Source organism: Pezoporus occidentalis, unplaced genomic scaffold (assembly GCF_034315485.1).
Source record: "Pezoporus occidentalis ecotype Australia unplaced genomic scaffold, CSIRO_AGI_Poc_V1 ctg18, whole genome shotgun sequence".
Classification (NCBI taxonomy): domain Eukaryota; kingdom Metazoa; phylum Chordata; class Aves; order Psittaciformes; family Psittacidae; genus Pezoporus; species Pezoporus occidentalis.
Window position 1 is genome coordinate 10,957,938 of NW_026913640.1, and position 107,359 is coordinate 11,065,296.

Sequence of the window (107,359 nt, forward strand, 5' to 3'; positions counted from 1 at the left end):
TCTGACAGCTCGTCCTATCTTAATTTTATTCTATTCTATAACATAGATCTGGAGAACACAGTTTATCCACCTCAAGTCTGTGTTGGAAATTGCTTTGCACTTTGCCACATCAAAGGACTTTCATTGATTAACTTTCAAGATCACAGTTTGAATTGCGCAGTGGATCAGTGCCGGAATGAGTGAACATTGCCTTTAGCTCTGCTCTGCACATATTACTTAAATGAAGAAATTATTTATCCTTTTACAAAAATATTTTTAAGATCTTTCTGCTGCCTCCCTTTCCTTTGAATTGGAAAGTGCAGGGCTGGAGTAGGAACGGAGCAATTCTCAAATAGTGAAAATGTATTTTCCATACGATTGCAGGGCTGAAGATAACAGCACAGTTCAGATACTTGGAGAGATGAACTCTCCAATTCACATATTCTGAATTGACCAAACCATGAAAAAATTATTGTTTAAAAACTAATAATTTGCATATATTGATAATCAAAAGAGTATTAGGAAGATGTATTGTATACAGTGATGTCCAGATATTTCTGCCCAACGGCAATCACTTCTGCTCAGTATTTCTTTTACCAGTGTCTTTCCAGTTTAGGAGCACACAAGAATTTTCCTATATTCTTGTCATGCCGTATTTCAGGTTTACTTTGATACATGTTTTCCTGGCTGATCTCCTTCCATACTGATCCACACTGTAAAACTCACAGTCGCACACAACTACCTACTCAAAGGATTTCCATCCGAGGCAATGCTGAACTTAATGACAGCTTCTGTGTGCCCTGGAGCAGGGCAGGGACTGAGGCACTCTAATCAGAGGAGGATTAAAACTTTAAAATTATGTTTTCCAAAGATGAAAAAAAATTGCTTCAGATTGCTATTATGGATAATCTTCAGTATCCACTGACTTAATTTAAATGCTCCAAAGATGCTCATATTTGTCTATATGAGGAAAATAAATACATTTTTTCTGGAATTTTGATAGAAACCCAAGAAAACCAGACACTCAGATCACATTTTAATCACAAAATAGATGGTTATGTCAGACTCCTTTGAAAAAGCCCTTTCTAAATATGCCTACTGGTGTTGTCATATTCAATTTTTTCCTGTAAGGAAAACAGCTTGCTTGTTTCTTTATGGGAAATTACTGTACTGATGTACTCAGAGCATCACTTAATGCTGGTATAACCTAGTCAGCTGCTCTGTGTTATCCACATTTCCATTTCTGCATAAATTCATTGAATGACTAGACTACTGTAATTTTAGACAACCTGCCCACCTTATATCTACTTACTATATTAGAGAAGCTGCCCCTTTAATTTCCCTATGTGTTTTTCTGGAGTTAGTAGTGTTCTGACGAATTTGCAGTTAATATTCTAAGAGTGCAGTTTATATTAGCTGAACAGAATGGTCTTACATTGCTCCCATGAGCAGCTGACCTTTTCAATGAAAAATATACTTCTGCATATCCAAGCACTGTTTTTTTTCCAGAGTACTCAGTGCTAACAGTACTGATGTGTGAAGGTACTTTATTAAGAGGGTTCCTATTTCAAGCACTGGAGTGAAAACAGAAATGCTGGAATTGGGATCTAGATTATTATAGTGATTCCTCCTCAAAATCAAGGGCAAATTTGTGAAAATCCCTGTTATTTTTACACGATCATCAATTATGTTTCATATATGATTTATTTATACATACAAGTCTGAGACAACAAATTGGAAGCCAGAAAGCACTGTTAAAACCAAAAATATTTTAAAAAATGGTAAAACAAAGCATCATTGCTTAAATATTTTATTTGCAGCTTTCAAAACAAAAAGATTTTTTTCAAAGCATAACCAAAATTCATTTCAAAGATGAATTATGTCAAAATCGAGTAAACATTTCAGTTTCACTGAAGTGGCACTTTCCAACAGAGAACTGTTTAACCAGAAAACCCTTGACAGCCTCTGGCCTTGAGGCAGAGATGGAGCAACCTGCACAGAGATGCTGCCCCTGCCTGGGCAGCACATCAGGATGCTCATGCCTGGAGACATCAGGGAGGTAATGTACCTTCACTCCTCACTGCAGCATGCTTGCAGAGCTCTGCTGAGCTTAGTATGAGCTGTGCCTTTAATGAAACACTCTCTTCCTTATTTTTGTGGTGTGCTTCTCCTAAGTTGCTGCTCCCACAGTCCCTTAACGTATAATTGTGTTCAGGGAACTGAGGCAATAAGCTCTTTCTGAGACTATTTTCCATGATAAACAAAATAACATGTAAAACTGCTAATAAATCTCACCTCTCTCAGGAGGGAAAGTATTACCTCAGTATTATCCCATTTTCTGCTTATTGAAAGGGTGAGAATCTCCAGGTCAAACAAACTGAGGCCTCCCTTGAGGCAATGCTAATGCCAGACCGGCTGTGCAAGCAGAGCTGCTGGCCCAAAGGTTATGCACTACAGACTTTTCTCTATTGTTGTTTTTCCTTTCTATTTACAGTTCTCCTGCACTGCATCACCTTTATATCAGGCTTACAAAAAAGTATTTTGTCCTCCTATTACCTGAAAATTTTGAAATAGTAGCTACTGTTTGTAGGTGAAGAAGCAGGCTATATATATTTATATATGCTATATACAAAAAATGCTGCATTGAAGGATCTTAAGAGGCTAAAGCACTTGAGTTGACCACTCAAGAATTAGGCAGAGCAGGATTATCTATGCAGTTATCCTTATATGAAACTGAAGTGCTGAACTGAGTCAAGTAATTGTACCTCACGAGACTTGTAATTTATTTTCTTTTTCTCGTTTTAAACTCTGACTGACCCACATTTCTGATAACCTACTGCAGACAAGTACTCCATGCTGCAGTGTTCTTTCACCAAGAAAAGGCATGATGATACACTGATACACTACAGAAACTGGTAAGCAAGGAAAAATACTACTAAGAAATCAAAACAGCATGGTTTTTATGAGGAATTTTTAAAACAAAGCTTCAGCTGAAACATGGTCTTCAGAGAAATCTGTCATCCAGGTTACTATGCAATACTCTGACAAAAGCAAACACAGGTTGGCAGTTCCGTTCCAAACCTCACATTTAATTTTTAATCTATTACATTCAGAAAGACCTGTGAATGTATTTGCATTAGGAAAGGCGTATTCAGAGGTTTCAAAGCCATCTCCCTTCACAGAAAGGGAGAGAATACTTAGGTCTGAGGGGACTGGGGTTTTCTTTCTCTTCCATCCTCCCTTCATGTAAGAACAGCTTGAGGTCATGTCAAGGGGGGGAAGTGAGCGAACGAGTTACCTGACCGGGTTTAAACCACGACAGTTCTTTTGGCGCCCAACGTGGGGCACGAAGGGTTTCAGATCTGACCAGATTAATAGTCACTCGTCACAATGCTGATTTATTGGCTCTCAGAGTTGTTCTTGTTGATCTCACAGCTTCAGAATGTTGTAACTTACGTAGCGGTATTTGCTGTGATAGTGTTTATCAAGTGTGGGGCCTGGGCTAAGGTTCTTGTCTCACTGTGCTTTATGGCAATGGCTTGTAATACGGGCGGGCTCCAGCAGCAGGGCGGGACGGACGTGGCCGTGGACTTGTACCTGGCCGTCCGGCTGCTCTTCACCGCCCTGGCCCTCACCCTACTCTCCATCTTCGTGAGGCTGCGGGGAGCCGAGGGGGAGCGGCCCGGGGAGCCGGCGGCAGCCGAACCGGCCCGGGAGAGCGGCCCCGGGGACCAAGCGGCGGCGGGAGCGGGGCCGGAGGCCGCGAGGGGACGGCTGCCGGTGGAGGAGGTCGGGGCGGTCGAGGAGCAGAAGGAGGCGGCTGCCGAGCAGCGGGAGAAGGCGGCGGAGGAGCCGAGCCCCGCGGCCGAGCCGAGCCCCGCGGAGGAGCCGAGCCCCGCGGAGGAGCCGAGCCCCGCGACGGAGCCGAGCCCCGCGACCGCCGAGAGCGTTTCCCGGAAGCTGCCCGCCGAGCCCCAGGAGGATGCAGGAGACCACGCAGCATTTCCCAGCAAGGCAGAGGGGGAAGAGCTGGACTCAGGAAAAGAGAAGCTGGCGGTGGGAGAGCCGGCAAGCACAGCAGCTACACCAGCCCCAGTGACAAGTACAGCAGCTACACCAGCCCCAGTGACAAGTACAGCAGCATCAACTGAGAGTTCTGAAGGTTTTGAATGGCCTTTGGGTGTCCTTGGGACCTGCCTGCTGATTGTGATGGGGATCAGCATGTTGGCACACACACAGAGTGTGTGCTACCCACGACCATTTTGTCTGATCTCAAAAGTTAAGCAGAGTCTCTTGTCACAAGGATATGGGGGGACCAAGAGGTTTGCCCCTAGGCTGGACAGTCATGGGTGGCAGGGTGTGTCGGAAAGTATGTGCAAATATCCAGTCCACTGGGCCCCTCCAGTGCTTTGGAAGCATCAGAGATGGAAGGAAGCTCTATGGAATCCCCTACCACAAGCTGCAGAAACTGCTTAAGGGGACAGTGAATTATTTTAAGCCTGGTGGGCCCATGGCACTTCAGGCCATCAGAGCAGAGATGCAACACAGAGATGGACTCATGATCGAGGGGTGGACTTAGCAATGGACAATATTGCCCAGGTTATTCACAAGTGTGAGCACTGCACACAGTCTCTCCTGCTCTGGAAGACTGTTACAAGAGATGGAGCCTGACATCATGGACCAGATGGACACAGCAGCTTTATAGGGACTGGTCCGTGCACTAAGATAAGAGTGCACTGAGATAAGAGTGATGGTATATTGAAAATGTGGGATCTGAGCATGACGTGAATGGTATGGAATAAGGGGTGGATAATGTCCTGGGTTCAGCAGTAGCAGTCATTTTTCCCCTTCTTGGTAGCTGGTGTAGTGCAGTGTTTTGACTTTCAGCTCGGGAACAGAGCTGATAACAAGCGATGTTTTGGTTTGGCCAAGGACTCTGTGAGGCTCATGCTCTGCCAGGGAGGAGGGGGAGCCAGGAGGAAGCAGAGACAGGACACCTGACCCAAACTGACCAAAGAGGTATTCCATACCACAGCACGTCATGCCCAGGATGTAACTGGGAGTTAGCCGGAAGGGCTGGGGGACTGCAGGGTTGGAGGAGGTATCGGTCAGAGCTTGGTCGGGCTGGGGGGGCGAGTTATCGGTCGGCTGGTGGTGAGATGATCTCTTCCCTTGTTATTTCCTTTATCATTATTATCATTGGTGGTAGCAGTAGTGATTTGTGTTATACCTTAGTTACTAAACTGTTCTTATCTCAACCCGTGGGAGTTGCATTCTTTTTGATTCTCCTCTCCGTCCCTCCGAGAGCAGGGGGAGGGCAAGAAAAGGGGGGGGAAGTGAGCGAACGAGTTACCTGACCGGGTTTAAACCACGACAGGTCACTAAGGGCAGGGGGATGGGTTTGTGGCTTCCTGAAGGTCCCTTAAAGGGAGGTAGCTAGGAGAGTGGGAGAAGTAGAAGGTGGATTCCTCCAAACATCTCAAGATTGGCACCAGGACACTGTTACTGAAATAAGAAAGTGCAGACCTTTTGCAGAGTTGTCATAGGGCTCCCCTATGGAGCTCTGCACTGGAGATGGACCTGAGGGTGAATGCCACTTCAAGGGTAGAATGAAACTAAGAATTCAAACCAAACACATTTATTTCCCCACTTGTGCTGGATGAGGATCAGAATGGCCTCATAGCTGTTCAAAACAAAAATTCAAGTTTCGGAGAAAATGTTGGTAGGAGAAGGGACTGGGTGAGCATCCTGACTTTGTGAGAGAAAATTAAAATGCTTTACATCATGACACAGACCTGAAACACCACCATCAAGCGTGTACCAGCTGTTTGAGAGTTTTTACTCCTGAGGATGATACAAACACTTTACATGCTGTACTATGGAAGTGTAAATTCGAAAATCCCTCACAGGTCCAGCATCTCTGAATAAATATTCACATTTCTGCAGAGTTCAGCTCAGTTCCAATTACATTTTTTATTCTCCCTCCATTCAAATAACACATAATCTACTCACAGGATCAGATAACGTTACAAAGCGTCTGTGGTTTCAGCAGGGATAGAGTTAATTTTCTTCCTAGTAGCTGGTGCAGTGCTGTGTTTGGATTTAGTCTGAGAACAATGCTGATAACATACCAGTGTTCTAGTTGTTGCCCAGTAGCATTGTGATCAAGGACTTTTGAGTCTGTCATGCTCTGCCAGTGAGGAGGAGCAAGGAAACTGGGAGGGAGCAGAGACAAGACAGATGACCCAAACTAGCCAAAGGGCTATTCCATACCACAGCATGTCATGCCCAGTACATAAACTGGGGGGTGCTACCCAGAAGCAAGAAGTGCTTGGTGAGCAATGCAGGTGGTGAGCAGTTGTACTGTGCATTGCTTGTCTTTTTGGGGGTTTATTCCTATTTCCTTTTATTATTGTTGTTGTTATGATTATATTATTATTTGTTTCAATTATACTGCTCTTTTCGTAACCCACAGGTTTTTATCTTTTTATTCCAAATTCTCTTCCCCATCTCACCAAGAAGAAAGTAAGTGAGCAGCTGTGTGGTACTTTAGTTGCTGGCTGTGCTTAAACCATGATAGTATGGTTTTCATTCAGTGTCCAGTTTACACAGACAATTTCAGATCCAAAGCTTGAACAGCTGATTTTGCTCTAATTCTCTGAGCAAATGTTGCATACTGCAGATGTCTGCATTTGTGTCAGAGGTGTTTACAGTTCTGTACATGGAGAGAACCTTCACCAACAGGGAAGTTACAACTGCTTTCAAGGATCAGAAAGGTCTATTCCCTGGTCATCTTGAAAATCCACAGCAAAATCTGCCCAAGTTCTTGGGGTCTGGAAGCTGAAAATGAAATACTGTGGAAGATTTAAGGAAAATGTTAAAGTATACAGAGAACATTGGCAATAGTTTATTATGATTTTATAAGTTTTGAGATTTTTAAGTTCAATTTGATAAAGCAGATAACTTAGAAATCAGGATTTGATCCTATTTGTTGATTTTGCCTGAAAATCAGCCGTTTCTATACTTGTATTTTGTATTGACACTTCAAGTATTGTTTAATTGATGCTCACAGCAGCCTTGACAGTAAATGTAGTATAAAATAAAACAATAGGGTAAAATTAACCAATAGATTTTTAAAACCTTCAATACATAGTGACTGTTTGTCAGATCCTAATCTTCCAAAAACAGTAATTAAAAGCAAGGTGGTGGGACAGCACATCAGATATTATCCAATCAAGTGAACGGAAAACCCAGTTCTTCAGATACCGATCTCCTCAGCACTCAAGGAGATAATTAAATACTGTCTTTCACAGAGATGGAAGGCTGTCCATTCAGCTGGGTTATTGTCACCAGTGTGACCTTAGTACAAGCTGGAGACATTCCAAAAAGGAGACACTCTGTGCATGTGCATCTGCACACCTGCAACTGGTTTGAAAACTTTGGCCTGAAAGCTGTTGCTAGAACGAATTGTGTATTTGTATGCAGTTTCTGGGAGGTTTAGTTCTTACTTCAACCAAGTATTAGTTGTGAGAGGAACCAATAAGGGGATTTATAAGATGCTGAACTATTGGCAATTCACAAAATACACACAATAACACACACAGATTATGGTCTGTGACCTCCACATCCTCCATAGATGTTTATAACTGCTCTAAGGTATTCAATTATTTCCTCAGTGCCTTAGGAGGAAAATAAGGTTTAGATTATTTCCTAATGGCAGCAGTGCCAGAAAAGGTCCTTTAGCTGAATGTCGCAGACACAGTGCATTTGATAAAGGGTCATATTTTTTCAGTATCATATGGGAAAAAAACAACAAATGCTATTCCTTTGTCTAGGCTTAAATTCTGGGGTATTTGCTGCCGATGTTACCAACTAGAAATTACATATTCTGTTGTTATAAAGGAGAATCAAAATAAAAAGGATACAAATGTTTTAATTTGCTGGTTTTGTTACAAAACCCTCCCAGGTAAATAATAGTTTTATTCTCTAATTTTTCAACAATCTTTTTTTCTCACTGCTGGAAATCAAAAAGTCTATTCTAAATGACAGTCTGGTTAAAAGAAAGTGTTGAGAAACCTCACCTCCAACAGTGATGGTGCATTAGCTCCATCCTGGTCATTGTTCACTTGCAGATGATGAGAGCAACGAGTGGCCTCACTATGCTGCATATCTAGTGCTCAGAAGTCAGGAGCATGCAGCTACTACTTGCCACCTCAGTGGTAGCATGTGTCAACACAGATGTAATGGAAGAAAGCAAAGCTTGTCTGAAGTTCTGAGGTTCCTTTCATGAGTCTGCTGTGGAGCTTGTCCCCCAGACTGCCCCAGTTAGTGGAGACAAATAGGAATAATTCTAGGATACTGCTTTTAGCCAGAAATTCATCTTAGTATGTTAAACACCATTATTAAGCTGATAAGAATCATGCCCTAGAATAGCTGATGCTCCTCCAAAGTTGGAGAAAACTTGGTCTGTTGCAGCCATCTGTACCTGCAGATACGCATTTCCTGTCACTTGTTCCTTAACACAAGAGTGCAAACCAGTCAAAAAACGCAAAGGATGAACCCACCTTCAAAAGAAGTCAAAAGGACAACATGGGGAGACTACAGGTCATTCAGCCTCACATGAAAACATCCTCCCTGGGGACAGTGTAGAATGAGGCCACTTGTAGAGCGTTTCTGAGCATAAGAAGCAGCTAACTGGGAACGGCTGGCATATATTTACTGAGGATAAACTCTGCCTGATCAGCCTGATTGCCTTCTGTAACTGACCAGATTTTTCAAGAGGAAAGCAGTACAGAGTGATAAAATCAAGTGCCATGACTTCAGCTTTTGACATTGTCTCTCACAGTATTCTTGTATTCAACATGTGGCTTGGCAAAAATCAGGTGGGTAAAAGGCTGGCAGGCTGGTACCAGGGGAGCACCACAGGGGGCTGTGCTGGGATCCATCTGCTGAAGATCTTTATGAGAGGGTGGAGGTGACTGTCCTCGCAGATGATGCCAAACCAAGGGGAATTTTAGTGAAAGGGCTGCCACCCAGAGTGACTGGGTCAGGCTGGAGGAATAAGGCATGAGACTTGACAAGGAGAAATGCTGAATCCTGCCGTTAGGAATGAAAGACCCCTGTAAAAACCCATCCCAGATTGACTACTGGGGAGCTGCTCTGTGGCAAAGGCCCTGGAGGGTCCCACTGGGGAGCAAGCAGGACATGAGCCAGCAGCGAGTCCTGGCTGCAAAGACAGCCAAGGGCAATCTGGGTTGTATGAACAGGGCACAGTCGAATATGGTGAGGATGAGGGATATGAAAGGAAAAAGAAGGGTTTTTAAAGCTGCATCATCAGTAAAAGGAAGGCAAGAGGAAATGTGGGCTACCTGCTGAGAATATGGAAAACGTACTCAATGCCTTCACCTCAGTTTTGACTGGTACCATATTCCATTAGGAATCCCAGACCCATGAGAGCCATGGGGAAGTCTGGAACAAGGAAAACTTACTCTCAGTAGAGAAGAATCCAGTTCAAACCATAGAATTTTTTAGGTTGGAAAAGACCCTTGAGATCCTCAAGTCCAATGATTAATCCAGCACTGCCAAGTCCACCACTAAACCATGTCCCTAAGCTCCACAACTACACGTCTTTTGAATACCTGTAGGGATGACGACTCAAGCACTTCCCTGGGAACCCTGTTCCAATGTTTGACAACCCTTCCTGGGAGGAAACTTTTCCTAATATCCAGTCTAGACTTCCTGATGCAACTTCAGGCTATTCAGGGGGCATTTAAACAAATTAGACATAAACAAGTTTATGGGACTTCATGGGATGCACCCACAAGGGTTGAGGGATCTGGTCAATGTCATTCAAGGCCATTCCTAGTTATCTCATAGGGACTGTAGAGATCAGGAGAGGTTTCTGAAGACTGGGGGAAAGCAAATGTTACTCTTACCTTCAAGAAGGGTAAGAAGGAGGACTTGGGGGTCTACGGAAGGGCCAACCTCACCTTAATGTCTGGGAAGGTGATGGAGCAAATCCTCCTGAAAAGCACTTCTGGACCCATGAAGGACAAGATGGTGAAAGGGAGTAGTAAGCATGGATTTACAAAGGGGAAATCCTGCCTGATAAACCTGAGAGCATTCTGCAATGAAAAGACAGGTGCCGTGGATGAGGGGACTGCAGTAATGTTATCTCATTTTCAGCAAGGCTTTCAACACTGTCTCACATAAAGCAACAGATGGAGGTACTAGATAAATGGACTGAGGTGGGTTGTGAAAACTGGCTGACAAATCTGTCTGTGTGTGCTTGGCCAGCAGCACAAAGTCCAGCTGGAGGCCAGTCACCAGTGGTGTGCCACAGGGGTCAATAATGGGGCAAACACTGTTTAATATCTTCATTAAAGGTATGTATGATGGGATGCTGTACCCTTATCAAGTTCACAGATGATGCAAAATCAGGAAGAGTGGCTAATGCACCAGATAGCTGTGCTGCAATTCAGCGGGACCTGGGCAGGCTGGAGAAATTGGCCAACAAGAACCTCATGAAGTTCAATGAAGTGAAATGCTAAGTAGAAAACTGCATTATCTGACTTGAATTGCTTCTGGCAGGCCCTCATCCACATTTGTGGAAGGCAGATGGCAGAACAGTACAGATCCAGAACTGCTTCTGCAGGTCTTCTGCATTTCACAGACATCTGATTTATAACCCCCCCTTGTGTATCACATTCATTCATGATCAGGCAGGAATGCCTATGTACTGGAGTGCTCTTTCAAACTCCAACAGAAGGATTATTTAATGCTTTATCCTCTTATAGGTGATTACCTGATAACAAAAAAAATTATATGTCACTATTTTCCTCAGATAAACTGAATTTGCCTGCTTAATGCCAAATATAATCTTGTTCTGTGCCTCGCTCTATAATCTTATTCTGTTCTATCCAAGCATAGACTCATAGAATGGTTACAGTTGGAATGGACATTAAGCTCACTCAGTTCCAACCCCCTGCCATGGTCAGGGACACCTTCCACTAGACTAGGTTGCCCAAGGCTCTGTTTAACCTGGCCTTGAACACTGCCATGGGTGGGGCAGCCACAGCTTCTCTGGGCAACCTGAGCCAGTGCTTCACCACCCTCACAGTAAAGAACTTCCTCTTCCTTATATCTGCTACTATATAACAAATGTTACTAGCAGAAGGCCCCCTCAGCAACCAAGGGATGAGCGGCTCAGTACTGCAGAACAGGAGACTGAGCGATAGCACTGCGCTGCACTTAGAGCCATCAATACACATCTTTCCTTATTTTTCCCCTTGGAAACTTCATAGTGAACCCATGCAGAAAATAAAATATCATTTCTATCCATCTGCCCTTTATCATTTTCTGTCTTTGGCTTAATGCTTGGATTGAGTTTCTGCAAAGAGGTGGCTGTTTTCTTCTATATTTGTACAGCATTTTATTACTTGACATTAAGTATAAGCAGCTTTACATTAAAAGTTTCAAAAACTCTGTAGCCTGGATGCTGCACTTGAGTCATTTGGTCATTTTGAGATTGTCACTGAACTCAAGCAACTGCCAGACTGCAGCCTCTGGCTTGTCTTTAAGGCGCCATCTCCCTGCTGACAACCATCCTTCTCCAGATGGCAAAATTTGCATCCAGTTTTTCTAATAGTGGGGGTTTATGTTGGATATGTCATTGCATTTCTTTTCTATGTTTTTGAATTGGTACACAGAGCAAACTAGCAGCCTGCCCAAGTCCAGATCTGGCAGAAACTGCTGCAGAATTTCCATGCTGATTCAAGACGCACAGCCATTCATTTGTTACACTGCAAGTTGGAGAAGTTATTCATAAATCAGCAAATTCAGTTGGTTTCCATCTTATTTTAATAAGATTTCACACCTGTTTTTTTTTCCTTCCTTTATTGCAATATTTTGTACTTTTTGAAGTGACTTTTTCTTCATTAGCAGAGGGAGAGCAGTTATTTCTGAGCAACAAGCAAATCTCTGGACTGCCATGATCCTTCTTTTTGTCTTCTATTGCTGGCACTCTCAGATGTTACGTAATTTTTTAGTGCTTGTTAGAAATTGTCAATAATGTTCAAGAAATGGCAAATTCAGACTGCCTACAGTAACTTTGATTTTTGATGGTGCAGTTTGTAGGTAACAGCTTCCAAATAACCATCAAGAAGCAATTTTTTCACAAGCTCTGACTTAACAGCTCCTATTAACCTTTACAATTTCATCTAAAAATGCTGAATTAGAGTGGTTTACTAAAAAATTCCTCCAGTGCTATCAGAAAGAAATAATTGCCCCTTATCTAGTTTGTACAATCATAGATGTTTTCTGTTCCAATAGGTTTAGCTCTATAAGGATTGAACTGTGAAAAGCAATGAGCCTCTAAGCTCTCTCTGTAGCTTCGGTCTGGGAAATAGAAGCAATTACATATGATGGCTTAAAAGTGAATGGAAAGCAGGTAAGATTTTCATGAAACAGTATCTCCATAGCAACACTTGGTCATTGGGTTTAATAGTGACTTGCAACATTTCTAGCTATTTAGACAAGCAGTTTTCCAAGGATTGTTAATAATTATTAGTCTTCCTATTCCCCTTCTCTTGGCAAGGGCAAAGACAAATGAAGTTACTGTTCTCTCATTTTTAGACAGACTTCTGAAATACTCTTTGGTTAGAGAAACAAAGAAGAAAAATGCTACAATTCCTCTGCTTAAGACGGAAGACTCCTCAGCTGCAGACCCCTCAAAACAGCAGTGCAGAATCTATTCCTGCCTCCTGCATGGTGTCTGCACTGGGGACAGAGAGCAAAATAACCCTAATGCTCCTTCTGCCAGCACCAGCACTGCTGTATTTAGCTGGCTGTAAGCTGGCATTCTCACTGAAGTCAGTGCACTCTTTCCAAAGCAATTATCAATAACATCAATGGAATTGCATTCTTGAAGTAATTTTTTGAGCTGTCGCCAATGCAGCACTGTGCATTGTGCAAAGCTATACATCACCTGTTAAAATCCCAATGACAATATAATAACCTGACACCCATTGCCCAAGCTGTTACTGTTTTTTTAAGAATGTATAATATGAGCTGATAGATTTTAATGTACTGAAAGCCACTTAAACACTTCCATTTAAAATTGATTTTAAAATAACTGTTTTCCCAATTTGTTGCTGATATTAAAGCTTTCACATGTTCAAAATGCTGTGCTAGCTCTTAATCATTAGTTGCTCAGAAAGACACTACGCTATTTAGGTAAGTCAATACTGAATTTTTTATCATCTAGGAGGCTGGGTGAAGACTGCTGAAGCCAAAACTATCAACATTCACCTTTTATTCAGAATAATACCAAAAGCAGCAAAGTGTCTCAAATAAATAAGAGGAGCCTTTGCCCAAATCACACGTCGCATGCTAATGTGGTTAGAAACTGAGCTGCATGAAAGAGGTGTTGCTCTGAGGCTAAACAATAGCTGAGTGTGGTATTTTTGGGTGGGGAATGGAAAATGCTCAGGAAATTCTAAGATTATTTCTCAACACCTGTGGAAACAGAATGTGGTGCATCTCTTAGGAAAGCTAATGGAGTTGTATGAAACAAGTCTTTGTGTATTCATTCAGCCCCAAATACTGGTAACTCAGGCCAAATAATTAACCTTCTTCACTGTATTCATGAGAAAAGCAGACAGCAAGTTCCAGCCACTGTTATCGCGCTGGATACCAAAGAATATAGCATTTAAAGCCTAGCCTAGCACTTAGGGCTCCCAGTGCTGAGCAGCATAGACTCCCTTTAATGATGTCCTCCCCAAGGACTTCCATGTATTCAGCACTGCTGAACAAGAGGGCACATCACTTATGTTATAACACATGGTTAAAACCTTCCTCCTCTCTGCGGTTTGTACCCATGGCCAAGAAAACCCACTGCAGGGAAGTACCTTGTAGTTTGAGTGTACAACTGACAACAGTGAAAGCATGAGCTTAATCCCTCAGCTTTAGGTGTAGCTGACCATTTCCCACAAGCCACTCTGCAACCCAAAGGCACGCGTAAGAGGCAAGGATAGTTTACCATTGTTTAGTGCTGAAATAAACTCTAGGCTTTAAAAGTAGGCCTTTTTGCCATATGGCAAGCTTGCACAAGATAAATGAAGAAGCAGTGAAAGGCTGTGATTGGGACTGTTACCTATAGAGGAATTGAAGGTCCTCAGAAGGAAGACCATCAGCTGAAGAGCTGTGTGCTCCCAGGGAGCTGGGGAAGATACTGCTGAGCTGTAGAGAAATAGAGCCACCTGGTTCCTCTGCAGAGATCATCTCATCCTGCCCTTACTTACATGCCCTGTCCTCTAGCCACTGAACCTCACCCTTCCTTCGCACCAGCACTGCCACTAGTCAGCCAGTTAAGGGAACTGAGCTAGATGAAAACTGAGTCCTTAGAAGTCCGCATACTTCTTCTCACTTTCTGTTTAACTTCAGTTTGTGTTGTCAAGCAGTCTCATTGTATTTCTATTCTTTTGAACTATTACAAATACAACCTTTTGATTGCTGAACTGCACTACTGAAAAGAAGGCAGTAGCATAAGTGTATGGATCATGAATATGCTGAAGGCAGACATTCTTTTATAGCAAAGAGAAGCAAAGTGGATGAATACTTATTTATTCAGCTTTATTTATTATTTCACGATATATCAAAGTACTGGCCTTCTTCTAAACATCTAATAGAGATAGCATTTACTGAAAACTTCCACAGGATTTTTAAGCTAACATTTTTCATTAAAAAAACAAATCCTTATGTTTCCTGCATTGACTGAAGTTTTATTTTAGAGAGATTTAAGTATTTTATCAGAAAGTTTATAAAGGCTTTTTCCCTGACCAACTATTTGGGAAAAAAAAGAAAAGGACAAACACAAACAAACAGAAATGTTCTCATTTGTATTTAGACAAACATTATAAACACAGCTTCAGTAGTAGTGGTTCTCAGAATTCCAAAATGGCTTCCAGTAGTAAAAGCAATGATCCCCTTAGCTTAAATAGTTATTTTCTACGCATCATTAGATTTGCAATAGACATCCTGTACATCTACACCCAAATCAAAGCGAGCCTTGAAAACATCAGGCAGGATGTGGATTTTGAACAGGCTCATTATTTCAAGAATATTGGGCCAAACTATAAACTGGTGTTAGTCTACAAAGTTCCATCACTTTAGCAGAATGAAACTGATTTGGACCTGCTAAGCCTGGCCCGTAACATTTCTTTATTTGGAAAAGAAAAATAAATCCAGTCCAGTTTACAAGAAGCCCCCACATCAAACCCTAAGGCACAAAGCAGAATGTCTGATTGCACCACAAAACTGTGAATATTAAATGTTACCTGGTGGCAAGTAGACAGTGAAAATATAAAGCGTTTAAATTGATGCTTTGACAATCTTTTAGCTGTTCTTATTTAAGTAAAAAACATATATTTTTTAAGAAGTGAAATGAATAGCATCAGAAATCAGTCAGTTTATCGCCACAGCATGGCAATCTACAAAAACCAACTCAACAGCTTAGCAAGCTCAAGGTAATGGCTCAGCTCCTGATGTGGGCTCCTCTGTGGGCTGATGGAAATAAGCCAGAAGATGTACAAAATATCTGACTTGAAGGTAAATTCAAATCACAGAGTTAAATCCAGCATGAACAGACTCGTTCTGGGTTCAGCAGTAGCAGTCATTTTTCCCCTTCTTAGTAGCTGGTGCAGTGCTGTGGTTTTGACTTTCAGCCTGGGAACAGCACTGATAACACCGATGTTTTTAGTTGCTGCTCAGTAATGTTTAGTCTGACCAAGGGCTTTCTGAGTCTCATGCTCTGTCAGGGAGGAGGGGAAGCCAGGAGGAAGCAGAGACAGGACACCTCACCCAAGCTAGCCAAAGGGGTATTCCATACCACAGCCCGTCATGCCCAGTATATAAACTGGGGGCAGTTACCTGGAAGGGTCAGATCGCTGCTCAGGTCAGCTGGGTATCAGTCGGTGGGTGGTGAGCAGTTGTATTCTCTTCCCTTGTTATTTCCCTTATCGTCATTATTATTGGTGGTAGCAGCAGCAGCGGTTTGTGTTATACCTTAGTTACTGGACTGCTCTTATCTCAACCTGTGGGAGTTACATTCTTTCGATTCTCCTCCTCATCCCTCCGGGAGCAGAGAGAGGAAGGGGGGGCAGTGAGTGAGCGGCTGCGTGGTTCCGAGTTACCAGTTGGGCTTAAACCACAACAGTTCTTTGTAGTGCTCAACGTGGGGCACGAGGGGTTGAAATAACAACAGATCTGACTGGAGTGGGTCTAATTGTATTTGTGATAACCATTCGTTGTTTCAGATTAATAGTCACTCATCACAGTGCTGATTTATTGGCTCTCAGCTGTTGCTCTTGATTTCAGTTTCAGCATGTTGTACCTTACTTATAGCCAGTATTTGCTGGTTAAATGTTTTTCGGCTGGGGGGGCTGAGCTAAGGTTCTTGTTTCACTGTACTTTATGGTAATGACTGTTTTTTTTTTTTAGAGAGGTTTTCATACCATCTATAAACCATGACACAGACCTATACAGAGCTCCCAGCAGAGCTCCCAACAGCTTCCTGCTCTTCCTAGGCTTAGCTCCTGATCCTTTGGAAACCAGAATGCAGGGCAGATCCCAGTACTCCCACCCGCAGCCTCTGAGCCTCATGGACCTTAGCAGCAGAGAGAGGTCTGGCCATACAGCCGTCCTTGCTGATCCAGGGTAAATCAATCCTCATTTACATCCATCAAAATTAGCAAGCTATCTGCCAATAGCACTGCAAATGTGTTCTCCTGCAGAAATTTGAATAGTAACTACACTATAGAAATAATTTAAGGGTAAATTTATATTGCAAATAGGATCATATGAAAGGCTGTCCAGCCCAGACTGAGCAACGTGAGCAATGATCCTATTCCTTTATCCTATCTTGTTGGTTGTTTACAAATTCAAGAGTAAAATACATGACATAGAAGTGCTGAAAGTTAAAGATAATTGTTCTGATCAAATTTAAAGAACATCATTTTTATAACAAAGAATAAAAAATAAATTGAAAAGTAATCAGAGACGCAGTGTATGAAATAAAGAAAAGTAACTGGGAAACGTTCTCCTCCAGCAAGAATTCAGAAATGCTATTCTGTAACATTTTTATGATAATATCTGACATGAGGGACAGGATAGGCCTGTGTGAGTACAAAATAAAAATTAGAGCAAAAGCCTAGGTTCAGTTTTAAAATTGTTTCTCAATTTTGCTGCTGAGAAAAGTCACAAATAGGGTTAAGAAAGAAGCTTATGTGTGAACTCTGGTTTCTGACTCTTTGCTGGAGATTTCCTGTGCCTGGAATAAAAAGTCATCTACTCCCATGTACCAGGGCAGCTCACACACTTGGCTCTGTTTCTTGGCTCATCTGTCAATCAGATGCTGTTGTGTAAAAGACTGCAGGACACCTTTAGACACCAATTACAAAGGCTCTGCTGCTTATTCCACATCACTCTGCCCGCTCTAGCTAATTCTTTCCTGCATTCAGGTAGGAGTGAAAAACAAAGCACAAGCTAACCTGATTCTTTAAATGTGGGCCAGTAAGGCATTTGCAGAAATGGTCCAGCATCAATTGCCAACACAGGCTCTTGATCCCGTGTGCATAGCGGGTTTTCCAGATGCTCCTGCCTGACCGCAGCACTGCTCTTTGATCACCCAAAGCTCAGCTGCCTTTAGGCACAGGTAGGTGAGCCAGCTGTCATTGCCAACAGGCAACAGGGGTAGGCACTGCTTTAGTGTGATTGTGTCTGAACAACATCCCTGGTCCCAGGGAGAGCTGGGGCCATGCTGCTGCATATCTCGCTGAGCTCTCGTCCAGCAACTGCCCATGTCACATCCCTTAGGGAGAGGGGGAGGGTCTGAAGGTAGAGAAGTGCCTTTATATTAGACATATCGCAGAATAAAGGGAGGGAAGCAAATGGTAATCATATTCCCTCCATTTCACCTTCCCCAGCTGGCAATGAAGTATTTTCTAGCAGAGCCACTGCATTCCAATTATTTTGTTTTCATCCTCTTTGTGGTAAAACCCCATTTTGCCTTCATCACCCAGGAGACCTTGAAACATTGCAAGGAGTCAGAAGTCTGCTTCTTGTAAGTTTCCACCACATAACATAGTATCTGCATAACACACTGGCCAGCTTTTAGCAGAGCTCAGCAAAGGCAGAGCTTATTACATCTTCCTTCCCTTATCCAATATAACATTAAGAATTAAAAAAAAAAATGAACATAATACAAAATTACCATAATATAAAAGTTCAAAACCATTATCCTGCTAACTAAAATAGTTAAAGAGATTCGCTGGGTGCCCAGCATGCCCTGAAATTGTCTTGCCTCTACTGCTCTATATGTCATTTGGTTGCAGGCATAAGAGGTGTAGGGTCTCTGCCTCCTGAGCTGATATTCCGGATGATCCATTGCCCTGTTGTCCATCCTGCCAGGATAAAAAACACTATTTCTTCTTTCACTGCTTATGTCCCAAAACGTCTGCTATTGAGGACATTATTTAAAGTACCTAACCCTCATTGCTCAGTGTAAAGGTAATTCAGACCCTGCTTCCAGCTTGTAGATTCTCTTCATAGGCTCATACTTCCACCTTTTGGATGTGGCAGCTCTGAGGGACATAGCTCCTGACATCTTTTTGAAGCTGTCCCAAGAAATTTAAGACCCATCAAAACGGCGAATAATGAAAAAGCTCAAAGGTATCCTAGATCGTTTTCTTCCAATTCCTACAGTTATAACCGTTTTCATTGCTTATGATTTCCATGCAGATCTTACACAGCCACTGGAAGAGAAACAGCAAATTGGTTGTATGTCGAGACTGTGGCTTTTGAAGTTAAAAATAATCTCTTAAGTTTGGCTTTGATTACACCCTTTTTCGTTGTCCAGTGAAAATCAGTTGCCAGAAGGTCAGCATCCAGATACACAATCCTCTGTCACAGATGACATGAGTGACTTGGACCTCATAATTCTGTTGGACAAAGATGGAAGAAAAGCAAAGGCTCAGTTTATATTTACTGAAGAGAATACTCTCATGGGGAAATAACAGAAAACTTTACAGCAGAATAGAAATCATAGAAAATTCCTTACTGCAGAAAATACAACATCATAAGCAGTTTACTTTCTATGCATAATTAAGCTAGTCACTGTTTTTGTTCCTGTGGTGTGTATCATAAATCATTGATAAGCAATTACAATTTAAAACAATTTTTTGAAAGCATTAAGTAAACATGAAACTATTAATTTGTCACATTAAATGAACATTTATCCAAGTACTACAGCTTAGTTGTGTGGCCTCTAGCTATTTAATACATTTTGATATCTCTGAGAAATGACTCTACCCTGACAAGCTTCAAAATAGCTTAAGAATAAAAATTATACTGTATGCTCCCCTTATGCAAAATAATAAAAGCTCCAGTTGCAGCTGAACTGTTCACAGATACCTTGGGAAACAGCTCTCTTTTTTGACCGACCACAGTGTTGGGTTACTTTTTTTTGCAGTCTTTTGGCCAGCATCAACCATCTTAATGAGGAGATTTAACTGTCTTGTGTGTGATTTCACCATTTCTATAAAACTGATAATTTGAACATTTTTGTTTCCATTGATTCACTGCAAGACTGGCTTCAATGTTATCTGGTGACAGAATTTACAGCTATAGATTTATCAAACCCAGAACTGCCTTATTCCCTCACAGCTAACTGTAAGAACTGGACATAGAGAGACCTGCCTGGAAGGTCCAAAGAGGCAGAGCCATAATGCACCACAGAGGGCTCACAGCAGCTCTGTAGTTGACTCCTTCACTCTGCCTGAGCTGCTAGAAATAAGGAAAGCAGTAGGCTGGCATGTAAATCCATTCAGGCATAGTCTATAGATAAAAGCTATTCTGCTGGCAGCGAGTATGTGTGGATGTACTCGGGAACCTTCACAGTGGATTATGCTGCTCTCTGTTTGAACATTATGCTACTAAAGCCTCCAAAATCCATTGATGTCTTTCCAAAACCCATAGATCCAACTGGAGTAGCAATTTTTCAGTATTTTTCATCTCTGTAAAAGCTTGAATCCAGTGGCTTTGAGGCACTAAACAAGGCAAACCACTGGATAATAGAAATGTATTACCCCATTTTACAAGGGAGAAAGCAAATGGACAGACGACTTGCTGAAAGTCCTATGCAAAAAATGGAAAAAACAATGCCAGTAAGACCCATGTAACACAAACCCGACACTTTTCATGATGTTAGTTCCCGTACACAACAGTGTGAGATCTAAGGGATATGTAGCAGGAAAGAAGAGGGGGAGGGTGCAACTTGGTAAGTAAAATATGGATTTATTTTATCAGGAAAAAAAAAGCAGAAGGCTTGGAGACTAGGAAAGTGTATCAGGAGAAAAAATCAACTGAGAAGGAGAAAAGGAAAGTATAAAAGTGTGTGGGGAGAAATGTGCAGAGATTCACACTGCAGGTATTCAATTACACGCGTGCAATACGGGAGTCCATTGCACTGAGTGGGTTTGCAGACAGGGGTAGGGCAATCTCCCCTACACAAGGGACTCAGACTTAGTTTCCCCATAGATGGTAATAAACTGGAATGGGGTAAAAGAACACAAACAGGAGGAGGAGAGTGCTGTGTGGAAGAGTGTGCTGTGATCATAGAGTACTTGTGAACTGGCTTGGGATGTAATCAGCATCACAAAATAGATCTTGGCCTGCAGAAGATACAAATATTCTGGACAAGTTGTAGGTTAAGCAGGAAAGCATGGCAAGCAGAGGCCATATACCCCAACTGAATTATCTTTTAGTTCATACATACACGCACATTTAATTAAGTTATGATATTATCAAGCCTTTGGCACACTGCCTCCTGTATAAACATTACTGGCATAGATATGTAATTCTATTACAGATTTATTAATTCAAATGGAGGAGCAGCAGGCATGAAACCAGCTAGAAATTTCAACTGAAAACCACCTATAGGTTAGACAGAGAAAAACAACATGCTAAGGTGGAAGAGTCACACAGTGATATCTTTGCTCACAGGAGCCACCCAAGGTCTGTGTCCATCTCTTTAGCGTATTAGCAGTCAAACAGCCAAGTCTGCCTTGTATCAGCACGACTCATGATTATTCCCCATACAAGAACAGCATCATCTGAGCTAGAAGGAGCTGCTCTTGGATTATTAGGTTTGTCACTTGTGGGATTCAATTATTCCTGTATTATTTGTCTAAGACTAATGCAAAGAGGCTCCAGCTAAGACCAGAACTCCACTTCATGAAGTACTAGGAGCAGTTTCTTTCTCAAAAGGGGCCTGCAGTTTCAGCAGACAATATGCAGACAGAGGGGAAACAGAGGCACCAAGGAGTGATTTTATTACAGTTGCACAGAAATACAGCCAACAGGCAGAGACTAATTCTAAATGTCACTTTTATATTAAAGAATATCCAGTTAAAATGTAACTACATACCTTTTATTGATTAAAACAGAAGCAAGGCCATTTTAGACCTATAACATAAATAAAAAGTCATATAAAATTACAAGAAAACATATATTAGAGATACAGAAATGTTACACTTTGGAAGCTGAGGAATGGAGAAAAATATTTTTACCACCAGAACTGGAAGAGTCCTTAATTCATACCTCTCTGCTGTGCCATTATCCTGTACCATTTCTAACTGAAAGTGCATGTTTTGATTTACATTACGGAAAAAAAAGTCAGAATGGAATCTTCTTTTAGAGTCTATAAACCTACAGAATCTATAAAAAAGTTCATAAGAGTTTAGATTGTTTTTTTTTTTGTTAAAACTCATGCTCTTGATCATTATTTTACCAATAATGACCTTTTACTGACACCAAGAGTCAGTTTGTGTAATTCCTACTTATATTGTACTAAATGGTGGAGAAGATGTAGGCAGCATTTCTGGTACTGTGCCTTATACTAAGACCAGGAAATCACCTCTTCAAAGCAGGATAACAGTAGCTATTTGGCTATGATATGCCCATCAGATTTTCTAATTAACAGGTATTTTTCTACCTGCCAACCAACAATGTCAAGAGTCTTTCAGAAGCATTCTGAAGACCTGTTAAAAACTCAAACATTTATCAAGCATATACTGTAAAGATACCATGGATTTTCCTGTGTCCACTGGATGTTGAACTAGAAAAGCCCTTAAGACCTATGGGATAAGGCAGAATAAATTCAATGCAGTCTTGTTTTTTGGGTTTCTGTTGTTAACTTCCCTCATACAAAGTACTAATCATGAAACAACACAGAAATAAAAATGTCTTTACTCCTTTCCACATTTTTATGTATTTTTAATATAAGCTTCCAACAGATTAAAAAAATTATGTCTTAACCTGCTTCTCCTTTTTGTTCAAGGCACCGTTTTAAATTTTCCCCCTGCCTGGAATTAAAATTGTTCCATCAGCCAAATGCATTTGTACCATTCATATTACTCACTCTTGAAGCTCTTTTCCTACACTTCCTGATTACTGAGTTCATAAAGATGAGTTTAGGGTCTTGTTCTTTTAAAGCTGATTATATCATATATATATACATATAATGTTTATACAAGTATATGTATGTGTAAGTGCTACATACCTGCAGAAACTGATACATCTATCAGTGATGAACTGGCTGTAGTCTGAGAAGAAATGAGTTAAAAAACATTGTGTGGCTGAGACAGCTATATTTGCATTAACACGTTTAAATTTTAATGAGACTGCATTTTTATTTCCCTTTTAAAAGCTTGTTTATACAAATTCAACAACCCAGTCGATGCTGTACTCAACTGCTGTCACACCCCCCCCCCCCGAAAACTATAATCATTCTATCACATTGTCTCAGAAGCCCCCAGATTGTCCTTTATAAATAAATCAGATCTATTTTAAAATTCCTGGCACATACAAGGTTTATTCACTATTTCAGCAGCCCTTTACTCTGGGAAAAAATGTTGCCTTCATTAGAGATTACTTTCTTCCCTTTTTTAACTGAAGACTGGTCTCAGAAAGTAAACTTATTTCCTGATTACTTACATTTACGTGACTGATGTTACATAATTCTATGGCCAGGGCATCTGACTTTACCCAAGCCAACAGAAACCAACATGCTTGCACTGCAGTGAGCAGCTTGCTATTCTCTCTTTTTATCCTGAAAGGTGAGAGAGAACAATGGTTTCTGCAAGTAGAAGCTGTCTGCCTGCCCCAGTTTAAATGCAAATAAAGATCCTATTGCACTTTAGGGAAAACATTCTAAATTAACAAGGCAAATGATCTGAAGATCCCAACAAGCAATTAAGCCAAAACAGTGATATCAGAACTATCAGTTCTTTGTAATACACTGTTCTCACTCACATGAGAATATTAATTATGTTACAAGTAAGTACACACTAAGTACAGCCTTTACCCACACACAATTTTACTATATAAAATAATCCCATGTATTTTCCTAATGTTGTACAGGTAGGTAACCAATTGCAGATCACACAGCTGTCACAAGATGAACAAAATGCTTTTATGTAGGTAGTAAAACACTGCTTGATATTACTCTGTTCAGTAGACAGTGTTTGAACTTAATATATGCAGGAGAATTCCATTTCTCTTAGAAAGAGCCCAGTAACCTTATTGAATAAGCAGTTCACTGTACCTTTCATGAAAGCTCTTGAGGAGGATAAGGATGAGAAGCACACTGAACAATCAACTGATACACAGGCTGAGAATCCACTCACCTGATGGCAGCGGTGATAAATTACAGAAAGCTATGTGAATGAAGCCAAGAAAAAATATTCACTTTAAAGGGAAAATATTTTCAAGACTGTATTTTCAGACTTTTGCCTGTGTGCTGTTTCAAATACAAACTTGTATTGGGTCTGGCTGAGGTAGAGTTAATCTTCCCCACAGCAGCCTTCATAGCACTGTGCTTTGTACTGGTAGCTAGAAAGGTGTTGGTACCACACCAGTGCTTTGGCTACCGCTGAGCAGCGCTCACACAGAATCAAGGCTGTCCCTCCAACATTTCCCCAACACCAGCAGGCTGGGGGTGGGTGAGATCTTGGGAGGGGAGGCAGACAGGAAAACTGACCCAAACTGACCAAAGGGATATTCCACACCGTATGACACCTGCTCAGAAATAAAAGCTAAGAGAAAGCAGGGAGGTGGGAGGGCATTCGTTACTTAATTTGTCTTTTGGAGCTACCAAAAACTCCCTGGTAAGTGGCTGGACATCGCTGGCTGATGGGAAATAGAAATGAATCTTCTGTTTTTCCTTTGCTTCCACGTGACGTTTTCCTGTACAAAAAAAAAATCCTACATCATGAAATTTGTGTTCTACAACACAGCTCCAAAAAAATAATTGTCAGAAATTTTCTTGCATAAGTAACACTGGGCAACACTGTAACCTTGCATTTGAGAAGTTCTATCTTCCTGCAAGCATTAAACCCCACACTATTGCAATTTAGACCAAGTGATGAGTGACTAACACATATTATACACCAATATTATGTCATAGTTATGTCAAGAAAGTAGGTTGCACATTACTAAATTGAAATTACAGGAAGAAATGAGTGTCTTTGTCTGGAAAGAAAGACTTGAACACACCTAATCTTGTACTTTTTATTCCAATAAAGAAATTAAACTCAATCTTAACAGAAATAGGAGTTAGACACAGTATCTGGCCATAAAAAAAACTTTATGAACAGGACAAGAAAATACCACAGTACAAAAAGTGACTTTTTGAAAAAAAGTTCTAAAATGTTGGCACTCTTGAGAATAATTCAGAATTTATTTCCATGATTACATCTTCTGTGTAATGTACAGCAATCCAAGTACCCATATCCCGGAGGAGCATGATGTGCAAATTAGCATGTCGAGCCACTTGCAGAATTGGGCAGCAGTTAAGGAGGGAAGTCTGAATTACCTTTTTAGACTTGGTTGTATCAGTTCTGCTCATGAATCACTTTTTGTTGTAGAATGCAGCACTATGATCTTGTAAAGCTCTGACAAAGAGACAGTTTCTGGTCACTTGCATAGCTAGCTATCTTTGCCTTCCTATCCTGATCTTCTTTGCAGATTATGAATTTATTGCAATGTCTTGGGTAAAGATGATTGTCTAGAGGTAAGTTGTTGCCTAAATATTTCCAAGAACATATAAATTACAACCTCATTTACACTGCCTCTGCTGTTACTCTACTATTTCTTGTCTAAGATGAGTATGTTTGATCAACATCAGTGCACTTGATCCCGTAATATACTACAATATACAACTTGCGTATTATATAAATTATATATATCATATATACTTTGTGAAAGCCTGAGTGAATTCACACAATCCACCTCTCAAACTTACAGATTTTCACACCAAATGGCACCAGTCTTTTGTCACACAGATGCAAATTTATCTTGAACACTTCCTCTAGGACCCAGGTTCATGGCATGGCCATGGCTAGGGCAGCATACAGAAAACAAAACAGATAAAGAAAAGTAGCTCTGGAGAAGGAAACCGACGGCCAGAGGGCTTCTAGGCATAACGGGGAAATTTCTTGCAGATAGAAGAGTGATGGGAGATGAGCCAAGGTCAGCTCATCTGCACCAGGCCCACAACTTAAACTAATGAGGGAAGCTGGAGTCGCGCTGGACCACTATTGCTGAAAACGGCAGGGATACTCCACGGACATTAAGACTGTATTCTGAGGGAATGCAAGGAAGGCAGTTTTATGACCATGTGTGGATACAGGACTCAGTTTTTTATATAAGGGAATGTGTGATGATGAAATAATAATAAAAAAGTAAAAAATCCTAGAATTGATTCAAATCTTCAAACTGATTTGAAAATGAAATTCTACTAAGATTACATGAATTTATCTGTGCGTGCTAGCAGCATTTATTTTAATATGTGCCTCCGCACTACACAGATGCCCAGAAAAACATTCTGGTGACTTTGAGAAGGATCATTCACACTCATAAAGAGTCAGAGTGTCCTCCTGGCCTTTTAGCAGCATGCTTTTAGCTGATAATTCCACAACTATACAGATGCTCTCTCCCATGGTGGTAAAAGCAAGTGTAAAACGTCTGTCCTTTTGCAGTGACACTGAACAGCGTGACTCAAGTGGCTCTTCACCCCTTATTACCATCTCCTAGCCCTACTGCTACCTAATTAAGATTAAAAAATGCTACTTAAGAAAAAAATCATGGTGTGAGGAACTGCAATCCTCTAGATGATTGCCTGGGCCATTAGAAACGATGCCTTTATTTCATGGAAAGGTAACCAAAACAAACTCCTTTGGTTTTGTAACCTTTCTAATTAGATACAGCCCTGAAAATTATCGTATTGCTGGCAAGCAAACCAAGTATAATTTTCTAATTTAACAAAAACGTTTTGTCCTTTACTTACATGCAAACCCGGTGTTATAATTCCATGAACATTTTTTAAACTCTTTCCAGTGAGAGAAAAATTCTGTTTTGAGACACTGACACCACGTAAAAATAACTTATCTCTAATACGAAACTAATTTCTTTATCCCCAGCAATCTAGATCTGAAAAATCTCTATTCTTCTCACCTCATATTTGCTGTTAACTTAATTATCCCAGCAAAAAAGTTTTAAATTTAAACTGGCTGCTACAGATGCAGTTGATGGTGTCCTCAGTCACTGCTGAGGACTGGCATATACTTGATCAGTTAACAGCCAGCTAGCCATGGAACCCTGTACTCTCCAGCCCCTCATACTGAATAGGCCTCCTTATTCTGCAGACTTCCAAAAGCTGCGGCAGAACAAATCCTTCCTTTCTTTCTTTCAGCATGGGAATGCTTCTAGTTATCTCAGCTCTTAAACACCACCATGCACTTGCCCAGCTGGGATTACAGTACGCTCCAGGTAGAACAGAGTTAGAGTCAGTGACTCAGTTTAAAATATCCTGCCCCAGTAAGTGACACCATTACATATCCACTGACTAGCCTTTTCTGGCCTCCAGAGTGACATTTATTTATTGCAAATTGTATTTAATTAAAACCAAACAGAAACAAACAACAACCAAAAAAAAAAAAAAAACAGTCTACAATATCTGACTTAAAATTTGTATTAAAATTATCCTGTATTTCTGGTCACTTCAAAATTTGACCCCTGTTGAGTCTGGAGAGAAGAGTCACTGTTTCACTGATTTGCAGTTTTGGAGGAAAAAAGCCAAACACCAAAAGTTATGATTAGTATGCCAGATGAGGGTGTCATTAAAATGGAAACTGAGGTAGTCATTAAAATGGAAAAAAAGAAGAACCTGTAGAAGTAGGAAAAATTATCAGCATATCTGAATTATCTACAGCAAAAATCCACAAGCTTGTATAATATTATAAAGCTTGTATTCTTTTTCCTCTAAACCTTTTATTTATCTTTGCAATAAGGCATGGCTCCAGTGGTTACACTACAAGGAGATTCTTCTTTAGTCAGAATACAGACTGCAGCCAAGTTGCACACAAACTCACATTCACTGAAGACCTATGCTTAACTGTAGGACAGAAAAGAACTGGCTTTAGTTATGAAAATCATTACATTCAGTATGACTCATTCTGTTCAGTACATTTACTCACATTTAGATGGACCACATTGTATCTATGACTTCTAGAAAGAAAACTGGGAAGTAATGGTACAAAACAGGATTTGTTTTGAAAAAGAATACAAAATATTCAGAAGATGCACTCAAGATCCACCTCTCTTCTCCAGAAACTGTAATTCATTGTAGGACAATAAAATATTGTCTTCAGGTGTGAGAAAAAGTACCATAATTTAAGCTTCAGTATAAATGAAGTATAGAAACACATTTTTATATATTAAACACTTGTTGACTAATCAAAAACATTACTGTAGCTCTGCTCCCTCTTCGTTGCATGGGTAACTATTGCACCACAAACCTGGAGAAGCAGAAAAGTATGTGGCCAGCTTAGACTATTCACCCAGAATTCCTTCAGCAAGGAAACATGCATCTTCCTTAAGATATTGATAAAGAATACAAATTTTAAAACGGTGAAAAATCAGACTGTCAGTTTAAATCAGGAAAAACGTGTTTAATTTACACATGTGCACTTATTCTCACACTCTGAATTATGTAGAGTAACAGCATGAAAACTTTGACAATTTTCTTCTTATAAGCAGTCTTGTCTTGAAAGTGAATTCTGTTTCACTGGACTCTCCTGCTTAGAACAAAAATTATCCCAATATGCAGAATCCTCAGGTGCGACCGGAATACCAGATGAAACTAGATCTTCAAAAGTCAGTAATGTGAACTGAAGCTGGTTAGGCTCCACAGAACATACCTACAGAAAATACATATTAGTATTATATGAATCAATATATCTCAATTTTCTTCCTGCAGTACTCCCTGTCCAGTTTAAACTATACATTGCTTACTGAAAAAAAAAAAATAAAAATCCAGTTGAGACCAGTGTCACTGTCTCTAATTTAGGCTATATAGTAACTAATGGAAGTATGTAACAGGCCACACAGAAAAAGCAAGCTTTTTAGAAACTCAATTCAGAAAGCAGAAAGATGAGAGGTAGAGAATGCTGCAAATACCACAGAACGAGTGTTTTAAGTTCAGAAAAAAAGGAAGAAAACCATCAACAAACAAACTCTACTTCATTCTCCAGTAGACATGATTATTTGAGGTAATAGCATGAGGGTTTATTCCACTAGAAGTGTGCCTATACATACTCTTTTAATACCAGCAATCACTGTGGTTGTGCATACTTCTCTCAAACTCTTGCTATTTAAAGAAAAAAATGATCACAATCAACACAATTCCCTGTGTTAAATCCGGATTAAACGCAGACTGACATATGAGAAATGCGTGTGTCACAGTCCATGTGTTAGTTCCATCACTTCAAGAAAAATTTCAAAGAAAAAAGGGTCTGTTTTTTGTGAGCACATTACTTTGCTGCCTGCTGTATGCTATCTGTAAGCATAATTCTTTCCAGACAGCAAAGCTCCATGAATCCAACATGCATACAGCTGATCCCTCAGTCCAGGGTTGCGACAAAAAGACAGTCTTGTAGCCTACATAGGAATTATAAAGAATTATAAACTCGGCTATCTTTCACTGAGACTCGCCTCGGGTAACTGTCTAGATGAGGTTAAGAGTGCAGATAAATGTTCCGTCTCTTCAAGCATGTAGCAGTCAGCAGCAGACATTTTGTCAAAATTCTTGACAACCAGAGAATTTAAATTATAGTATGTTAAAGTAACAATTGGTCTTTCCTGTGACTTGTAGCTACTTGCTATCAGGTTGGGAAGAAAGCTCTGAAAGTCCATAAATAGACATCATGAATTATTCCTTTGATAGCACAGAGGGAACAGAAACAAGCACTGACGTCTTGAAATAGTTGCATGATGTCTACACACTCTATTTTTTAACTAAGATGAAGAACACCTTTTCCTCTTGACACATCTAGTAATACAGAGAATCCTTTCTTATCATTCTGCAAAATTTAGAAAGACAGAAGGCCACTTTTAATTTCCTCCACATTCATGTCAGAGTCGTGAAAAAGTACTTTATTTCCATATTGGGAATTACAGAATGCTCACTTGTCCTATTTAAAATGACCTTTTTTTCAGTGAATTGAGCTAATGAAATTTAGGCGATCACAAATTTATCAGTGGACAAGTATGCCTTTGAGACTTTTCTTGATTCAAAGACTTCTCATAGTAACTCCTGATGCCTGTTCTTTCTTTAATAATTTTAAGGTGTGTAACAGTGATGATGAAAGCCAACAATTAAAACTCCTGGATTTTTGTACAATACTTAGGTAATTGTCTTTAGAAACAATGGCCACCTTCTTTTCACCTCAGAAAGACATTTATCAGTATTCCTGTAGAAAGGATGAGATGCAGCACCACTGGCAATTTAAATATGTCCTCTCAAACAAAATGCACACACTTTCTTAAAGAATATTTCAGCACTGATATACCACAATAAATCCTCAAAGGTAGTTTGTACCTGTTTTTTTCAACCTAACCAATACTTAATTAAAAGGTCTGCCTCTCTGTACTACCCATAAACACAGACTTTATGACCACGATAGATGTGTACATGACCACTTTCGTTCCTTCATCCATGCATATACTAATTATCGTTTTCTAGTTTCTGACACAATCTTTTCAAGTAAATAACAGAAAACAATAACCCATTTTCTTGTGAGCAACTAGAACACTACAGACAAAACTGGCAGTTTGTCACACTTTGCTTTGCTGACTGTCTGGCTATTTCAGCTACAACTGCTCGGGTAGAGTAGTTGATGTCATCTACCTGGACTTGTGTAAAGCGTTCAACACTGTCCTACACGACATCCTTGTCTCTAAATTGGAGCGACATCAATTTGATGGATGGACCACTTGGTGGATAAAGAACTGGCTGGATGGCCGCACGCAAAGAGTTGTGGTCAATGGCTCAATGTCCAGCTGGAGACCAATAACAAGTGGAGTCCCGCAGGGATCGGTGTTGGGACTGGTCTTCTTTAAGATCTTTGTCGCTGACATGGACAGTGGGATTGAGTGCGTCCTCAGCAAGTTTGCCGATGACACCAAGCTGTGTGGTTCGGTTGATACGCTGGAGGGAAGGAATGCCATCCAGAGGGACCTTGACACACTTGTGAGGTGGGCTGATGCCAACCTCATGAACTTTTACCATGACAAGCGCAAGGTCCTACCCCTGGGTTGGAGCAATCCCAGGCACAGCTCCAGGTTGGGCAGAGAAGAGATTCAGAGCAGCCCTGCGGAGAAGGACTTCGGGTGCTCGTCAATGAGAAAATGAACATGAGCTGGCTTCAGTGTGCGCTTGTAGCCCAGAAAGCCAACCGTATCCTGGGCTGCATCAAAAGGAGTGTGACCAGCAGGTCGAAGGAGGTGATCCTGCCCCTGTAACTCTGCTCTCGTGAGACCTCACCTGGAGTCTTGTGTGCAGTTCTGGTGTCCTCAACATAAAAAGGACATGGAACTGTTGGAACAAGTCCAGAGAAGGCCACGAGGATGATCAGGGGACTGGAGCACCTCCTGTATGAAGACAGGCTGAGGAAGTTGGGGCTGTTCAGCCTGGAGAAGAGAAGGCTGCGTGGATACTCATAGCAGCCTTCCAGTATCTGAAGGGGGCCTACAGGGATGCTGAGGAGGGACTCTTCATTAGAGACTGTACTGACAGGACAAGGGGTAACGGGTTAAAACTTAAACAGGGGAAGTTTAGATTGGATATAAGGAGGAAATTCTTTCCTGTTAGGGTGGTGAGGCACTGGAACAGGTTGCCCAGGGAGGCTGTGAATGCTCCATCCCTGGCAGTGTTCAAGACCAGGTTGGACGAGGCCTTGGGTGATATGATTTAGTGTAAGGTGTCACTGCCCACGGCAGGGGGGTTGGAACTAGATGATCTTAAGGTCCTTTCCAACCCTAACGATTCTATGATTCTGACTTGCAAGTCTGCTTCAAATTTGACTTTTATGGCTATTTTCATGACCCAGGTCTTTGTTAAATTACAAAGAAAATCCTGAAAAGCTTGTATGTAACTTTGTTGCTTCTCTCAATAGACACACACATGGAATGAAGACTAACACTGCTGTTCCTCCCATCTGTTGGTTGTTGCTTGTCTCAGGGGTTACCTTGTCATAATGGTGTTTGAAAGACGGCTCTGCTCTGTGACACATGTACTGAGAAGTCCCCTGTTAAAATCAACTTGGTGAAGTGCTGTGATAGGTTAGCTGTCCAGACTGGTTCATCGTCTCCATTTCCCTCTGCAAAAAACATCTTTCCCACATAAGTACTAACATGCTGCGACAAAAATCACTTGATTTACTGTTCAGTGAACATGCTGAAACACTAACATACACATTCCAGATTATCTGTCACTATCCTCTGAAACCATTTCTCCTTCTCATACCTGTCCTGAAAAAAGGCACAATAGAACTAGAGGTAACAGTTCAGTAACACTCTGGTTAATACTATGCTTAAGATAAGCTTTCTCCTTGGCCCTACATCTGAGATAACACACTTTTAGCTACAGCATCAGACTAAGTTTATGTTTGAGTGATTAGTTACCAAAAACCGAAAACATTTTGTAATTTCTTACATCAGAATGCTTCTGTACAAATCCCTCCTGTTTCCCAAGGGCCACTGCAACGTGATGATGGTCATCTAACCGGGTTTCCTAGTAAAGATGAATAAGAGCAACGTAAATGTATTTTCTTTACTCTGTTTCCAGCAGACTATAAATGCTTAGAGTATGTTTCAGAAAAAAAAGCAGAGCATAATATAAAATACTATAAAGTAACTGCATTGAAATAGCAATAGTCCTTTATAGCAGTGTATTTACTATGAAATATTTTACTTAGTTTTCTATTAATTTACTAGGGTAGAAGACTGAAAATAAAGAATGCTACCTCAGGTTTTATGAAATCGAACCACTTGTACACATCATGCACATTTCTAGAACTTCCTCAAAAACAGACTATGAAAATTAGATGTCTGATCAAATGCAGCTGAACAATTTACACAGTTCTAAGGTGCAGTGCTTTGTGCTCGTCTAGGTGGAAAAATTGCTACATCCAGTTTTTAGTCATGTATTTCCCTCTTTCCTTTCATTTTCTGCATTTCCAAGACTTTAACAAGTGATCAGAACAGAGAATACAATACAGCACATTCAGCAGCAAACTACATTTGAAGTCAGAAGTTCCACCTCATTCACTTCACATATCCTTTGTGATCACGAGGTTTTTTCCATCTTACAATAAAATATAACAAACTATGCTCTTCATCTTATCTTTGCTGCTTCAGAGAAATAAATGTAAAGCCAAACCAAATACAGGAGGGAAGGAGACTTCTCCTGGTCCCCACCAGCAGCCAGCAAAAACCTTAAGGCATGGAGTTAATGAAACATCCTGAAACCACAAAAAACAGCGAATCAGCTTGCTTACCTGCTCATCTGGGGATACTGCTGTACCAACTTACACAATAAATCCAACCTCTAAATGGAAATAGACGATTAAACAAAAAAGAGAAAGAGGACAATCATACAGAATTCCTCTGAGGTAGTTGGTTTTGTTAAGATTCATCTCTATAAACCAGCAAACATAATTGATCAAAATTTGTTTTGCTCTGCACAGAACCAGAGTATTACCAGAGCTGTTCAAGCTACAGGCACGAGACATATGACCTCATTTCAAAGGCTCAGCAAAGCGATGTGTCTGGGATTCAAATTGTTCTGGATTCCATCAACAACAGACAGCTTATGAAGAAGCTGTACCTTCCTAGCAAGCATAACTGATTGCTGTGTGAATCCAGTTGGATTAAATGGTCTTAGAAGTAAAAGTTTTCATTCATATTTATTCCTGGCAATACAACAGAATTAACTTCTCTTACTGAGGCTGAAAGACTGTTATAGTTGCATACCAACAACAATTACTAAATATGTTTCAAACTGATTCAGGTAACCTCAATCTGAAATACATATTCTGAAAGTAATGTATTTGCATATAGACAAATAAAGCAAATATTTGTTTGGAAAAATACAAACAATTACTTGTACAGCACCTGTGATGCCAGGTGATTCTTAAAACCAAATGAGGTCCTCACAACATGAGGATAAATTAGGTGCTTTCTTTATAAACTGGCTATATCCAAAATTGAGGTAGGGACCCAAATAGAAGGGTCTTATGTCTCATTTAAGATTCTTCTTTAATATAAACTCCAGTAAGTGTTATCCAGTCATTCTTCCTGACTAATGGTGCAAAACTGGGATCAATAAGGAAAAAATCGTGAGTACTTAATATTTTGCAAATCAGTAATTAGGATTCTTTTTTTCCATATACCAGATCTGCTACAGACACCTATCTTTCACCTTTATTAAAATTAACTGGCACTTCATTCTTGCTGAGGTTTAACCTAGCAGGTCACGAAACACCATAAAGCCTCCCCTCTGGCAGGGCAGTGGTAAGAAGCTGGTGCCCTTGACTTGGTACAACACCAAAAATATCGGTGTGTTATCAATATTATTCTCATCCTAAATCCAAGACACAGCACTGTAGCAGCTACTGGGAAGAAAATTAAATCTATCCCAGCCGAAGCAAGGGCAATTCTGTACCAGCTACTGGGAAAAAAATAAAATCTATCCCAGAAAAAACAGAGTAATTCTGTAAGTTTATTTTCTTCAAAGGAAGTAAATGGAGCATACAGAATTACCCCAAATCTATGTTATTATCATCATCGCTCCATCCTAAAATAACAATCTGACACAAATACTGTGTCGCTTTTCACTGGGCTAGCAAAATTTCTATTACTAAACAAATGCACCTTAATAAAATGAGGAAAGTGCACACTGCCTATGTGAATAAAACATATTAAACACAACATATCTTAAAATTAGATTTATGCTTTTCAATGAAGTTTTACTGTATTTTTTCTTGTCCTTCCAAAAACAGTTGCAGGGAATCTGCCTAGCAATCTCTAGAGTACTACATGAAAACAAGTGCCTGAAGCTAAACTGATCCAACAAGATCAAACAGCAAGAAACTGTTTCTGAGCTACTGTTGTCTATCCAAGCTCAAAAATACGTGAGGAGTGAAGGAGGGAAAAGACACTTCGAACAAAACTAGGTAAAATATCTCCTTGGAAAAGGGGTCACAGTCAACTACACAACAAGGTAGTTCATTTGGTGTTTACAATGAAATTACAGAAAATTATTATTTCCATGCTCACAGAAAATTCTATGAACATGCTTTGCTCTTGTGAACAGTTTAGGGTGTCTGAACAGTGTCAACATTGATTTGCTTCGGTTCACTAGTACTTCTCTTGACCTTTTAGTATGACAAGTATAATATGGTAGATCTTTTTCTAGTCTTAATGTTTCTGAGTTACTTTTTTCACATTGCATAGTACGTTCTAAAGGCTATTTCAGAATTTTTATGTAATTTTAATGGATAAAATCCCCTTTGCTTCCCTCTTTTGTTTTCAGTAAATTAGAGTATTTTTAAAACTCAAATAAGGCAATCCAAAACCATGTGTTAATTGGCTTTTAAACAGCCTTGCTCTCTTTGATCCCCTCCTATCATAAAGATATAGGAAGATCTGAAAAGTGAGGTCATTACATTATTTTATTTGCTAAAACATGTTCACTCCAGCAAACTCAGCACAACAGGGAACACAAGGAAAACACTATACCAGTAATATGGAATTTTATAGGTGATTCTTACAGATTTCTCTTGGTGACTCTTCAGATTTCTCAAAATTAGTAAATTATTGTTTTCAGTTAACAAGATGTTTCAAGAGCTAACGATGAAATAACAAAGGACCTTTGTCTTTGATGGGCACAAAACTAAAAGAAACTTGGGAGAAGACTGAAAAAGGAAAGTGATGCTTATTTTAGGTTGGGGATTGGTAACTGAAAAACTGATTATTTTTTTCCAATATCAGCTTAATAATTGTTGATACTGAAATTAAATTATATTCCAATTGAGCTTGTATTAAATGAAACTTGATAATAAATCCATTCTTTGTAACACTGCAAACTGCCTCGTAATAAGGCTGCACTCTTGGGAAGCAGAAGGGCAAGCATGGAGGAGGAGACATTCCTCAGACAAAAAATAAATTAAACTTCTAGCAGTAATTACAAAGTAATAAGGAAAAATCAAACAATTATAAAGCATTTGAGTAATGTAGGGAGCTATCTACATCATCATCATCAGGCTATTTTAGTCAGCCAGACACAGGCATGTCATCAAAGACCAAAATTAGGATTTCTAGAACTCAGTTGATAGAAGTAGATGTTTCCTTGACAATGGCATACTGTCAGCAGCAATACAGAAAGCATTCTGCTGAAACGCATGTCAGAGTCTTTCCCAATTTGCCAGTCTGCAATTCCCCATTAACAAATTTCATGACATACTCAATTCCTAGAGAGTATGGCAATATTAGTAAGAGAGCTGATTTAATATGGGTAGGCTTTTAAAATAGCATAAAACCAGATGTGGCTATGAAATACTAAAAGGAATGAACTGTGAACAGCTCAACTAATGCTGTAAGTTAAATGTTATTGGCGCATTAATTCTTTTTTACTACATGCATAGCATACACAGAGTTTCACTCCTACACAGAACAAGCATACAGCAGAAATCTCTCATTTAGACAAGCTCTACTGGAACTGTTGTCTCCAAAAATGTAGATATTTTTGAAGTATAAACAGGTATTGTAAATTACTCTTTCTAAAAAATGCACTTGTCTAAATACCAGCAGCACAAACTTATAGCAGACTGGAACAAGGTGCCCTTTAAGGACAATTTTAAGTCAATGTCTTTTGCATTTCAACCTTTGTTTTAAGCAGCTGGATTAAAACACCTCTGGGATGTAGAGAAATGGTATTATGATTTATTAAATTTTTTAAACTCGGTTTCTTAGGGTAATGAAGTAATTTGAGGTCATTGTACAGAATCACAGAATCATAAGGGTGGAAAAGAGTCTCAAGACCATCAAGTATAACCACTAACCAACACTATCAAGTCCACCATTAAAACATTGCTCCTATTAGTTCTTTCTCTCTCTAAACTTTAAACTAAATTAGATGCTATTGATCATTTCCTACCAAATCTAACAGGATAGATGTTTAGGTGATAAGTCTTAATAACTTTCAAGAATTAAAAAAAAAACAAACAAACAAACAAAAAAACCGATGCTCTGATAGAAGGCTGAGCCCAAACCAATGTTCTGTTAAGCAAAGTCAAGATTTTTGCATCTCTCCATTCCCACAGACAGCAGCTAACCAGCACACTGGAACTTCATACCCACAAAAGTACATTTCTACCAGTTTGTAGGGACGAGTACCAGGAAACCCAAAGGAGCTGAAGACAGCTCCTCCATTTCAAACATTTAACATAAACACTAACTAATGGGGTTAGTTACTCACTAGTCCCATTCTAGACCAACTGCTGAAGAGCTTGAAAATCTTAGACACTGTTCACAAATCAGGTCTGCATATGCGTTGGTGAATTTCCTGAACTCCCTAGGATGAATTTCATTGAGTGCAAGAAGTATATTTGAGGAACATAAAAAATAAAGAGCCATTATGACAAACAGATCTCTGGGGTGGTTTTGCAATCATCAAAAATATTTTAAAATGCTGTGGATTACTATCCCAAGTTTTTATTGCTGTATGTATATTCAATGTGGTTATACAGAACAAAGGTGTAAAGATGCAATTAAAAAAAAAAGTGCGATGCAAACATATGGGTGTTGAGACTGTTCCCATTATTGAAAAAAAAAAATTTAATATTTCTTACTTCAAATGTCCACTCTTCTTCTTCATCTCCATCCAGAAGCATTTTTGTCTCCTTATACACCTTCCCTGTTTCCAGTTGCAGTGGGGACACATTAAATTCAATTCTTTGTAAGTTAAAGCCAATTCCTACTCCAATAGCCTTTAAGAAGCTTTCCTTCAAGGCCTAGAACACAGAATAAATGTATTTTATTCATACTGGCTGTTCTCAAACTGTTTTAGTTCTGAGCAGCACTAAAGACCAAATAAATTTAAGACTTATACTACTGTAAATGTGAGGGTAGAATGATGCAATTACCAAAAGAAAAAGTTACCAGTGTTATTAATACCTTGCCTAACTTTGCTCCATTATAATGAACATGCAAGCAAAATTACCAAGTGTACACAGAGATATGAACCCTTTACCTTGCTCTGGGTATGTGTTTAAAACTATAGTCATATATCTTTCTAGAAAACTCAGCTGTACAATTGTTCTCAAAGTTATTATAACATTAAAAAAAAAATCACTAAAATATAAAATTAAAATAGCATCTCCAAAAGAACAAGAAACTATAAAAAGTATACAATTTTACTATAATGAAAATAGTAACAAAACGTATCAAAAGAAAACATACAGGTTATAGCATTACAGTCTTTAGAGAAAAAAAAACACTACCCAGTGCCGATGAAACATATCCAGCTGCATCCATTCATTACTCATAGACTTGATTACACTCCACTCTGTTTCAGTAAACTGTCTCTTCATGATGTGAAAGAAATTTGGAATTGAGCTACTGCCTGTAAATTTTTCAGAGATAAGTTTACAGAAATTTTATTTACAGAAATTTTAACAAGAGTAATAACTAAAAGCAAATTAATTACATCATATTATTGCTCTAGAAAAACCTCAGAAGAAAAAACATTATGAATAATCTGAATTTATATAGCCTCAGAGGTGTGATCCTAATGATTGCTCAGGACACTATAAAAAAAAAAAACCCACTTCCATAACAGAATTACTGCATTAAGTGTGAAATGAAAGTAAAAATAATTACGTATTTACAGCATTCTCTAAAAACCAAAGTATTTAACCAGTACCAATAATATATTAGAAAATTGTATTCAGCTATAAAATCAGCACATACAGTCTTTGACATCTGACATCTTGATCTAGTGAAATTTTATAAAACAGCATGCTGTTTGTCAGAATTCATCAAGCTATTCTGTCTCCTGCCCTTGGATGCTGAGAAACATAACAAACTTTTTTAAGCACATGTAGAATAAAATATCCCACACTTATCACATGATATTAAGTCTTTTGGATTATTCTGCAAGAAAAATGCGGATAGGGAGATGCCCACAATTACAGTAAGAAAGCTATCAAGGAAAACAAACAAACATGAAGCACCAAACCTACAAATCCTTGGATTAAATTTAAGCCTCCTCTAAAAACAAGCATGGCTGTGTGGCACTGCAGCAGCTCTTTGGGGGCTACACCACTAGTCTAAATTTACTTTGCAGAAGACACGACAGACTGTGCGGTTATATTGATGCATGGTATTTCTACAACATACTGGAACCTATGGACCTTGTTACATGCATGGCTAATCACCCACAGCCTGTATCATTAATCAGCATACCATGCAATATGCCCAATAGGGCTTACAGCTAGCTAAACAGACAGTGGCAGAAAGCCATCTATTTTCTTTAGCAGGGATAATTAAAATCTGGATAGAGACAATTCAACATACCGAGACAAAATTTTTCATAGGTTATGCAATGTTCTTATTAAAATGTTGGGTGTATTCAATCCAAAACATAGTCTCCCCTTCCAATCCACACTACTCTTAAGAACCCACCATTAAGAGATTGTTTAACAAAGATGCAGATTTTAACCCTAGCTCCACCACTGATTCTGTGTGTGACTATGGGCAAGGAACTTTCCCTCTTCACATTAATGTTCCCCATCTTAAAACAAGGATAAGGGTATTAATATTAACCCTTCTCTACAATGTGGTTGTCTTCTACAGATACCTAAGCACTATATAAAAACCAGGCATTTGCAGCAGTAGTAACTGATCTGATCCAACTAATGTCACACTAAAGCACACATTCAGGTTTTTCTAACAATTTCTGTATCATACTGCAAAGTGTAATCTGACATACACAGCACACATGACATGGCAGTGACACCTCAGAGATGCTCTTGATTTCATCTATAGACTAAAGTGAAGAAAACGCCTTAAGACGGGTATTTTGTTGACAGTTGCAGTAGCCAGCTAATGGAATGATCCAGAACAATCTAAGGAGAGAATTAACCTTACTCTCTGAAGAAAATGATGATGCTAAAAAAGAAAAGCAACCACAATGTCAAGCATATTTTGATAGATTACAAAGACAAACAAAATATCCATCTGCTTACACAATCCAACTTCCCTGAATCAATGAAAAATAACAAAAAGAAATTATTCAACTTGGAGAAGGGTCACTGTCTTTCATCTCTGAGTTTATATGTCCAATTTTATGAAAAAGTTAACTATGCTGAGACCTGCTCCAAACAACTCTCTTCCTTATTTTTCTCAAGTATTTAAGACAGCAGTGGTGAGCCACCAGCCTTTCCAAGGACTTCAAACTACAGACCATTTAAGAATGTCCTGAGGTACCTTTTCTCCTCCATTACTTTCAGAGTTCTCCTCTTTCAATAACCCAAAGACTATCCAAACTACACAACCCTCAGCATCTAGAGGCTCTTGCATTATCAGCCCTTCTGCTATCCAAACCTTATCACACATAGCGAATACACTCAATACTTAAAACTGTTTAGTATACCAAATGTATATTCAAAACCATTCTGCCTTTTCACTCCTTATTTACCCCCTTTTTGTCCTAGGTTTCTTCAACTGTCCAGCTACCCTCCTTGATACTTATGTTCAAATTTGCACAGGACTTTCCCCCACACTCTAGCTATCCGTTACATCCCTCCTCTGAAAAACTCCAGAAATGTCCTCCCCTCTCATTTTCTTCTTAATACAGCACAGCACAGTTGCTTCTCTCTGAGGAATGGATTAGAGGAGCCTGGACTACTACTTTCCACAAATTTCAAGCAGCCACAGCCTGCCTGGTCCATTTCCTCATATTTGCTTCAGTATCAAAGACAGATTCACAGAATCATGGAAAAAATTAGGTTGGAAAGGATGCCTGGAGATGACCTGGTCCAACCTTCTGTTGAAATCAGAGCCTTATGTCAGGTTACCCAGGGGGCTGTCAAGCAGAGATTTCACCCCTTCTCTGGGCAATTTACTACAGTGTTTTGTTGTTCTCACAGTGAGAAATTGTTCTAATGTGGATTATGCACAGTATAGTCTACAGATAATCATCTCAGGCACAGGGCAAGACCAGGGTCGTTCACTGGACAACTAAACTTCCTATTCTGATGATAACTTTCAAAGACCTTTTTAACAATTTTTCCTGCTGTTTATTGCCTACTCTGTAAAATTTAAGCAAAGAAAGAAAAGATATGCCTTAATATTTCAATGATTTTTGTGAAGCCACAATGTTTTCTACAAGGAACATACAAAGATCGTGTAACAGAATACAGAAGAAACTAGAATGCAACCTGGAATTCTGATAGGAAATAAAAGCAAGACAAAGAAGTATTTATAAGGGTTATCAACCTGACAAATTATTCTTAAAAAGTACTTTTAAAAGACGTTTCAGATGATCTTTCCCAAGACTTGCAAAGTATTCACCACAAAAATGATACAACATGAGAAACATAGCCAGGTTTTGGCTTTACCTTCAGACTTTTGTTAACTAACTAAAAATGAACTTATTATCAGCATTTCACAGTTCACAGTGTGGTAGTTTCTTCTTCTCTACAAGATGACAGCAATTTTTTCAGAGAAATTTGGCTGCAGTGTACACGCATGTATTTATGCAAGTGGAGTTCTGGTACATAAATGCTCTAAGAGCAAATTCAAAGAAAATTCTCCAAAAAAAAAAAAAAAAATTATGAACAAGGCAAGAATGACAAAAAATTATTTCAGTAAAAAAATGAAAAAAAGATTCTCTGAAGGAACAAATGCTTTTACTGTGATGAACACACACAATCCAAATATTTCCAGAAATACTTTGTCTTTACATTGTCAATGATCAATGATAAAGCCAGGAACTCATTGAAACTTATGCAACTGTACTACTGCTTCTTATTTAACTTGCAATGGCAAAGGAAAAAAGATTCCTTTAAGATATGCCTATGCAGGTTGTAGAAAACTGCACATCTGATATCTCTGTGCTTCTGAACATCCACACACTAACAAGCTCCAGAGCAGATGCCACACAGCTGGGTACACACAGTATCAATCCAGCACTCCTTTCCCAATGTTTAGGGTTATTCCAAGCAACATGTAAATACTGAGCCAAAAAATTAGCAGGGGATAGAACTATGTGGTAAAATGTAACTGAAACACTCAAAACTGCATTTCAAGTACTCCTTCTTGTAAACCATTTCATGGCTTCTGAAAAATCAGAATTTAGATTCTAATTCCAATAAATCCAATATACTTACAGTTATCTTGCCCATCTCAGAGGCAAAGTGAGATTCCTGTAACACAATGTGCATACTTCAGAAAAAATATATTTATGTATGCAAATTATTAATTTAAATTGGTGAGCACCAGGAAATTGCACAATATTTATCTGACTGAGCATCTGACTTGGTGGGGGTTCATCACTGAACTAGAATAAATCAAATTTTGTGATTTTAGGAATACATAAGAGGTAAGACATGCTTTCATATGAGAGTTCAAAAATAAGCAGAGTTGGTAGCACAGAAAAACAGGAAGCTCGTTCCACAAATGGCTTATGATTAATGTGAAAAGATACATATCCCCATTAACTATTAAAACTCTTTAAAATAACAGTCACTTACCTTTTGCTTCTTTCTTTAACAGAATAAAAATTGTGATGGGAGTAGACGTATGAAAATATTGGATAAATCGTTAAAAAAAAAGTGGTGCTTAATTAATGGTTTAGATTCTATAGGGAATTGAGACAGTGCATTTCAGTACACAGAAAAAACAAGCCAATGGCATGGAAGTTATTAAAGTGACAAAGGGTGGGAGGGTAGGCATGAGATTTTTGAATTAAATATGAAATCAAACTTGCCTGGGTTGAGGGGATTAAAGAAAACAAGCTCCACGGTGACTGAGAGTTTTCTTGCTTTCAAAGTTATTGTATTGACTACTGTAAGTATTCTGTCAAAAATCTAACGATATCTCTTTTCATAATTACCCTCTATTAATACCTTAAAAATAAGATTTTTATTTAGTATAGAAGGCGAATCTTTATTTTTTTTTAATAAAAGCACTTTTCAGAAATGCATGTAGCTGTTCAGTCATCGACCAAGTAACTTCACTATAAACCTTATGAAAATCTAAGTTAACAACTACGAATTTTTAATGTGGCAATGCTTTGAATAGACACTTCTTACTTGCATATGCCACTTAATTTCCTAATTTACAGTTAGTATACTGTTCAAACTGTACATAGCTTCTTTTAAAGAGAAACTGGGAAACTAACTTTAATTCTTTTTAATACTCATCAGAACTATATTGCCCTTTCTCTCATTGGACAATACATTTTCATTTCTATGTTTTTATAGTTCACTCCTCACCTTTACACAAACTTATGCATTCTTTTTTCTTGCATTTGTTCACAATAGATAATATTTTGGAAGCATTTCTCTAGTCTACTGTAAACTCCACACTTGAAAATTTTTTGTTAAAGAGCATGACATCCTTTAAATACTGGAAGCAGTTCTTGTTTTTACATTTGATCATCTTGCTGAAAAGCAAGACAGTCATCTAGAAAACTCTAGTAAATTTAACCAAAACGTACTGCAGCTTCTTTTCATAACATCCAATTAACTGACAAGAATTTGTCCCAGTATCTGACTGCCTAACAAATACAAACCTGTATGTTCATTTGCATTAGAACAAAATTGACTGGATGGTTTAGCTGTTCAATGGCCTGACTTTAAAGGTCCTTTTCCCCTAGAATATGCAGAGCTCTGCCTCCTTCCCTCCTTCTGCTTCTTATGGAATAGCAGCCATAGAGGAAAGGCATCCAGCCTAACTCTGACCAGTTAGTGTATAAATTAGTTTGCTATTCACAAGGTAGAGGTTTTGTCCTTGAGACTAGGATATATTTTCATTGACTATTCTTTAATATACAGACACTTATGCCTCATACTCCATCACATCATTATGAAGATTTGAAGCCAGAGTAGTTCACAGAAAAAAAATAAATGTAAAATGAACACAGTCGTGAAGGCAATTGATTTCTTACCCATATAGTGGTATTATTCCCGGCTAATACCTTTATACTGGTGTTTTGTTTACAGTGTTGCAAACATCAGGTCAATCATAAGTCAGCATCGGTAATACAATGTGTACTTAACAAAGGTAATAATTTTCCTGTTGTACTTGAAGTTATCAAAACCATTATATACCTTCTCAAATATAGTGAGAAGAGTAGATGACTGACCTTCCTCACTTAGTTTTTGCCAGTTTTACAGTGTACAAATTGTTTTGGTCAGATACAAACTAACTAGTTTATATAGTGACATATATTCAAAACTATGGATATGGAAAGCTAAAAGCTACTACTGGCAGTTAATTGATCTACTAAGCCCCTGGAAAAAAAGAAATCTAAATCCCAGAATGTTAAGACTCCAACTGCTTGAACTGCATGAAAGAAGCAGGTTAGTGATCAAGAACTAATACCTAATCAATATATATCAATTTTCTTTCAGATGGCAAATTGGTGAAGCAACAAAGTGAAACGTGCTACTGAAGCAAAATGAGTTACTGAAGTATGAACAGATCAATCTACTTAATGATGTGAAACATGGGCTAGCTACAAATACTGCAAACTAACAAACTGCACACGATTAATATGTTTTGAGTCCCAGACTCTTGGGCTGACAGTCCTTTTGATGTAGGACACAAGCCATATTTTAAGATATTTTACTATCTCTAAGGGAAACCAAAGTAAAGTAATACAGAGAAAACATTTTCTGCAACAGGTGCCCAAATCCTAACTGTTTATTAATACCAATGAACCCTTGTACAGATGTTTAGAAACTGACAAGACAAATAATTAGCTAGCTAAATTACTCTCTTAGAAGAAACAGAACAAAGCATGTTTTTTAAATCTATTATCTCACACAGCTTTAGTGTGAATTGGAAATTGGATTTTCATTCTGTGCCCCCTCCACTTCCGGCCAGCATCCCACAACTATTCCAACATCCATCCTTGCCATTTAACGACTGATGATATGTTCTATCTTGGCATACCTCAGAGAAGCAGCATTAACTTTAAAGTGTCAGAAAATGTTGAGCAATTTGTTGAATTTGTTGAGCAATTTGTTGAATCGCTCAACATTTTTCAGACTGTAAAAACTGAAAAGTCATAAAGAGACTAACATAATTTGATAATGTTTGATATTTAATGTGCAGTTAGAATTGTTAAATCTCTGCAATACTAGAGAAACTGCTAAGGTTTCAATCACATTACTGTGATTCGGTCCAACAGCAATGATGTATAGCTATGCAACCTGCTCTGACAGTCAGTGTTAAACAAAAGAAAGTAAAGAATCAGAATGGATTACAAAGCTCTACCTCCAAAACTGCATTAGAAGAATCACAGTTTTGACAAAGAAAAGTCACAAGCTATTAACTGGATACCTCACACCTGATCAATTTACAGACAGGTAGTATATGGTCTGAAATAGATATTCGTTTTTTGTCACTGTTCTGAATCTAAAAAAAAAAGTCAGATCTTCTCAAATTTTGTTCAGACTACAGCACACTCTTACATGTTCTATACCAAACATGTAACTGTAATATATACTTGCCATTGAAGAGCTTACTGACATCATCACACCTGCATCCAAGGGCATGGTTTTAGCTTGCTTTAGAGAAAAACCATATTTAAAATACACGGGGTCTTAATCACTAAGATAATTCAGGAACCTTGAGTCCTTTTGATGAAATGTACTTAATTATAACTAAACAGTAATAGCAAAAAAAATATAATGAGCAGTAGTAAAATAAGAAACCCCTTCTCAATTTGTCTACTTGAACGGCTATACCTTTTATTTGCTTAAGCTCTTTCCAAGACATTGTATGACCACATCTAGCAGAGCTTAAAGCTGCCACAGCATTTCAGCAAAGAGGTAAATTACCCCATGGAAATGACATTTTAATCAGTTTTTCATTATAGAATATATGAAACAGTTAAAGCATGCCATTTTATCCAAGCAGCAAGAACTCCAATTCCTTTCAACATTCATTGAGGTTACAATGCATCACACTAAAAATAAACACAAAACCCAAAAATCTAAATAAATATCAAAAAATATTTTCTTTAATAAAGCCATTATAGTTGTGAGGACACAACTACAGATGTTAAAAAAAGTCCAAAAAGTAAACATGCTCAGATCTCCTCAAAGGTAACAGCCATTTAGGAACATAACATGTTTTAATAGAGCTAAATGATCTTCTGTTGCTCTTTAAAATTACAACAAAAACCTCAAGATGTTGCTAGTGCAACAGCACCTACATATAAGATACATGCTTGACCATCTATAGCCTTACACTACAGTAGTATTATCAAGCCACCAGATCTCAAACATTTTATGAAATAAATTACTAGAGGACCTTTCTGCACAGAACTATTATATTGACTGACACCTCTGACAATTAATCCTTTGCTTAAAAGTAAGTATTTTAAAGAAAGTCTACCATTTCATATCATCTACTACTCCCAGAAAAAAGACAAGCAAAAACCCATTACTATGAGGATGACCACTCAATGTCAAAACTGGATCACTTCATTAACTTTGTTCAATTAACTCTCACACTATACAACATAAGTGTGTGTGCATATACATGTGTATATATACACATGATCTGCATATATACATGCATACATATATTCAGTGTTGCTGTTAGATGCATAGTCAGAAATTCCAGCAGAATGGGGATGATGCCCAGCTTCTATCTTTGTATTGAATCAGATACACTAAAACTAACATTATCCTCATGGTATCGCTAATAGTAGCTACTGAACAATAAAAGTATTAAGATAATAGTAAGAGGAAAGGGTAGGCACTTTAGTGAAAATGTGATTATATGAGAGTATTCCCATCTCTAAGAAACCAGTACCACTGACAGACCCTGGGGGTGCATGGGGATCTGCTTGGTACTTGGTATACAATGTTATATTGGACAAAAAAGGGGAGGGAGGGGGAGTGGAGAAATGCCAGTGCTCAGTAACTAATCTTTATCTTCCACATGAATTTGACTACATGATTCACACTTCCTAACACCTCCTTGCTTTGACTAATGCAATTTCCCCACCTTCTTCCCCCCAAGGAAGCTGTGTGACCTTAGAAAACACAAGCTGATTCAAGCAGAGATGGCTTCTCTGAAAGAGTCCAATGTCTTCTAAATTAGGTGTTTGGTGTGGAACTGGTCCTCAGTATTGAGATACACACACTCTGGGACTATGTTCTTCCACATCATGCTATCCTGCTGCAGTAATGAAGCCACTGAACAACTGAGCTCCTCATGATGGCCAAAGTCAGGACACTGCAGAAGTCCCAGAATATGAATCTCACAGCCAGATGCTGTAAAAATGTCCCTTATTTTCACACTTAAAACATCCCCACTTCTGTGTATAGACTGCTTTCTATACACAGTCTTTCCCCTTCAAAATGAAGTCCAAAAAACTCTGCAAGATGACATAAGTATCAGTGTCCTATCTAACGACAGCAACCATGTAAGAACATCCTTTATAAAACACCTTGTAAAGCCACTTGTTTGTCTTGTCAGCAGCTGAAAGACCCACAGACACGAGACAGGGGTCAGCTAGTCATTCAGCATGTTGTCCTCACACATCCTTCTCCCCATCAACACACAAGCCAATTGTTGCATAGCTTCAGACCAGCCACTGCAAGAGCTTTTACCCAGCTAACAGGGTATATAAGAAGAAATGCCAGAGGAAGATTAATATATTGTAACTGACAAAAGCAAAGCACTGCCCGTAACTGAAAATCTGATGAACTTCAATTGTCCATTGACCTGTATCAGTTATATCTACTTTTGTAGACACCATCTCCAAGCGTTTGCTATGTTTTTATTATGTTCTATTAAATAGGAAGAAGATTTATGTATTCAGTAGAAATCCCAAAATTTTAAGGGACAGGAAAACTATACAGGGCATGGAACAATATTTTAATGCACTAGACGACTGGATTTTTCATCAAAATGCAACACAGCACATAACTCCTAAAAATTACAGCACCAACCAGATATAAGGCAAAACCTCAGCTGCTTATAGAAGTAGCAAAAGTCTCCTGGTACTAAAATTTCCTGAAAACCTGAGATGACAACCTTACCTTAAGTGAGGAAAATACAAAAACACCTTCTTAAAAATCAGAATTTTTCTTTGAAAAGAAATGCATCAGGGAAATCCAGTTGAGGGGTGGGTTGTTGGGTGTTTATTTTTTGTTTTTTTACAGTTTTTTTTTCTTTTTTTTGCGTTTCTGAGGGGAGATGTTAAATATTTAATGCATATTCCTACCGCTTCAAAAGGCAGACTAAAAATCTGCAGATCTCTAAAACATTGCCTTCCAACCTCAAAACTAACAAGAGCTCCAAACTGTAATTCTTGCACAGACAACATCCAAACAAGGTTTTGACAACACAGAGTACAGACAGCTTCTATTTTCCAACTTTTGCAACAACTCCATCCGTAGAGCTGAAGCTACTGGAAATGTGCCGTGTTAGCAAAAAACAAATTCCTCAAAAAGCAAATTCCTAATATGTACAGAAAAATTACTTAACTTTGGGCCTCCTGACACATCTTTCTGCTAGACTTCCTTAATTTGGAAAGCCAAAGCTGACTGTAATTAGTGTGGGCTGAGAAGCGCTCTTAGTTCTGTTGAAAAAAAAAACAACAAAAAAAAACCAACAAGCAAACAAAAAAAACCCAACCCAAAACCAAAAAAAAAACAACCCAAAGCCCCAAACAAACAAAAAAAAGCAAACAGAAACTTAACAGAAACTTCTCTTTTGCCTCTCATTCTGAATGTATAACTTCATTTCCCAAAAGACCAATTAAGGAATAAATTGTGGTTATTGTAAATTAGGTGTGCAGAAGGATATTTCAGGAAAACAAAAACAACAACAAAAAACCACTCCCAACCAACCAAAAGAAATCCCAAACCCAGAGAAGCATTCTTATAATTTCCTTTTGTTCTACCTCTTATTTTTACTAAAAGCTCCTACTTTAAGTTGGTTTTTATTGTTAATTTATCCCTCATTCTAAACATATTTATTCACCAGAAGTTCTTGTTCACTGTTCTACATTTTGCTACCAGTTTCTATTTTAATCCCAATGAGTTTATGTTTTCTTATTAAAAAACAGTCATCAAGTTTTTTCTTTATAAAAGCCTATTTCATCTCAAAGAGAAGATTCAATCACAGTATCAAATTTTCCTTTCACAGTTTATTAAGCATCGATATGTAATCAATTACCAGAATGTGCCAGTATTTTTACAAATGTGACACAATTCCAGCTTAAAACAGTGTTATAATTGTGACTAAATAAAGCACAATAATGAAACTGCTATATAATATGTATTCTTTAAGAGCATGTTTAAGATGGCTGTTTCTCCCCATTTTCGAGTAGAACAAGAACAAAGAAATTCCCCCCTGTTCACTCAGTGTAAGGGCATATAACCACTATGATTTGTTAGTTCAACAAGGAAATTAGTTCGATGTTCTAACACTACTTAACATCTAAAACCGATGTTTTTGTCTTTATAAATTCTGACTTCCATAACTAATTAAAAGTAATATTTAACCTAAATCCTTTGTTAATTTCTTCATCCCAAACATTGCATCTACATAGCTAAAGCTGTACCATTAGCTAATAATTTGGCAATTATCTCTTGCAGTAGAAGATTAGATGCTGATTGCTGCTAAGAGATTCACTGAAATACACCAGTAAAACCAAAGCCAATTAAAACTTTGCGTAAGGTGAAGTTAAGGCAATATAAGGACAAAAGCACCACGAAGAATAATCTCTTTCAACATTTCTTTCTAGCTCAAGGAATTCTTATTGAAAAAAAACAAAAAGCATCAATTAAAAAAAGTTCAATAAAGTTCAAAAAAGTTCAAAAAAGCTTGAACGTGGCTGCTAGATAAAAGACATGCCAAATATCTTGACTATGATGTAGGTGTGCCTATCTCTCAAGTTTAGTTTATGATTACCAAAAAGAAACACACAAAGTTTATAACTAGCTAAAGAGAGAGAGAGCTTTCCTCCAGTAGCTAGACTGAGACATGGTATTTAGCTTATTTGCGTGGGACTTGGATACTCTGATTCATGTGTGACATCTCTCTGAAGATCTCTTATCTTTTATTATCTCACCTCGATGAAATAATAAGAATAAAAAGAAAAAAGTGGATCAAGTTCTTATATTTCTTTGCCTCAGGAAAAAAAAAAAACAAAACAAACAAACAAAACCCCCAACATCAAACAAGCAAAACAAAAACCCCCACAAACAAAACCCAAAACTGAAACAAATATTTTTCAGAGAAGCCAGTGTTTGTACATAATAACCTACTTTCTTAAAAAAGCATCCTGGGAACTATTTTTAGATCAAACTAATTTTCTGTAAAATTCACATGCAGAAAGTTTACCCTTTTGTGTCTTTTAATAAACAAACCTAGCATAAACCCAAAAGACTAATGAGAAAAGCTAATTTTATTGCATGTAAAGTATTTAATTATGGAATTACATTGAGAGTGGAGATGACTGGATCAAAGCAACTGTAATGCAATAGGTAAGAAAGATTGCTGATTACGAAAGATCAGGAATGAACTACTGATTTACTTGGCTTTTCTAATTCCCTCTAAGTTAAAAAAATTCATTACTGTAAAGAAACTCACTCTTGAACTTAAGACCTAAATTTTGTTGTTTTTTTTTTTTTAAATTTTCACAGCAATCTTTATTAAGCTATAATTATTTCCTAAGTCTCTAAAAATGTCCACCTTTACAGGGTTTAAGTGACTGGCAAATCACATCCCACACACTATTCAAACCAATTTGACAGGTTGTAAAATTGCTTGTCCATAAGTTACAGGTTGAATACATTGCCACAAACTGAGTTTTCCCCACTGGAGTTAATAGTACTACGAGAATCCTTCTCATCTCCTTTCTCAATGGGTTAAAATAATTTCATATGCATTACATCTCCTGCCAAATTATGTCCACAATAACTTCATTAACAAATTTACAATGCAGTGTGCATTTTCCCAAGTGATTCAAGAGTTCCTCTTAAACTAGAAAAAAAAAAACCCAAACCAAAAAACCCCAAACAAAAACCCAAAACCATTGATCTCAGTAATTCTTCAAAACCAGGTAAATTGAAAGCCTGATTTAAATTTACAAAACTAACCTGCCAGACAACCACAAGGCAACAACACACAATACCTAAAGAGGACATCTTCCTTTTCCATCATCACTACATTATTTAGTTCAATATCTGAATAGAGAGAAAAATGGTGACAAACTGTTACATACCTCTGGAACTTTTGTAGAACTGTCTCTATTTGCACTGCTAAGAATAGCTTCTTGTGTGGTCTGCCTTAACCTATGAGGAAGGCTATGTCTTACAGTAATTTCATTTTTCAGATTTTAATAATGCAGCAAAAGTTATATGAAAAGAGATGGCTTCTTATTATACCTAAGTACAACAAAAATAGGCAGCACAGATTAAGAAGTAGTGTAAAATGCTTATGTGCAGGTCTCCTTGGCACTTGCTAACACACAATTTAATAACCTATTTCTCAAAACTTCCAGCTGCATGATACTTCCTGTATATTTGCACTGCATATTTTGTTCACTGGCTGAATGATAAAGGAGCGTAAGAACTAGAATATTAGAAACCTCAATCAAGATTCTGTTGGAGAACATCACAAGATGAAGTGTATTTAAACAAGCATCTGAAAACAAAACAAAACAGATCTACTGTAATGTACTCTGTGCAGAGGGAACTCTTTGTCCTTGTGGCTATTCCAGAGAAAGATTTATAGTGGACTCACTCTCAAAAATATAATATACTCAGAAACTGCAGAGCAAGAGCACCACTCAGTGGAACTATCAGATAAAACAATATTGATAAAGTCACTCTCATATTCATAGCACAGCAGTAAAGAGTTCCAGGTAATTTTACTAAGACAAAAATCTTTCTCAAAAAAAAAAAAAAAAAAAAATAGGTGAAAATACTGCTAGCTTTAGTTCATATTACAAAGACTATAGTAATTTAAAATTCTATCCTTAATATTGTTAATTTGCTGACTCATTTTCCCACATAAAATTACTAATTTTTATTACTATTCTACTTATTTCCAAAAATACTAATTATAATTCCAAAAAGGAATGCGTATAGACATAAACAAACCCTCTTTAAAATCTGGAACCTGGAACTGTTTAATCTATAAATATTTATTTAAAATACATAATGTGGAAAAGAATTGCATGACCAGATGCTGACACTTACGACAGCTATTTCTTCAGATCCATGTTGTTATTTGGAAATCCTAGGACAGGCAACTAAAAAGCCACGACAGAAGCAAGAATAGCAATCAAAACTTGATTGATAGGATGAACTCAAGAGCATTTTCCTAAACTTAGCCTGCTAAAGTTGACACATATACCAACAGCCTAACTTTGATTCTACACCTTCTACAACAGCAGTGACTAGGGACACTGAATGAAGAGTACACACAGGCACAAGGTGGAAAAACCTTGATCTGTTCTGATGCTGCCAGTAGAATAAGCAGTAGATCAATGGATATTTGAGTTATTCAATATTTAATTTCACATGAGAGAAATGAGAAAGGAATAAAGAATAAATAAGTAAAAAAAAAAAAAACAAGAAAAAAGAAGACATAGAAATTATATTTTTTAAATAAAGCCAGCTAATACTGAAATTAAAAGATTTTCTTCTCTATTAATTGGCAAAGAACTAAGAATACGTCCCCTTACAAAGTTGAATGCATTATGGAATGGAGAAGAATACAAGAGAGAGAATGGAGAAGCAATAAAAAAAATCAGGATTCTAAACCTAAACATAAAATTAAACCTCTACTCTTCACAATTGTTTCCTACTTTCAGTAGTAGAGTGTAACACACTTCGTAAGACTTGTCAGCTGGATATAGGCAATGTGTCTAAACTGCCAGCTACAGTTCCAGGTGCATAAAATGAGAGCAGAAGATGAGCTACCCCTACCTCATATATAAGTGACTTTACATTTTTCATTTCCCAAGAAATACTTAAAATACAAACATTTGAAGTTTTTGATTTTCACTATTTATCTACTGAAACAGGAAAGCTTTTTAAATTGAGTAATTGAGTCCTTCTCCACGGGGAGGACTTGAGGGTGTTGGTTGATGAGAAAATGAACATGAGCCAGCAGTGTGTGCTTGCAGCCCAGAAAACCAGCCATATCCTGGGCTGCATCAAAAGGAGCGTGACCAGCAGGTTGAAGGAGGTGATCCTGCCCCTCTACTCTGCTCTCGCGAGACCTCATTTGGAATATTGTGTGCAGTTCTGGTGTCAACATAAAAAGGACATGGAACTGTTGGAACAAGTCCAGAGGAGGGCCACGAGGATGATCAGCGGACTGGAGCACCTCCTGTATGCAGACAGGCTGAGAAAGTTGGGGCTGTTCAGCCTGGAGAAGAGAAGGCTGCGTGGAGACCTCATAGCAGCCTTCCAGTACCTGAAGGGGGCCTATAGGGATGCTGGAGACTGTAGTGATAGGACAAGGGGCAACAGGTTAAAACCTGAACAGGGGAAGTTTAGACTGGATATAAGGAAGAAATTCTTTCCTGTTAGGGTGGTAAGGCACTGGAATGGGTTGCCCAGGGAGGTTGTGAATGCTCCATCCCTGGCAGTGTTCAAGGCCAGGTTGGATGAAGCCTTGGGTGAGATGGTTTAGTGTGAGGTGTCCCTGCCCATGGCAGGGGGGTTGGAACTAGATGATCTTAAGGTCCTTTCCAACCCTAGGTATTCTATGATTCTATGATTATGGAGTCTTGGCGTAAGGCCTTCGGCAAGCCCAAAGTGTTTCCAGGGTACTGGGCCTGGGTGTTAATTTTTAACATAGCAGCCTGCACGGCACTGGGTTTTAAATCTTTGCCTAGAACAGTGCTGAGGCCACACAAGTATCAGCAATGTTTGCATGGCATCAAGGCCTTCTCCATCAGCAAATAGGCTGAGGGTGTGCAAGACAACAGGAGAAGAAACAGCTGGGACATCACTTTGTTTTGTTTTGCTTGGGAGAGGCATGATAAGAACCAGCCTCGAGCTTAACCTGGTATTTGGGCCCTGCATTACTGCAATCCCTTCAGGGGTGTACCTGTTCCAGCATAGCCTCACCCACAGGCCACAGCTCCTGCCACAAAATATACAATTGCTCTGATATGGAGTCATCCACTGGCTACATGCAGCCTCACATGCTGACCACCACCTTTAGACTGAGGGTCTACAGCAGATGGAAATGAGTCACAGATGATTAGACTACAGTAAGGAAGTTATCCTGTCAAGGTTTATTTGAATCTTTACCTTACTACACAAATTACTTCACAGCATAAAATGCTGGGAAATTTAATATTGTGAAGAGAGATTTTCTAAGAACACAGCTATTATGGTCATATGTGGTTAAACATTTGTGGAAGAGTCTCAAAAACTAAAATTCCAGTAAATTGTAAATCCCAGTATGTTTCTTGTTTAAACCAGCCGTACACTGATGAATATTTGTGAACTAAATGATCTCCATAACACTGTATTTAAAAATACACTTTGCTACAACTCTGATTTATGATTCGAGTCCTGAAACTCACTAATAAAGTCAGGTTAGTGAAACATTTCATACAAGTAAACAGGCCAACAGCTAGTTAGCGAAGTTTAGTCTTTTAGCAGGGGCACCTCAGATGTTTCCTCCTCATGATCTCCTCTCACTGGGGATTACTATACACAGTGACAACAAATCTCCGATGCCAGTCTGCTTACAGTACTGGGCCTTGTGCTGACACATACAATTTCCACGCTTATGGGACGAAGGAGTAACACTCAAGAGATTATAAATTTTCATGGGGATTGGTCCCACTGTCCCTAGTTGGAAAGCTGTCCCTGCTTCTACCTAACAGACACCAAACCTGTAATTAAAATAGCTGCGGATGCCAATCTTGCCAGTATCATAGCAGGATACATGACTTTATTTTTCCAGGATTTTGCTTTCCTAAACTGGTAATATAGCCCTATCTGGTGTAACAGAAAATCCAAAATAATCTATGAGGAGTGCATTTAATAATTAAAATAGCAAATATACAGTATGTTCATACTCTCTCTTCTAATTACACTATATTCCTAGGACACAGATTGGTTCTTTGGGAAACATTAAAGTATTCAGCACTTAAGCCTAGAGAATCCACTTTGGTCACCATAACGCATTACCTGGCAAATTAGTCTTCATAATATCAATGCCAACTTGAAGCTCAGGCTCAGCTGCAAGAACTGCATAATCTCCTTGATGAGAGACATTGAAGTTGTAATTCGAATAGATACTGAGTACGTTATTTGCCAGGAAAGGTTTTCCTTTCGATGTCCTTTGCAAGTGTATTTCATTCCAAGGTATGCACAACTTCTCTGCAATTAATTTCCGCATCAGCAGGCGACCAGCCTATGAAATAAAACAGAAGCAATTCATATGGAACTATTATGCTACCTGCAAAATATCTGTGGTTGCTAGAAAAAAACACTTTATAAGTAGCTTTATTATTCCTGACAGAAATTAAGAGTATATTTTTGCCCAACCATTTAGATTTCTTTTATAAAAGCCTGCACACCAAGTAAATTTAACAAAAAGAGTTCACAAGACTAAGTACAGAATACATCTGTTATCACTATTAGGACAGAGACAACCCACGAAAAAGCTATCCCAGCCTAGAAGACGTAAAATAGTTCCTTCTCAAGCTTATTTAGGATACTTTATTGCACAGATGAATACTTTTTATACCACACTGAACAGTAAAACTGTCTCAACAGCTTTCAGTACATTCGTGAAGTCATTTTGGCACTAAATGAAATGCTCAACAGCTGAAAGTGACACGGAATTTCGTACAGATAAGCAGCATTAGTCTGTATTACTGCCACACTGCTATGTGAGATTTAAAACCTGAATTATGTAAAACAGCTTTACTTTCTTAAACATTACACTACTGTCTTCATGTATGTCTCCTACTACACCGGTTTTGTCTCCTAACTTAGTATCATGACATAAACCTTGTAAAGTCTTTCAGAGTTAACTAGCAGACTGCAAACGTCCCCTTTTCCTCCTAAGTGAAAGTGTAAGCAGAACTGACAATTAATTCTCTGTAAAGCAGTTTCAGCCCTGAAATGGCCTTGCAGGGTGTATTTTCCTTAGAGAAGTACTGAATTCACTGAGACAACCGCGTCCCCAGGAGAAAGAGGCCCGGGCCACGGCTCCCAGAGACGGCTCCCAGCGGAGTGGTCCCGGGCAGCCGCCGCTACACCCCCGCGAACAGCGCTCGCAGCAGCGGGACAGAACAAAGCGGAGGGCCCCGGACGCTTTGCATCCCGCCCATGGACGAACGCCGCCAGCCCTGAGGAGGAGAACCCGCCCCGCGCCGTGTCCCCCCTCCAGCATGTACCAAGGCGGCTTTGGCATCGCGGGCAAAGACAAACTGGCCGATGCGGTCCTTCTCCTCGGGCTGCACCAGCCGCGCCGCCAGCAGCCACTCCTGGCGGCAGGGGCGCCAGGCGGCGCAGGGGAAGGCCCAACGCACGCTGCCCATGGACACCGCAAATCGACAGGGCCGGGCGGGCCACGCTCCCCAACGCCGTCAGACAGCAGCGCTGCCCTCCCGCTTCCCTTCACCGCTTTAGGGCCGCCGTGACCCCCCGGCCCAAACCGTGCGCGCAGGAATCAGTGGGGGGCGGGACTCGGTGCCGCGGGACGGCTGCCAACGCGGTACCCATGCGCCCCGTTAGCGACGGGGAATGCGCCAGGTACCGGCGTATCAGGAGAAAGGCGGAGCCTGCGGCTGAGCTGCACCCGCGCAGTCGTCAGAGAGGAACCCGCTCCGGAGGGTGGGCGGGCTTTCACTCGGATTGACGGCCGAGGGAACCATTCCGAGCTCAAGAAGCGGGAAAATGACACCGGAAGCAGCCAATCTGCTGGCGCTGCTGCTGCGGAGGGTGGGCCAGAGCGGTCGGTGAGCTGCTGGTGTTGGCTGCAGGTGGGTGCGCGCTGCTCGGAGGGAGTGCTAAGGGGTACTAGCTCGGTTGCGGGGAGGCGGCAGCGCTGGGCACCTCCACGTCCCGGGCCCGGGCCCTGCGGGAGGAGGGCAGCCCGTTGCCTCGTCCTACTCTGCCCCCCAGGATTAGTCCGTCCTTAGAATAAATGGAGCCGCCGCAGGGCGCAAGCGCGGGCTGCTGGGCATGCGCAGTAGCGGGGCTGAGGCCCCCGGCCTCCCTCTGGGGGCGGGGCGAGGGGTGGAGTTGATGGTGGCGGGCGCTGTCCAAGTGGCTGCTGCTGACGGCCGGGGCCTTATTGCGGAGTGTGATTGCCTTGTCGCTCCTGGCTGCCCCGGCTTTGTGCGAGTCAGGGCCGTGTTTATGCCTTCGGTGATAGCGTCCGTCGGGGTTTCTTTATAGCACCGTTACTGGTTAACGGCTGACGATGCCCCCCTCCCCGGTGCCGCTGGCCTCATCTTTGCTGGGCGTCCATCCATGCTCCTGCATAACCGGGCCGGGGCGGCCCGTGTCCTCCTGCTCGTACTGCTGGGTGTTGTCTAAAGGAGCCAGTTGTTCACACAGCAGATACACTGCATCGCCCCAGCGTGGTTCTGGCTTCTAAAGTGTGTGTCCAAACAAAAGCCGCCTGTATCCTGTGCTTTTGATTTTGCTAAGGGCTGTAGTGGTTGTCAGAACTGGGTTTTGCCGTGCTCTTGCAGGCCATGTGTAAGTCATCAAAAAGACAGTGATTTTGTTTATCCTTTGGTTTTGAAGCTAAAAATTTAGGGCCTGTTTTAAAATTTATGACCCTTCTTTTTGTTGTTTGTGTTTAGAAATACTTAATTTTTTAAATATTCTACATTGACTGCATATGGATAACTCAGAAATACCAGAAATTACATTTTCAGGTATTTCTTAGAATTTTTATTTTTTTGTTTTGTAGTTTTTGTTGTTTGGGGTTTTGGGGGGTTTTGTTTGTTGTTTGTTTTTTTTTTTAGCATTCCCAGCTCCTAAATGTGAAAAAGCACTATTTCCACATAAGCCAGAACTGCTGTCTTTGAGACTAAAATAAGTCTTACTGAGCATAAGTTGGTGTTTGCAAAGTATTTTGAACACAAAAGCAACATTTGGGGGAAAAAAATAAATGTTGCAGCAAGGAATCAGAAGTGTAATTCACTTATTTTTAAATATGGCTCCCATTTTGCTTTATGACTTGGTCAAGCAAGGGATGTGTACCTACTCTCTTATGCATAACCCAAAGACAGAGACTAAGTAGACTGGCAGAAGGAGAGGATTTGGCACAATCAACACAAAATCTCAACCCAACCAGCGAACCCCCAGGAAAATGTTATTCACTGCTATCAAACTGTAGCTGAGGCTTAAGTTTCAAGCATTGTATCCTGCACACTTTGAAGAGGAAACTGTGGCCATGTACATATTTAGTTACTGATATGTGATAACACTAATACAATGTGGATCTTACCTAGTTTTAGAAAAACCCTCAGGTTTTATTAATAGATTTGACTTGTCCGTTCTTTCTACTTAGAGAGACTGTAAGCATGTAGCAGTTTTTTCACTAGCAGATTTTTTAATGTACATCATGTGTGAGTGCAAACTGAGATTCAAGATGTACTGTGCAATACGTAATTATGAATATATTCAAGATAAAATCATTTTTATTACAAGTAAAACATGCTATGATAATAACCTATGCTAAATTATAAGTATGCTCAATATTGTGTGTGTGCTTTGAAAAAAAACACAAGTTAATCACATACAGAAATGACGGACTACAGAACTCAGTAAAAAGCAGTAATTTACTCTTCCCAAATGTGCAATTATTATTTTTGTCAGAATTAGAAGTACAGCATGGTGGTTTAATTCTTTTTCCCCTGAAAATTAAAATTACAGTTCTTGAACTTTTTTAGCTAAGAAAATTATTTCCAAAGGAAGTTGATGAATTCAAGAAATACAGCTTTAGGATAAATTCCAGTCAGTTTGAGTTCTCCTAAATGATTATTTTCTTTATCTTAATGGATTCATGTGTTTGTGAGAAGATATGCAGTTAAAGATCACTGTTTCCAAAGAGGAAATCTTTCACTTTTGGGATGCTTCCAGGAATTGGAGCAGTTTCACTGCTTCCTACTGGTACCATGCTGGGTTTTTTTCCATGCTGTTTGGTTGGTTTTGGGTTGTTTTTTTTTCAATTGCTTCTAAAGAACTCAAAGCTTTAAAGTCTCTGTGTCACCTTTCCTTCTTAGAATACTGTCTCACATGTATTATTGATAAATGCCACTTCTGTGGATTAAATGTCTCAAAATGTCAATTGCATCTTTTCTGGTTGTCTAAAAATGATTGACTGGATATTCATTTTCTTTGAAGTTCAGTTATTTATGAAAAAGCTGTGGGATTCAGTTGCATTGAAATTTACAGACAGGAACCTGGAATTCTGTTGCTGTCTGTTTTCAATCGTAAGACAGTATTTATATTTTAATTATATTTCAATCCACTCTTGTCTTTTTAGTTGGCAATTTAAAGTGTCACCAAATTAAAACTGTCACCAAACCCTTTATATATCTGTTCCACTCATATTCATATTGCTGAGTATTAAATTAGGTGCTTTTAAATTAGATGTGTAGTGGAGAGTGGTGTCTTTAAAATTATTAATAAATTACTAATTTCTCCCCCGTTTGAATAGGTAGAGTGGAAATAGCAAATCATCTTGATGGCTATATAGTAGACTTTATAATAATTGGTTTTAATATTAGACTTTTTAAATGCTGATCTTGACCTTTTCAAAACTTGCATTAACTACAGTTACATTTTTTTGGGGGAAAAAAAAAACAAACAAACAAAACTTAAAACCTTCTCTAAAGAAATCTATTCAATTTCTGTATCTTCATTGGACTTTCTTCCCTTCTTCTTAATTCTTTCTTCCTAGGCACATAAAGTATGCTGTAAAATGCCAGCATTTAGGATCTATTTATTTTTTTTTAAATCCTGCTGCTTAGTAAGTTATACTATTCAAGTTGGGAGAACATTAAGTTACAAAGGTAATTGCCTTACAATTGTAAAGTACTGTACAAATAAAGGTTGAGTTTAGACTGTTTTTGCCAGCTGTGTTGATAGAGGAGAGAACATGTACACACAGAATGTTACTTGTGCTGTTTGAATGCATACATGCCTCATATGAGATTGGTGTCTGTTGTGTTGGGAACGCTCCCAGGCTTCAATCCCATTAAAAGGGTTTGGTCATGTTTATTGGCAGGCAGGCTTGGCCCTATCATGCTTTTGCTGACAAAATCCTAACTTCCCTACACACGATACTAAGGCACGCTCAGTACTTTCACAAGACTACATCCCTGTGGCTATTACAAAGTCACAAATGTTTGTATATATATCTTTTTATTGCTATCACAAAATGATCAAAACAGTTTGGTGTAAGTCTTCTCCAGTGTCATTCTGTACCCTGTGTCCTCATCTGGACGTTCATGCTCCATTATTACACAGGCTCTTGCCCTTCCTTGTTGAGTAATTTTGCTCTGTTATTCACTTCGATTTAATTGCACATCTAATACCATTTTCAACTTCATTAGCGTATTTAAACTTCCGTAACCATTTTATCTGTCAGTTGTAGCACTAGGGCTGTTTTGACTATTGGTTTAGCAAAGTCTTTTCAGCAAAAGTGTTTAGGAATATATGTACTTTATACGGGTATGTTTTGATTGATGCTCTGGTGAGAATTACCATAGACCCTGCACCAACAGAAGTTTGTGCTCAAAGTTCCCTCCACATTTCTGTTTGCTTTGTTGTCTCAAATCTGGTAGAATGGATGTGAACACCATTTCTAGGAATCATATTGCAGTGGTTATGATTTTTGTGTGTGCCTGTTGAGATATTCTGAAAATGGCTGTCCTGGATGTTTTTGGATTCCTGTATGTTTAACAGTATGCTGTGTTTACAGTCTTTTAGTGTAGTATCTAAGATTCAGCAAATATGAATTTGATACTCAAAAGGGCTGCTGGACTTTCTGAAGGATAAGGATAACTATAAACAAATAAAGTACACATTTCAACTTCATCCACACACAAAACTGTAAGTACATCTAAGAAGGATTGTTTATAGTGCCAACTGTTGATGGTGCCAAAAGAAAATCTTTATAAATACATTATGTCTTGTAACTGTCTTTGGAAAGGGAGTATTAGCATTGGTGAAGTAAAATTCCTCTAGAAATACAGTGAATGGTTTTGGCAGCTGTTTGGTATCTAAGTATTAAGGTCAGATAAACGTTTTCTTGGAGCTTTTTAATAATAGCTCAGTTACTACTAGAAGGAATGTGTTTGTCTCATTTATCAACTATGTGCTTACCAGACTTTTCAGTGTGGTTACCTGGCATCTAGGTCAATGAGCTCATTATGTTCTAGGCTGCTCCATCCCTTATCACCTAGGGAAAAGGACAATGTTAGAAGAGTCTTGTGAGCAGCAGAACTAATGAGGTCTGGGTCCTTGTTAATGGACTTTGTGGTAGACCAGAAGAATGTTCTTCTTCTCAGATGTCCCAGGTGGTCCCTTGTTCATCCCCTGTTACGACCACAGTTAGCTTACCATCCCCAAGCGCCTTCTCTTCAAGTGCTAGCTTCTTTATGGCCCTACATAGGCTGGCCATTTCTTGTCACTTAACTGTCAAGTGTGCAAAATGCCTTGTCCTTCAAATGGAGATCTGCACAGATAGCTATGAGAGGTATACATATCTCCCCAAGCATGTATTATGTGCGGTGTACCTTGTAGCTATAATGGCCAGCGGGCCACTTGTTTGATATGACTTTCAAGCAGAAAAATAGGGGAAATGCATTAACTTTAAGGGGGTGGGGAAGGGGGAGGGTTTAGAGATTTGTGTTGGTGTGGGTTTTTTTTTAAACCAGTCTAATAGTTAACCAGGGGTTTAGCACTATAAGATGTATAAACGTTCAGTATGTGAGCAGAGTTTTGTCAAGTGATAGGGTTGCCTGAATTTGGTCATATCAGAGAACACATCTGATCTCACACAGGAAATACCCAGTCACATACACTAGTACACAGGGTCTGATGCGTCATGTTACAGATGCTTGAAGGCTGGTTGTGTGACAGGCACCAAGTGGGTCAGATGATGGACAAGGTCTTAGGAATACAGCTTTTGCCTGACATGATGAGATGCTGTATGGCACACAGCCATATGTTATGAAACAAAAGTAGGAAATCCCAACTCCAGTGAGCTATCCACTGGAGTTTGGTTCTTGGTAATCCACATAAGAGACAGACTGTAAGTGGAATCCTATGGGAGTAAGTGAAGCAAATACAAACAGGGTCATTCCCCAGCCTTCCTGAAATCCAGACCTACTCAACATACATCTGCACCCACTGTGTTTTCTACCCTTTTGTCAGCAACTCGATCAAATATTTATAAATATAACTATTGATTAATTCATATGGCTTTATAGAAGAAAAAAAAAACAATTAGCATGAAATAATTATAAATGATTGTTGGCCTTGTTTAGCATACCAAGTTTTCACTGAATTGTTAAGATGTTTTGGCAGGCTCCAAAATTATCAACAGATCCAGTAAAGTGGTAACTTAGTACCAAAAATATCAGAGAAAACAGGGGTTGGCTAGAAGGGAGATGAGAACTGAATTCTTTTAAATTTATTTTTTAATGGAGTGGAGGGTAAATTAGGCTAAGCCATAGCACAGTATTCATTAGTATCTTCCTTAATGATGGACAATTAGAGGTACACTGCTGAAATTTGCTTTTAACAAAAAATAAGAAGACACCGCTATTACAGATTAGGACTAAATGCATTGGATGAGCTGCAGACTGGAGTAGTGAGACAGTCATGAGATCTCAACTGTAATGCTGTACAACAAATCTGATATCTGTGAAAGAAAAATGAAATCATATGAGTGGGAGAAAACTGCAAGAAATAATCAGGAAAACAAAAATTCAGTCTTATAAATGGATCTTAGAAAGTTTGACAGTTCATTTTAATAAAAGTTGAAGATATCAACACTCTTGATAATTAGAAAAGTGACAAAATATACAGACTAAATATACAAAGGGAAATTAAGTCAAATGCAGTTTTGACAGAAGAAAGATCTATGTAAGCATTAATAAATTGATTGTGTAATTAAAAGTTTTGCAGTCTTGGCACCAATGTACTGGATAGTCTTTCTGTGGAAATAGTGGTAATACAAGAAAACTCGCTGAAACATAGATTGCTTTTATAAAAGTGATTATATGATGTCTTTGACTAAAATAGCAGAGATGGACTTGACATTTTTCTGTGTTTATTGTTCAAAGAAGAATATTAGTTGAAATTGGTAATTTTACTAATAAAAAACAAGTTGTAGCTTGAAGCTTGCTAAAGCAATTACATTTAAAAGGAGAAAACCACCTACTATCTATTATCAATTGCAGAATTTTGTGAAAGGTTTAAATTTCTTTTAGAAGTGTTACTTTACATGATGCCAAATAAACTGTGAAATTCAATCACTTTTTTTTAAAGTTCATTCAAATACAGGAAACTTACTGTACTGAAACAACTCTGCTTTTGAAGATTAATCCTTTTGAGGAACAGGCTTTTAAGTTCATAAGAAAAGGGTATTCTATAGAATTCTGACACACTTTATGATTTATGGATCTTTATGATTTATGGAGTTGGGTTTATGAGGCCATACATTATCAGAATAAATGGTGGTCTTGTTCTTCTGTATTTCCTAGTTCCTCAGGCTTAGAATGGAAAGAGTGAATACGTGAGATTGTCGGGCCATGGGAAAGAGAAGATGCGTGCTCCAAGGGTGCCAGTGCTGGCAGCAAGATCAATGGATCTCTTCTATTCCAGGAGACCTGGAGGTCTATTTGTGATTGGAGTAACCTGACTAGATAAAGTATAGATCAGTCTGCTTATGAAAGTACCTCCCGTGAAGAAGACTGCCTGATGGCTTAGTTTCCTCTGAATGAATCATGTTAACAGATAAACCTTTCCATGAAATTAAAAACCAAACCCAGTATTTTTCTGGTTTCTGGGTTTCCTTGGAAATTTTTATCCCCTTCTTTGTCAATTCAGGTGGGCCATTATCTGTTGCTAATTTTAAGTGGAATTGTGAAAGCAAAATCCTTCAATAGAAAAAGCTTTGGGTGTTTCCTTAAGTTTTAAAATAGGCAAGCTTGAAATTTGCAGTAAGGGCAGTTAATGCATCTGTAGGAGTATAAAAACTTATTTAAATAGGTGTAAAAAAAAATATGCTCACATTTGAAGTTTATTTTATTTTTTTTTTTTTTTTATGTTTGCAGAGTGGAGTAAAATCTTTTTATTGTAAAAAAATAAGAGAAGGCCAACTTACCATACAAACAATGCACTTCAGGATAGGGATTTTCACCAGAAAAACTTGTCTGCTGAAAGGGATGTTGCAATGTCTTAAATGGTTCTGAAGCCAGTTAGTTTATGCCACTGTAAATGAAGTTCACTGTGTGCAGCATAAGCTATAGGCAAACCTACAGCTTCCTAGCAGGACTAGAGGTAAAACATAAATTCAGTACCAATTGACTGGACACTCAGAGTTCCTCTGTCACCAAAGCATCTTTAAGTGAGCCTGTTTTGTCAGCCCTAGCAATGATTAGGCCATGCTGTCAGTGTTTGTATTCTGTTATTTTGGTCTGGAGTACCTAATGGGAATTTACTTAGAATGCAGTATAGTAGCCTGTATCTCCTTTCCACTGTAAGCTGTAGAAAGACCATTGGTCTGCTTTGAGCATGGGGGTTTGTAGTATACAGATGAACCTTCTGGAATCTAAAAATATGTAACAAATATTTCATTTCCATCTTCATTTTTCATGAAACTGTAGGAGTTTGGGGGTTTTTGAGAGTAAGCCTAGGACTAGTCTTTCTCTTCAATAACCGTTAAAAACTTTTAACACATTCCTGGGTGTGCTTCCTGTGGACTTTATTGAAAAAATTCCTACAGGTGGGTACTATTTGTAGAATTGTTCTTTGATGTATGTCAGCTATTTTACTTTTCAAAGTATGCTATGTGTATATATTTTGCAAAGTAGAAGTAGTATTATGAAATCTAACTAAATTAAGTGTAAAAGTAACTTATAACCCAAATTTATAACTGTGCATAGGACTTACAAGCCAAATTCAATGCTGGGAATTTGTTTGGTTTATGGTATATTGATTTTTAATTTTTTTTTTTTAAATAGACTGTAAAATCAACTACTTATCTTTCCATTTCAGTTTCAGGAACAGATTGAAGAAACCATGGCCAATCAACGGGATTACATTAGCAGACCTATTTGCAATGGAATTTCTGTTCCTGAAAATAAAATCAGTTCCTTAGTGGCTGAAGGTCATGGACAACAAATTCTAAAAGTACTACAAAAGTTCAGAGAACAAAATATATTTTTTGACTTTAAAATTCTTGTGAAAGATGAAATAATTCCTTGTCATCGTTGTGTACTGGCAGCGTGCAGTGATTTTTTCAGGTAAACCTAATTTTGGCATGAGTTTTCAGGAAATGGATTGTTAATTCTCTGGAAGGGAAGGAAGGAATATAATTACAAAAAATAAAAAAGAAATCATCAGCTGAATATATATGTCTGCAGAGTTTTGAGGAAAGCATTCAAACATTTTAAGGATAGGGAAAAAAAAACCAAACCAACAAAAAAGTGTTAGATGCCTAACCATACCCCAAATATGTCTGGTTTTATTTCCAAAGTGACACAAGGACTCTATGAATCTGAGATTCATACGTACTTCAGACTGTGAAATACAAATGTTAAACCATGAGTTCATGGTTTATGCTGTTAGGTAGAATTGACATAAGTTGTGTACCTTTAAGACGTACCTGTTGCCTTAAAGGTCTGCAAGGGTATTGCTTGACTTTGTATGTGACAGTCTATGTACTTTGACACTTTTGTATTGTGAAACATAACAGGTTAATTACAAGTACATCTTGCATTGAGCAATTTTGGATAAATGGTACGTGGTTTGGAAAGGTGCTGGGTTTTGTTTGCCTAAGATGGGTAGTCAGCACAGTATTTTGTTCATAGTTTGAAAAGAGGTATTTAAACATACATTTTTTCTAAACTATAGATACCAGCCTTTCAGCATGAAATGGATCTGTGATCTTCCTTCTGGTGCTTAAAGTTATTCATTTTTAAGGGGCAGACAGACCATTCACATATATACCAATTTATGAAGAGCCTTAGTAAGACTCAAACTTGTGATTTCACCCTGAAAGTTTGTTTCTAAATACACTGTTTACTAAAACACAAAGCTAAGATGCTCTAACAATAAAAAAAAATGGGCTCCTAGAAATAAGTTAATGACGTTGATTCAAGTTGCCCATACGCAGGTGACAAATGCTATTTTCAAATGTCCTGGAGCATCCCACAGTCTGTGGGAGTCTGTCACATACGGCAGAGTATACAGGCTAGACGTGTTCTTAGGGCTTCTGAGAAAAGAAGAAATGCCAATGAAATAAGCTATTTCTCCACTGTAGCAGCAGATTTGTTTTTTTCTCTGACACACAACTTCTAGCATTTCAAGTGTTTACAGCTTGACAGCACAGAAATGCTCTGGTGTAAAGGAAGAAATTTTCCAGTAGAAAGGTAGAAATTCATGAATTCTCCTAGAATACAAGGCCCCTCTATTACCTTCAGGGAATAAAAAGTACCTAAGTCCACTAGATACATTTTTAAATGAAACGCCTTTGTTTTCCTTGATCTTTGAACTTCTCCTAGTTTTGCTTTCATTGTGTAAACCCAAGATTCAGCAACATTTTGCTCCCTCCTTGTTAGCTTTTGGAATCAAAGCCTCTGCCCACATTGCTCTCCTTCTACTAGAATTGTTCAGTTGCTATTTTACGCTGTAATTAGAGATGTGTATCACAGCTCTTGGGTTAATAAGGAAAATATAATAATGATTTTCATTTAGTACACACAAAGATCTTTGGGACAAAAGTATCTTATTGCAATTCTGTGTTCTTGTTCAGGAGGTCAGACAAGTTCATGCTTTACCTAATGTTCACTTCCCAAAAAGTATGCTATACAAAGTGATTTTTTTTTTTTCTCTTTAGCTTGATAAAAGTATGGGATTTTAAAAATCACATACTATGCAAATACTAATTGTATACCTGAACTGTAATACTTCTTTTTTAATAGGAACTATGATATATTAATAATCCAGATTATACACTTAGTATTTGGTGATTTATCTAAATCTTTCTCCACTTTCATTCTTTGTCAAACTCAGAAGCTGTTGCTATCCCAGTGTGATGCTTAGATTCTGAGAGGGTAGGGCAAGTGATGTTGCAACATGATTCTGTTGCCAGCACTTCCTGGCTTGAAAAACTAATTATTTTGTCATGTTAGATTGTGTGAAATAAATATTATTAGTATTTATCTAATATTTATTATTATTATATTTAGTAATGATCAAAGTTGTAATAAAATTTGCACAAATCTACTGATCAATAGCTTGTTCCACTGTTTCAACCATCGACCTTGTATTCAGTCATAATCTACTTTCTGCACAAGCTTCACTGTGTCATGAAATCCTGTGTCAAAACCGCATTTTTTTCTTGACATCTCCCTTTATCCATACATCTATCTGTCAACTCTAAAGCAAAAATTAAGTCTCCTTACATTTTTTCCTCCTGTTTCACCCTCACCTACTTTCATTACTTAGGAATGCACCCATCATCTATCCATCCATTTGCTCAGCCTGCATCTGGAAGGCCTTTTTTCGCTTAATTTCGTGTATTCATCTACAGTGCATGACCTAAATCATGGGGCTTTTCTACTATATATTTTTTAAATCAGCCTTTCTTTCTCAAGCTGTTGAAACTGATGCTGCCCAAACAATTTCACTTTTTCTCTCATAGAGAGCTGCAGACTTCACCACACTGTGAAAACCCATACAAACCACAGGTGCTCCTGTCATTTTCTGAGCAATCACTTTGAATATGTTCTTATTACCACTCCTTTTTTCTTCAACCATATCAAGCAAATCATGCATTGCGCTCACTTAGAACTGTCACATTTTAGACCTATACAGCCTGCCTTATACACCCCGATTGTCTCCTTCCTCTCACACCAATGTTCTCTGCTGTTTGCTTGATCTTTAATTTGTGTTTATATCTTCTTTATTTTATCCACAGAGCCATGTTTGAAGTTAATATGAAAGAACGAGATGATGGCAATGTTACTATTAGTAATCTATCACCCAAGGCAGTGAAAGCCTTTCTTGATTATGCTTACACAGGAAAAACAGAGATAACAAATGATAATGTGGAAATGCTCTTCCAACTATCATCATTTCTTCAGGTTTCACTCCTTTCCAAAGCTTGCAGTGACTTTCTAATAAAAAGTACTGATCTTGTGAATTGCTTACAGTTGCTTTCTCTATCAGAAAGTTATGGTTCCGTCCGCTTATTTGATCATGCACTAGATTTTGTACAGCACCACTTTTCCTTGCTGCTTAGATCAAGTGATTTTTTGGAGATGAATTTTGAGATTCTACAAAAATGTCTCGAGGCTGATGAACTAAATGTCCCAGAGGAAGAATCAGTATTGAAAGCTGTCCTTCAGTGGACCAAACACAACATTGAAACACGACAGAAATATCTGCCTAATCTGATTAAAAAAGTGAGACTGCACCAGTTACCTGAAAAGACTTTGCAGGACTTTCTACACTCTGAAGAACACTTACTTAAGAGTGCTAATTGCTCAGTAATAATCAGTGATGCAGTTAAAAGTGTGCAAAACTTTAGCGGACTGTTTCCAGATGCACGTCCTTCAACAACAGAAAAATACATATTTGTTCATAAAACTGATGAAGATGGAGAAAACAGACATACATTCTGCTACAACATCAAAACAGATAAGTGGAAAGAACTACCGCATACTCACATGATTGACCTTCCAGGGTCAAGCTTATCTAGTTACGGAGAAAAAATATTTATAACTGGAGGATGCAAAGGGAATTGTTATAGGACTGTCAGGCTTCATATTGCTGAACCATTTCATGATGCCACTGACCAAACCTGGTGCTACTGCCCAGTCAGTAATGAGTTCTCCATAGTGTCAGCTATGAAAAAACCAAGGACAATGCACACATCTGTTGTAACCTTAAATCAGCTGTTTGTAATAGGTGGAAAGACCAGGGGAGCTCAAGAAACCCGAAGCCTTTTGGATGTAGAATCATATAACCCTCTTTCCAAAGACTGGAAATCTGTAAGCCAGTTACCAAGAGGTATCTACTATCCAGAAGCAAGCGCATGTCAGAATGTCATTTACGTCCTTGGCTCAGAAGTAGAGATTACTGATGCCTTCAATCCATCTCTTGACTGTTTCTTTAAGTATAATGCTATGACTGATCAGTGGTCTGAGCTTGTAGCAGAATTTGGGCAGTTTTTCCATGCAACTCTAATCAAAGCCGTTCCAGTAAACTGTACATTGTACATATGTGATCTCTCCACCTACAAGGTCTACAGCTTTTGCCCAGAAACCTGTGTTTGGAAAGGGGAAGGATCTTTTGAATGTGCTGGCTTTAATGCAGGAGCAGTTGGGACAGAAGACAAAATTTACATATTAGGTGGTGATTATGCTCCAGAAGAAATCACAGATGAAGTTCAAGTCTACCATAGTAGTAGGTCTGAGTGGGAAGAAGTTTCACCAATGCCAAGAGCCTTAACTGAGTTTTACTGTCAGGTCATTCAGTTTAATAAATACAGGGACCCCTGGTCATCAGTATTAACAATTTGCTCTGGAGAATTTTGAAACTCCTGAGTCAAAAGAATCTATTTAAATGGACAAGTTTTAGAACAGATTTTTAGGTATTAATTTACAGATGGAAAAATATGTACTATTTTATTTCAATCTTCAGTTTAAAGTGTATGCTGTAGAATTGCTTTTGGAAGAGTCCATTGTCATTCATGCTAGTCAATATATAGAAAGTATTAATTTTATATGCAAGTCTTCCCTGTAATTATCTGAATAATTTGCAAAATTATATTACTTTTCAAAAAAGCATAGTCATGAGGAATTCATTCTGTAATATGTACCATTATTTCTGTAATATTCACAGTTGTCCCAGTAGACAAATTGCTGAGTGAGAAAACTGACTGTGATACTGTTTTCCCTATGTAACTGAAGTATAAAAGAAATTTACATTAGTGGTGTTTTAGTTAGAGGTTTTATATTCATGAATATATTCATATTCAGGAAGTCATTGTCAGCTTTATCTTATTAGAATGGCCTTAGCAAGGTCAAGAGCCAAAGTGACCTTCACAGCATTAAACCCAGGTATCTAACTTGAAGAGACTGATAATTCCTGTCATTTTACTTCAGCTCTTCGGTTTTACCACTTTTTCTCCATCCTTGTGCCTTAGTAGTAGCTGTAGTTTCTGTTTTCATCTCATCAAGTGTGGCGAGATAAACTTTGATAACATACTGCACAGTGAGCAAGATTTCTACAGGATGGATGATTCATGTGGTATCTTTGCTTCAGTCATGCTGTTAAGTAAAGAAAAAACACTTCAGGATATTTTCTAACAGCAGTCTTCCATCTCTGAAGTCCCCAGTGCTAGCTACTAAGCAGCCACTATGCTGCTTACAGCAGCAAGCTGTATCTAAACTTCAGTTGGTTGCTTTGGTTACCTATGGGAAAAGTTTGTATCTTGTGATACGTCAAATACAAAGTTACCAAAGAAAAATCCCCATATTTAAAGACAAAGTAAATAGTATTTCTGAGGTGAAATAGTTCTTTTTTTTTTTTTTTTTTTTTAAATTCATTTTTAACTTCTATAGTGGTTGAATCAAAATATTTTATCTTGTACTCCATGGCAAATTTAAGTGTTAAAATAATAGTTGGTAAACACTACACAATATATTGCTTGATAAACCTTCAGTACTCATCTATTATAGTGTTAAAATAGTAATGGACTTTTAGGATTAATATTAGTGTAGGCATACAGTGTGAAGTAAATTTGCATACAGAGTGGGACCTCTGTCTGACAGGAGGACACTGAAATTAGCTAGGTTTCTTCAATTCATCTGTAATCTCCACAGCCTGAGAATTTTCTTTCTTACCAGCTATTTGAATAAGATATTGGGAGCCATTATATTTCATATAAGTACTGTTTAAGCAGTAAGGTAATCTTATTCCAACAGAGTAGTTCTAAATATCTAAGCATATCTTTTCCAAGCAGTTTAAAAATTAACAAAATCTAGTGAGGCATCTAAAACATCTTTCATGCGGTTTGAGATGACCATGGTAAATTCATCATCACATCACTGCTTCATGTACTTTTTGCAAAACTCAAGCTCAATATTAATGCTTAAAGCTCTATACTGCCTAGCAATATACCTCTGTTTTAAAAGGTAAACAACGGAAAGTTCCAGTTCTGTGATAGATTATAATTTATTATCAGATAAATTTAGAAAACGTTCACTGTAAATATTTTTGTAAGGATGAAAATGAAAAGGATGCACATTTGGAGAACATATTAATAGAGTCCTCCCACTCAATAATTTATTTGTATTAAGATATGTGTCAGTTCTATAGAAAAGAATAGCTTGTTGTTACAGTATTTCAGGCAACTTCCACATTTATTTTCCTCTTTTCATAGTGAATTTCCAAATCATAACTACAGTTAGCCAAGTAACCTTTACAATCACCATACTGAAATGCAATTTTTATTTTTTTTTTATATTGGAGCACAACTACTTTTTGTTACTACAAAGAAAATGTATTGAATAGTATAGGAGAGATGGAGAATATGCTGAAACAGTAGGAGAAAAACAGACCTACAGGAAAATGGTTTCAGCATTAATAAAGCTACTCAAAGCAGCAGAAACTTCATTAACTATTAATTATTGCAACATGTCACTTCATTGCAGTACAAGGCCGAATTCTTTGCTTGTGTTTTTGTGTTGTTTTTAGACCTGAGTAGTAGGAGTATACAATTTATGCAATAGTAACATGTTGTGCCCATAGCACAGGGGTATAAATAGCTATGCAAGTTGGAGAGGCAAGAGAATTGACGTTTTTTTAATTGCCATTATCATGACCAAATTGCTGGGCCACATAAACAACAAATCAGTCAGAAATTCAGGTGATGCTCTTTCCAGTAAGTTTTTCCTTAGAGCTATTTTTTTTTTCTGGCAGTCTTCCAGCTACAGTTGCTATGTATAGAAGCCTCTGGCACATGACATCAGACAGATTTATGACGTATGTGGTAAATTACTCATTATTTGTATATATAGTGAAAAATAAATGAAGCTTACTTTGGAAAATAGGCATGCTTCTTTAATATCCTATGCTATATTTGCACAGGAACTAAAGTCAGTTCCCAGTTTGACAAATTGTTCATGGATTTCAAATGGAGTTGACCTCTCTTACTTAGTAATCAGGAAATAACGCTGTAGTGTCAGTCACTTTATACAGTTGCTTACAGAAAAGTTACTGTGAAATAGTACTAATTTTCTTCAGTTACGTAGGTAAGCCTGTATTACAACTCTCCCAGAGGAAAAAAAGGTCATTTTGCCACAATTCTACATAGAGTTAAATCTCATAGCAGTACAGAATGCAGAAGAAGCTGTGTTAGAAAGTCATGTTTAAAAACAAGGCTTTGTGATAGAATTAAGGGCCTATGTTCCAAATTCTGTGATTAATTGCTAATGATGTGAGAAATCTCAGCAAAGTCAACTACACTACTCAGAAGAATATGGATTACTTGCAATAGGTAACTGCTATAAGTCTGGATCAGATAGATTTTCCAGTCTACACAGGTGTTATGCAGTTTCAAAAATGTCACAAAATTAGTGCAAAGCAAGTTTTTCTACATCTTTTTTGACTTTTCAGAGCTCACATTATTTTATGAAAAGGTATCTTCCTCTAAAAATAGTCCAGGACTAGGTTAATGATTACCTATATTCTCACTGAAATATAGTTAGATGTTTAAAACATACAAATTGCATGCAAAGTTATAATCCACTATTTGCACTTAAATGATGTAACCAAAACATTTCTAATAGTATTCTATGTCACAGGACACATTATAAGCATGACCAGTATAATATACATGAAGATAATATATACTGTATGTGGTATTTTAATATCCAGTAATGATTATATTGGATAATCTTAATTTTTAAAGAATGCTATGAAATTATGGCACTTTGGTAATGTTATCACACTGGTTTAGTTGTTACAATAAATATCAATTATTCAGGTGTTTATACTGATTATGTTTGCACAGACCTGATACTCTATTATTTATTAATGTATTTATTTTCTATATTCTAAATACATCTGTAGTAGTAAATCAGTTTACTGCAGTTAAAAATTCATTATATTCACAAAATGGAGTAGATTTACTGGGTCAGGTTTATTTCTGGTATTACTCCATGAAGAAAGCTGTATATCTCCTCTGATTAGTAGTAGATAGTAGGAAAGATAGAGGCTATAGAATGTGCTGTATGCAAGTTCATAATGTGGAGTCTAATTTTAGATGTTTCTGTCTGTAGGTGACCAACAGGAGGCAGCATATGATCTATTTTAATTAAAACAGGCTGAAACTGGGGATGTATTTGACTATAGCAGAACATTATGCTCAATTTACATTTTTTCCCTTTTAACAACCAATAAAGTGTAGAGATCAGTAACATGTTGCTGCTGCCCGGGCTCTGCTGATATGTGGAAAGTACAATGCTACATGTTTGCCGAGATGTTCATTCTTTTGTGAAATAAAAGCACTGAAGCAACTGATTCCTTCTCAGGTTTGACTTTTATTTCTTTTTTTTTTTTGTCAGTTTCAAAATACAGTGAACCTACTATGCTTCCAGTGGGGTTAACTACTTGGTTTTTATTTCTTTTTACAAGTGGAGAACATTTTGAATGTTAGATTATAACCAAGAATGCAGTTAGCATGCATGAACATTGCAGAGGGAGGTTTTTTTTCTGTTATCCCTGGACCCTGTATTTGTATAGCCTTTGTATATCAATTTGCCGCTCCCATATTCAATTTTATTTAGTCTGCTGAAAAGTTGTAAGTTTATTATTATAAAGTACTCATTCAAATTGGTATTTTTTTAATTGAATCCTCTAGCTCAGATTGATATACAGAGGGTTTTAGTAACAGTTTAAGGCTTGCAAATGATTACGTATTTATTTATTACTGAACTACTACCTAGAAGTGGCTTTAAATAAAAGGATATATGAGTTAGTTAGTCTAAAATTTGTGTGTAAAGGGTGCAGAAATGGCATTAATACAAACTAACGCAGCCCTGTGTTGTCTTGTGTTCTTCCAGAAGTTAAAATTCTGTGACCTTCAAACCTCTATATAGATACAACAGAGTTATGGCAATAAAAATTAACCTTCCAACACTCCAAGACTGAACCCAGAACAGTCTCACAGCTAGCAAAAGCCATTTGGAGACATGTACAAAGCGTTCCAACAGTGTTCACAATGTTAAAATCTTATACTGAACAATGAAGGGATTCATGGACCAAATTTGAGAGCTGTGGCTATGTAACCCTGTGCAAAATCAGAAGAAAATTGCATATGTATGTTATACAGATCCAGGTAATTCACCACGGACTTGCAGATTTTGTACCTGAAGCACACCATATAGTGGGGCTTTTTTGTCATCAAAAGCAAGGAAGCAGAGTCTGTATTTACTGAATAAAATACACATTGATTACACATAAATTCAAGACAGTTCACATAAATGAAGGAGTTCCAAGGAGTTTTGTTGGAGGAAGCTGGTATATACCAAGATGCTTCACATCATATGCTTCCTAGTTCAAATTATCCTAATGAACACCAATCATATTGTGTGGTTTTGTACTTCACAATAAAGGAAGGATATTCAATGAGTATAATTAGCACTAGTTAATTTTGCAGACTGGAAAAGGTTCAGAGTGTTGATGACTTTCACTCTCCATCATTTTTCTACCTACTTGCACCTGAACCTAGTTTGAACTAGCCTGCAAAACCTTTGTGGCACACTTGCATCTTATTTCTGAGCACTGTCACAATACTGGTAGTAAGGTAAATTGAAGCCTTGTTCATACATGTGACTTAGTAAAGAATATGCCTGTATAATATATTGCCAGCAATGCGGCACAGTCTTGCTACCCTACTTCTTACATTTTTCCTTTCGAAATTTTTATGATATTCAGTGCAGAATAGGCAAGAGTAGTAACAAAACAGTCACTCCCTGTAAGTAATAAATTCATAGCCTTTCCACATTTAGCAGCTATAAATGTTTTCAGGAAGTTCACTACAAGAATTGTTGGCTCAAACTGGAAAATACCATTTTAAAGCAGATTTGTGGTTTTATCATCACAATTTTGGTCACCAGAAGCTGTATTAATCAACCTATCTGTCCAGTGAAAATGCTTCAGTCTAAATAGTGCTTTAAAAGGACTGAGCAAGTATTTAATAAATATGCAAAATAATACATACGTGTATGAGGTTAGACACAATAGAGGTAGCAAACTTCAGGGGGAAGAAGTATTCGAATTTGAACTATCTACCTGCAGGCACTGCCTTAAGCCTGCACAAAGGGTACGTCACCAGGGCAACAGGATGCAATACAGAGTATTTGTCAGACACTTCCCGTATGTCTGAGACAAAAAGGAAGAGCCCAAGACCCGAAGGCTCCACAAAACTGCTTGGCATGTGTATTAGTTACATTAATGACACGGTGGCTTACACAGGCAGCACTTTCACGAAGATAATGATTTTTTTTTTAATTATTATTATTTTTATTACAGCATCACCACAAACGTTATTTCACACTTTTAATCACAAGCCCCATCGTACAGTCAAACCACGCAGTTTGGGAAACAATGCATACTGCTATGCGTTAGCTCAGCCACCACAGGCCAGCAGGCCACACCGGCTCCGGAGTTCTGCTCGCTCCTGCGCGGCTGTAGAAAAGCCCACTGGCCAAACTCGGGCCTATAGGCACACCAGAAGGGGAGCACCGGGACGCGTAGCTCCCCGCTCCCTTACAGCCCTCCACAGACAGAGCTAACCCTTTCCACCGCCACCAGGTACCCCCCACAAACACTGCAGGCGTGGCGGCACCACCAGAACCACCCCATCTGGCTCTACCGTAACCCGGCGACATCCCCGCCGCCGGAAGCTCATTGAGCGGAGAGGCGGCCCCTGACAGGCAGTAGCCAATCACCTGCAGGCGTCAGGAGGACAAGCAGCCACTGTAGCCAATGCTAGCTAGGGGTTCCGCGCGGCACCGGCCCCGCGGGGAGAGGAGTTGCTGCGCCCCCAGTCTATGTGGGGGATTCCGGCCCGCCTGGCGCGGCGGGGCGGCGAGGGGCGGGGCGGGGGAAAAGGGGCGGCGGCGGATCGCCAATAGGCGTGGGGAAAGGGTTGACAGGCAGCTTGCTCTCCCAATGGGAGGGCGGTGGCTTTTAAAGGCTCGGTGACCCGCAGGGGAGAGTTGGGTGCAGGTGAGTAGTCCGTGCGGCTCCCCGGGGACCTGAATGCGGTCTGTTCTGTGGTGGGGCTGAGGCGCTGGTTTCTTCCATGAAGCCGCTGCCCGCGTTCAGGCAGTCCCCGGCCTCTTTGTAGTGAGAACGGTGGTTTCCGCCACCCTCGGCCCAGGGGGCGGTGATACGGTTGCCCGCCGTTTTCTGCATCCCCGCGGGGAGGTCTTCCTCCTCGTTCCGAGAGAGGCGGAGGCCGCCCGCGAGTCACTTGCTGAGGAGGACCTGGTCTGCAGGCCGGGGGTGGGGCGCGGTCCACCCGGTTCTCCGGGGCGGGGCAGGGTCGGGGGTGTGCGGGGGGACCTCCCGCCGAGCCCTCGCCGTTCTTTTGTTGCATTCGCCGTTCCGCAGCGGGGCTTTGTGCGCCTCCTGGCGGGACCCGCCTGGGTGGGCCGCCGGGGGTTGTGCCGCACTCATCTCTCCTCACTTCAGACTGATTAATCTGTGGATTGACCAGCCTGACTCCGGAACGGCTTTCCATCCTCGGTACCTTCTCTTTGCTTCGTTAAATTACCCTTTAGGTGTTGTTTGTTCCCTTTAGCGCTTGGCTTTTTTTGTTCTCAAACCGCAAGATTTTTGGAGAAAGGACTGTCCATGGAGTGGCGTGCTCGGCAGCACCCAGATCCTCCTGTACTAAAGCCTCTCTTAGTACAAAAGCAGAAGTTGTTCCAAGTCAAGTAGTCATCCATCATGAATCAAAGTTTTCCAGAAAGCCGTAAGCTTTAGTATCATGCAGAGGTCATCCGAATCTCAGTTTTCATTTAAGAGAAATAGAGGTAACAGGTCCTCCTGTTTTGAAGTTTTTGCTCATCAATCATAAGCTTCAAAAGGTTTGGTGGGCTTTTTTGAAGAGGTTTTGGGGCCTTTTAAAGAAAAAGGTAAACCATCAAGACATGCTTCTGAAATACAAAAGTTGTGATTTTTCTAGAGAATAATTCCAGTTTAATGCTAGCAACATTTAATCTTGGTGAATGCATGGATTTGTTTGTTTACTTGCTTGGTTTGTGTTGGTTTGGTTAGTTTGATGGTGTTTGTTGGTCCAGCATGTGGTCGTACAAAAAGACACAGAGGCAGAACGTGGATCCCTGTGTCATTAAGTACATCAAAGCTGTTCAGTGTATATGTGTGTTCTTTATGGAGTGTTCTGTTCAGTTCTGCAACACTTGTTTTGTTTCAATGATGATAAATAGTTTGTGTTTCTTCAGTGGTGAGGACTTTCTTGGCCACAGATTGCTTCTGGCCTGGCAGATAAGCTCATAGCTGCATGTTGCTATCTTTCCTGGAAGACCCTTTAAATCTTTGTTATCACATGACCAAAATTGTTTCTGTTTTCCTTGCCAGCACTTTGTATCTCATGTAATGGCCTGTTTGCATCCTGTTATTTCCCATGGATTTCTTTCTCACTTGACCAAACTGTAACTTTTCCTTGTCAGGTGATTGATATCTTTGGTTGTGTACCAGAAGTAATTTTGGTTCTATAGTTGAGAAGGATTTTTTTTTCTTGTGGATGTCTTCTCTTGCTTGCTTTCATAGTGAAGATTTATTTTTTTTTTTTTTTAATCTCTGCTCTGATCTCCACATACTTTTTCTGAGTGAACTGCCCATCTTTCCAGTTGGTGTTCTCGGCAGATATTTGCTGTGGAATCTTCTGCTAAAGACACTAAACTGTACAGCAGTTATGATTCTGATTTCAGAAAAAACCTGTAATGTCTGTCTGCTGTGTTGTTTTTTTGGTGGGTTTGTTGTTTTTTTTTTTTTTTTTCCCAGCTGTATGCATTTCATGTTTTAGACTTCATATCAAAGCAAGACTTGAATGTGCTGTCATGTTTTAACCTGCAGCTGAGTACCATTCAGCTGCTTGCTTACTCCCCCTGGTGGGTTGGGGAGGAGAATCGGAAAAAGGTAAAATCTGTGGTTGAGATCAGAACTGTTTAATAATTGAAAAGGTGGGGGGGGGGGAATAATGGAAAGGGAAATAACAAAAAGAGGGAGATGAATAAAACAAATGATGCACAATACAGTTGCTCACCAACCAGTGAGTGATACCCAGACCGACCTGACCAATGATCTGCCCATCGGGTGACTCCCCTCAGTTTATATACTGGGTGTGAAGTGCTGTGGTATGGAATACCCCTTTGGCCAGTTTGGGTCAGATGTCCTGTCTCTGCTTCCTCCTGGCTTCTTGTGCCTTCTCTTCACTGGCAGAGCATGAGAGACTGAAAAGTCCTTGACTTAGTAAAGGCATCAGTGTGTTATCAGCATTATTCTCAAACTCAATCCAAAACACAGCATTGTACCATCTACTAGGAAGAAAATTAACTCTATCCCAGCCAAGTTCAGAACACTGCTCTATGTCATGTTTTTTAAATCACATCTTTAGAAATGGTAATATTTTTTGTTGTTTTGGGGTTTAGATTGAGGTTTTTTTCTGTAATTTAGCTAGAATGTGTACAAATTCTCACTTATTACTATTCCTGTCCACTTATATACTTCGCACATGTAAGGAGTAATATCCTGGAGACATCTAGCAATGTCAGAAAACTGAGTACTGGAAACCTCTGCCTTAGTTAGGTAATAATGCTTTTCATTATGCCTATTAGAAAGGCAAACAGTCCCATAGTGGAGTTGATCTAACAGTCAATATACTGTTAAGATAATTCATTACCACCCGCTTGTGTTAATAAGAAAGGAATTGTCTTTAATGAAGCAATATGCTTTCAAAAAAGAAAGAATTAGAAAAGGTAAGATGTCCTTACCAATTAGAAGTTACTCATAAATTTTAAAATAAGGAGATTTTGCTGCCCTTTTACTGGGAAGTTCAGAGGCTTATATTAAACATGTTCTAGGGGGAAAAAAAAAAGGAAGTCAAAACTTCACATAAAAAAGGAACTGGACTCCAGTAGTTTCCAAGTTAGCATTATAATTCTTCAAAGGTTATGTGCTTGGCTTATGGCATAAAATCCAAACCCATGATTAGGCACCTCACAAAGAGAGCCTGGGTAAATCGGACAGGTGATGCACAACACCTGCACAAGGAGCAGCGAGGCTGACCCGCAGGGTGACCTGACATTTATGTGGTTTAACTCTGAACCTTCTTTGGAGCCAAGGTAAAACCTTGGCTGGCTGGGTCTCCTGCATTCGTGCAGAATTGTATTTAGAAAACAGTGTTCTCAAAAGTTTTATTTGAAAACACTTTGTTCTGTGTTTGTGCCCACTTTATCCTGCTGTGTTAGCACTGTGAGATTCAGGGTGGGCCAGGCCAAATAGAGATAAAGGTCTCTAAAATGCTGTAGTTCCCTGTTCCTGGGGAATGACCAGAGCCTTGTTAATCCCAGCAGGGGCTAGGTGAAGGACTTAGCCAGTGTATATCTTGAGCTGAAAATGGCTGTGATTCAACAAAAGTCTGACATTTAGGTACCTTAAGAGACAATTAAGTATCTACTAGTACTTTCTAGAGTTTGATATATCCAACTGGCAAGTACTTTGGAAAGTCTTACTCATTTTTCAATATTACTTGAATATTCACTTAAGTACATGGCTTGAAATCAAATATGAAATGCTACTGATTTCAAGTAAAAATAAGTGTGACCTTATAAACAGAAGGTCAGTGTCTTGGTAGCGACAAGTCAAAAATACTGTAATTTTTCTGAAACTTATGTGCAAGAACTCTATGTAATTCTTCCACCTGGAAGACAAACTCAAAGTGAATACCTCTGACTCTTTCACACACACTCCCCACCTTGAAAACAAGTGGGTGCAAATATGTGTGTTTCTAAAGTTGTGGTGAAGATCAGAGTCATTGACCTGGTTAATACTTGTTCATTCCCCAGTAACCAGGAATCATGGCTTAAATCTATGCATTTGTCAGTCCAGAATAATTGCCTTATTAACAGTGAAGCTTCTGAAAGGGCCCTCAATTCATTCTGTGTGCAGGTAACTTCTTCAAAGAATTTACCTGCTTTTTTAAAAAAAGAAGTAATTGATACACAGATCAAGAAATTCAGTTTCTGCAATAGTAGAAAATCACTAATGCTGTATTTGCATTTGAAAAGAACAACAAGTACCAAATAAGTTGATTTACTGCCAGGTGAGTAAATATGATGCTGCTTCCTTGAAAAACCAAGTATCTTTTTTTGTGGTAAACTTATCATAATGGAGGTTAAGGGAGACACAAAAAGATTAGATTAAAGGTCTCACAAAAATCTGGTGTTAATTCCAGCAACTACAGTGCTGTGTTCTGGCATAAATCTGATTTATTAAACAGCAGCTGTTTTTCTCAGTTCTGGTCATGCCAAGGGTCTACATTACAACAGTAGGTTATTTTTATTTTTTTTTTAATAATTCCTTCTTCTCAAGACTAATTGTTATTTTATTTTCAGAGGGGCAGGAAATTTCATCCATCTTAAACATCAACATCCAGCTTCCAACTTGTATTGAGGAGTCAAAAAAGTGCACGTGAGCATGTAGAGTGGTCCATGCTGTTACAAGCTCATTCCACGCTTTATGCAGTTGACATTTTGGGATTAGGTTATGCAAATTAGCAAGATGGTATCCATCAGAAGTAAATGGATTTACAGTGAGGGCAGTATTTTAACATGGAAAAGTAGTGAAACCATTTCCTGAACACAACTTTTTAAAAATACGTAATGCCAACATGCTTATGCGTTACGTGTGAAAGAATGTTGCATGATGTGCGAAACTTTGCAAGTGAGACATTTATAGTCAATAGCACATTGGAGATCAAGAACTATGTCTAAACTATGATGTGCATTATCCCCCAAATGAAGAGGTTTTATGTAATTAGCTGATGTGTGTGTTTTAACCAAGTTTGGGAGAATATCAGGAGAAAAAAATATTTAGTAATTTAAGAATTCTGTATAGCTGAGGAGGAGTTAAGGATTAAGTCCATTAGTCAGTAGCAATTGAGTATGTAATACCCAAGCAATTTGCTTCAGGTGGACAAAAAGTCTGTACTAGATTAATTTGTGAACAAATACAGCAGCTTGAAACTTTAAGTACTGTATAGCGAATGGTTGGCCTACTTTGTTTAAAGCCTTTTAAACCTACCTAAAGTGGCAGGTAATGTTTTACAAAAGAAAGTGCAAAATAAATGCAAAATTGGATCATTATGGGGTTTAGCTTTCTCTTCAGCATCAGGCATAGTGCCAGCTATTGCTGGGGGTAGAGGACTGGAAGAACTTTCAACTTGCCATCACATCTGACATGAGGTGTTCCGCAGTGTGAGAAGGGTACAGGAGGGCTTTGCCATGAACGTTGAGTAACTTATTCCTAAATCTGTTTCTCTAATGGATGACATTTGTTTGAACTAGTAGTTATTTTCTGACACTTAGCAGAATTGCTCCAGTTCTTTTTTTGTGATTAAGAACAGTTAGAAGAGTCTTCAGAACATCTCTTCATATTAATCTACTTTTTTTTTCTTTTTTTTTTTTTCATGGAAATGGTGTCTTATTTAAAATGTATCTTGGAAATTTCAGTCCTCATAACGTTTCATGTTTCTGAACTAATAATACAACAATTTCAGCTTAGTTTGGAAATAATTTAGCATTCAAACTGAAATGTGTATGTCAAATTTCAGCATTAAGCTAATCCTGACTGGCAAAACTGTAAGAGTTGAAGGAAAATAGCTGTATTTTTGTAATGAAAGTATCAGCTCAACCTTAAGGGTTTGGTACATGGATATATTAATGGATTTATAATTCATCAGAGATTACAGAAGGTATCTATAGCTACTTTATATCCACAATTTATCAGAATGGTTTGCTTCTGTTGAATGAATGATCCGTTTGAAATATGCATGCTTTAAATGGTGACTTAGGGGTCAAGTTCATTAAATGAAGATATACAGTGTATACTTTGGAGATTTATATTGTTTGCTCTTTTTCTCTTAGGAAGCCTGACAAATAGGAAAATACTACAAAGTGAAGAGAAAATTCACTTCATGAGAACTGAGCTCTGCTTTGATTGGCTTTTAAATTTTATTTATATTAATAACTGATTAGTGTCAGATCATCTCTGTAGTCTACTGTGGTGAAATTATTAGGTTAAAGCTGGAAAAAATGAAACAATTAAAAAGAAAAAGGAAAAGCAATTTTAGTGTTCAGGAAACTCAAACACTCCTTAAGGAAATAAGGAAAAGGAGAGAAGTACTCTTTTCAAAGCAACTTAATACAACAATTAATGAGTTGAAACGAAAAGCTTGGGAGGATATAGCAGAGTGTGTAAATGCTGTAGGTGAAGGAGAGCAAAGAACAGGGACAGAAGTGAAAAGGAGATACCTTGACTGGAGAGCACTCATGAAGAGAAAACGTCTGAATGCAAACATCAAAGTAGTAGGTGCTGGGTTTCACCTTCCTTCATCCAATTTAGATGACTCTCTCAATGAAGACATGGATGAGAAAATGGGATTTGCAATTGAATCTAGTTTTGAATGGCAAAATATCACTGACTTCAGAGAAGCCGGTGGATCTTTAACAGAAATCAAAGTAGAAGAGGAAGAGGAGGATCCGCAGAATTTTGAAGTGAGTGACTGACATATATTAGCTGTATGCAATATGGCCTTCATTTCATTTCAGCAGAAGGCTTTTTGCTGTGTTTCTTCAAGCATTTGTTCCTGTTTTTTCTGAATGTGTGAATTAAAGAAACTGTAGAAACAAATATGTTTCAGAGAGATGGTATTCAAGTCTAGCAACTTGCAATTGTGTGTAAGCTCTTACATATTGATTATTAAATTGATATACCTCAACTTTGAATATTTTCCATTTGTATGTGCCATAGATAAGAATTAGTTAAGTCAATAGAATGAAAACATGTTGTTGAAGGAAACTGGTTATTTTAATACTTAGGCTGTCTGGATGGGTGAACAGAGAAGAGAAATGCACCTGTTTAACAAATGAAAGTATATGATATCTTCAGGTACAGAAAGAAATAGCATACAGAAAGAAATAGGATACTGTTTGCATTTTTAAAAGTGAACCCACAGGAGATTAAAACATTCCTTGAATATGTCAGTCATCCATTCCTCCCTGACAGATTTTAGTGTGAACTTGGCAACCAGCTGTGGATCATATAGACAAGTTGTTACTTCTAGTAGTATCATCATCCTGAGATAGGCAACCAGCTAGAGTGAAGTCAAATGTTTGGGTAGTTTTGTTGTACCTGTACAAATATGTGGGTCTCACTTGGAAAAGTGGTGCCCAAGGAGTCTGGGTTTTGTTGTTGGGAAAATTGGGGTTTGGGGGTGGCAGGGACATGACATGGACACAACATGACAGGAGGTGGGAAATAGCAACTTCTGTCAGCTCAGTTGAGATGTGTGCTGGGAAGAAACCAGCGTAAGCTGTTAAATGGTAGTGAGACTACTGACTGACAACTGCTGAAAAACAGTGTCTGCTGTAATGCTAGAGGACTGGCTGCACCTCTCATTGTCTTAAGATTTTCTGAACTATCTTCATCAGTTTACCCTTTTTTTGCGACATCTTTCGTGGAGACAATAATTCCTTGTGTACTATGAATCTGTAGTACATGAAGGCTATAATTCTGCACGAGTTGTTACAGTCTGCCAAGTCAACCAGTGGTCCTTACCACGTCACCTGCATCATAAATAGCTTTACAGTAAATGTGATAATACAAAATTGGTTAAACACGTTCTGTTTATTGACCCACATACAGTTGGGAGGGTTAGGAGCCTGTGAAAAATGGCTGTGTTAAATGTTTTTTAGAAATGGAATTAGTCACAACAAATTCCTAGTGGCTTACATAAATGCCATTCAGCTATATGAAAAGTAAGAACAACATGCATATTTTTAGATCCAGTTTTTTATCAGTGGTTCTGAATGCTCTGTAGTATCTGTTGTGAAGTATTTTCTATATGTTCTAGCATGCCCACTAATAAACTGATACACTGTTTTTCATTACCAGATATTAACTTGCAGTGTGTTTCTCTACCTGTACAAAGGTAGAAAACTCTTATTTGATCTAATATGGTTATTTCACAGCATGTGAGTTAAACAGTTCTGAGTAGCTTTAAAGATGGAAAAAAAACAGTGTGTTCTTTTCGGTTGTTCGTAAAAAAATTTATTCTGGCATGAAGATGTAATATAATTCTTCTCCATTGCATTCCTCTCTGCAGTTTCCCATTGAGGAAGAAGAAGAAATTTTGTCATCAGTTTTGCCAGATTCAAAAAAGGAAAATGACCTACCAGAATTCCCCCAGATTGAAGAGTTTGGAAGTCTAAACTCTGTTCAAGCTAGGCTAGCCTATGAAGATTCTCACTTGCTTATAAATCTGGAGAAGCAGAAGGTGGAGCTGGAGAAGCAGCGACTAGATATTGAAGCGGAAAGGTTGCAAGTGGAGAAGGAGCGCCTGCAAATAGAAAAAGAGCGGTTGCGGCATGTTGATGTGGAGCGTGAGAGACTTCAGATTGAGAAGGAGCGGCTTCAGATCGAATGGGAGAAGCTCAGGCTAGAGAGACTGAATGCTGAAAAACCTGCCCTGGAAAATGACCTCACCCAAACTGAAAAACCCATCATGCAGCCACTGGATCTAGAAACTGAGAAGTTAAAACTTGAAAAAGAACGTTTGCAGTTAGAGAAAGAGAGGCTGCAGTTCCTAAAGTTTGAGTCAGAGAAGCTGCAGATTGAGAAGGAACGCTTGCAAGTGGAGAAGGAGCGCCTTCGAATTCAGAGAGAGGGTCACTTGCAGTGAACTTCTCAATGGAAGTGTCAACGTTAGCATTTTGATGTTTGTAAAATAGAGGTAGTTTTTTCTTAATACTGAGATTGTCCTAGAGGTGAAACATTCTTCTGTTCAGAGTCGAATGTTGATGTTAAAATGAAAACGAAAGGAAAAGAAAAAAAGCAAGGAAAAAGAGTGGTGCTCAATATGTCTGTGTGCCTATATAAATGAGCTTATGTGTGAAGTTGCTTTTCAGTGTGTCAGAATAAGTGTTATATTCTCTTGTCTTCAGTATTGTGTTGTATTAGTTTGGCGTCCTCCATCCTCCTCTCATAGATGTGTTGAGAAGAAGCAAGGCTGAACATTGTACTTTTTTCACTGTGCTAACAGTTAAGAAAGGATAAGAACAAATCAGCATATGTTGTGAGGACATGGTGCTGATGATACGCCACACAGTAAGTGCAAGTTAGACACAACAACAGAGTTGTGATGCGATTGATTCATTAATTTCCCCATTTTGTTTTTTTTCCACCCTCACAATTGGAAAAAGAGTTCATGAATTATGAAAAAGTTAAAGTACAAGATAAATTCACTGCAGTTTTGTTTACTGTTGTTCATGGCTTGAACTAAATGGGAGTGCAAAAAACAGTATTCTTCCTTTTGCATGAAGTACTTATACTAGATAAAGTTACATATCAACCATACCTACTGTAAGCTGACTGTTGGTTGTACCAGGCTGGAACATGGCACCTGGGTTGGTATAGCACAGGGACTCACTGACTGATGAGGCATGCTACCTGACGTCTGTGATGGCCCCCTGGAGTAAATTGCTAAATCTGCTTTGTTCCTTGAAAGACAGTACCCAGTGATGGGAGTCTTGGGAGTGAAGAGACAGAACGCTCTTGTTAGTTCTGCCTGGCCAGCACTGAGATCATGTCTGTGAGGCAGCCAGAAGAAGCTTCTGTGGCTGACACCATATAGTATGCTTTAATTAGACAGATGGAAGTGGTCAGTGCTGAAGGCTGTCAGTATTTTTTTGTTTTTCATAAGCAGTGTAGTCATTTAATAATTAAAAAAATGAAGTTTTCTGTTATTTCATACATGTCTAAATCCCAGCTGAGCCAGATTTCACATTTCTTACCTTTCTGTGAGGTGCTATGTTTTGTTGACTCCATTTGAAACTTAGGACTATGAGAATACTAAATCTGAATATATGTTGAGTGACTTATGTGGATTCTTGTGCAAGTAAATATATTTATACCACTACAGGATTACTTTTATTCTGCAAAGAAAATGTTATTTTTTTATTACTGAAACAAGTGTGCTTCTACAGTGCAAATAAATTTGACTGCTACAATCCAAAATTGCTCTTGATATTGTTTGTTTACAGAGAAACTGGGCTGCATATGAAGACAAACCTGGATACTCTATGCTGCAGCACCCTAAACTTGCTGATGCCTGTATTCCCAGTGGTAAATGGAGAGATGAAGCACTTCAGAGTAGGGCTGAAACAAACCAGTACTTATCTGAGAAAGGTAAGAGGAAGAAGACACAAACCAGCTGGACACAAGTAGCCCAAGGGAAAGGATATCGGAGATTCTTTTGAATGTGAGTGGGTTGACCTTGGCTAGACACCAGGTGGCCCCCAGAGCCACTCTGCCGCTGCCCTCCTCAGTTGAACACGGGAGAGAAAATACAACCAAAGGCTCATGGGTCAAGGTAAGGACAGGGAAGATCACTCAGGAGTTACCATCACTGGACAAACAGACTCAACTTGGGGAAATACTAATTTATTGTCAATCAAAATTGGAGTAGGATAATAAGAAATAAAACCAAATCTTAAAAGACCCTCACCCCTCCCATCTTCCTCAGCTCAACTTCACTCACATTTTCTCTACCCCTCCACTGAGTGGTGCCAGGGGACGGGGAATGGGAGTTGTGGTCAGTTCACACCTTGTCTCTGTGTCCTCCTCAGGGGAGGACTCCTCCCACCCTTCCCCTGCTCCAGTGTGGGGTCCCTCCCATTGGAGACAGTTCTCCAGGGACTTCTTCAGCATTGAGTCCTTTCTGCAGGCTGCCGTTCTTCATGAACTGCTCCAGCGTGGGTCCCTTCCATGGGGTGCAGCCCTTCAGGAGCAGGCTGCTCCTATGTGGGTCTCCTGTGGAGTCCCAAGTGCTGCAGCGAATCTGCTCTACGTGGGCTCCTCTTTTCATGGACCACAGCTGCTTCCAGGAGCCTGCTCCAGAGCTGGCTTCCCACAGGGTAACAGCCTCCTTTGGGCTTCCCCCTGTTCCAGTGTGGGGTCCTCCTTTGGCTGCAGGTGGAATCTGCTCCACCGTGGACCTCCCATGTGCTGCAGGGTCACAGCCTGCCTCACCATGGGCTGCAGGGGAATCTCTGCTCTGGTGCCTGGAGCACCTCCTGCCTCCTGCACTGACCTGGGTCTCTGCAGCTGTTGCTTTTGCATACTGTATCCTCTCTTTGGCTGCAGTTGCTGTTGCACAGCTTTCCCCACCACCCTGCCTCCCCCGCTGCTTCTTAAGTTATTCCAGAGGCACTACCACTATCACCAATGGGCTTAGCCTTGGTCAGTGGTGGGTCTATTTTGGAACTGGCTGGCATTGGCTCTGTCAGACATGAGGGAAGCTTCTAGCAGCTTCTCATAGAAGCCACCCCTGTAGCCCCCTGCTACCAAAACCCAATAGACAATGACAAATTTTCAGCTCCCTGATACATACCAGAAATAATTAAAAACAGCCTTCTGTGATTTAGAGAAATTTTCTTTCCCTTTTAAAACATGAAAGAGGCAAAATTCCGGCAGTTTATCAAGATTGCCTAGTGTATACAGCATTTGCCCATTGAGGGGTAACTTGGATTTCATAATCACTGTATCCTGAGGTGACCAACTTTATAGATAGCTGTTCTGACTGCCAAATAGGGTAAATAGCAACAAGGGCAACACAGCCAGCTTTGCAAGAGGTAGTGACCAGAAGGACCAAACCAGGACAAAGAACTTTCCTATGGTCTTGTCTGTAAGAAGTGCTTGGCCAGGAAGGAGCAAGTATGAAGTCTGGCTCCCGGTTTGACAGGTAGTTACACTGCTGCTTGATACCAGCGTCTCTATTTTCTTATTTTACTCCAGTTAAATGACTTAACCATTAGCATAATGGTTTGTATTTTACATTGTATATGTTGGGAATTATGCCCCAAGTGCATAAATGTTTTGGGGAAAATAAATAGATAAATCTGAACCATTTCTGAATTCTGATTTGTTTCAGAAATTTGAACACTTCTCTAAATGTGAATAGAGCAGTATGTAAGCAATTATTTCTTCTAACAGCTATTCAGCCTCCTGGGGAAATGATGCATCCTTTGCTTATACAAAACCTTTTGGAAAATGCTGAATGATTAAATTAAGTATCGTCATAAATCATTGAAAATACAGTTTCAACATAAAATTTAGAGAAAATTACAGAGTTTAATACATCAATTTTATAGCTTTTTTTTTCATACCAAAATTGCAGTCATTTTGTGGTAATTTGAATTTAAATGTCATATCTTTAAATACTAATCTGCAATCTCTTCAACTTTAATTGCTTGATTTACCAACCTGGGATCAGGACAGCAAAGCCTATGGGCAAGATTTCAACCACGTAAATGTCATGAAGTCAGGACATAAGCATGAACTCAGTCCTTCTGTAAGAGAGGGCGAGATTCTGGGCTCTTGCTTAAAAGAACGGTGATTATAAGTAATGAGTGACATTTAGAGACTTGGAAGAGTATTAAGAGAGAAACACACACGTGGAGAAAGAGGCAAGTATTTGGAGGAAAAAGAGGAGATGGATGAAGAGCAAACATTTATACAGGTGTTTTCACAATGCAGCTTGGAGACAGACAGGCTAATGCTTAACAATTTCCTAACAATCACCCAGAGAAGGCCATAGAGTAAGGTTGCCAATGTGGTCCCCAAGAACAGCCCAGGACTAACAGCAGCCTTACTCACAACAGGACACATCTGAGAAACCACAGCAGGATTTAAAGGCAACTTCATTTCCTTGCACAGGGTTCCTTGGTATTTCTGGCCATTTTGAGCAACTGTCACTGTGCATAAAGAGATGCTGCAACCAATGTATACAGAATGTATAAAATTTATTGATGAACAAGAGATGGTTAGGATTTAATAAGCTCTCATGCTAAGCATTAGTACAGTGATGGAATCACAGAATGGTTTGGGTTGGAAGGGACCTTAAAGATCATCTGGTTCCAACCCCCTGCCATAGGCAGGGACACATTCCACTCGAGCAGGTTGCGCAAAGGCCCATCCAGCCTGTCCTTAAAACAGTTCCAGGGATGAAGCAGCCACAAATTCTCTGGGCACCCTGTGCCAGGGCCTTACCACCCTCACAGGGAAGAACTTCTTTCCAATATCTAATTGAAATGTGCCCTTTCTTTCAGTCCTGTCGTCACCTCAAGGTGTGTCGTGGTTTAAACCCAGTCAGGTAATTCGTTTGCTCACTTCCCCCCCTTTCTTGCCCTCCCCCTGCTCTCGGAGGGACGGAGAGGAGAATCGAAAAGAATGCAACTCCCATGGGTTGAGATAAGAACAGTTTAGTAACTAAGGTATAACACAAATCACTACTGCTACCACCAATGATAATAATGATAAAGGAAATAACAAGGGAAGAGAATACAACACCTCAGCACCAGCCGACCGATAACTTGCCCCCCCTCAGCCCGACCAAGCTCCGACCGATACCTCCTCCAACCCCGCAGTCTCCCAGCCCTTCCGGCTCACTCCCAGTTACCTCCTGGGCATGACGTGCTGTGGTATGGAATACCTCTTTGGTCAGTTTGGGTCAGGTGTCCTGTCTCTGCTTCCTCCTGGCTCCCCCTCCTCCCTGGCAGAGCATGAGGCTCACAAAGTCCTTGGCCAAACCAAAACATCGCTTGTTATCAGCTCTGTTCCCGAGCTGAAAGTCAAAACATTGCACTGCACCAGCTACCAAGAAGGGGAAAAATGACTGCTACTGCTGAACCCAGGACATTATCCACCCCTTATTCCATACCATTCACGTCATGCTCAGATCCCACATTTTCAATATACCATCACTCTTATCTCAGTGCACTCTTATCTTAGTGCATGGACCAGTCCCTATAAAGCTGCTGAGTCCATCTGGTCCATGATGTCAGGCTCCATCTCTTGTAACAGTCTTCCAGAGCAGGAGAGACTGTGTGCAGTGTTCACACTCGTGAATAACCTGGGCAATAGTGTCCATTGCTAAGTCCACCCCTCGATCATGAGGCCATCTCTGTGTTGCATCTCTGCTCTGATGGCCTGAAGTGCCATGGGCCCACCAGGCTTAAAATAATTCACTGTCCCCTTAAGCAGTTTCTGCAGCTTGCTGCTGGGGACTCCATACAGCTGCCTTCCATCTCCGGTGCTTCCAAAGCACTGGAGGGGCCCAGTGGACTAGATACTTGCCCATACTGTCACACACACCCTGCCACTCCTGGCTGTGCAGCCTTGGAGAAAACCTCTTGGTCCCCCTGTATTGTCGTCTAACCCCAGACAAAACCCAAACCCGACTCTGCTTAACTTTTGAGATCAGACAAAATGGTTGTGGGTAGAACACAGTCTGTGTGTGTGCCAACATGCTGATCCCCATCACAATCAGCAGGCAGGTCCCAAGGATACCCAAAGGCCATTCTAAACCTTCAGAACTCTCAGTTGATGCTGCTGTACTTGTCAGTGGGGCTGGTGTAGCTGCTGTACTTGTCACTGGGGCTGGTGTAGCTGCTGTGCTTGCCGGCTCCCCCACCGCCAGCTTCTCTTTTCCTGAGTCCAGCTCTTCCTCCTCTGCCTTGCTGGGAAATGCTGCGTGGTCTCCTGCATCCTCCTGGGGCTCGGCGGGCGGCTGCCGGGGAATGCTCTCGGCCGTCGCAGGGCTCGGCTCTTCCGCGGGGCTCGGCTCCTCCGCCGCCTTCTCCCGCTGCTCGGTAGCCGCCTCCTTCCTCTCCTCGACCGCCCCGACCTCCTCCACCGGCAGCCGTCCCCTCGCGGCCTCCGGCCCCGCTCCCGCCGCCGCTTGGTCCCCGGGGCCGCTCTCCCGGGCCGCTTCAGCAGCCGCCGGCTCCCGGGGCCGCTCCCCCTCGGCTCCCCGCAGCCTCACGAAGATGGAGAGCAGGGTGAGGGCCAGGACGGTGAAGAGCAGCCGGATGGCCAGGTACAAGTCCACGGCCACGTCCGTCCCGCCCTGCTGCTGGAGCCCGCCCGTATTACAAGCCATTGCCATAAAGCACAGTGAGACAAGAACCTTAGCCCAGGCCCCATACTTGATAAACACTATCACAGCAAATACCGGCTCTACGTAAGTTACAACATTCTGAAGCTGTGAGATCAAGCGAAACAACTCTGAGAGCCAATAAATCAGCATTGTGACGAGTGACTATTAATCCGGTCAGATCTGTCGTTATCTCAACCCTTCGTGCCCCACGTTGGGCGCCAAAAAGAACTGTCGTGGTTTAAACCCAGTCAGGTAATTCGTTTGCTCACTTCCCCCCCTTTCTTGCCCTCCCCCTGCTCTCGGAGGGACGGAGAGGAGAATCGAAAAGAATGCAACTCCCACGGGTTGAGATAAGAACAGTTTAGTAACTAAGGTATAACACAAATCACTACTGCTACCACCAATGATAATAATGATAAAGGAAATAACAAGGGAAGAGAATACAACACCTCAGCACCAGCCGACCGATAACTTGCCCCCCCTCAGCCCGACCAAGCTCCGACCGATACCTCCTCCAACCCTGCAGTCTCCCAGCCCTTCCGGCTCACTCCCAGTTACATCCTGGGCATGACGTGCTGTGGTATGGAATACCTCTTTGGTCAGTTTGGGTCAGGTGTCCTGTCTCTGCTTCCTCCTGGCTCCCCCTCCTCCCTGGCAGAGCATGAGGCTCACAAAGTCCTTGGCCAAACCAAAACATCGCTTGTTATCAGCTCTGTTCCCGAGCTGAAAGTCAAAACATTGCACTGCACCAGCTACCAAGAAGGGGAAAAATGACTGCTACTGCTGAACCCAGGACAAGGTGTCTTTACTAGCCAGGCAGGCATCAGCCAGCAGAGGAAGGGTGATTAACCTCCAGGGCTCCCTGGCGCAGCTCTTTGGTGGTGCTGAGTTGTCATCTTCTACAGTTTTTAATTTTTCCTTATTTTTTCCTGCTTTGTTATTTCTTTATTTTTCTATGTTGGTATTTTTTTTTACCCTTAAATCCTTGAAGTGCTACTGACAACTACCTTAACTGTCCCACCTCCCTCTGTAGTTTTATCTGATCTTCCTTGAGCATCTTTCTGAGCTTTTTCTCACAACTTCACAGTTTTCCAATTTACATGAGGCAAGGTTAGGCAGCTGGGCTGTGCTGGGTCCTGAATTAGAGATGTGCTGGGGAGGTTGCATGTGTACCCGCAGAGTTGAGTGGAGCCACCCAATCTCCCTGATGACTGTCCACTGATAGGTGCCTTTTCAAAATGTAGCTGAATTATGTTCATATCTTGTTTCGCTTCCCCAAAGAAGAAGTTTCTAAAATCCCCCTTGCAAGTGGGAACAGAAGCTAATAACTCCTATTTCTTCACCTTTTCATAGAACTTTTGATACAGTTGCCACAAAAGAGCATCAGCGACATCATCTCTCTCCAGCTGAGATGCCCCCTGAAGCTCCCCTCAGAAAGCCACAGAGTGTCCAAGGACATGGAGTCAGATCCAGGGCTGATATTTTCCAAACACAAAAATACCCTCAAAAATCCTACTCCATGTCAATCAAGAGCCTTGACAGAAGTGATAGGTGGGAGAAGATGGAGAAGGAAAGACTGAATTTTTTCTGGTTTTGCTGAAATCATTAGTGGATTTAAGATACAGGGTGTCAGAAAATGCCTCAAATGTAATAGTATTCAATTATTTTTCTTTATCTTGTTATTTTCTTTTTCCTTTTTATTTTTCTCTGTTTTCTCTCTTTTTATCTTTTTCTTTTTTTTTTTTTTACATTTTTGTTTTCCTTTTTCTTTCTTTTTCTTCTTTCTCTTTTCTTTTTCCTTTTCTTTCCCTTTTTCTTCACCTAATGAATGGCAAAAGCTAGACTTACTACAGAAAATTGCTTAAGGCCCGGTGCAGGTTCTCATCTCTCAGGCTGTCATTCCTTGCTTGCTGCATTAGGACACTTGCCACCTGTTTTACCAGAGTTAGTAACTGCAAGATTGGCCCCTGCTCCTCCCATTCTCAGAGTGCTTTGAAATGTTATCCAGGTCCGCTCAAACCTCCCAGTGTCCCATTCAGGAGTGGAAGTGATGGGCCCCTGCCTCATTGCTCAGAAGTTAGGGAAAGACTGTTTTTCCCTGCTCCACTCTCCCCCAGGCTGTCACCCTGCCTCCTTACCTTCCTGGTGCCTGCTCTACCTTGTGTCTTTCACTTTTCTGTCTTAATCTAGCTCAGAAGTTTCCGAGGTGCTTGTCACTTTGATGTCCATACATCCACACGGTGCTGATTTGATCTCTATTCGATTTTCATATCTGTCAATTTCCACGACACTGACTTGTCTCTTTATTAAAACAGAGCATGAGAAGAGATCAGTTTCTGGTCACTGCCTGGCCTCCACTGACTTTCCACAGAGATCTGGTGGTGATGTATTTTCCCTTTTTTTCCTTCTGTGGAGAAGTAAAGGTAAGGCTTTCTCTTTTCCCACCCGTCTAAGCAAGAAGAATGGCAGGTTTTAATTCATCACCCACAAGGAATGGATGAAAGAACTGAGGTTACCCAGTAAAAAAAAGGATTGAGGGGAGGCATAACAGCCTTCAAGTACAGGAAAACCTGAAGGAAATTATCTGCTCTTTCTGCTTGCTGCCAATGAGACATGGAAGAATAAGCCTAAACTGCAGCCATGGACTAGCCCTGAGGAAAGGGGCTGGCCAGGACATAAAGGACTGGTTCAAGTGCCCAGGGAGGCTCTATGGTCTCCATCATTTAGCAATTTTGAAAATATGTTTGGCAGACATGAAGAGTGATGCAGACACTGCTCTCCACCAGCAGTATCAACAATGTCATGTATAGGAGCAGCGAGAGTATTTTCTTCTTTTCCTGATTATCTTTCCTGTGCCACCACGTTGCAGGCTGGCTTCCCTTGAAGTTTTGTCTTGTGAGAGGACATGTCAGCTCTGCAGGGCAAACACGAGATACTGCCTTTAGTTTTCTGACCTCCATTTGTCTCCTAGGCTCAGCCAGATCCAGCACATTAGTTGAGCATATCCCTGTGGATGGGGAGGGCTGTTCCCAGGAGGCTGTGGATGAGGCAGCATGGCCATCTGGCTCAGGCATTTTGCTCCAGGAGGCCTGGTTCTACTCAGCATCAAGTGTGTGGCACAGGGTGGCAGTTTAGCTGAGTCCCAGGCAGTTTCTCACCTCTGAAAACATCCATTAGCTCTTTCACAGCTGAGAGTTTCTCTGCCAGATTGGTACCATCTCCTGTGTTTTGTGCACACCATGAACTTCCAGACTGGAAAACCTGCATTCTGAGGTCATGGGCAGTCACACACCCCACAACAGGCAAGAAAATGATCGGTCCTGGGCTCAGTTCTCAATAACAGAGAGTGCTGTAGATCTTTCAAGTAGCACCTCATGCTACAAGCTGTGGTCTGGCACTCTACTTTTCACCCATCTTTTCCATCAAATAGGTTGTACACATGACTGTATACAGTCTAAATGTTGGGATCTTTCTGGCAACATTCCTTCCCAGAGGCTAAGAATGATGGATGAGCAGACCCTCTAGTGGCACAGCTATACCAAGGGATGTTTTCCCGCATGTGCTGCCACCATGGCTACCATGTCTGTGGAAGGGGAAGCTGTGCCAGATGCTGCCCCAGCTGTGACTGATCACCCGCAGTTGGCAGAAGGGTCTTGGTGGGCCCATGCTTTGACACAGGAAAGGCTGGAGCTGCTTGCTTTAGATGTGTGTTTGTCTTCATGGATCTCTTATTTGGCATTGGGCTTTTGGTCTGTGAAGAGCTACATTATCCAGTAACCACATTATCCAGAAATCAGAGGGAGAACCTTTGAGTAGTGGCCTTTGAGTAGTCCAAAGTTCGAAAAGGAGGCAAATAGCTATATGTGTGGCAGGTAAACCTGATTTAAAAAGCTAGCAGAGTGAGAGCAGCAGCAGGTATGGCTTCCAGCAAACCTGGCTTTCACTGGTAGTTTAAATCCCTGAATCACTCAAGCACTCTTGAAGTTTGCAGCTAACATAAAGATAAAATGTAAGTGGGCCAGATTCCACCATATGTTAGAGGGTTTGTTTTGCATCAGTGACTCAGAATGTTTGTAGCTGGTATTAGGACTACAGAAAAATTTTAGTCCAGACAAAAAAAAAAAGGAAAGAAGAAATATTGCATTTTAGATAAATGCCCAACATTTTTGGTTTCTAGATAATCAACTTTGAAGAACCATGCTCCAGGCATATAAGAGGAGGAGGGCAGGGAAGCATGCCCTCAGTACTGTCTTGAGGCAACTCGCAGTACTTCATCATTTCCTCTCATTCTTTTTTAGGCTAATTTATACCAAAAAATGTTTTTTTTTCAAGCCACTGGTTATGCCAGCAGTGCTTTTGGCTCTTGTGACACCAGGTGATCTTGCAGCAATGCTGTGATCTAGCCGTTTGTGAACTTGAAGCTTACAGGGTGGTGTGACTGCAGCAGCTGTCATCCCCAACTCATGTCTTTTCCTTTATGGTCTCTTAGAGCAAAATCTCCTTATGCCAGGTCACAGTTACTATGCCAATGAATGTAACATTTCTCAGCCATTAGAAAACATATTAGAAAAACAATAGGTCCACTGACACAAGGCTAGAAGCAGCTGTTTTCATGCATTGCACGTAATCCTTTTAAACTTGATCTGCGTCCTTTCCTTTTAGAGTTTATTAAGAATACCATTGTTATTTTCTGTTACAGTTTTACTGTTTTTAATTTCCCTGCTTCACACTATCAGTAGTTTTATTCTGTACATTAGCAGACCATGGAATATCTTGCCTTGTTACTTCCGTATTTTCTAATTGCAACACTCCATCATTAGTCAACTGGTTCATAATGTGGAAGGCAAAGTTGCTATTTCATTTCATGCTATATAATACAATGCTTCTGGTCCAGTAATTACGTTGTGCCAGACTTGTGATCAATCCTGAGATAGCTCAGTCTTGATGGATAGCCCCATCACAGAGTGTATAAGAGTTAAAGGAAGACGCAAATTTTTAATTTTGCTCCTCTGTCAATTCAGCTGCCTGAACACTCCTTTTCAGACCCATATTTATCTCACTGAGATAGGAAGAGATTACAGAAATGAGAAGTTAAAAGAGAGAACTGAAATCCAAAAGGCATTTTCTAAAGTTTTGGTTTGCAAAACAGCAAGGATATAAATTAGACGCTCTTCCATGGAAAGCTATTGTATATTACTCTGTTAATGAAGTGCAGATCTTTTAGTCACCTGTTTAATGTACTGGAGAAAACCATTACCTGCTTCTCATAACTATTCCAAGGATTCTGTGAAATAAGCTGATGGTCTTACTGCTACTGCTCAGTACTAGGCCTGTGAAAAAAAAATATTTCCAAAGGTTTTCTGCTCAGTCACAGGAGTGTTTGTGAGTCAAACAGCTTCCTGAATTGGCAGCCAACTTTCAAACAGCTGTAGGATATAGGAATTACCTTTTTCTAATGGGAAGAATTGCAATTATGGAGTCCAAGAGTGCAACAAGCACAACCACCCCAACTGAGTGGAGTGGAGAAGGCTATAGCCTTCATGGACAAGTGACATCCTGGTACCCTGAGGTTACAGCAGAAGAAAGTTTTATCCTTGTGGGACATGTTTATGCTTTTCTAAGAAGCACCTGCTGGGAGCCAATTTCAGGGAAGTAATTTCTGGCCAGATGGGCTATTGCTCTAGTTCAGTAAAGCAATGCTTATCTTCTTGCATATCTTTATAGAATTGCATGATGTGAGAGCAAAATCTGGAAATGAAATATTTCTATTTCTGTAACAAAATTCTCTTGTTTTCACTGCTCTTTGACTTTTGCTCAAGGCTATACATCAGACTTGTCTGTCTTCCTTCCTATCTGCCATTCTTTTAGTGTATCATTCTTCCTCAAAGGAAAAAGTGGGAAAATGGAATGCACAAAGATGAAAAGATGAATTGGTAATTCAGGATTCAGATGTGTTCACCAAAAAGAATGTTTTAGCCCACTGGCACCTTGAGTACTTGCAGAGCAAAGGGTCACTTGGTGACCTCTCCCTGGGGAATATGCCATGGGATTTCTGGATAGAACTTGAGATTCCAGGATATGAAGGCAGAATGGTTGCTGGCAGCAGCACAGAGACCTGGGGAAGATGAGGTCCTTAAACCTGGGATCACAGGGGCCAGTCTGTGTTTGAGCAGTTGGAAAGGATGTGAGGGAGATCAGCCTCCCCTTGAGCTGTGACTGTTCACTTCCAAGTGCCCAAATCTTTAAAGAACTGCACAAAAGGAAGAAGGGGACAAAAACCCACAAACAAACAAAAAACTCAAACCAAACCAAACAAAAAAATCAAAACATAAATAAGAGACAACATTCTTTCATATTGGTTTTAGCTGAGAAAAAAATAGCTGAGCTAAGGGCAAGAGAAAAAAAAATCTAATGAGAGCATCAGAAAAAATCTGGTTTTGTTGTTTGATTTTATGGGTGTTTCTACTGCTTTTCAACAGTTGCTTTTAGACATGTGAAGATCTCCCTGTAGGTATCTCCCAGTGCACTGGCACATAGTCTGCTTTAAGGCTGGTGGCTGGTTCACTAATGGCTTTCAAAATCATTCAGAGCACACTATAGCTAGAAGAACTAACACTGTTTCTTTTACAAGTTGGGGTTGGAGAGATCTTTTAGCTCAGAAATATAGAGGAAAAACTGTGGGCTAATCCAGTACTGAGGAAAGCTCTTACTCTTAATGGACAAGCTTAGGGTTATCAACAACCTCTGGGTTGTTTCAGGCTGAAAAATCAGCCTGAGTCAAATATGCATTGTCACATACTTTTCTTAGAACTGATTTGTATTTGACCTTATATATAAGCGCAAGATGATCTAATTTTTTAGCCATAGATCATCTTGATAACAAAATTCTTTTTCTGGATGCAATTATTTCAGAGGGAGAAGTGAACACATATACTCGCCCTACTTTATTTCTGTCACAAAAGGGCCCTTCCTGTGAATCAGAGTGCACATGCCGGCTCCTCCTCTTTCCTGATGCCTGCCAGCTTCCCTGCCATCAGATTGTTTCTCCATCTGCAGTATTTGTACTAATTGCAATGTTTCTGCAAGAAGGAGACAAGGCTGTTTATTTAGGAGACTGTACTCAGAAGCTTGTCAGTTTTGCTAGAAAAGGAAATTCAGCCTATTAGAAAGTGCCAGCTTTTATTCAGGATGAGCAAACCCATTCAGAAAATAAGACCTTGTGCCCTCTTCACACTGTCCCTTATATGAGCATTGTTAAGTATGAGTAGTTTATGTTTATTCTTTTTCATAGAGTTATTTCCTGTAGAACAAAAGTGTTTGTGGGAAAGACAGAAATCAAGCTCTGTGAGCTTCAAGTTCACAGCTTTTCGTCCAAGAGTTCAGAAAGAGGTTAGGGAAAAAACAAAAACAGTGCAAGTGGAGCAGACTTTGAAAAGCATCCTCCCGAACACCTTCTGCCACTACCAAAGGGAAAGGAGCAACCTCCAGAGAGAGATGATCTGCTACATCCCCTTGGGGTCAGCAGGACCCTCTACATGCACACGTGGTGGAAGGGGCACTGGCCCTTCTCATGACCAACACTTGCTGTCCAAGTCCGAGACTAGGACTAGGTCCAAGCACATCTAGGCTCTGCCAGGAGTTTAGAAATCAAGGGTATGTAGTAGTGAACCTCATGACTCAGTAGGAAGGTCTTTCTTGTGCCTTTGTACCTTTGTTTTCTATATACATTATTTCGATTCCACTCTGTAGAAATCACTTTAATCCAATCCTGTATAAATCATTATCTCTTTTTGTATGTAACAGAGTGAACCTTGCCGTCGAATTCTGATGAAATCTGTTGAATCACACATTTATAAATTTTCATTAAAATTATTTTTACTAGTATCTTTGATACTATCTACTAGTATCTTCTAATTATCCTAAACACTTAGTTGCGTGACAGTTGTATGCACATTTCTGTGCCAGAATACATCTTGTCAAAGGCCTGGGACATTTGACTGTACTGGGATGAGTGTCTGAGATATGTGAGCAGGTCCAGAACTGTAGAAGGTACAGTTTAGGTACAGTTTATGTGGCTTCAGAAAGAGAAAAGACAGAAGTTAGGAGAAAAGATTGAAATGATGTTTATGCAGGCTTCCAACCCCTAAATATTGTACAGATTAGAAAGTTAATTGTATCACCTGAGGATTGGACAGAAACATCTGGGGTAACTCCAATGGTAACAGCCAGAGAGTAAAAGATTCCTCATCCCATTTAAATTAAAATTCTCCTCTATATATCAGGCCAGTCCTATAATAAAAACAGAAGGAAACTAGTGGGCCCTGGGGTGGAGCAGATCCAGGGCTGATATTTTGGAAAGAGGTGAACCTCTGTTAATACCTATTAGATCCCTAAATGAGATCTCCATAGCTGTTACAACAGCTGCCTGTATTCAGGCCATTCATGGTCATGAACCCACTGATGTGTCCATATCAGCAACTGTAGATTATGACATATTAAAGCTGTTAATTAAGGGAGCTCCTGCTGCTCTCAAACCTTATCTTATTTTAAGATGAGATGAAATTAAGAGAGATTCAGACTTTAATGCCTTATGGCTATGAGAAATATTGCTGACTATGGTCAAGAAGAAGCTCTAATACGCAGAGATCTCCTTACCTGGGCATGACATTATGAGTCATGGGTGAGAAATGGGATGGGACCTTATGAAACACTCAGATCTAACATCCCACAAATCAGTCATCACAAAATAGTTCCCAGGGATTGGAACCTGCTAATCATCAGAGGTGGAGAGAACTATATAACCAAGCACTGGCATTAGGTATTCCAAAAGCAGCAATTCAAAGGCAATCTATCAACATTCTACAGGGCCTAATTGACCTATATCAGGGAATGCTCAGACAGATAACACTTCAAATGCTCAAACCTCTCACCAGTCCTGAAAGGGAATGTTAACCCTTTCCCTCCCCAAAATGCAAGATCAAAAAAACTAATAGTGCCCGGATGGAAACTGGGTCTATCCATCCTGGAAGGAGAAACTTATCAGTGGATATTTTGATCCCAGTTGGTCCTCGACAACAATTAATAAAATTTCTGATAGATACAGGAGCACAAATCTCAATATTAACACAACAGGATGCCGAGAAACTGGGTATACCACCAGGACGACAAAGAGTTAAAATTACTGGAGTAAACAGAGCAAGCACTATATGTCAAACTGCAAAGGTTAATCTATGGCTCCCGGGTGAAAAACATACGTTGTCAACTCAATTCACAGTAAAAAAGAAATCATAATGAAAATATTTTGGGTGTTGGTGTTTTGAGCAGACGAACCTGGCGCCTGCCGGACGGTAGCACCCATTGGTTCCGAAGCTGCCGACTCTAACCCTAACAGATGCTGCAGTCTGCAGTCTGTGTGCTTTGTGCTGCACCTGTGCTCCCTGCTTCAAAGGTCACTAATGTACTGCAATACCCAATTTCTGTGGCAGCGTGAAAGGCAACCTCTGAAGTCACAGCTGATTCGGAAAAGTGAAAATTCATCTCCAGAACTCACTCACCATGTATTCACCAGTTTGGCCAGTCAGGAGAACCGGGTGGCAGGTGATGATTAACAACTGATTACCAGCATTTAAATGGTAATACAGCTTTCCTAACAGCTGCGGGTTGCAAACTTAGCTACTTTGTGAAGCAGCTGCATACCAGCGGATGGCCGCATTAGATGTAAAGGGTATGTTCTTTATGGTTCCTTTTCAAGAGGAGGATGAAGAAAAATTTGCTTATACTTGGGAAGGTATACAACATACATTTAACAGGCTTCCACAGGGGTATAAACGGTCACCCACAATCGCTCACGCTGCACTTGCTGAACTCCTACAGTCTCACATCCTTGGAATGTGCAAATGTACCAATATATAGATAATGTCTTAATCAGAGGAGATTTGCCCGATGGGGTAGGGGAAGCAGCAACAGCAGTGTGGCAAGTCCTACATGATGCAGAAGTTGAGGTTCCACCTGAGAAATGTCAGAAACCAAGTAGAGAGGTAGAACTTTTGGGTACTTGGTTGATAGCAGGCAGTGCAAAGATTCCTCCAGACACCCTAAGAAACACAGAACAACTGCAGATGCCCAAATCTAGGAAGGGATGGCAACAGCTTATGGGTACTCTAAGTTACTGTAGGCAGCGCACCTGGATTCTGCATTATTGCTCACACACTATACTTGCTTTTGTGAAAGGGAAAACTGTGGGAATGGAATCCTAAACATGAGGAGGCAATAAATACTTTAGCACAATAATTAAAAACGTATCAATCACTGGGGCCTGTATACCTCTGCAATCCTCTCATAGTAGAAAAGGGGTTTTGCTGAAGATGGTACTTTCTGTACCCCATTCCAAACTGGCTCTAAAGGACCAAAAAGACCTTTAATATTCAGCTCAACTGTTTTTAAATAAACCAGAGAGATTCTGAGTAAGAAAAGTGACTTTTTGTCTTTAGTTTGAGCAATAAAACAAGCTGAGAAAATTCACCAAGAGCTGGTACAAACCAAAGGTCCATTCAATTTACTTGAAACTATCCTAAAGGGAACTGCTCCTCTGGATGGAGTTGCACAAAAAAAACCCTGTCACCTAACTGGGGTTGCAGAAGAAGTTAAATTAACTGAAGAACACGCTAAAATTTCCAAGCTACAGGTTCCTATAAATACAGCCCCATTAGCATTACAATGACCTTTTAAACCCTCACCAATTTTAGAAGTACCTCCCTTCACCAAGAGGATACCTCAGCAGAAGGTGAAGGTAGTGCACAAGTAAGAGAATTAAGAGCACTTGTCTTGGCATTCCACTCTGATCTTTTTAATTCTGCTATTGCTTTGGAAATATTTGTTCTAGCCTTATCTCTGTCCTTTGCTATTGTTATAAAAAATTCAATCAACTGGGAGTTTAAACTGAAGGTTTAAATTCTTGTTTAAATCAGTGTAGTGAGACAGGGAATAAAATTGTAGAATCCTGTTCAGATTTCCCAAATCTCAGTTACAGTGATGGCCTGGATAATTTCTGCCAAATATACAGATTTTTTTACACTAGATAAGGAAGTGAAATAATAGAAACAAGCAAAAGGAGGAGAAATGATAGTAACTTGTTTTAGAAAAAGGAATTATTTAAATTAAACGAAAGAATAACAAGGGATTTGTGAGAACTAACCCCAAATGCCTTCAAAGTCTGGCTATTAAAATGTAGCATTTTTGGCTTGTTCGTTATTGAAGTCTGACTGCCAACAGCACTACTGTGAACCTCTGCCAACCTGTGAGATGCTGTTTGATAGGTAGTGGGAATCTTCAGGGCCAAACAGGTTTGCAAGAGCTAAGCATTTATGTCAGCAACAGAAAGAATGGCTCAAATCAGTTCTCAGCACACTTGCCTTCAGTGGCTTCCTATACGTCTGCACCCAAGTTAGACAACATCACCAAGTTAACTCAAGAGGGTTACAAATGGACAGACAACATTATCCAAAAATACCAGGCAGTTCATCTCTGGAAGCACAACAGAGGATGCAAAGACTGAAGGAGAATGATAACAAAGATGTGTTTTTTTTCTGTAAATAAAGGCTAATGTGGAGACTTAATGGTGTGATCTCATGGTAGCCCGCACTGCTGGTGATGTGCACTATTTTTCCCAGGGTTATGCAAAAATTTCTGTTTCAAAGGGAGTCTGATAAGTTTTATCAGCTCTCATGTATTCTGAAAAAAAGAAAACACCAACCCCTATGTACTATGCTACTGGTATATATGAAGTACAGGAGCCAAAAACTTTTTGTTCTTTTTCTTTGGTGTATGTGTGGGTATATAGGAAATCATCCAAAGGAAATCAAACTATAAAATGCATCGCCAAGTATCAAATATATATAAATTAATCTTTTCTGTCTGAAATACCAATTCAGAGACATATTCACCTACTCATCACATTTCCAACTGAAATTAACAGAATAAGGTCGTAGGCCCACAAGGAGTAGGCAGGGAAAAAGCCACCAAATGTTCACTGCAGCATATGATAGTAACTCACTGCCAAGCGTGGTTGGGTTCTCATCCCACCTTGTCCTCCCTCCAACGGTCTGTGGCTGCCCTCAATTTGGGTGGCTGCGTTGTTCCAGGATTATCTCTGGGGAGAAAACCTGACCTAAGGGTCACGTCTGGGAACATGGCTTCATCCTCCTCTTCCCTGAATGTCCATTGAAGGCTGATGGCCATGGAAGGGCCTGGGAGGTGCCCTCACTGACTGCTTGCTGAGGAAAAGGTAGTAGCAGATGGGAGCATCTCTTTGCTTGGGTTACAGGTGGGAAAGCAAGAGAGACATGGAGAAAGAAACAAGCAGATCTACAGCTGAATAAAGGCAAGTCAGAGGAGTTTCCTGCCTTCACCTGAACACATCTGAATGGAACTTACAGGGGTGTGATGCGGTTTCCCTCCTTCGTGCCAGAGTGGTCTTAGCTTGATGGAGCTTTCAGCTTGATGAAATATGACTGACTAAAGATTGTGCTGACACAGCCCAAGGATACATGTATCAGGAGTGACTCCAGGTTGGAAAAACAGCTATACAATGATATATTTAAATATTAAATCAGTTTAATTTATCTGAGAGAAAAGGTCATGGTGGCATAACTTAATTAAGGTATAGAAATATCTACATGGGAGATTTCCAAGGGTAGAGTATTATAGCAGATAAAAGCAAACCAACACAAATTCCTGGATGCAGAAAATAGCTGCACTTAACCTTGAAAAAAGACAGTTTTTACCCCTGAGGGCTTGCAACAAAACTCTTAGGCATCTAGTTTTTTTAAAAATCCAGCATCTTTAAGTCAGTTGTGAGTGGTGTTTAAAAGTCCAGCACCAGCATGGGAAGTGCTGTGGGCCACATAGCATAAGTGCCCTCTGATGAGATGCTTGTAATTTTCCCTTCTGGACTGTAGACCTGTGAGTCCCTAAAAAGAGGAAGGACTTGTCCAAACTGTCTGTGCTAATAAATTATCACAGTCTGAGTTTCTCAATAAGATAAACACTCCAGGTGGTAGGGTGGGTATTGTGGGATGGGAGTCAGCATGCACTGCATAAGGATCTGTGAAACCAAATGACCAGCCCACACCCCAGAGTAGGTGTACCCATTATCATCAGTGTTTTCTCTATCACGTTTATATGATATAAATTATATCATAATCTGATAGATGCTCCTTGTCTCCTTCCATTGTTTTGTCTTTTTCCAAAACAAAAACCAGAAACCAGCAGTCCCATGGGCTTCATGGCTTAGTGATGGACACGGCAGTGCTAGATTTGCAATTCAACTCAATGATTTTAAAAATCTTTTCTAATCTAAATGATTCTGTGATTCATTTGCAACAGTCTGCATTTATTCTGCTACAAATGCTCACTCCCACCAGCAAAGATAACCACCCCAGCACTGCATCTATCCACATCTCCTTTTCTCTGCTGTGACTTTGCTATAGCTGTTCTCCCTGTTCTTTTGTTCTTTTTCCAATAATCTTTTCTAGAGGTGAAAATATTCCTCTTTCCTGTATATATAGAATTGTGTGCCTACAGACAGTAAAGTTCAGGCAACTACACATGGGTCTTGCAAAATGGGGAGTCTCCTAGTGGAGAGGATTTGGGAAATATGTGGTACCTGGTCCTGAAAGGAGCAGATGAGAGCAAGGAGGCTGTGGAGAAGCATTATGAGGAGCAAGGGGTTAATATATGGTCTCATCTTTTTAATAGTATTCATTAGCCAGACATGAAAAAGTCTTGGTGAGGTCACCAGCTCCGCATTGAGATGGATGAGTCAGGATCTGCGGGTGTGCAGGTAATTGAAATTTTGTGCATGGTTAGCACCTTAAATTGCACCCTCCACATCATCTCCCAGAACATACTGCTGCACCACGTGCTTATCATGAACCTCCTGCTTAGCAACCTGTTCCTTCTGTCTCAGGAAACTTGTTGCTTCCCTCATCTTTCTGACTCATTGCTAGCACATTGGCCACAAAGTATTTGAAAGTCGGAAAATTGCACTCATCAATGTACTTCTAGAGTGGTCCCGAAGTCTCATATTGAACAGTTATGTTTCCTTATTCTCTTTAGTTCAATGTGTTGAACTTGGCTTGCCTGCCAAATAGCTTTCTCCCTCTAGCTTGTCAGATGTAGGAACAATGCTGTTGAGCCACTGTCAGGAAGGAAACAGTCCCCCACTGTATAACAATTTCAGAATGGTGTTTAACTTGCATGAAGCTCAAGGCCACTGCAAGTTTCTGTCCCAACCCCCACGCAAAGCTGGGACATCCCACCTCAGTGTTAGATCAGGTTACTCAGGACCATGCCCAGCAACTTTCAAGTATCTCTGGGAATGGAGGCTCCACAGCCCCTCTGAGCAGCCTGTCTCTGTGTTTGACCAACCTCTCTGTGAAAATGCTGTTTATAAATGTCTAACTTGAATTTCTGCAGATGCAAATTCTGTCCACTGCTCCTTGTCCTTTCACTGCCAGTATTTTCTCTTCAAACCTTTGTTGGCAACTCTTGACTTGATGTTTCCGGAGATGATCTCTATTTCCTCGGAATGGTCATCCACTGGATCCATTCTAACAGGATGTTTGGATTTCTGCTTGACCACTATGAACAGCTTGGTACAAAAGACTTGTCTTTTTTATGTCTCATTCCAAGGACTTTCTTCAAGTACTGTCCACTTCTGTGAATAATACTGCTATAGATCTTTCTTTGTTTCTGTTTTATTTGCACATCTTTCTGTTTGACATTAATAGTAGCTGGAACTGTGGAGTTTGGCAGTTTTTCATTATTTTTATTGTGGTCTGACACCAGTCTTCACATTGACTGAAATGATGCTCAGTGCATTTATTCATGTGCTGATGCCCTGGATAAATTTTCAATACCACAGTTGGAAAACGTACAAATCTTTTTCTTTCTCCTTCTTTCTTTTGACAAAGAACATAAGAAAGGATGTTCTAGAAAGGGACATCTCTTGGCCTAGCATCATTTTAGTGAATAATTTCTTTTAAAGTTAATTTTAGCTTTTATCCAAGAGGCCTGATTTAAAAACAGAAGAGAAGGTTTTTCTGATGACTTCATACCTAAACAGAAAAGAAAAATATTTTCTCCTGCCTAGAAATTATTTCTGTTTTCTACCTACTGGGAAACCCTTCAGATGTATCACCTTCACTGAACTGTGGTGTTTATCCCATATTACAAACTTAATGTATGGGTATAAATCTTATTTTCCTAATGGATATTCAAGTAAATGGGTCTGAGGAAGTACTATTGAAATATTTATCTCCTTTCAGCTGTAGATTTAGTCAGAGGAGAGTTAGGATATTTGGAATTTTATACACAGAGAATCTTTAGATTTACAAATCTTCATCAGTCTTTTTTCTTCAAAGCCAAGCTCATAAATGAAGCAACCATTCCCAAGCTGTCACCATAATTTCACTCACTTCCATGAAGTCATCACATCATTTCTGTCACTATAACAACCTAACACTGACTGTTGCTAATGTCAGAAAAACATTGCATTGGCATCATTTTGAAAATAACCCTGAAGTGATGACTTTAAGTGCAGCCTTTCTGCTGTACATTTTCAGGAAATCACCATTTAACAAGATAACTTTTGAAAATGAATCATCTATATTAAATACTAATCACACTGAAGCTTGTAATTAGTCATAAGAAAATAATATTTCTCACTGTTAAAACATGCTCCTTCCTTTCTTTTTCCCTTATTGTTTTTTTAATATAGATTGAACTCTGAACTGAGAAAGTTGAGGCTGTTCAGCCTGGAGAAGAGAAAGCTGTGTGGAGACCTCATAGAAGCCTTCCAGTATCTGAAGGGGGCCTATAAGGATGCTTCATTAGGGGCTGTAGTGATAGGACAAGGGGTAACAGGTTCAAACACTACACAGGGGAAGTTTAGATTGGATATAAGGAAGAAGTTCTTTACTGTAAGGGTGGTGAGACACTGGAATGGGTTGCCCAGAGAAGCTGTAAATGCTCCATCACTGGCGGTGTTCAAGGCCAGATTGGACAGAACCTTGGGAGACATGGTTTAGTGTCCCTGCCCATGGCAGGGGGGTTGGAACTTGATGATCTTAAGTTCCTTTCCAACCCTAACTATTCTATGATT

General features: G+C 39.6%; 3 protein-coding genes across 11 annotated transcripts; 2 read left to right on the top strand and 1 right to left on the bottom strand.

The window, feature by feature from the left end:
• Window positions 1-28,028: 28,028 nt before the first annotated feature.
• AASDHPPT (aminoadipate-semialdehyde dehydrogenase-phosphopantetheinyl transferase) lies at window positions 28,029-56,568 on the bottom strand. Of its 3 annotated transcripts, none has more exons than XM_062615328.1 (6): window positions 56,437-56,568; window positions 54,858-55,083; window positions 37,935-38,056; window positions 37,284-37,445; window positions 32,087-32,164; window positions 28,029-28,292 (listed from the first exon to the last, which is right to left on the bottom strand). In XM_062615328.1, the coding sequence occupies exons 2-6, from the start codon at window positions 55,066-55,068 to the stop codon at window positions 28,122-28,124; spliced, it is 744 nt and encodes a 247-aa protein (XP_062471312.1). In that variant the 5' UTR covers window positions 55,069-55,083; window positions 56,437-56,568; the 3' UTR covers window positions 28,029-28,121. The 3 variants fall into 3 exon arrangements, with proteins under 3 accessions (XP_062471312.1, XP_062471310.1, XP_062471311.1); XM_062615326.1 differs by lacking the exon at window positions 56,437-56,568 and adding an exon at window positions 56,075-56,292; XM_062615327.1 differs by lacking the exons at window positions 28,029-28,292; window positions 56,437-56,568 and adding exons at window positions 29,599-29,889; window positions 56,075-56,294.
• On the top strand, window positions 56,524-73,469 carry KBTBD3 (kelch repeat and BTB domain containing 3). Of its 5 annotated transcripts, XM_062615322.1 has the most exons (4): window positions 56,524-56,662; window positions 63,416-63,547; window positions 64,932-65,179; window positions 67,858-73,469. In XM_062615322.1, the coding sequence occupies exons 2-4, from the start codon at window positions 63,464-63,466 to the stop codon at window positions 69,476-69,478; spliced, it is 1,953 nt and encodes a 650-aa protein (XP_062471306.1). In that variant the 5' UTR covers window positions 56,524-56,662; window positions 63,416-63,463; the 3' UTR covers window positions 69,479-73,469. The 5 variants fall into 5 exon arrangements, with proteins under 5 accessions (XP_062471306.1, XP_062471309.1, XP_062471308.1 ...); XM_062615325.1 differs by lacking the exon at window positions 63,416-63,547 and having other exon boundaries at window positions 56,546-56,662; XM_062615324.1 differs by lacking the exon at window positions 63,416-63,547 and having other exon boundaries at window positions 56,582-56,662; window positions 64,938-65,179.
• A 2,578-nt stretch (window positions 73,470-76,047) lies between these two features.
• MSANTD4 (Myb/SANT DNA binding domain containing 4 with coiled-coils) lies at window positions 76,048-85,303 on the top strand. 3 transcript variants are annotated; one of them, XM_062615358.1, is made up of 3 exons: window positions 76,048-76,181; window positions 82,127-82,756; window positions 84,367-85,303. In XM_062615358.1, exons 2-3 carry the CDS (start codon window positions 82,295-82,297, stop codon window positions 84,940-84,942), a joined length of 1,038 nt encoding a protein of 345 aa, XP_062471342.1. In that variant the 5' UTR covers window positions 76,048-76,181; window positions 82,127-82,294; the 3' UTR covers window positions 84,943-85,303. The 3 variants fall into 3 exon arrangements, with proteins under 3 accessions (XP_062471342.1, XP_062471344.1, XP_062471343.1); XM_062615360.1 differs by lacking the exon at window positions 76,048-76,181 and adding an exon at window positions 76,519-76,703; XM_062615359.1 differs by lacking the exon at window positions 76,048-76,181 and adding an exon at window positions 80,671-81,296.
• The last annotated feature ends 22,056 nt before the right edge of the window (window positions 85,304-107,359 follow it).

Bases quoted from the DNA above. Each gene is read 5' to 3' on its own strand.
- KBTBD3 (XM_062615322.1), top strand. From the start codon at position 63,464: ATGGGAAAGAGAAGATGCGTGCTCCAAGGGTGCCAGTGCTGGCAGCAA. The intron at 63,548-64,931 runs GTCTATTTGTGA...TTTCCATTTCAG, and splicing joins CTATTCCAGGAGACCTGGAG to TTTCAGGAACAGATTGAAGA. The intron at 65,180-67,857 runs GTAAACCTAATT...TTTTATCCACAG, and splicing joins GCGTGCAGTGATTTTTTCAG to AGCCATGTTTGAAGTTAATA.
- MSANTD4 (XM_062615358.1), top strand. From the start codon at position 82,295: ATGAAACAATTAAAAAGAAAAAGGAAAAGCAATTTTAGTGTTCAGGAA. The intron at 82,757-84,366 runs GTGAGTGACTGA...TCCTCTCTGCAG, and splicing joins AGGATCCGCAGAATTTTGAA to TTTCCCATTGAGGAAGAAGA.
- AASDHPPT (XM_062615326.1), bottom strand. From the start codon at position 56,218: ATGGGCAGCGTGCGTTGGGCCTTCCCCTGCGCCGCCTGGCGCCCCTGC. The intron at 38,057-54,857 runs GTAATGCGTTAT...AAAAATTTACAG, and splicing joins TATGAAGACTAATTTGCCAG to GCAGTAGCTCAATTCCAAAT. The intron at 28,293-32,086 runs GTAAGAAATTAC...TATTTTCTGTAG, and splicing joins TTGTACAGAAGCATTCTGAT to GTATGTTCTGTGGAGCCTAA.